This window comes from Acipenser ruthenus, chromosome 2, assembly GCF_902713425.1.
Source record: "Acipenser ruthenus chromosome 2, fAciRut3.2 maternal haplotype, whole genome shotgun sequence".
Lineage (NCBI taxonomy): Eukaryota > Metazoa > Chordata > Actinopteri > Acipenseriformes > Acipenseridae > Acipenser > Acipenser ruthenus.
The window spans coordinates 75,788,754-75,932,932 of NC_081190.1; the positions used below are offsets into that span (position 1 = coordinate 75,788,754).

Genomic DNA, 144,179 nt, shown 5'->3' on the forward strand with positions numbered 1-144,179 from the left:
CATTTTTCATATCTACTCCCACAGTTCATTGGTTGGTTTGCGTTAAAATTGTGCATGCATGACAAGCTGTTTTTATCTAAAAAATTATAAATCCTCCTGTTAAATTCTCTGGAGAGTCACAAGATTATTCCACTTATTCTGTGTCATTTTCAGTAGCTTTCTCACCTAAGACATGATCCTTCAGGAAATAGTATGACTTATTTGACACAATCACAATAATATGGAATTGGTTGAACTGGGTTGAGTTCCCTCACTCTTTTTACTCCAAGGCCTTGATTTACTATCCACAGTAAACAGACTTATTGGTTTGATTATTGCTTTGCCATTAGACAAAAAAAATGTAAGGCTGGGTGAAGGGGCAGGCAAGCAATTGTTCAGGGATAGGTCTTTAACAGAAGTATTCCTATAATCTGAATACATTATGTATCCTAAACACTTAAATATTCTTCCATAGATTAAGTTTAACCAGAAAATCCATGGGACCTTACTGCAGTGTACAGTCCAGGGTTACCTTGTTGGGATGCAGATCTGAAATATTAATGAACTGTGTCTTTGTGTGAAGCAGCTGATACTTCTAAATCTTATAGCAATGTCATTTAGCTTCCTTCCTTATTTTCCTGGGCCCATCTCCCAAATAAATGACTGTTCATATATGAGATTACTTCAGTCATGAAGACTCAATAACGTTAAAGATTTAGATCTAAAATACAATTCCATACTCTCTCTTTTTTGCCTCCTGATGTTAAGCAACACTAACTAAAATACATTAGCTACAAATTACAAAATAGTCATATAGTGGGTAGGTTTCGCGTGGAAACAGGTGTCGTATCCAGTTTCTAAGGTCTCTGTAACCTCAGTGAACACTCTACATATCTTTTGTTTGTCATAATATGTTGCACTTTAGTTGCACATCAACTGTCCCTGAGCCTATACAGGTCAAGTGGATAATAAATCACATCACATAAGTCAAATAACCACATCATTCTGCCTATAGTACCTATAGCAGTGGTCCTTTAGGCACAGGTAATTTAGGCACGGGCATAAATTGATCTTACTTGTCTGTTCGCGGCCACGCTGACTACTGCATAGGGTCTTATCCTTCCCGCGACATATACAGTGTGTGTGTGTGTCTATATATATATATATATATATATATATATATATATATATATAAGAAAAATAATACATTTTACCCAGTTTTAGTGGGAGTTATTCTCAGCTCAGACAGTAATTGTGAGTGCGGCACTTATTCTTTAAATAATTTAGGCTATATAAAATAGGCAATGCAAATATTTGTAAATAAGATGTTTACACAGATAACCATGAGTAAACTAAAATAAGAGGATAGATAGCATCTCGCTTTGTTTCAATTTGGCATCGCTCATAAAGCAACTAAATCTATTACGACATTTGCCTTGTCTGTTGAAATGAAAAAATATATATAGAGAAAATTATGAATAACAGTCGGCGAAATTCAGTGCTTAGCCGGCGTATTAACAACCCGCCTCTGCTCACGAATGATTGGACAGCTGTCAGATCCCCACCCAGCTAACTTATGTTTGGGCTACCGCAGAGAAAATGCAGATATTCAATTGGTTGATCGTATCGCAGAAGCCCTTCAGGAAAAAAAAAAAAAATATATATATATATATATATATATATATGTCGAGTACGTACAAGCACAGCATAAGCGAGCACCACTGTCAACAGACTGCTGTGACGCTTTTATTGGAAAACGCGTTTAAAGCTTTATTTATTTTCCCACGCTACGACCCGCCAAAAATGTGTTCACGACCCATAATATAAGAACAGCTGCCGCGGGCACGATGGCCTGGCTTCGCGGGCACCACTTTGAGGACCACTGACCTATAGGATCAAAACCTCCTGCATTTACAGCACCAAGCACTGAACACTGAAAGACAAATCCTGATGCAGGGGGACAAATACTGGGGAACTAAAACCATAAGAGATAATCTTCCAAAAGGCTCAAGTTCTACCACACAGCGGTCAGTTATGCATACTGGCATTTGCAACTAATGTAAAGTGAACAGGCTTTTTCTGAAAGTCCACATGTTGCTTGTACACTCTAAGCAAACCCAAAAATCAATGTCTGCTTTCTTATGGATGTTTCCATCTCCAAACACAAACTCTAATCATAAACAGATAACGTCACTATACAGACTAATAAATACATAAATAAATTTAAAAAAAAAATTAAATAAATGATAACACTGAAAACAACAACAATCGTCTCCTTTGTAGTCGGAACCTTTGATTACCTCCTAAAATCACATGATGCAGTGACCTTTCAACTCTTCTGGCCCCACCTTCATCATTATATTACAGTACTATAAGGAAATGTGAAGCTACTTTTGTAATAACCATTGCACACCTCAACCTAGCAGTGTATTTATAAGTTTGTCACTGTGCCACATAGCTGTAATATGATTACAATAACTGAGATCCAAACCCATGTATACCTTCTGTACTACTACCACAGATAAACTAAATGTATAGGCAGACAGCTGGGATTATGGAGTATGTGTGTATCTATAAATAAGTAAAGCACACATACTAACTCAGAGTACAGATACAGATAAACAGATACAAAAAAAAATCAAATACCAAGTGTGACAACATTAAGACAATTATCTTCAAATTGCATACATTTTCCTTCACACCAGAAAGAGGTTTTTTTTTTTTATTGAAATATTCATTAAGTCAAAGGCTGAGCGAGATCCGATCGATTAGTTCAATTCCACTGCAGAGATTGATCCATTAAAACCCAAGATGAAATCTGAACAGCTGTCATACTGCTTTTCTGCTAAAGTAGAATGCTCAGAGCTGCTTAATCTGATTCCAGTACACTAACGCTTGAAATGTTTTTGCTTACGATTGTAAGTCGCCCTGGATAAGGGCATCTGCTAAGAAATAAATAATAATAATAATAATAATAATAATAATAATAATAATAATAATAATAATAATAATATTCAGATAGAATAACCCACTGCAAAAGCACTCAGATTTTAGAATTGATGTAACTTTCAAACCTACAAATGGAGACTCTCAAGCTTGCTAATATTTCCCTTTATTGTAAAGGCACCTAAGCAGAATGTTCTGGACTAAGCCAGCTTGGAATGGCTTGTGCTCAGCTCTTCATGCAGTTAGTAAATTCCTTTTCAGAATGATGTTCTCCACACAAAGCACACTTGCGACTACTCGGTTCACTTGTCAAATACAAATTACTAGGCAGAAAGAGCCTGGGGCCATCACTGCAGTTCCTATTTCCCAACTTAATGTTATTTTGAGGGGGAATTTTTTTAAAATATATTTTAAAGCAGACAGTGACCAAAATAAACACACTACAAGAGGGACCAAATGGTCCTTTAAATTGTGCATAATCTCTCTTTGTGCAAGACGAGTAGAAATAATTCTTTTTTGACAACTGAAGTGGTTCACAGTTAAATGTGCTTTTTCAAGCCACTAAACCTTATTAAGTAACCTACCTTATCAGTGAAATATCAAATGGGTGTCATTAGTAGCCTTTTTTTTTTTTTAATTATGTAGACACATTTTCAAAAGGTTGTAAATGATAACTCCAGTGTTAATCAACAAATCGGTATGTAGCATTGATTTTGGCATTTTCAAGCATTCACTATGCCCATTTCATTATGAAATAATCGTGCTAATGTGATTTACGAAATAATGTTAATATCTTAACGAGCAGTGCTTCTTGCGACTATTTGTTTTGTTTGCATGGGAATTTAAAAGGAAATCTGTGTTAATTGTCATAATTTATCAGGAGTTAATTTGCACTTGGAAAAGAAGGGTTTTAAAAAATGAAAGAGTGTACAACTCACCTTGAAACAGAAATTTAACAGACCGCATCTGTGATGCCGACAATACAGACAGTGTACAGGACCAGAGTTCATTTCTTACCTGGATAATTCAATATTTTAGCCTTTTCTATACTTGTGGTTATGAATGAGATTTAACCATTTGTAACCTTATGGAATGTTTGTTGTATTGCCAAAATTATACACTGTTATTTGCCCCCAGTGTAATGTTACTACCAAGAAATTATCAATGCAACTGTAGTCTATCTGAACTCTAGATATGTACATTCACCAAATAATCAATTATAAACAAATTGTGTATTGCGTTAGGGCAGATCTCTCTCAATTTTAAGAGTTTAATAATAATATAATGAAGTATTACATACATGGTATACATGCATAATAACTAACAACTACAAACACAAATGGCACTTCAAACATATTTATTTATACCCTACAATTGTACATATTCAAAATTAAAATACATCCAAAAGTAAATTCCAACCAAGTCTACAAAGCCTACACTTCATGAGCTTACAAGTCTACCACACCCACCGTCCCCATCCAAAAAAAAGAAAAAAAGGTTTTTCTGTCTTTTTAACCAAAAAAAGATTGCAAAATGCACATTAAAAGAGTTGAATATAATACGATGTGGCAAAATATCCCCCTGAATGAGGGTAAAAGACTAGTTATTTATTTATTTTATTATTATAATCGTAAATCAGCATTTTATATGTGAAGTGTTCTAAATAAATGTACATTCTGGATGGCAAAATGAACAATTTTAAATGAAGTTTACAACTTATACACAAAATAGATTTTATTTTTTTATTTCCATTTGGCTGCTGCTCGCTGGTGGGAGAGTTATCTCCCTGTACACTAGTAGTTTCCAAATAGCGAATGATGCTTCCATTCATTTTTGTGGATCTCGTTAACATGCATTTTGATTAACGAGTTCCCCTTATCTAGTCGATGAGACAGGACGTGACCTTCGACAACTGAGCTTTTTTTAACGACAAATGCGTTCATTAACGACCTCATCAACTCAATTTCAAAGCATTAACAGATTCATTTTATTAACACATTTTGTTTGAAAATCACTCACTACTAAAGCTGTCATTACTATGCCGCGAGTTCGATACAATAACACTTGTTTTTTGAAAATCCTACCCATGTTTTACTAGCAGGAATGAGGTTGTTACTTTTTATAACACCCAACCTATATTTACAAAAAAACTAGCCTGTCCACTTACAATACTCAGATATACTTACATGCACAAATGAAGGTGGTATCCTAATAAAGTATCTGTTTCCTCCATGAAACACCTTTGTGCTTAGAGGTAAGTATTATTATTTATTTCTTAGCAGACACCCTTATCCAGGGTGACTTAAAACTGTTACAAGATATCACATTATACATTATTTCACATTATACAGGTATCACATTATTTTTTTTACATACAATTACCCATTTATACAGTTTTTTTTTTTTTTTTACTGGAGCAATCTAGGTAAAAGTACCTTGCTCAAGGGTACATAGACACACTTACAGTGACACCTTCAGTGATGGTTCCTGTGGCAGTAAAAGGGAGAGTCGCACCAGTCCCCAGCGACCAAGGGAGAGCCGCAACAGTCAGCAGCAAACAAGAGAGAGCCACACCATTTAATGTTGTCGGGAGACTACCAGCTGCTCCCGCTTCCGCCGCCAGGGGGAGACTACCAGCTGCTCCCGCCTCCGCTGCCAGGGGGAGACTACCAGCTGCTCCCGCTGCCTCCCGAGGGTCAGTGCTTGCCGTCGCCTCTCAAGGGTCAGCTCCTACCATCACCTCCAGAGGGACTGCTCCTGCCCTGCAACACCTAGGGCTGCATCTCCTGGGGATGCCAAGCCTGCCACACCAAGGCCTGCCAAGTCTGCAACACTTAGGGCTGCCAAGCCGGCAATGCCCAGGGATGCCATGTGTACTGCGCACAAGGAGGGAGATGTGTGGCGGGGTACACCCCGCCCCTGTGCATTATTATTATTATTATTATTATTTATTTCTTAGCAGACACCCTTATCCAGGGCGACTTACAATTGTTACAAGATTTCACATTATTTTTACACACAATTACCCATTTATACAGTTTTTTTTTTTTTTTTTTTTTTTTTACTGGAGCAATCTAGGTAAAGTACCTTGCTCAAGAGTACAGCAGCAGTGTCCCCCACCTGGGATTGAACCCACGACCCTCCGGTCAAGAGTCCAGAGCCCTAACCACTACTCCACACTGCTGCCCTATGCATATTTTGTTTGTTTTGTATTTGTGTCATGTTTTAGGATTTAAATGTATGTATTTGTGCAGTGTTTTAGGTCGGCAGGAAAGGATTGATTGCCTTCCCTGTCAAAGCAGTTCACATGCAGACTGTGCCTGGGTCCGATTGAATGATTTAACAAGCAATCGAGCCCAGGCACAGCTGCATAAAAGAGGTGAAACTCTCTCACTCTGGGTTGAGTGTTCAGAGGAGGAACGAGAGAGCGAGACAAATTTATAAAACTAGAAACAATTGCTACCCGTGCTGGTTTTACACCAGCACGCTACTTGTTTAAATTACAAATACCTGTTTGTTTTGGCCACTGTGCCGTTTTGTTTTGAGTTTAGTATTTTGTTTCTGTTTGTTCAAACCTTTTATTTTCAATAAATACGTGCACCAGCGCTTCCACCCACAGTATTGTTGTCTAAATTTCCTGGTCTGATGTCACCCACAAGCCATCCGGATGACAGTTCCCCATGGATTCTAGCCTGAAGTAATGTACTTACAACCAAAGAAAAAAAAAAAAAAAAATCTGTAAATTGATCATTTAACTTTATTACAAAAAAAAAAAAAAGAAGGGGTCCCCGAGTGGCTCATCTGGTAGAAGCGCAGCCTGCCAGGATGAGTCATACAGCGCAGGTTTGCGTCCTGGCTGTGTGAAGTAGGCCAGTTTTCACCGAGGACTCCGAAGGGAGCATCGCATTGGCTTTTGCGCTCCCATCGCTCTACAGCAAACCCTGCTGACCAGGCGCCCATTGTGCTCAAAGCAGACACCTGCAGGGCTGGCTTTGTCCTCTAGAGGTCGGTAGCTCGCTGACATCAGCTCTCAAGTTCCTGGGTGAAAAAGGAAGCTGGCTTGGTTGTGGGATCGGAGGACACCAACTGAATCTTCGGGTCTCCTGAGCCATGTGGGGAATTGCTGCGGTGAGGAGAAAAGTGATTGGGCATTCCAAATTAGGAGAAAACCAGGGTTGAAAATTATAATTGAATACACTAAATCAAAATAATAATAATAATAATAATAATAATAATAATAATAATAATAATAATAATAATAATAATAGGATATTTATGTGTGCTCTGATATGCCAGGATGAGTCATACAGCGCAGGTTTGCGTCCTGGCTGTGTGAAGTAGGCCAGTTTTCACTGAGGACTCCGAAGGGAGCATCGCATTGGCTTTTGCGCTCCCATCGCTCTACAGCAAACCCTGCTGACCAGGCGCCCATTGTGCTCAAAGCAGACACCTGCAGGGCTGGCTTTGTCCTCTAGAGGTCGGTAGCTCGCTGACATCAGCTCTCAAGTTCCTGGGTGAAAAAGGAAGCTGGCTTGGTTGTGGGATCGGAGGACACCAACTGAATCTTCGGGTCTCCTGAGCCATGTGGGGAATTGCTGCGGTGAGGAGAAAAGTGATTGGGCATTCCAAATTAGGAGAAAACCAGGGTTGAAAATTATAATTGAATACACTAAATCAAAATAATAATAATAATAATAATAATAATAATAATAATAATAATAATAATAATAATAGGATATTTATGTGTGCTCTGATATGGCAAGGTTGAGCTGTGTTATAAACTATGTATCAAAGGATCACCTTAGTCTGAATGAACACCTCAATATTGTGTGGAGATATTTCTTATATTGGGAAAAGTGGACTATTTCTAAACATTTAGCAATAAAGCCTTAGCAGGCAGTGATTTCCTTTTCAATAAATATAAATCTTTTGCATCTCAGGTATGACATTGGCAAATACCCTTTCATTGGCAAATACCCTTTCATTGGCAAATACTTGGTTTGTACATGCACAAGTGTGCGGCCTGGAGCCTTGGAGATTAATAGTCTGCAGCCTGCCCTGAATGTATTTCGGATTTCTTACGGCTCTTCTGTCAATAAAGGGCATAACTTTGTGATAAATATGCAATCCCGATCTTCCTGAAGCTGTTAATTGAGGTATTACATGGCAGCTTGGCTGCAATAAATATGCACAACCAGCTTCGGCAAAAATAATAAATTCTCACAAGGGTTGGTGCACATCTTTTTTTCTCCCTGCCATCCTGTTTTTTTATCGTCTGAGAAACAGCAAGGGATCAGTGGGTTAGATTAGGCTATGTTTACATAGCATTGAGTAAACAAAACTAACTATACCTGCTTACAAATAAGATGTTTGAAATCAAATCACTCACAGTGCATACACCATTGCACCATTTTTCCACCTCTCTCCCTCACATCAATATGTGTATTATAGTTGAAGTCTGAAGAATATTATAATTCTTGGAATGCAATAGCTGCCTTCCACACGTTCCTTTACAATAAAAAAAAGACATCAGTTGTCTTTCTTAGCTGACAGTTGTGTTTTGAAAACAATGTTTTCGTACCAATCTGTTTATCTACACAGTGGGAGGCAGCTTCTGTGCTTTGTGGAATAAATTCCAAGGGACAGAAACATTCCACCATTTTATTGCACAAAGCAAGGAACAAAAAGAAACAGAACATGATGTATGGGAAAATATACAGGAGAATATGCTTTTATATCACTATGACTTTCACCATTTATCCCTATATAGGAAAACCTAATTGCATTATTTGTTGGGACTGGGTATATGAGTTTAGCTGTGGGAAGGTCTTCACATTCACTGTCTGTCAATCAATGTTTGCTTCAGGTTCAACAGCATCTATTGTATTTGCTTAACCATATTTGCTTAACATCCTTTAAAGGGGAAGTATCGTGCAAATAGTATTTCTCTTACCTGAATTCTGCTTCTCTGGTTAACTACTGTATGCATTTTTTTCTGTTTTAGCACACTCATTGCGTGTTCAGTTTGTGTAAACATATGTGGCGTAAACAAGTCCTTGTTCATTACCACTAGCTTCTCCAATGAGAATTCACCTCCAAAAATGTACACCACCCCAAACTGGGACAGAAAAGAGGCAGAACCCATGCAGTTGTGAGATGTGAAAATAGTGGTTTGTACATACGGTATAATAGCCTATTCTAAAGCATTGGATCCCCATATAGTTGAAGTGAGAACATTTAAAAAAAATCTGATGCAGGGTGCTGTTTCCATTTTCAACAAAATACAAATATTTCTCTCAAAATCAAAGTATAATAATAATAATAATAATAAGAGATAGAAAAGTAGCAGCACTTCAGAAAAAAACAGGGTTTTGTCCTCCGACACTGTAGCTCTTTGGTGGCTGCATGGTGAGTCCGCAGTATGAAAAAAAGCGGTCGGCTGACGGCACACGCTTCGGAGGACAGCGTGTGTTCGTCTTCGCCCTCCCGAGTCAGCGCAGGGGTGGTAGCAGTGAGCTGAGCCTAAAATAATTGGCCATTTCCAAATTGGGAGAAAATAATAAAAAATAATTGGCAACTACTAAATTAAAAAAAAAAAAAAAAAATTACTATATGTAAATGCCTCATACGAATGACTAATTTGTTACAGAATACAGCAAATGAAATTACTGACATGCAAAAAAGATACATCTTTCTCTGTGCAAGTCTGTTTCAGTCACAATGCAGGCAGATCTGACAGACTTTGATAGTGGGCTGACTGTATATGCTCATTAGTAGGTGTTTCTGTACCAGTAGTCAAGATAAGACATTATTGATGTTTCCCGAAGAACCACCTCAGAAGTGATGACTTTGGAAACCATTAAAAAAATTGACTTTACAACACATTTCCAACCCTGAATTCACAGAAAAGCGATTGTAATCACAGAGTAACCATCATGCTTCCCTCCAGAATAGAAGAAATATGTGCTGAAGTGAGTTATCAGGCCTTTTCAGATATGATATTTAACTTAAATCTATTATTCTCCGATACTGATTTATTCTCTGATTCTCTGATAAAAACAGGCCTTACTCATACCTGTCAACCCTTTTTGAGCCCAACTTGTATACCAGAGCTTTCAAACCCTTAAGGAATGCTTCCAAATCTTAAGAAACTCGGCTCTGACTCGAAAGTAATGGTATCAAAAAATATGAAAGAAAAAATACAAAACTTCTCTCAGTTTATTAATTGAAAACAGCTTTTTCATCATTTGCTGTGTTCATTATTATTAACATATTTAACATTATAACATAATGTAATATAATATAGCATTATAACATTATTAACATCTTTCCCATTACAACATTATAACCATCGTCCATAATGAACTTGAGTCAAGCTGAAGTCCACTGTATCATGGTTGAGGGGTTAAACATGAGCTTTGTTGTAGTCACTTGTAGTTTTCTTGGCTGTTTCAAGAATTGCTGGGGTTACTTTCAGCTTGAAGCAAGGATCATCACAATTGATTATGCGTTTCAAGAATGCAGTTAGTGTCAAGAAGCATGCTCTTTCTGAATTATGTTTGGAGCTTGCGGACCAAGGAAAAAGGTTTTGTTGGTGATGACATTTTTGCTAATTGCTTCAGCCTTTTTTGGAGGAAGCAATCAGTAGGAAAGAGGAAGCATTGCGCATGTGCCCTGCATGTTTTTCCCTGACTGTAAGGTTTCGTTTTGCCCTTAAGACTTTCACCTTATGGCTGTAAAACTTAAGAAATACGAGAAACCCGCAAGAGTTGACAGGTATGCTTACTTGTTGTCAGTAGTTTGCTTCAGTGCTCCACCTCTCAAATTGCAGAGACAGCACTCCTGAATAAACATGAAGTAAGCACATTATATTAAGCAAGTCATACTGCCATTTATTTGAGTAAAACACTTACCCATTATTGGAGTGTCACTGCCACTGAAATTGCAAAAGCTACAAATCACAAAGCTGTCACTCGGGTTGTTTATGTATTACTTGCAGTAGACTGCATCACATTAATGCTGACAAACTGAAAAAAAACAGACCCATTTACAAAACATTAATTAAACACATGCCAATACAACACAGCTCAAAGACCATTTTTGCCTTTACAGAGCCATTTGTTTCGATTCAGCTTCAGTGAAGCCAGCAACATGATGGGTTGTGCTGAAATGCAAGAATACTATCAGGATTGAAAACCTGGAATATTGCAGACATGCTGCTGCTTCAAACAGATTTCTCCAGCATGCCTGATGAAATATTTTCACACCATTTGTTACTTCATAAGAATAAACTGAATTCCAGACACAAGTTGGCTGTGTTGTTCTTAAGAGTGGTGGAGTGTGGAGTTTTCAAACTATACAAAAAGCATTCTGGAACTTATCTACATATTATTATTATTATTATTATTATTTATTAATTAATTAATTAATTTATTTCTTAGCAGACACCCTTACCCAGGCTGACTTACAGTTGTATACAAAAAAATACATATTACAGTACTATTAAGATCAAGATACAAAATACAATGACTATAGTCCTAATAAGAGCAAATAGAAAACACAGTACGATTTTATATCAGGGCAGTTCAAGAGCAGGTAACAGTGTTGATAGTAAAGTTGTTTATTTAGCATTTTTCATTATTATCATTGAAGGCCATCTTGATTGTATTGGTACTGAGGGAGTACTGCAGGAGGCTGTGTGGCCCAGTGGTTAAAGAAACGGGCTTGTAAGCAGGAGGTTCCCGGTTCAAATCCCACCTCAGCCACTGACTTATTGTGTGACCCTGAGCAAGTCACTTAACCTACTTGTGCTCCGTCTTTCGGGTGAGACGTAGTTGTAAGTGACTCTGCAGCTGATGCATATTTCACACACCCTAGTCTCTGTAAGTCACCTTGGATAAAGGCGTCTGCTAAATAAACAAATAATAGTATTAATAATAATAAAGAATACAAAAATCAAAACTACAACTTGCCTGTTTTTTTATTATTTTTTTAGTTTTAATAGAAAAGAAACTGACAAAATCTAAATCACAGATCATTTTCATTTATTACTGTAGTTTTCTAACATTAAAAGCATTATAGAACATGCTATGGCTTTTACAAATTTCTCACTAGTTGCCATTGCTGCCTCCTGCATACTATTTCGTTTAACATAACTGTGATTGACTTTATATTTTATTTGTATATTTACACATAATGAGTCATTAAATAAGTATGGTTTGCTCCTGAAGTAAATTAACTTTTTTGTTTGTTTGTTTTAATGTTTAAATAATTAATTAGTGTTAAGATTTAATGATTATTGCCGACATATAAGTATGTGGTATTATTGTTCTACTCAGATGAGAAAATAGAGACTATCAATAGTGAAATTGATAATTTGCGCCAGGAACAATGCTTCAGTTGATTAATGCCCCCAGAAATACTAATTATAGCTTTGTTAAAAAGCAATATAAAGCAGACCTGAGGCTGTGATATTAAGCAATGTGAATGTTTTAAGTCACAGGATGTTCTCTTGTTTACACTATAAACGGTAAAACATTGTTCTGGAACATTTGAATTTCTGAATTGTTCTTGGAATAGTCTTTATTTTTACAAGAGAGCAAACTCTAATTTTAAAAGGTGGAACACTTCAAATATCATACAAATTGTTCTGACAGTCACCAAAGGGACATACTTTCAAGCATGACAAGGCCTTACCAGGGGTGCAAATTAAGGCTTTTAAAAATCAATTAAGAGGTCATTTTAATTCCAAATGTATCTCCAATAACAAAAAAATAAAAAGGCGATGCATATCAATGGAACTCAGACCCCCTAATTAAATATTTAGTACCTAATCTACAAAGTTTACAATTCCGACATTCCTTACTACAAAGACAAATACCACTTAATAATGTCATGCAAGGTTAATATTTTTTAATTGTTAATACTGCCTGAGGATAGCCATTTTTTTCATTTTATAATTAATTTAAATTGATAAAAATGATAATCCCCCCAACCTTGCATCTCAGGTGGGGATACAGCTATATTCACCAATGCACTTTGATCTAAATATGTAAATCACAGTAAATACATTAACTCGTTCAGCCTTCTGCAGCCTTATACTTCAGCCCAAAATTAAAATGATACATGGATGGGCATGTCTATAACAGCATCTGATGGCTACCTGTAATGGGGACGACCACTTTTTAAAAAAGTTAATGTCTAAATGTATCATGAATTTGAAAACTAAAACAGGGGATCTAGATAGACAAGGGTTTTTTTCATAAATATACAAGAGATTGAACTGATTTTCTATAACCTTGGGCCATTTATAAGGTATTTAGATCCAGCACTAATTATATTAATTGAATATACCCCAAGGTGTTCCTTCTGTATTTAGTGGAGGATGATGGGGATGAAGGCTGAATCTTGTTCAGAACTAATGAAAACTGCTACTTACTGCTGTCCAGGCGCAATCACACAACGATTGCAGGACCAGTTACTCTGAATTTCCTGAGGGACGACACCGTAGCAGCCTAGAAATTTGAAATATAAAAATATATATGTTTGTAACATCAGTGCAAAACTTTTCAAAAGCAGTCCTAATGGAACTGTGCGAGACGTTGGGTCCTAGGTTGCACAGACCAACCAAGCGCAGACATCCTATTCCTGGACATATACAAGTTCTGTCTACTATTGGCTTTTTGGCCACTGGTAGCTTTTAAAGACAGATCAGAGACATAACTGGCATTTCACAAGCCTCTTAGTACATTGATGTCTTGGGTTTTGGATGCCATCATTTCCCTCTATCCTTGGTACATTCTATTTCCTTACAGGGAAGAACAGTAGATTTTCATTCAAATGCTGGGTTCCCCAATACAATCGGTGCTATAGACTGTTCTCTTCATATAGCTGCCCTATGACTCCATAATAATTCTGCAGCTGATTCATCGTTAACCCGTTCATTGACATCTCTAAATAATATAACAATACCTGCCAGTTTTTAGATCAACAATAGACCAGCACCTTTATCTTTTTTTTCTGGAAACAGACGCTGTTAACTGAAAATAAGGAAGTTTCTTAAGTACAGGAGTAAACTTTGAAAATATTTTGTACACAAATTCAGAGTTGTAAAATGTACATGAAAATCTATTGTATACCTAGACAGTCTAATTTTAATTAAACTGCAATAGCAGTGATAAGCAATTACTAGCATACATATTTTAATGCTGGCTCACATTTATCTGTTCTATACATGTTATTTCTGTGGTCAAGATTAACAAAAAAAAATACAAAAGTACATAATGTTTCCATCTTGGAGCTTGTCGAGGCATTTACAGTGTAATGTTATGATTCATCTCCATTGACCATTCTTGCAAAATATGTTTTGTAAATAAATAAAGACAAATGTGTTTTCATTTCAATCTTGGCTTAGGGAGCAAACCTCCAACCTCATGGATACAATGCTTGATTTGTCTGATTTGTTCTGTTGTTAATTATCAAAACCAAATATTTTGGGCCACTGTAGTGAACCATAAAGTTCTACGGGTAGATCGTTGTGGTGGTATAAAGTATAATACTCCATTTTATTGATGTCATTTACAAGGACACAAATGTTCTGTTTTTCGAACATCACTTAAACCACGAACTCTGGGGCTCTCAGCAACTAAAGCAACAAAAAACCTGTCCAAAGAAATACTGGGAAATTAGTGGAAGTGAGGTACAGGCATTTCAATTTGCCAAGGAAATGTGCAGTTATGAAGAGGATGCACCATGGGGAGCAGTGGTTTATGGAAAAATGTAACCACTAAATGATTTCAGATCCAAGATACAATGAACATTCTGCAGCCAGTGTCTGAGTCATACTTGGCTTTAGTTAAAAAAAACAAAAAAAAACTAATGATCACTGTCAGGGCTTTTGCTTACTTCCCCTCAGCAGGGGAAGCAGTAAGCGTGCACACATCAACATTCTGAGAACCATGCATCCAACTGTTATGGGACTTACTACAGATATTCCTTTTATTGGGACCTATAGTAAAAGTTTTGGCCTTGCCTTTTTGACATAATTAACCCATTAAACACACTTATTGACATATATCTCTAGGCCTCAAGTCCTAGCACTAAACTATGTCTATTTAATGGTAACCAACACTTACTTGCATGCAGCTGTACAAGGCATCTCCTCCAGGAGATGAGCACACTTGATCCATTTTCCTCCTGGAGGGAGCTGGGAGGGCAGGGTTCGCTGTTCTCTCTGTATTGAGAAACAAACCTCTGGAATGAGGGGTTTGGTCTTGATGCCCTTTATGGCCTGCACTGAGACAGCAACTGACTCCATAACTACTCTGCTTTCTTCATGCTTGTCGTTTTGCTGCAAATATCAAGGGCATAAGATTTGTTTAGTCATTTGGCCGTTAAACAAGATGAAGGTGGACAGGGATTTGGCTGTAATTTTATATTTAAAAGCAGTCTTCTGCTATATTGGAAGATTGTGGGTACAAAACTGAGTCCCCAATCTGGACAGGTTCAACAGGTTTCCCTATTAGATGATGTGCAGCAGTTACATACTGGGCATATACTGTGAATTTCTTTCAGCTAAATCCCATGGGTCAACTACAGTCTGTTCTACAATCTGATCGCTTGGCATGGTATGGCCCACTTTTATTATCAAGTCCTTCATACCCAATTTCAAATATCCTACTGCGCACAAGGCACCATGTGGAAAGCATTTTTTGAATTATTATTATTATTATTATTATTTTTATTAGGTAAGTGTTTCTGCTACAAGTAATTTAAAATTAACTACATTAAGTAACATTGTACAGTGGTGTTTCAACTAGGTGAGGTAGTGTGTGATTAGTACCAGGTGAGTGTGGTTAAATTGAATAGAGGTTGATTTGCTATTTGATTGGTTTCCACACAGTTTTGTTTTTTTCCACCTAGTTGTTATATTAGTCAGGCAGGCTTTTTGTGTGCCCGCCAACCGAAGAGCCTCACAACAAAAGAGCCGGGAGTCTAGTGAGGAGAGGTCTGCGCGGTGAGGCTGTTGGAAAAGATCCGAACCTAGCAGCGCTCTGGAAGACGTCATCTACTAGTCAGGTCTGTACTCTCCCCCCCCAACTCCCACTGTGCCTCCCACATAGCCTGTCCTGCTATGACTGTCTCTTACATCCCTGTTCTGTCCTTTTGCTCTCGTCCTCTGCCCTCTCTCCATCGCTGCTCCTCCAACCCCTCTAACCTCATTCCTCTGCCTCTCCCCCCCTCTAACTGTCTCTCCCCTCGCACTCACACGTGTGCCCTGGACCCCCTCTCCACTCACCTCTTTCAAGCTGCTGCTCCTGCTCTACTTCCCTTCATCTCCTCCCTTCTCAACACCTCTCTCCTTTCTGGTCTCTTTCCCTCTGCCTTCAAACAAGCCTCTATCACTCCCCTCCTCAAAAAACCTACCCTCGACCCCATCTCCCTCTAGAGCAGGGGTGCACAATTCCGGTCCTGGAGGGCCGGATCCCTCCTGGCTTTTGTTCCAACTGTGTTCTAAATTACTTAATTAGACCAATAATTTGTAATAATTAGTCCAATTAAGTAATTTAGGGCAAGGTTGGAACAAAAGCCAGGAGGGACACCGGCCCTCCAGGACCGGAATTGTGCACCCTCTAGAGCTACCGTCCTGTCTCCCTCCTACCCTTCCTCTCCAAAACCCTCGAGCGGGCTGTACACTGCCAGCTCTCTGCTTTCCTGTCCAACCACTCTCAGCTCGACCCTCTCCAATCTGACTTCCGCTCTGCTCACTCCACTGAAACCGCCCTCCTGTCTGTCACCAACTCACTAAACTCTGCCCGAGCTGCATCTCTCTCCTCTGTCCTAATTCTCCTCAACCTCTCTGCTGCCTTTGACACTGTCGATCACTCTATTCTACTATCCTCTCTCGCTGACCTGGGAATCTCTGGCACTGCTCTGGCCTGGTTCCCCTCCTACCTCTCCAACCGCACTTACCAGGTAACCTGGCGTGGAGCAACCTCCACACCTCACCGTCTCTCAACAGGAGTCCCCCAAGAGTCAGTCTTGGGTCCTGTTCTCTCTCTACACCCGCTCCCTGGTTCCCCTCATCGCATCCTATGGTTTCTCATACCATTTCTATGCTGATGATGCTCAGATTTTCCTCTCCTTCCCCACCTCTGACTCCACCATCCCCTCCCGTATCTCTACCTGTCTGTCTGCTATCTCCTCCTGGATGCACTCGCATCACCTCAAACTCAACCTCTCTAAATCTGACCTCCTTTTCTTTCCCTCCTCCTCCTCCTCCCCCTCCTCTGATCTGTACCTCCATTCCTCTGGAATCTACCACACTCTCTCCCTCCTCCTCAGCTAAGAACCTTGGAGTCACCCTGGAGACATTCCCTGGAGTGCCAAAACACACAGATGAGACGTTCGGTATTGGTGGAAAAACGAGTTGTGGTCGCACTGTGGCGTTTAGGGATACAAACTGTCCCATATTGTTTTACGTAAGTTGCAAAACCCAAATTACATTTTTTTCTTACAATAAAATATTACACAACTGTACTTTGATTAAATAAAAAGTGTATTATATGTATGCACTATTTACTATTGTCATGAATTTACTATTCATCAATATTACAAAATCAACTTGGCTCATCAGCCTGATAAACAATGACATCCACTGAGCACCAACTGCGGTTGTGTTAGTGCGGTTGTAACACACACACACACACACAGTTAGTGCGCATTAACTAACCGAACTGAATTAATAACTGCACTCTGAAAAGGATTAACTAGTGCGGTTGTCGCTGCCCTTTGTAATGGAACTGTGTGTGTATACAAACCATATTAAGAGCAAAAGTTGAACTCACAACCACATTTTGCCTGTGTGTATGTAGTCTAAGTGGTGTTTATATTACACAACTTGAATGGTTTAAAAGACATACTGAGACTCAAATAGTCAGTTATCTGCACTCATTGTTAATAAACTGCTCTTAGCATATTGTCTGGGACTAAAATTCATGCCTGTCCTCATAACATTAATATCTTCTTCCAGTTTGTTTCTTTGGATAATCTGATCCAGGTTTGTTTTTCTATATAAAACACACTCCGTACCTGGTAGTAAGGCACAAATAGTGTGCAGATAGCACAGTAAGGCTCAGTTTTTGCAGCAGTAGTATTGTATTCCCTCTCTGCATAAATATTATGCTTTTTATTTTGCCAGAGATGAACAAGACGTTTGGCCCATGCCTCTGTTTCGAGCACTTCTGTTGGTGAAACATATGGTAATTCTACAAGGTGAAAAAAGTGTCTAGTAAGAAAAAGGGACCAAGAATAAATCACACATTGGGGAGCAATCAGCATACAAGTAATCTCGACATCCATCATTTCTAGTCTACTCAGAGTTTTTTTCTTGTTTCAGAATCAGAAGGAACTGAGAAACAGACAAGGTAAGCAATAGCTACGATCACCCCAAAGAGAATCATGTTTTCAGGTGTTATGCAAACTACTGCAGCACTCACATTACAAAACTATACAACTAGAACCACAAAACTGTAATGCTCCATAATCATGTTACATTTTACAATGAAATGTAATTCATTGGGTCATTGGGTTATCTTTTTCATCTATATAGGTAAAACTGTAAGAGAAACAAAGTCACATTCATTCAGAGTTTAATTCATCAGAAAAGAGTAATTTTATTTTTACATCCATCAGAAGTTGCTGGTTATAGGGAAACAAGTTTCTCCCCCCTTGAAACCCAATTGCCACGACATCACTCAATGTGCCAAACAGGCATGTTCCTGCAACTACTTGGAACTCTAATTAATGCTTTGTATGCCAAGCTATTTTTCACTTTGGTGCACTATTTAATATGATTCCATTTTGGCCAGAAAAAGCTTGTACTTAATGCAACAAACCCGAATAATATAAATACTTAGAACAAAGTTTAAAGAGCAAGTGTTATCTACAGTGGTTTGCAGAAGTATTCACCCCCCTGCAAAGTCCTGACCTGAATCCAATCGAAAATTTATGGCAAGACTTGAAGATTACAGTCCATCGACGATCCCCAACAAACTTATCAGAGCTGGAGCAATTTTCCTGTGAAGAATGGGCAAAAATTTCACCATCCTACAGTGCAACGCTAGTAGAGACCTATCAAAAAAGACTCATAGCAGTAATTTTTGCAAAAGGTACTTCTACCAAGTACTAACTTAAGCGGCTGAATACTTATGCAACCAGTAAATTTAATTTTGTACATTTTCTTTGCAAGTTTTGCTGACATTTAACCTCCTCCTCATATAACAGTGTTCAGTTTACCAACTACAGCTTTCAATAAAAAAAGTTAGTTTGACAAACTGTGCACACATTATTTGTAATTCAATAAAATGTGACATTATTGGTAGGGGGTGAATACTTCTGCAAACCACTGTATATAGCTCACACTTTCTATTGATGGGTGTTACAATTATGGGTGGCACTCAAAGGTAAAATGCCTCTTACAAATCTGTTTAACATACAGTATAACCTGGTCTTCCCTTTTGGTGAGAGATCATGTCTTATTACTGCCTCTCCTATGTGCCAATATGACAATATGTCTCAAAAAGTAAACATAAATAAATCAGAAAATCAGAGAAAAAAAATGTGAATGAGATTGCAAAGCTACATCTCAGGATGCTTTTTACAGTCTTCATCGGAAACCATTGATGGCAGTAAGTATAACCCTTATAAATTAATTTTACAATTCTCCTTTCTTACTGTGTGTATATATACAGTGCTCCCTCGCTATAAAACTCTCAGTTATAACGCACCCCGGATAGAATGCTCCTACAGCATGTCCCCCAATTACCTATACTAGTGATTCATGCAATATTTGTATAGTAAATACAGTACCGATGTTGTTCAAACTGTAAACAACTTCTTAGTCTAACTTCCGTTTCTGTTTCTCCCTTTTGATACAGTATGTGAACTGAAGAAAAGCTGTGCTGGCACTTTATAACATAGACATCTTATTCAGCATTCATTTTATAACTAAATATTAGGCCTATTATGTGGTTCTTTCCTAATGCATTTATTTTTCTGCTGCGAGGGGAGCTGCAGCTTTCTCTGGGAGATGAGACACTTCAGCTTCGCTTCAGCCTCGCTCCGGCAGCCGAACCTGGGACGAGCTCATTCCCTCTTCCTGTCTTCCCCTCTCCCGACCCACTCTCCTCTTGCACTTCGTTTGCTTGTCTGTAGCTTCAAACTGAACTCCCGACTGCCGTTTACCAGGCTATTTATAGTTTAAAAGGCTATGTATAGTTTACCTTTTTTTTTTTTTGTAAAAAATATAGCATTGATTACATGGTGCTTTATGCATGGTTAATTCATGGAAAGTTACATTTTTGCTTCACTATATGTGCATTATAGAGAGGGAGTTATTATATTTTGTATTTTAGTCAGATGTGTGTTGTTATGTGTCCCGCAGCGCCCCCCACCCCCTCCCCCATTTATAACGGTCTTCGGTTAAAACGGTCATATTGTGTGTCCCCTGAGACCTGAGTTATAGCGAGAGAGCACTGTATATATATATATATATATACCGTGGCACAACAGAAGCACCAACATTCTATTTGTGAGGCAATCAAAAGGTTAAACCACAAATTTAAAACATTGACTTATGAAGATGAAGAACCTTGTTAAACAAGTAAAAACTAATCTTAAAAATAGGAAAAAGGAAAAAACTAACAGGATCTTAGACAGTACACTTAGTTTTGATTTGGCCAGAGTCTGTCATCTTATGATTACCGTGGGAGGAGAATTATAAAGTCCTGTTCGTTAAGAAAATCACCATCACAGGGACCAAAGGTAACAACTCTGTTCATAGCTCTCCTTCTGGAATGAAGATGAGTGAACCCGCATATTACAGAAAGCTAAGTGATTTATTAAGCTTTTCAAGAAATATATTACATGGGCAATTAGGCCCACAAAGGAAAATGGTGCACCTTATATTTAAAATAAATAAATACATAAATAAATAAATAAAAATAACTTCCAATAAACTTTGTATACTTCACTTAGTTTTTCTTTACAATTTATAATTGAGTGTTTGGAGCTATGGATGCTAAGTGACGATGGGCAAGATGGCAAATCTGACTGAAGATGCTTCCCCATCCAAGACACAAATTACTGATGTTACACAAGGAACAGTTTCACCAGAGATAAAGGTCATTCTGGAGAACAGACTTAGCAGCAGAGGTAATTACAGACTGTAGTAATTGATAATTGCTCCCTTATCCCATATAGAACAATTTAACACCTTGCAGGTATTTTTCTAATGTCTTTGACTGGCCAATATACAATGGGAATCGCAATGCAATATGTACAGAAACAAAATATACCAATCTTACAAAAAGAGTGTACATCCTATAAAGTCCCTTTACAAGCCAGAAAATAAAGCAGGGTTTCAAATCTGAGGAATGGGGAAATAAAAAAGCAAAACACTGTTTGATTTACAGATTCAGAAATTATGCTTTCTCAGGTCAGTTCAAGTGGAAGCCTCTTCAGTTTGTTGAATAGACAGATGCCTGCTTCTTCTTTCCAACTGAGCAGATGTTAAAAGCCATTGACGCTTATACAGTTACATTTTCTTTTGCCAATCTAAAATGTTTGTATGCTTTAAGTTACAGTATGTACCACTGATGTTTTTCCAGGTGTGTACATGGCTCCATTCAGAAGAGTATAAGAGAATATGTTTGTTTTTGTTTTTTTCAGGTAGGACATATCTCAGCTGGGAGGCATTATGCACAATGTTAGGTTATTATCATAACCCTGGTTCCCTGAAATAGAAATGTATCTATTACATAATGGGTTAACTGTTTACCGGAAAATTCTGAGACCTACCAAAGCTGTCACGCAGTGACAGGCACCGTCATCACTCCAGACTCCGCCCCTCCTGGAAAGCACTCAACTCCATGAAGACAGTTGAACAGCGGCAGTCAATTTTTTTCTTCTTCAGCCTGCTGCGTGTAACGTATGCATCAACCGAAGATTGTAATGGATACATTTCTATTTCGGGGAACCTGGGTTATGATAATAACCTAACGTTCCCTTTCAAGTACGAAATGTATCCATTACATAACAGGTAATTATATCCAAGCCGTCACAAAGTGCATCACTTGCAGAACGACTTAAATCTGAGAGGGTCAAACAGTAAGGCTGCCATAATATAGATTATTATTTTATTTTTTATTTTTTACATAGCAGGATTCAATTCTCTGCAGGTGCTTCCGGTATCGACACAGAAGCCGCTGTTAGCACTTTTGTTCCAAAGCCAGGGTTTTGAGGATCCAGTGCATTTACTCTGTAAAAACTTGTGAAAGTATGGGAAGTGGCCCATACTGCAACATTGCAAATGTCAGTGACAGATGCACCCTATAACAACAACCAACAGGTAGACAAATTTCATGTGGAATGACCAGTGACCTTCACAGGAGGGGCAAGTTGGCTTGTTTATAAGCAATCTCTGCAATCCAACCGGACAGCCTCTGCTTAGACAGGGCTTTACTGTGGGCCTTAGCTCCACAGCAGATGAACAGCTGTTCAGATTGCCTCCAACTTTTAGTTCTGTCAACATAATATGCTAATGCCCTAACAGGGCAAAGCGCATTGAGCTTACGCTCCCTATCCGACTGAAAAGGAGGGGGATGGAAAGCATAGAAAGGTAGAAATACATTTGGGCAAGAAAGCAGGGTTCGTGCAGAGCATGACCTTGGTCCTAGACTCCGTGTAAAACAGACAAGCTTTCGCCACAGTAAAGGCTTGCATCTCACTCATGTGCTTGGCGGAGGTGATGGTAAGCAAAAATGCTGTCTTAAAAGACAGATGCTTTAGCTCAGCTGAATGCAGGGGCTCAAAGGGCGCCTTCATGAGTGCCTCGAGCACTATGTTAAGCTGCCACTAAGGAACCTTGTCCTTAAGGGGCGGGCTCAGCCTCCAATCCCCTTTCAAAAACTGCCCCGCCAAGAAGTGAGCACCTGTGGAGACCGAGTCGATTTACAACAGCAAGTAGAAATTGCTGCCAAGTACACCTTCAATTTCGAGGGTGATTTCCCCTCATCGAAGAGGTCTTGCAAGAACTGCAGAATGACCAGCATGGGACATGTAGTGGGGTTGATGTGTCGCATCAGACACCAGGTCTGGAACAAAGCCCACTTATACCCGTACTGGGCTCGCGTAGAAGCGGCCCTGGCATTCTGAAGAGTTGAAATAACTCTCAGACAGCCCTAGCTGGCTAAAATGCAGCCGTTCACGGGCCAGACCCAGAGCTGTAGGCTCGATGGGTCAGGGTGCCACAGGGTCTTTCGCGCCTGACTGAGCAGGTCGCAGCGGAGAGGCAGTTGCCAGGGGAGGTCGTACAGTAATTGCGACAGCGTCAAAAACCAAGTCCTCCTGGGCCAGAACGGGGCTACTAAGAGCACCCTGGCCCGGTCTCACCTGATCTTCTCAAGGCATATCAGTAGCACTGCTATCGTGGGAAGGAGTACAGTAGAGCCCTCTGCCACTTGTGGGCCATTGCGTCTACACATAACGAAGCCTCACTCTCCTGAATGGAGAACCAGAGGGGACAATGAGCCAATTCCAAAATCTGTCCCAAATCATGTTCACCACGTCGGAGTGAAGTCTTCATTCCCATGCACAGGGAAGGTCCATTGCCCCATTCATAGCTCTCGGCAGATTAACTGCTCTGAGAGATAGAATGTTGTCGTGTGCACAAAACAGTAGTTTGCTGGCTACTTGAAGGAGGCGGGGTGACCACAGGCCGCCTTGGTGATTTACATAAGCCAAACTGAGCTTGCCTAAATGCTCGATAACTAGATCCACGTGAGCTGCTGCCTGTATTGGAGAGTTGGTGCAAATTAGCCAGTCGTCCAGATAATTTAACACTCTGGGTCTCAGAGGGGCCAGTATAGCATCCATGCAAGGAGCTAGTGAGAGGCTGAGTGGTAGCACACAGAACTCGTACGCTTTTGCCTGGAAGGAGAAGCGCAGGTACTTTCTGTGGCCTGGTAGTATGGGGACATGGAAGTAGGCGTCACTGTGGTGAACCAGTTGCCTGTCCTGACTGTGCACACAGCATCTTGAACTTTCTGTGCCTCAGGAACAGATTGAGCTGTCTGAGATCGAGAATGTGTTGGAGACCGCCATTGTACCGAGAGTAAAAACCAGACTCCAATTCGAGGGTGTCTACTACTTGGATAGCCCACCTCACTAACAGGGTCGTCACCTCCTGGGACACCACCAGGGCGTCGTGAGGGTTTGTGACCATGGTCACGACCACTCCCGCAAAGGGGTGGGGCCTTGTTTGAACTGGAGCCGGTAGCCGAGCTAAATCGAGCTGAGCACCCAGATGTCATTGCCAATGTGCCAGGTGGTTCTGACAGAAGGAGCCCTGGGCCTGTGGCAGTAAACCCTCAGGGCTGCTGAGCCACAACAGGTTTTCGCCTGTGCCCTCTGAGCCTGCAAAGGCCGGCAATACTGGAGGCGATGTCCCCTGTTGTATGGAGCGCCTCTGGCAGCCGGCTGCACCATAGGGGGCTGCTGGGGTCTGGGACGCCACTGCGGCACGGGTCACCATTGAGGTGCAGGTCTGCAGACTTGTGGCGCTCCTTGGTGGACTCTCTGACCTGCTGCGACCTCTTCAAGAGCTTGTCCACTGCCAGGCCAAAAGTATGGCCTGGAGTGACAGGAGCATCAAGGAGGGAAGCTTTGTCTCAGTCTGGGACCCGTGCCTGGGATAGCTACAACTGCCTTCGAGCGGAGATCAACGCTGCAAGGCCTCTGCCTAGTGCCTGTCCATTAAATTTGGACCGCAGTGTAGCCTAGTATGCCACAAGGGTGCTAGTAATGCTACCCATGCGTGTGGCGAGGGCCTCTGCCGAATAAGCCTTTTTGAGCATGGTCTCAGTGACCTTGCATTGCTTATTTGGGCAGGACACATCCTTAGCCAGGGTTAGCAAATGTGGAGCCTGAACTAAAGCGATGATCGACGGCTCTACCGGGGGGGAAGTGGCCAAGACCAAGCTTCTCCGCCTCGTGTACCTTGTACAATAGGTCAGTTGACCGCGAAACAGCCGGGTCCGTCGCAGGGTGACCCTACGAGGACTGGACCTCATGCAGAAAGTCTGGGTGGACAGGCGGACCAGAGGTCTGCATAGCCGGAGGCGAGGGTGATCAAATATGGATCTGCTGGGCTTGCTCTGCTCAGTGCACCTGTAGCGCTACGGTGGCATGCTTTAACAGTGCTGTGATTTCCCCAGAAAAGGGAAGGGGAACTGAAAAATTTTCCGACTCAGTGTCCTCAGTCTGAGGCCTGAGTTCCAGTTCCTGCTCCATGTCTTCAATAGGCTCCTCTGAGGCTGCAAGAGACAGAGTCGTCCTGCTGCCACACAGTTACGTCCTCAACCTGCTGTTCCATCAGTGGAATCAGAGGCAAGGGGAGCAGTGTGCTTATCTAACAGGCTAGTCAACAAAGACTGCTGCGCAGAGATCACTTGCCACATTCTGTTCATCTGCTCTTTGAAACCTTCAGAGGGTGGGGCCTGAGAAGGCTTCACCTTCTTTCTCTTGCACGGGGGTGGAGAGGAAGAGGACGAGGACAAAGAGGAGTTTGTACCCTTGGAGCGACGCCTGCGCGAAGCAGAGGCGTGTGCAGGGTGTGGTGAGCCTCTCTGCTCCACAGAGGGAGAGTGCTATCTTTGAGCCGGGGTGAGAGAGTTTGAGGGCTCCTCTATCAGGTGCGTCTGCTGCCTCTCAACCGAGCATCTCGCGAGGGCAGAGCAGAACTCGCAAAAAGAGTGATCCTTCATGGCTTGAGACACATGTTCAATCCCCAGGCAGGACAAACAAAGTGTATGCTGGTCCTCTGGTGGGACGTTTGTACTGCACTGGCTCAGTGGTAATGCAGTATTTTTTTTTATTTTTTTTTATATATAGTACCTACATCTATCAGTGCAAGCTGATAGTACAGCTGCAATGACAGGCAGACAGAGTACTGTCACAGGACAAGGTGCAATGCACTAGACCTGGGTCTACCGCTACTAAGTGCAGTACACAGGTGATGCATGGACTGGTATGGTGCACGGTAACAAATGCATGTGCCGGTGTGGTACCGGTTGGTGCTGGTGTGGCTGTGGCTCGGTGGGGTACCGAGGCTGCCGTGAACCAGTACGGTACAGGAACATGACCAGTGAACAATGCACTGGCCGGTGCGGCCGCGGCTCAGTGCAGTGCACGGTCCGGGTACTGGTAACCAATGCACGGGCCGGAGCTGCTGGTGCAGCCGGCTCGGTGCGGTGCACAGGCAACCGCGGTGGTATCAGGCAGGGCGGGAAGCAGCCGCACAGACCACTGGCAACAACAGGGGTACCGCAAAAGAGCCTGTGTGTGCCCGCTTGATGGCCTGAGCTAAAAAGCCTTCACAGCGTGGTGCTAAAAGCTGCCCACCACTGCGGCATGAACACAGACAAGCGCTCCGATCGGAAGGCTCCTGCCAATGGATCGGTCGGTTTAGCCAGCCAGCTGAGCACCAGAGTGTCCGTACAGAAGTGTGAGTCAGCAAACGCAATCTGTTTCCAGAAAATGCTGCTAGCTGAAAAAAAAAAATCAGCAACTCACGTAGTTCACCTAGAAAAGAAAAACAGTGGAGAAAGCAACAGGCACTGTACAAAATAATATATACTATACACAATACAAAAATGCACACACCAGCCTGAGCCCAGACTAGGTAGCACTAATACAAGACTATCTGGATCTCTAAAAATCTCCTCAGAGACACACAATATTGTGTTTAACTGGACCTATCATTTTTTTGAAGCACTGGAATCATATACTTAAAATCTTGCAATTTTCTTTTAATGGTAATTCATATATTATGATTATTTTCAGCCATGCAGTGACTCTATCTGGAGGATTGGGCACTCCTCCACAGTCACTTTAATAGCTGATTGATCTAATTTGAGAACTCAGCTTATTAAAACCTATGTGTCACTTTGTAAAAGAGCGCAACAACAACCATCAGACAATACTAAAGAAAGATTAACCTGTTCAGGTTATGACAGAATTCAAAAGCAATACATGAACACAAATAATCTGCCTTTGTAAAGTACAGTATATACCAAAACCTCAATATTAGGCCTTTGGTCCATATAGTTACTGATGCATTTTTGGCCCATCTACAACTCTATTCATGAAGTTAATAGTAGTACAGTGGCCCTTGTAGAGTACACATGCAGGGGGCAGTGCTTGTACAGTTACTGAAATATTGAGTTTTAATGCATTTTTCCAATTTAAATGCATTTTCCATGTGTATGGTTATCTGATAAACAAAACTAAAAGTATGTTCCCTGGTTTCTATGGAGATTTAGATCTGGACCATTGCTTAGGCCATGGCAGAGCATTGCCATAGTTTACTTCATAGGTCACTGAACTCTGCTGATAGCCGCTGCTTAGACAGGGATTGACCATGGGATTTAGCCCCATAGCAGGAAAAAATTTGTTTGGACTGCCTCCAACTTTTCGTCCTGTCAACGTAGTACACCAGTACACCAGGTAATGTGCCATACATTGTAAAAATGTCTGAAATCAGAATCACTGTTTGAAAATTAATACATACACCACTTAAACACATAGTAAGATTTGAAGTGACTCCGTCTCTGCAGGGGTCCAGCTAAACTGTTAAGGGAAGATATGTACAGTGCCTTGCATAAGTATTCACCCCCCCTTGGACTTTTCCACATTTTGTAGTGTTACAACCTGGAATTAAAATGGATTTAATTAGGATTAGGATTTTTTTGTCACTGATCTACACAAAATAGTCCATAATGTCGAAGTGGGGAAACAAATCTACATATTTTTCAAAATTATTTACAAATAAAAAACTGAAAAGTCTTGATTTCATAAGTATTCACCCCCTTTGCTGTGACACCCCTAAATAAGCTCTGGTGCAACCAATTGCCTTCAGAAGTCACATAATTAGTTGAATGGAGTCCACCTGTGTGCAATTAAAGTGTCACATGATCTCAGATTAAATACACCTGTTTCTGGAAGGCCCCAGAGTTTGTTAGAGAGCATATCTAAACAAACAGCATCTTGAAGACCAAGGAGCTATCAAAACAAGTCTGGGATAAAGTTCTGGAGAAGCACCAATCAGGGTTGGGTTATGAAAAAATATCCCAAACTTTGAACATCCCCTGGAGCACCGTTAAATCCATTATTAAAAAATGGAAAGAATATGGCACAACCGTGACTCTGCCTAGAGAAGGCCATCCACCAAAACTCAGTGTCCAGGTAAGGAGGGCATTAGTCAGAGAAGCAACCAAGAGGCCAATGGTAACTCTGAAGGAGCTGGAGAGATCCACAGCTGAGATGGGAGAAACATGGGGCAACTATAACCCGGACGCTCCACAAAGCTGGGCTTTATGGAAGAGTGGTGAGAAGAAAGCCATTGCTGAAAAAAAACCATATCAAATCCCATTTGGATTTTGACAAAAGGCATGTAGGAGACACAGCAAACATGTGGAAAAAGGTTCTCTGGTCTGATGAGACCAAAATTGAACTTTTTGGCCTTAGCGCAAAACGTTATGTGTGGCGCAAAGCCAACACTGCTCATCACCCTGAGAACACCATCCCCACGGTGAAGCATGGTGGTGGCAGCATCATGTTATGGGGATGCTTTTCATCGACAGGGACTGGGAAACTGGTCAGGATTGAGGGCAAGATGGATGGAGCCAAATACAGGGAAATTCTAGAGGAAAACCTGTTTCAGTCTGCAAGAGACCTGGGACTGGGGCGGAGGTTCACCTTCCAGCAGGACAATGACCCTAAACACACAGCCAAAGCTTCACTGGAGTGGTTTAAAAACAAGAACCTGAATGTCTTAGAATGGCCCAGTCAAAGCCCAGACCTCAATCCGATTAAGAATCTGTGGCAAGACTTGAAAATTGCTGTTCACCAACGGTCCCCATCCAACTTGACAGAGCTTGAGCAATTTTGCCAAGAAGAATGGGCAAATATTGCAGGATCCAGATGTGCAAAGCTGGTAGAGACTTACCCAAAAAGACTCACAGCTGTAATTGCTGCCAAAGGTGCTTCTACCAAATATTGACTCAGGGGGGTGAATACTTATGCAACCAACAAATGACTTTTTTTTTGTTTAATTAACTTTTGTGTCACAATAAAAAATATTTTGCACCTTCAAAGTGTTAAGTATGTTGTGTAAATCAAATGGTAAAAAATCCCAATTAAATCCATTTTAATTCCAGGTTGTAACACTACAAAATGTGGAAAAGTCCAAGGGGGGTGAATACTTATGCAAGGCACTGTAAAAATTCCTCAGTGGTTACCGGCATTATTTCTCCAGGAACGTTAGGGGTGGAACTCTGCAATGAAGTCTGTTCTCCAGAATGGTCCTTTAACGTGGAACCTTGTGAAACACCTGTATTAAATATATAAACCTTAGATATGGAAGCACAACCGAATGCCAATAATCAGCCATATATCAAAGCCTGTCAGATCTCCAGTCTTGCTCATTGTGACATAAAACTAACTTGTTATTCTTATTTTGCCCTGTACTGGAAACAAAAGCAGAACTGTTGTAAACTTTGTTATTTGTTTGACTTTAAACCTCATATGGACAGAAATGCCCAGGAATTCAATTAAACCATCTAGTGAACTTGATTAATACTTGGTGGCTTCCTACTGCCTGGCACTCAGTTAATTCAATTCCTGCCTGCAGAAACTGTAAACCTTTTTTTATTAAATATCCTACTTTCCAAGTTCATTTCTGGAACTTCATCTCTGGTTTGAATGTGGTTTCATGTCTGAGCTGGATTTGATTTACAGGTCCCTGAGGTAAGAGGCTGGATCGTGGGGCAGACCATCTGCAAGTTCCATCAGATATGCAGATGAAAAAGTTTACAATCATGTCACTAAAATAATGGAATCATTTGCTACTAAACCTCATTACCCCACAACATCTTTCAAAGCGATGACCCCAATAAATCATTTTCCCTGCAGGTCACTTTGTTCTGGGCACTCAAGTACTCTCTGGGCTGTTCCCGGCCTGTCACTCAGATGAAGGCAATCTAAGATATGGATTGGCTTTTCCATCCTGTCATGTTTTAGAAATAGATATATTATTAATACTTTTTCTCTCCCTTTTTTTCTCTTTCCGTGCCCTTTCTAAGGCTCACATCTGGTCTTTTATTTTATTTTAGATACATTTATTGTGACATCTAGTCCATTTTAAAACTCCCTGGTGATTCTGAATCTGTCTTCTATATACAAGGCCCTTATTATGTACATTAGGGAAATATGTCATTCAAGGTAGTGTAGCAACTACTAGACACTGCAAAGGGGATCAGGTTTTTAAGAAAAAGCAACAGCCACATTTTTTTTTTTTTTTATGAATACATGCAGAAAGAGATAATCTGAAACCCAAGAGACACTGTAGTAACTTAGAGCACCATACATTAGTGAGTTTAAATACTGCAGACTGTTGGTGCTAAGTGCCCCAATTTGAATGAAGTCTTAGTAGTTCAATGATTAACTATCTGTGGCAGGGCAAAAGCCCTGCTGTGTTAATGTATGTGTTGGTGTAGGGAATATTGGATTGGCAGGGAGGGGGTTAAATTTCTCCCTATCAAAACACGTGGGAATGTGGCTGGAGCCAACAAGAGTGCCAAGCGCCACAGTCGCCACGTCTGGAGTGCCCAGCGCTGATGTCAGCATTGCCGGTGCCAGCGCCACCACTGCTCCAGCCACAGGTGTATAAAATAGGTGTTCACGGGTGTTAGTCAGGATTAGTAGGATTAATGTTGCTGATAGAGGTGGAGGGCTGTGTTCTGTGTGCCGTACCATCTTGTTTTCATTTGTGCGTTTTTGTAAAACCTTTTGTTTTGGCCCTTGTGTTGTTTATTTTGTTAAGTGTGTTTTGTGAAGTATTTTATCTGTGTTGTTTTTGTTTATTTGTGAATTAAAAGAGTGCAATAACGCATTTAACTTGCAGCTTTCTGTGTCTGAGTCTATCCCTGCCATTACTACGCCACGGTACTCCACAAGATTTACAATTTAGTTTTACATATTTAAGAAGTTGTTTCCATGAAAATGCAAAATTTCCCTCTTATTTTAGTTTATATTTGTTCACATTCCCTGAGCAACAGCTGAACTTGCAGATGGTATCCATAAACTTATACAGCTGCAGATAGACTAGTTCTTAAAGTGAAATAAAGGAGGGAGGTTTCTTGAGTGTCGAATGTATTTACCATTAAATCACAGTTAAGCATAAAACAGAACATGAATATTGGCAGTTAGTAAAACAATTGTAATTCCTGAGGGGGGAAAGGTTGTCTTTTTGCGGGAGAAAGACTAAAACTTTGGAAACCCTGCTACCATTCAAACAGCTAGAACAAGCTGCTGAACCAAAGACAGGCACCTATCAGCAGTCTCAGCTGTGTTTTTTTGACTCTTATAAAAAGTAAAGGTGGTAAAAGCTGAACACTGGCCTGAATACTAAATTGAAACCAGGACATACAGTATACATTTAATATAATTTTTCTAGAAACTATGTTTTTTATTATATATTTGGAGCATTTATTGCTTTGCAGGCCTTTTTACACAAAAATAAATGGCCATTACAGTGTTGTAAATTACACTTTTTACAAACTAGCAATTGCTATACATTCAATTATGAAAGCTTGTCCTCCCTAACCTTTTACAGGCAACATTGATTTTTGCTTTCACTGCTCATGATCAAAGTTAGTAAATTTCACTTTGTCTCCTTTGGGAATCAATTGACAAGCTGAAAACCAGCAGAGGAGAAATCTGGTAAAAATGAAAATGTCAATAATAATGTGCTATAATTTAGTCCCACTTGGATATTTCCACCAAAAGGCGTTCCCAAGCAGACCATTAAACGTTCTCCTCGCACAAGTGAAAAACGAGCTCCAGGTCTGACCAATAAGCAGCTCCTGAGTTATTCTACTGAATATACTGCAGACTTTACTTTTGTATTGCTTTAATATGCATACATATAAACACATTAATACTGTACCTTGCTGGCTCATTTGTAAACAGCCCTTGCACATTTACAGGAATGTAAGATGGCAGTTTATAAAACAAGGTACCATTTCAGCTTTCTGGTTTAAGCAAAGAGTGAAAATCCTGAAGGGACAACATTGTAGAATTATGTTTGGTTATATTTTGTCATATTCTGTGACATGGACAATATGGGATGCAATAGAAAGACAGAAACAACAACTATTTATTAGGGCTGCTCCGATTAACAGGTTAATCAGACCGATTAATCAACTAAATAGTTAATTTTATCTGGCTTTTTATTTTTTTGGCTGGGCATTTTGAACTCCATTTTCCAACATCCCTTGCTGAGAAAGAGTGCGCGCGAGAAGGCTTTGCGTGTCAATTCATATCTGGTTTGTTGCTGCTATACACACACACACACTTCTTACATTTTCTACAACGTCCAGAACGATCCTCAATGTCTGCTGCCAGACTGGAAAAATATGTCTGCATTTACTACAATCAAAGCAGACTTTATTCATTTTAAAACTGTGTTGGTGAAAAGGGAGTTTTTATATTTAAGTTGGATGTACAAAGTTCATTTCAATGGAGTTGACTGTGCAGTGCAGCATTTATTTTTCACGATTCCTTCATTTGGTCTGGCATGGTTTCAGGCGAATAAATGTATTTTACTAGTGTCACAAGCTGCGACTAACGTTTTGTTTTATTGATGTTAGTACTGTTAATATTACATTACTGTTCAGGTTGTTTATGTATACCGATTTTTACGAGTTTATATTGTGGAACATGGGTAGGAGAGTTGTTTTAACCAATGTTTACCTGTTTCATGGCCCTGAATCTTTTTTTTTTTTTGTTGTTTTTTAATGATGAAAATCTGGAAGCCCTAAATATAATGTAAAAAATAAATAAAATAAAAGTTGTTCATAAGGAGTCATGAGTTTCACATATGGTATGTTTGCATAAAAAACAAACAAAAAAAATCCATGCTCAGTTCTTGTGCATTATATTTTGCTATTAAACTCTTTCATGGATTGACGTTGTTCTGTGAAAATGTGTTACATTAACTGAAATAAAAAAGCTTTTAAAAATTCCCATTGGGCTTATGTTATTTTAGATTCTATTGATTTTTTAATGTATTAATATGCAGGACAGCCTCTATAAGATTGTTACCTTTATTAAAAACGTGCAGGGCTAACCGATCAAATATTTTAATCAAGTCTGATTTTAAGTTCAAATCAGCATGAAGTTTTAGCATCTACTCTTGTGTAATGGAAATCAAATCAGACCTACTATTTATTTATAAAGCATTTTGCATGCCATAGACACCAAAAGGCATTGTACTGAACATGTTATGATGTCATACACGTTTAGATTTTAGATTTTTTTTTTTTTTTATGTACTGTGCCATACACTGTATCTACAGCTACGGCCAAAGGTTTTGCATCACCCGACAGAATTAACAAATGTTGCTTCATAAAGTAGAATGAAACCTGCTGAGTAATGTTACGTTAATTTTAAGAATTCCCGAACCCTTATGTTAGCTAAGCCAGCAGGTGTCACTGAAGAGTCATTTAGAAAAGAGTTTTAAAACTACAAAAACATAATAATAAAATGAAATAAAAGTAAGGATTCAAAAGAAAACAAGATCGTACATTGAGCAATTTACAGGAAAGATAATAAATAACTGCAGTTCTTAAACAAAAACAATCCTTCTTGTGGAAAGAAAATGCTGAACTAGTGAACCAGCTGGATTCATTATGCCAAGAAAAGGGCTTGAAATAACTTGAAAAGCCAGATGAAGCTAAAGCCCTTTATCCTAACTGGTGCCAAGCAATGGTCAACTCGTCCCAACAGGCCTTGAAGTAACTCTGCTAACTGCCAATAGTTGCCACACATTGATATTCTCTGACGCATGAGCGAGGACAATACAAATAATGCACCAGTGACTATACTAGACTTAGAAATGAGTGCAAGAGCTGCCATGCATTAAAATGAAACTGGATCACCACAACCGGCCAGATGGAACGGACGTGAATCCCAGCTTGGAGGAATCTGGCAGCAATCAGATGCACACCTGTGTCTGAACATGAATATTTCTTTTATTCTCAAATTATAGAATACATTATTTGTGTGCCAATTTGTATTTGTGCACTGGGTGGGTCTGAGATTGCCAATCTGACAATACATTGTTGAGCTGAATGCCTCTCTGACCCATGTGCTGGCATCTGGAGTCAATGTAGGCAATAGTGTATGTCTACTTATAGGGAATTGCAGAGAATAAAGGGTACTAAAGAGAGAACTTGGCAGAAGCTTCCTACATTTGTGCAAAGTGCGATAATTGCTTGATAGGGTACTCTGGAAATCAGCTTCCCAGGACTGAATAAGCCATGTGTGAATGAAGCAGTTTACTTTTATTCAGCAGTTTAATGATTTCTATGAGAGTTACCTCAATCTCTCAGCACCTGTTGTTTCACTGCAGTGACTGGAGTTCTCGCTTGAGGTGTGCATAGTGGAAGATACCAACTCTTAGCCTTCTTATTTCCTCCCACTTCAATCATGACCTGATTAGGAAACTGCATGAAAAGTGTAAACTAGATTATAGGACACCAAAAAAAAAAAACTTGTGAAATACTAATCAATGTCAATTAGTCAAGGGACCTTATAGAGGAAAATATCATTTACAATTTACAGTCAATGTGATATAATAGTGAATTAACCAAATATCGAGGTAGTACTGTATGCTGGAAAAACGTCCACGACAGAGAATCGTTTTAGGGTGGAAGTATTTGTATAAGCAGGATGGTCAAAATAGGTTCACATGAATTGATATGTTTGTTTTTATACTGTCAATGTGGTTATATTGTCATACTTACACTGGGTATCCCTGCAGGCTCCAGTCCATTCTCTCCACTCTCAATGTCGCTCATGTCATCCTCTTCTGTTGAAACACTGCTGGTCTCTTCCTCTCTTGGGTGTTCGATTTCTGGGTCAGTTGTTATGCAAGCCCTTATCTTGGGTTGCTGTCCTCTGGGGAGTTATGTCATAGTAAAGGGTCAGGACCTCAGTGTCCCAGGTCTCTTTGGGTAGTCAACTCACTTTAAAGGGTTAGATTCTCTGCAGCAGAAGTCTTTGTTCCTTGCAGAGTCACCTTACTGCAGAGAGTCAAAGCCTCTGCAGCAGAGGTATCTGCCCTCTGGGAGTCATGCTCCCTCCAAATGCGATGCTTCTTGTGATTGAAATCCTCTAGGATTTGGGATTTTGAGTGACACCAAGCTACAGAAGCTTGAGATGTCATATCATTCCAAAATGCTGGTGCTCTAGAATTCACACCACAGAAACCTGTTCAGTCTTGAGGCTTTGCCTCACCCAGGACAGCTGGGATTTCTGGGTTCATGCTCTCAATTAAAACTGTTGGTGTCTGAGAATTTAGATCATCCCAGATCATTGGAGCCTGAGACCTTACCTCATTATGGCTAAGGGGTTTGACTTCTTCACAAACTGGCCTTGGAGATTCAAGTCCATCAGTAACTACTTGAGTTTCAGTGTTCACTGTACTATTAGGTGCCGGGGTTAAAGAGGTCAAGCCTTTACAAAGTACTGAAGCTACAGTGTTCACCTCATTACTGAGTGTAGTAGACAAATACTGGACCTCCTAACTTATTGCTGTTTGCCTCATCTCTTGGTACAAAAGGTAAGGTGTTCACTTCATAAGTAGGTGCTGGAGATAGAGACTTTACTTTCTCACTTAAAGCTTGAGATTGAGTGTGTATTTTATTACTAACTCCTGGATGAATTAGTGATGGCGCCTCATTATTAAATACTGGAGTTAAACACTGTGTATCACCAGTCATAGACAGCACTTCAGCACAGCTGGCCGGCGTTGGAGATTGGAATGCATCAGTAAGTACTGGAGCTTAAGAATTGAGTGAGGGGGACCAAGAGTCATCTTCCATGCAGTGCGTCAAGTCCGGTGGATTTATTTGATTGCGGGTGTGGGACTGTGCAGTTTTACCTCATCACAATGCACTTTAGTTAGACATGGCATCTCATTGATAATTACTGGAGCTGCAGACTAAACCTTGAGACTTGATAGAGAATGTACCCCACTCACTTGGGGTCGAGAGTGTTCCTCTCTGCAGACTGCTGTGGCACCGGGAGGTTTTGTCTCATCACCGCTTGCTAGAGTTAAAAACTGCACCTCTTCACTAACTGGTGATTGATTAGATTGTACCTCAAATCATAGTTCTGGCATTAATGTATTCAGTTCATTACTGAGTGCTGGAATTACAGAGTTTACATCACAGTTGCAGAGTTTGAAACTGCACCCTACCACTACGTGATGAAGTTGTGGCATTGACCCCTTTACTAACTAAAGTGGGGAACTGTACTTTATCAGTCTGAGCTGTAATTATCAAATTCAACATACTACTACATTCTGGGGACAGAGTAATTTCAGCCATGCTGACTGTAGTAACTTCATTGTAATCCATGGGGCTGTGAGGTTTCAGTTCATCGCTTAACATTGGCATTAAAGAGTTTGCCTCACCATTGAAAAAACTGTCTACTCCACAGATTGCTGGGATTTCATAATTGTCTTCATTACACACTGTGGTACTGTTAGAATCTACAACATTACTGCCTGCTGGGATCTGAGACTTTGCTTCATCTTGGACTGTTGTAGCTAGACATTCATCATCAGAAATGGTGGGGATATGAAAGATTGCCTCATTGCAAACTGCTTGAGTATCTATCTCTTTACAATCTGCCAAAGTGTGAGACTGCTGCTCCCCTCCTACACTCACTGAGCAGCAAGAGAAAAGGAGGAGCCGGGTTGGGCTGAAGTCTCCGGAATTGTTCTTGAGAATCCTGAACTTCTCCTCCACTCCCACATTTATTTTCTCTCTGCACTTCTTTCCTCTCCATCCTGTCTGGTTCTCCCCTGGGTGACAAAACAAGTTAGTTAAGCAATAAATCAAACACACTGGCCAATTTCGTTTCCTAATATAATTAATAAGTGTTAAAAGCACTTAACAAGCCTTAATTTGCTGTGTTACTTTGTGAGGAGAATATTGTGCAAAAATGCATCACATTTTGAAAAAATAAAAAATAATATCTCTAATGGCAAATCACTCTGTCTCATATTGTGGAGTTACACAGCGCTTCCTCCAATTTCACCTGACGAAAATGCAGCCAAAACAAAGTGAACGAGACAAGCTAGAGTAATGTAACAGTCAATCATTAAACAGTTCTAGATTTTTTATCTGTGATCTTTAGTTGTTTTTGTGCATCTTCATTTGCAAGTGAACTGTGACATTAGGACCTTATCGAGCACTATATTAAGGACACAAATACACCAGAGGTTTCCTTGATGAAATTAATCAATTAATTAATTTTTCCATTTATTTCTTTTTTTAAATACAAGGTACATTTTTGGTACCAAAAACTGATGATACAGCAACCTTATACTTAGGCTTGCTACTTTTCGATATTAATCGGTAAAGTTCGTTAAACGTCGAATTCCCCAAAAAATATGAGTATAATATAAATTTATATACGATAAACGTCGGTAAAACCACTCGCTATTTTTTATTTTCTTACCAAAAATAATCATTTAGAAATCATCTCTAGTTTGTGTAGTTTTTATACTTGCTGTCTGCCCCGTCTCCGTTCCACTCTGAATGGCTGCCAGTCGCTGTCAGTCATCTTAGTGGTCCGGCGTTAGTACTGTAGTTTGACCCTGTTCTGATAGATCTCATTGACTGAAGCAGTGCTAGAATGCTCTCATTTGCCAGCTACAGCCATTCAAAGCGCCTACTTTGAAATTAGCGGGTTAAGGTGTACAGTATGTAAGCTTTTGCTTTAGGTATACATTGACAGTTGCTAGTTTGATTTGAAAATAGGGTGCAAGAGAAAAACAATTAATGAATATTGTGCACAATACCTTGGCTGATGGCTGAAATCTCTGCGGCAGGACAAAGCCTTCCAGTGACTCTGAGTCCGGCTGTGCTGAAGCACGAGAGGGGGAGCTCAGACTAAGTTCAAGTTAGTTCTGTTCAACTATCTAATGTTTTGTTCTGTGCATGTTTTTTACTCGTAAATGTATGCTATAAAAGGTCTGTGTAATACACTTTTATATGCTGCGTTTACTACGGTTTATTTGAGACAATTTTTAAATGTATAGTTCAGCTGTGACCAAACATTATTCCAATTAGAATGTTGGTAACCATGGTTTTGTTTCATGTTGAGTATGATAAAGGGGTTCCCAATGGCATAAAAAGTCTGGTGGGTTTTTTTTAAGCATAAAGGTTGATTTCACCCATTCTCTGCTTGAATTGAAAAATAAACGGTAAATTCTTTCTAAAATAAACGTTGATATTAATCGTCGATTTGGAAAAAAATAAAAAAATCAATTAGTAGCAAGCCTACTTATAATTTAATGTGTCATACATTTCTGTGAAGAAAAAAACACTGTTCCAGAATTGATGTATGTAACACAGGAGTAGACTAAAGTGGTGTTTAGCTAATAAGGGCATACAATTCAGGCACCTTTAGTTTGAATAATGCCTTTATTCTACCATGTTACACTGCTTAAGATGGGTACAGTGACAGCAGGCCACTGCAGGTCTTCATATTTGTTTAATCAAGTACAGTAGAACCTCAGAGTTACGAACACCAAACTTATGAACTGACCGGTCTACCAAACCCGCACTTTCAACCGGAAGTATGCAGTCACTCAATCATGAATGCAATGCAACCAGATAGGCACAACTACAAGCGGAGTGCTGGTCACAGAGAAGGCAAAATTACTGTACCAACAAATGTATCCGGAAAGGTGAAGCAGATTTCAAAGCAAGTACTGGACAGGCACTTTTACTGGGAACATTTTAGTTTTAAACAAAGCACAGTTTTTTGTTTTTTTTTTTCAAGCCAAGCTGCATGAATGCATTTTGTTTAAAACAAGCACTACGTTAACCCAGGTTTTCATGGATGTTTAAATCTGTGTTTTTGCTACAGTTACGATTTTAATGGTAACTTAAATGTAGCCTTTTTAACATTTATAGTACTGTTTTAAAGACTTTCGAACCATAACAATATGACAGGGTTCAAAATTTACACTCGACCACCCTCCAAACGCGGGTTAATTTGGTTTGTGGCAGATAAATTTCATATACTTATACGCCACAGTGGCGGGTACGTTTATGTACACTTAACATCGTTTTGTACTCTAAAGTATCATTTAAACTTGCCAGCAGTAAAAAGCAAGTCTTTATATTTATTTTATCTTGAACTGACTTTAAAGCTTGAAAAAACATAGTAAGTTAATGTTAGCAGATCCACAGTCAGTTTAAAAAAAAAAAAATTAATTCTTTTTAATAAATAATATAGGGTTGATGAACAGAACAGGCTAAATCTAGGACGTACTTACTGGAATGACAAACAAGCAAGAGTGTTTATGCACTACAGTGCTGAGGTAGAAAGAAGGCAGCTGCAAGAGAAAATAAAAGGTGCAAAGTTCCTGTCAGTGATGTCAGATGGTTCAACCGATAGCGCTGTCATAGAAGAGGAGCTAGTATATGTATGATTCTGCCAGAAAGGGCTGGTGACTGTGCAGTGTGTGCGCATGCAGTCTGTGGAGATTCCTAACACATCTCAGAAGCTGTATCTTCACTAATGAGGCAGATTGTTTCAGACCCTGTTGAGACTGCTCACAAATGTTGCTTGTTTTTTTAATTTTCTTTTGTCGTTGTCGCCCCACGAAACTACGTTGGCCGGTAAAATGTCTGTGTGGCTGGTGGATCTTTCCATCCACTAGCCATTGTATTGTAGCAGTATGTAAAATATCCCGTTAACTACCCAACAGGAAAATGAAATCTAAATATTATCCATGCACAGAACTGCGTAAAATGTAAAAGGCAATGCAATTTGGCAAGAGATACAAAATAAAAAAACAACAGTTTCCAGAAATAAAACAGTATCCAAAGTCAGTATTCAAAATTGCACAATACAGTGCTCGATAAGGCCCTAATGTCACAGTTCGCGTTTTTCTTTTATTAAGAACCCGATTAACAAATGTATTTCAAACACTCAATAGTTATAAATCACAAATCCACAACCTGTACCCTCTCTTGTATGCTCTACTATATTATATATATATATATATATATATATATATATATATATATATATATATATATTATTATTCTTCCATTTAGAACGTGCTTTGCCTGGCCAGGCTTACTGCTGTTCAAATTTAAAACAGCAGCTTTATGGTTCCACATTATGTGATACTCACAAGGTAACAAACGCTATTTACATGCTGCATTAAGCACTATTGGCATTATTTTGAGATATGCGCATGGGTCAGTAGTTCATTGCATTTTGTCCGTGTGATTACTTACGCTATTATTAATGTATTTTTTAAAATGTGAACTTATAATGAGATGTACTTTTAAAACATCAAAACACATCTCAAAATAATGCAAAATTCAGCATGACACCACACTTAACACTTTTAGGAGGTGTTGTGAGTCAGCATTTATACCAGATAAGATTTAATTACTTCCAGATTGGCTAGAAAGTGAACAAACCCGAAGTCTGTGCGCAGTGAAGTATAGAAATATTTCAGTTTTGAGGTGGCTGATCATGGAATAGTAAAACAATATAAATGAGACCTCCATGGATATTGTGATATGTGTGACTGGCCTTTCGGGTAGTCAGTATATCCCTTAATCCGGTAAGTATTCCTTGAATCTCAAAACCCACTCAATTTCTGCTGCCTACAAGGTCTATGAGAAAGTAAGAGAGTGTACTTCAGAACTACAGGAGAGAGGGGTGGAGGGGGGAGGTCAATTTAAAATGACTAGAGCTTGTCAGGAGTGGATTTATAGCTTTTCAGACAGCTGGGGCATGCAATTGATGGGTGACACATAATCAGCCCTTATCTTACCTGAGAACTGGATTGTATCCAATGGCTTGTAATCCTGCTGGATTTCACTAATGCTTGCCTCTCCTTCACCAGTCAGCAACCCTGCCTCTCGCAGCTTCCCTTTCTCTGCTGTCCTCTCCGGCTCTCTCTTGACCTTGAAGCCATCTGTAACTGCTCCAATGGCTGCGGTTTCTGTAACTACTGGCTTTCTGGCTGCTGTCTCCTCCTCTGGAGTTTTAGGCTTTTTAGATCGAGATTGTGGGTGATAGAGGCTGCTGTAAGAGATAGCACTGTCAAGGTAGGGAATGGCTGTCATGGATAAGATGTTTGGCTGCGTGAATCTAAGCCAACCCTTACAAGCCTAGAGTGGCACTATCTTTCTAAACAAGACAAGGCCATATTTCTGTATTTTCTCCTGTCTCAACTACACTCTTAAATGTTGACTCGATTTAAGCATTGAAGTTGCAATCTGAACACTGTGTCCAACATTTGTATGGTGTGTGTGTGTGTCTATATATATTCAGTCACACACACACACAGTCGCAGACAAAAGTATTTGGGCAGTTAAAAAAATGAGAAAAACCACAAAGAAATTGATTTCTATAATTCTGAATTGTTCTATTGAAAGATATAAATTAAAGTAGCGATTCAGCTTTATAATAAAACAACAAATTATTACATAACATGCATACAATGAAAAATAACATGCAAAAACTAATTTCATACTTTGACAAAGGTATTTGGGCAATCAACATATTTCGTATGAAACCCATTCACTGCTAATTATTGACAATTATCATGATTGAAAATGTTAGATTACTTACCGTAACCCTGGTTCCCTGAAAGAAAAGACAACCACCAAAACGTTACATATGGGATATGCCTGCCTATTGGTACGTATTCACTGAGCTCTCAATTTCAGAGCTGCCGATAGGCCCCTTCCTGGATGACATCCTCGGTCCCGCCTACCGAAGGGTTAAAACCGTCATTCCACGGAAGTCATTTCTCTTTGTGCATCGGACCCGTGAGGCCGACGGATGCGACCTCGCGGTTGGTGGTCGTCTTCTCTTTCAGAGAACCAGGGTTACAGTAAGTAACCTAACGTTCCCTTTCAATTCGAAGATGACCACCAACAACATTACGTATGGGAAATGTATACCAGAGCCGTTGTAAGGGAGAAGGAGCGGCAGCATACAAGAGATGCATCAGAACCGCTTATCCCTAGGTTAGTGGTACGAGCATGCAACCTCAAGGACCCTCGTGCCTATTGAAGACAAAGAAGGATCTACCACATCGAAGCGGTAGAACCTGGAGAATGTATGCAGCGTAGCCCAGCTAGCCACTGTACATATATCGGACAGTGAGGCCCCTCTAAAGAGGGCCCAAGATAGAGCCAACCCTGTGATCACCTTGGGGAGCACGGGGAGGGAGCAGCGCGACCACCTGCCAAGATGTTTCGCGATCTTGAAGGGAGCGCTGTAAAATCTCCACAGCTGGCCCAAATGTATGTCCCAGGGATATCGGTGCATCCAGCAACACCACCTTATCCGCGTCGGACACCCTTGCCTGCGACAGCCATAGCTGTCTGCGAGCCACCACTAGGCTTGCGAGGCTCTGGCCTAGGGCTTGCCCTTGAAGACTAGAGATCTGGAGCAGCGTACTTGAAAGGAGGCAAAGCTCAGTGGCCATCGGCTCTGGGAGCGGGGTCCCTGTGAGCACGCCATCCAAGTATGCAGTCAGGATACCCTCTGTGTTAGCCAGGCGGGTCACCTGTGCTTCCACTGCCTAGTCCCTCTTCAAATGTGTCTCCGTAACCCTGCACTGAGGGTTCGGGCACATAGGGTTTCTAGGCAATCCCCCCACCGGCGGAGCCTTAACCAAGGCCGCGATGGTGAAGTCAACCGGGGGAAATCCTACCAGGTCCAGCCCCAAGAAGAGCGCACCTCCTCCATAAAATCAGGGAACGGTGAGAAGGGCTATGTTGTGGGAGCCACTGCCAGTGTCCGAAACACGGACCGGCGGGGCTCTGTCGGTGTCGCCCAGGGGATCTGGAAAAAGTTTGCAGCGCGCCCCATCAATGCCAACATGGAGCTGGACAAAGGTGGCAAACTAGTCTACGAGGCAACCTTGGAGCTAGGTTCCGCCACGGTCGATGGCGCAGGTTCCTCTCCTTCTTCCGTCTCCATGGGGAAGGAGTCCTCACCCCAGGAGGCCACAATGGATAGTGTGTCCTCCTCCGCCATCAAGGGCTATGGCTCCGGCTCGGCCTGGGCTCCCATGGGAGACCCAGGGACCGGAGCTGGTGCAGGTGGTAGTGGGTCTGGGACCTCTTCAGGTGCCACAGGAGCTTGCTGCCTCGACAGTAGCTCAAGGACCTGGGCCATCTGCACCTTAAGGTCCATAATGTCCCTCACCTGCCTTGAGCGCTTCACCCTTCTCGTCTGGGGAGAGGGGGGGTGACTACTGGGTGTCAGAACAGGAGCCTGAGCGCAGGGGATCTCCTGCTAGGGGAGCGGGGTGGGGCCTCGAGGGCTGCTGACAGCTCCACCGTGGGAGACGGAGCGTCTATCCCCATGGCCCTATTGCGTCGTACTCTGGGCTGAAAAGCTGCATTTGTCACAACTCTCTTCCAACAGCCTCAGTGGCATGTTGGACCCCAAGGCACCGCACGCTGAGCGAGTGCCTATCATTAAGTGGCATGTTATCCTTGCAGGATGTACAGGCGTGGAACCATGGGATGCTTGTCATGACTGGCCGCGTGCACCGATTGCACCAAGTGCTGTATGCACCAAGCACTGTGCACAGACAACAAAAAGACAACAACACTCACTCTTAAATCAATACTGCACAGACAGTCGTCTCACATACCACAGGTAGAAAGCGGCAGCCTGCAATGCGAGCACGAGTAGGTTGCTGAGGAAAGATAGAAGAAAAAGGCTAAAACAGGAGTCACTGATTCCGTGAAAGCGGCAAGCCAGCTTTCAGCCTGAAAGGCAATGGAACTGCAGTAGACTCAAAGCTCTTTTTTCAAAAAATGCTCACATACCAACACAGAGGGTCTTACCTTACTGTCTTGAGAGGCAAAAAGAGAAATGGCCTCTGTGGAATGACGGTTTTAACCCCTCGGTAGGCGGGACCGAGGATGTCATCCAGGAAGGGGCCTATCAGCAGCTCTGGAATAGAGCTCAGTGAATACCTACCAATAGGCAGGCATATCCCATACGTAATGTTTTGGTGGTCGTCTTTGAATTGAAAGGGAACCAACACCTGATGATAATTATAGAATAAATAAATACATAATCATCATCAAGTGCTGAAAAATAAGTTGGAAATTTGTGATTCAAAAAAGCAATGGTATAGCAACAATATCAAAATGGCAACTAAACGAAAAAGGAGAAAAAGGAGAAACTAGCAAAAAAGCACTTGTGGCCTGTTATTGACAAACACAAGAGAACAGGAACTACTGCAACTAGTTCCAGGTGTGCAAGACCATGAAAGATTTCTGCAAAATCTGGAAGAAGAATCGTTTGAGCAGCCCAGCAAAATCCTGGGATTACTGCAAAATATTTTACAAAAGAATTGAGAGAAGATGGTCAGAAATTCAACAATACCTTAACAAGATGAATGTCCATGGGCAAAAAATAAGATGCAAACCTTTGGTAAAAACAGTACAAAAAAGATTGGAGGAACAATAACTTTGGAGGAAGAGAGGAGAAGAATTTAAAGAAAAGTTCATCATACCCATTGTTAAACATGGTGGAGGTTGTGTGATGGTATGGGCTTGTTTTTCTTTCTCAGGCACTGGTGACCTTTGTATTGTAGAATGATCAATGAATGCTGCAAAATATCAATTCATTTTGCACTCTCATTTATTATCCAGTGCTAGAAGGGATAATGACCCTAAGCATTCTGTAAAGTCTACAAAGGAATATCTAAAAAAAAGGAAGAGTACAGGTATGGACTGGCCATCTCAGTCCCCAGACTTGAATCCCATCAAGATGTTGTGGATTGACTTGAAGGCTGCTGTTGCAAAAAGGAAACCAAAGTCGATTGCAGAACTCAAAGCTGTATGTGTTGAAGAATGGGCAAAAATATCTCCGGAAAAATGCCAGGACCTTGTTTCAAAATACAAATAAAGACTGCAAGCTGTAAAGGAAGCAAGGGTGGGCACACAAAATATACAAAGCATCAAAAGAAACATATCACTATTATAACACATTTATTAAAAAAAAAAAAAAGGTATATACATGATGGACATTGACGAAATGTTTTTGGTTGGTTTTTAATCACTCGATCATTCATCCTTGACCATGACACGTTTGTGTGACTATGACTGAAGTATATGCACTTAATACTTAAATAAATAAATAAATAAATAAATAAATAAATAAATAAATAAAATGTTATTTATTGCTTGAATAAAAGCAATAAAAGAAAATCACAGAAAAATAACAATATGCCACATCTGTCAAGAGAGCAGCGCCTTCATGCAATCGGCATGTTGGAGGCTGGACTAGGCATAAGCAGACACACTCTGTCAATGACAGGCCACGAACTGGGAGACCAAGAGTCACAATACCTGCCCAAGACTGAGAGATCATTTTGCAGCATCTTTGTGATGTCATTTGTTAATCAGCACAATAGTCACTGCACCTGCTCTTAAACAGAGTTTGTCATTTTTCGATCACATCTAGTGAATTTTATCCAAATATAAGTGATAAGTTTCTTTTGATGCTCAGATATAACTGACACGTTTCTTTTGATGCTCATTATACTAATGTAAGGGTGCCCAATGTCAAAGTATGACATTAGTTTTTGCACATTATTTTTAATTTTATGCATGCTATATAACAGTGGTTTTCAAACATTTTAGGCCCTGTACCCCTTTCCAAAAAATCTAGTCTACCACGTACCCCCATCTGAGATAGGGTCATAATATACCTATGAAAACAGAAGAACAAATGGCATTTTCTAATAACTAGGCTGAAGTACTTATTGATGTTAACTGAAAATATATATTTTTTAAAATGCTTACCTACCAATGTGATGGATGTGCCTGCTTTTTATCACAGATTTCAGTAAAACTGCACCCTGATTAGTAAACAATGCAGCCCATACACAAGGGTATGTTATTCTGTATTTTAAAATGAAACAATAGGACTTCAAGTTACAAAAAAATGTAAGCAGGTCATTAAAAGAAAATAAATAAGCCTCGATTTGCTGCATGGAAAACTGCTGTTAAACTAATTAAATTAAATTAAATTAAAACTGAAAATGCTATGTAAAATTATTTCAAAATCCAGACCAATAAGTATGGCAAAACGAGTCCAGAAACAGGTTATGCTTTTGAAAAACAAAACCTAGGGTTCTAATTTAAAACAAAATCAGAAAGCAATGTAAAGGGAAAACAGACGGGGAATTTTGCATAAAAACAATTTAAAATTTACAAATACAGACATTAAAAAAAAAAAATAGCATGCGGAACTGTATAACACATTGAATGTGTGTGTTTTTTATTTATTTAACTCGAATGTTATCGTTTAACACTTGAGCTGGACATTTAAAATGCTATGTGTGTCTTGTGCAGTATTGAATCCAGCCAGAATAAGCACATTGTTTTGAAGTGAATATTTCAAAAAGCTAATTTGATGAAAGTAGAAAGGTGACATTTATATCATGCAGTCAAAAATGAGTTTTAGCAAAATGCTAACATGTTAGTGTTTAGTGCAGTCGTCTGTTCATGTTAATCAGCTGCTAGATAGCTTGTTGATTAGTCACTCGCTGTATGATATGAACACACACAATAGGTCTGGAGAAGGGAATCCAATTCCAGACACTTCCCAGTCCCAGGAGTTATGGATTTATTTATTTATTTATTTATTTATTTGTTTAATACCGTGTTTTTGCTTTTATTAGCCTAATAACTAGCAGTGTGCATGCCTAGGCTAATGCAATCACTCCACAAAGGAGTTATTCAACAAATTAGTCAGAGTGAAAAAAACACATAAATTGTTGCAAGTAAAGATAACACAGTCATGTACGTTCTAGCTCCAGCGCAGTGATTTCACTGTCTAAGTAGGGCGGCACAGCTCAACTCAATAATACTGTTATTTAAAAAAACATAAACTTAGTTCAAACACACTGAACATTTAAACTCCAGAAAGTAAATGTACCTAGTAAATACTACACATTTTTAAAAGAAGCAACATCATACAATGATTTTGATTTTTAGCCTACAGACTGCAGAACCAAAGCGACTGCTGTGCTCAAAGCTCACTCGCTGTCAGCAGCCGGTTGGGTGTTTATAGTTAACCTCGCCTAACAGAAAGGAAAAGTACGGCTGTGGTTTTATTTGAAAGGAGATTCAACATTGTTAATTCGTTTGCTAAATCGCAAAGTACTACAATGTCGTAAAAAAAAAAAAAAAAAAAAAAAAATCAGTTGTCTGCCATTAAAGGAATTTTCTCGCGTACCCCCTGAGGAGCGCTCGAGTACCCCCAGGGGTACGCGTACCCCAGTTTGAAAACCGCTGCTATATAATAATTGTTTTTTTTTTTATTACAAAGCTGAATCTCTACTTTAATTTACATCTTTCAATAGAACATTTAGAAATTACAGAAATCACTTTCTTTGTGGTTTTTCTCATTTTTTTTAAATGCCCAAATACAAAGTATTTGGACAGTGACACATTTTTTGTTGTTTTGGCTCTGTATTCCAGCACTTTGGATTTGAAATGATACAATGACTATGGGGTTAAAGTGCAGACTGTCAGCTTTAATTTGAGGGTACTTTCATCCATATTGGATGAACCATTTTAAGAAATTACAGCACGTTTTGTACATAGTGGAGGCTGTGTGGTCCAGTGGTTAAAGAAAAGGGCTTGTAACCAAGAGGTCCCCAGTTCAAATCCCACCTCAGCCACTGACTCACTGTGTGACCCTGAGCAAGTCACTTAACCTCCTTGTGCTCCGTCTTTCGGGTGAGATGTGATTGTAAGTGACTCTGCAGCTGATGCATAGTTCACACACCCTAGTCTCTGTAAGTCGCCTTGGATAAAGGCGTCTGCTAAATAAACAAATAATAATAGTCCCCCCATTTTAGGGTACCAAAAGTATTTGGACAGATTAACATTATGTACAATAAAGTAGTCATGTTAAGTACTTGGTCGCATGTCCTTTGCATCTTGCCTGGTGATGCTCTGCCAGGCCTGTACTGCAGCCATCTTCAGTTCCTGCTAGTTTCGGGGGCTTTTTGCCTTCAGTCTTGTCTTCAGCATGTGAAATGCATGCTCAATTGGATTCAGATCGGGTGATTGACTTTTACCAGTCAAAAATTTTCCACTTTTTGGCCCTCAAAAACTCCTTGGTTGCTATGGCAGTGTGTTTGGGGTCATTGTCCTGCTGCATGATGAAGCGCCGTCCAATGAGTTTGGAGGCATTTGGTTGTATCTGAGCAGACAAGATGTTTCTGTCCACTTCAGAATTCATCCTGCTGCTGCCGTCAGCAGTCACATTATCAATAAAGACAAGTGAGCCAGTTCCAGTTGCAGCCATACATGCCCAAGCCATAACACTACCTCCACCATGTTTCACAGATGAAGTGGTATACTTTGGATCATGGGCAGTTCCTTTTTTTCTCCACACTTTCCTCTTTCCATCACTCATGGTACAGGTTAATCTTCGTCTCATCTGTCCATAAGACTTTGTTCCAGAACTCTACAGGCTCTTTTAGGTACTTTTTAGCAAACTGTAACCTGGCTGTTCTGTTCTTGAGGCTTACTAGTGGTTTGCATCTTGTGGTGTCCCCTCTGAAGTTCTGCTGGTGTACTCTTCTGTGTATGGTAGTCTTTGACACATCTATGCCTACCTCCTGGAGAGTGTTCCTGATCTGTTGGACTGTTGTTAGGGGGTTTTCTTCACCATTGAAAGTATTCTTTGGTCATCCACTACAGTGGTCTTCCTTGGTCTACCAGGTCGTTTGCCATTGCTGAGCTCACCAGTGCTTTCTTTCTTCTTAATGATGTACCAAACAGTTGATTTTGGCACGCCTAATGTTTTGGCTATGTCTATGATCGATTTATTTTGATTTTTCTGCCTCATGATGGCCAGCTTTACTTGCATTGACACTTCTTTGGTCCTCATGTTGTCAGACACCAGCAACAGACTCCAAAGGCAAATGCAAAGCCTAGAATCAAGACTAGACATTGACAGCTCTCTTGTGCATGCACTAACGATGCAAACAAACACACCTGTCTAATAAGAAACAGCTGTGAAGCCAATTATCCAAATACTTTTGGTACCCTAAAATGGGGGGACTATGTACAAAACGTGCTGTAATTTCTAAATGGTTCATCCGATATGGATGGAAATACCCTCAAATTAAAGCTGACAGTCTGCACTTAGTCATTGTATCATTTCAAAGTGCTGGAATACAGAGCCATAGTCATTGTATCATTTCAAATTGCTGGAAAACAGAGCAAAAACAAAAAATGTGTCACTGTCCAAATACTTTTGAGTTCACTGTAAATTATTATTATTATTATTTTTATTATTATTATTATTATTATTATTATTATTATTATTATTATTATTATTATTTATTTCTTAGCAGACACCCTTATCCAGGGCGACTTACAATTGTTACAAGATATCACATTATTTTTACATACAATTACCCATTTATACAGTTGGGTTTTTACTGGAGCAATCTAGGTAAAGTACCTTGCTCAAGGGTACAGCAGCAATGTCCCCCACCTGGGTTGAACCCACAACCCTCTGGTCAAGAGTCCAGAGCCCTAACCACTACTCCACACTGCTGTGATGAAACACACACTCAGAATATGTGCGTGAATATGGAATAAAAATGAAAAGAAAGCACCACTGGACTATTCCAGAGGGAAGAAGAAAATGGTTCGACATGTATATTGAAGTAGTTAGAAATGAAATAGTAACTAAGTAGTAAAGGTAACCTAAATTTAACTAAGAATGAAGAAGAGGAGCTAGGAATTAATAGAGGATGACAGTATAATTACAAGACCAGCAGATAAAGGTTCTGAGGTAGTAGTAATGCACAAAGGTGATTCTATAAAAGCAGTAGGGACTGAACTACAAAATATAAATACATATGAAGAAGTAAAAACTAACAATAATAACAACATAATAAAAGAAAAAGTGATAGATTATATAAAAATGGGTTTGTATCGAAAGAATTAAAAAATGACATGTGTTCGCAAAATCCAAGAAGAGGTTAGGTTAGAGGTAACACAAAAAATGCACAAAGAAACACACCCGATGTGAATGATTGTTAGCACAATTGATAACCCAACATATGTTATTGCGGAAATAGCTGAAAGGCAGCTGCAGCTACATGTTGAAAGCATACCTAGCTATGTTAAAGATACAACACATTTTCTGAAAAGTATTAATAATATAAAAGGTTAAACTTCCAGAGAATACCATTTTATTTTGCATGGATGTAAAATCCCTGTACCTGAGTGTTCCAAGGCATGAAACTTTAGAAGCATGTAAAGAGGCACTGGAAAATAGAGTAGATAAGAACATGATACCTACGGAAGAAATATTAAATATGATCAACATAGTTTAAAAAAAAAAAATTACATTTACATTTTACAGTTATTTTACATTTGGAATCTTAAGAAAAGAGGATATAAAGAGGATATAAAGAACAAATTATTGAAAGAGAACTGAGAAGTTGACAAACTCAACAAGAATTAACTACTTGATTATAAGAAAAGGGAAGAGAGGGTTAAGAGAGTACCATTAATAATTACATATTCTAAATTATTACCAAACATTAAAAAAAATAGTTTGGAAGCATTTACGTATACTTCATAATTCTGAAAAAATGAAAAAAATAATTTTCGAAAGCACCAATCGTAGCTTTTAGAAGGGATGCAAATTTGGCTGACATTTTAGTCCACAATAAAGGGATCATAGATAAATTAAGGGACATTGAAACCTGTGAAAGCACATGTAAAGTGTGCAAATATATTGGTAAAGATAAAAGTGAAATCGTAAATAAAATAAAAAAAATCTTAAAGTCTTAAATTTGTCATGCAAGGATAGCAACCTTGTACATGGTATATTTTGCATACAATGTAATACAATAAAATATGTAGGAGAGACAGGTACATCATTATATAAAAGAATACAGAACCACCTATCAAATATAAGAAATGAAAAAAATAAATGAACCAATAGTTCAGCACTTTACAAGGAACAGACACACCATGGATGACCTTTCTGCTTTAAAAAAAAAATTAAATTAGATAATGTACAATACAGAAGAATAAAAAGAAAATAAATGGATAAAAAGACTAGATATCATGATGGCTGGTGGTTTAAATAGAAAGGAACAGTAGATCATTACATCATTAGCTATATAGTGAATGGCATCACAAAGACATTAAATTCAAACGATAAATAAATGTGTGGTTACCATGGCATCTTTTCATTAGCCCTTCTTCAGATGTATAGGAAGAAAAGCAAACTCAGTGCAGTAAACTTGTTATAACACCGCTAAAGGGCTTTTGTCCTAAGCATGTAGGATCTGATTAATCAATACATAAATCAATACATAAATAAATAAAGTAAATAAAAACTCAAGTGCATTTGTTACATGCAATAAACTGATGCTATTGAAAAGCTTTTCTATTAAGGACCACAGTAATGGAGCGCAAGCTGCTTTGGAAACAAGCTATGTCAAGCTCCAAACGTGAAGCTTTCTGTTAGCCAGTCTACAATCAATAGGGCCTGTGAATTGAGAAAATACTTTCCTTCTTTTTTGGCTCAAGGCCCCCAAGGCTTTGAGCATCCTGGCTGAGGACCCCCAATCAATAAATCCATAGACATGTACAATTCTTTTCTCCTTACAGTCACCACCTTTGGTTATACTGTATAATAGAATATACTATTAGCGTGGGCATAGGCAATTAATTATAAATATCAGCTAGAGCAGACACCAAGATAGTAAGTGACACTTGAAATAACACTAAATCACTAAACAGCAGTGTTTGTCAAGTGCCATTGTCATTTAAAGAGATTATTTCTGTACAAAATATTCAGGGCCCTCAGTTTTGTATTAGAACAGGTTTAACATAGAAAAGAAGTTACAACCATAATTATAAAAATACTGTTTAAAAGCAAAACATTTTTAAAAAGACTAAGATTTTTAGCAAGCTTTCTCTGTAGTTCTAATGTCTTTAAATCATCATTCAATTTCTCTATCTTTTTATACTTTTTTTTGACAACATTTGAATGAACATTCTCAATGGTTTCTAGTTTTTAGTTTGATCGTTTAGTACCAGTCAAATTAGTTGGCAGGTCCTTGCGAGATATGCTCAAGTCTTTGAGAAATGAACTCCTACCAGGAAGAAAATATTTTTCGAAGAGGCAGTCAACCTCAAAGATCAAGCACATATTCATTCCCCGGTTATCGCCTTCTGTACATTTCAATTAAACTGTATTTCTCTCCATTGAATTTTATGTCTCTATGATTCATCTTTATACCTTGTCTTGATTTTTATTTTTAACACAACAACATTACAAATACAGCATTGTTTTTTTTGTTGTTGATTTTTTAAGACCAATTACGGATTCTTCCTATGTCAAAAGTCTATTGCTATCCTCAGTAATATGTCTACAGGCTTCTTTCAGTATAATTTTTGCTGTCTGTAGATGGCTGTGGCAAAGTGGTTTGCAGTGCGCAGGTGTAGAATTGATGCAATGCGTAACAGATGACAGACAAAGTTCACGGTCCAAACTATTCTTTATTGGTTCTGTTTTTAATCCAGGTCGTTGCGACCGTAAATAATAATCCCAAGCAATACACAGCAATGTTTATTGCACAGTTTTAAACCACGGGTTGCAGTCCTGAAATAATAAACACAGTATAAACACATACAAAGACACAAACACGATCACAAGTCCAGAGTGAGTGCTAACGTGCAAGTGGTGAAGTGTTAGCCGTCAAGTGGTGAAGCATGTTAGCCGTCTAATAAGAACAAACAAGTACAATTAGAAATGACAAAACACACAAACAAACACTAAACACTCACGGTTACTTTTTATTTTCCTTCAGCGGTTCTCTCTCAACCATAACAAAGGAACAGATCACTAAGCCACGTCCCCTTTTGTGCCTTCAGTCACGCCCCCTTGGTTAGCGAGTGCAACGTTTTTCCTCCAATCTAACTCACAAATTGGTCTAACAGTGCAACAGACTTGGTCACTGGCTCAGACATTTGCCTATCTGAACAGTGGAAAGGCGAAAGCAACCTTGAAAATATTTTAGTTCTTACAAAGTCTTTAAACAATGTCTTTGAAAACATAAGACAGTTCTAGCTGAATGTATAGGTGACTTACCTTTTAGATGGTGTCCCTGCTTTCTTCCTTCTGTTGAGCCAGCTCTGGAGCTCTGGTGTGGACCCAGGAGTTGGCTGTGTGGTCAATAGGGGACCCATCTTTCCCTTGCTTCCAAAGCTGGTATATGTCTGGCTGGAACCTATTCACAAAGAGATCCAATTATATTTTCACCATATCTTTGCTGCAGGTGCACTACAAAATTAAAAACGAGATTGTGAGCCAATATTAGCAAACTAATCAGAAATGCATTAAATGTATGGCTAAAACCAGAGTAAAAAAAAAACAAAACATGCTTACTGGTTTCACAGACCCTGATGAGCCTAATGCTAACTTGTAGTTAAGGTAGATCAAGAGTAGTGCTAATCAGGGTCGGTGAAACCAGCCTTCAGTTTTACTTGGAAAAATAAAAGATTCTCTCATTATAGACTTTCCAAATTTATGATTATGCAAAACTACTTCGGCATAAAATGCAGGACTGGTGACTGGCTAATTGCGACAGCAGGATTTAATTTATAACATTTGAATTCCAACAAGCTACTATTAATAACATGCTTATATATATATATATATATATATATATATATACATACATACCATTTCTGACATACACAACTATACGTAAGGTGCACATCAACCAGTCATCACTCGAACATTGAACTACAGGGTTCCCATTCATCAACCACAAACAAAGGCTGAACTTTATATATATTTTTTTATATTTTATTTGGTTCCCGGACATAAAAGTAATTAAAAAGAAAAAGCTGAAAAACAACCTAACGTTTCAACAGTCAAACTGTCTTCATCAGAGGTAACAAACAGATGTACAAATCTCCCGTCATACACACTCATGATTAACACATAAACAAGCATTTCTCATTCGCTAAGCAGGGAAACACAATTTGTCAATCAACAGTTTATCCAATCTAAAACTCAAAATAAACTACACACAATACAAAATCAGTTTCGAAACATTTTCAAACCAAGGCGTTCTCACATTTAGCACTTTACAAACATTAATAGGTTAAAGACCTAGTCAATTAGCAATTAAACAATTGTTACAAAATTCAAAGTTTTTTATATGCACACAAGAGTTGTAAATCCATACTTAATATATAAACATCCATTAACCCAATGTAGAATATTTAAGTTAATTGTTAAAAGTCTTCATTATATACTCTATAAACCATAATTGATTCAATTCATAAAAATGAGGACAACGCTACATTCATTGAGTCCCTTAGGATTTTCAATCTCCAAATAATGTATTCAGAAGCACTCTCTTTGTAATAACAGCCTATCTACATTCCCTCCCCTCCTAGGTCTATTAATTCTTTCTATCCCGCAAAATTTCAAGGAGGCAACATTGTGGTTATGAAAATGTTTAGCAACCTTCTATTAGCACTCTTATGCTCTGATATTCATGTTTTTAAAGTTCTGCTAGTTTTTCCTACATATGCAAGTCCACATGGACAACATAAAATATATATCACATTTTGGGTACTGCAATTGATTACACCTCTAACTTTAATTTTTATACCTGTGTGAGGGTGCAGAAAGGTGTTGGTTTTGTAAGTATTGTTACATTGTGCAGCTAGATTTAGGCTTATAATGATCCGCTCTTACTAAAAGATCTTTTAGATTTCTATCTCTTTTAAAACAAAACAATAGCGGTGTTTTAAACTATTGGTAACGAACTATCCGAAGCAATAATGTTTCAATGTTCCAACATACCAATTTTCCACAGCTTACACTGACCTTAACAAAATGTGTAGGGCAGGATTTTCAAAAGTTCGTAAATGATAACTCCAGTGTTAATCAACAAATCGGTACGTAGCATTGCTTTGGCATTTTCAAGAGGTTATTAAATAATCATGCTAACGTTATTTCTGAAATTATGTTGATTTACAAAATAATGTTAATATCTTAACAAGCAGTGCTTCATGCGACTATTTTGTTTGCGTGGGAATTTAAAAGCAAATCCGGAAAAGGAGGGTTTTAATTAACGAAAGACAACTCACCTTGAAACAGAAATTTAACAGACCGCAGCTGTGACGCTGATGATACAGAGACTACTAGTGAATTAAATATTTGTAGTTATGAAAATATTTTAGACTTTTATATACGTGGTTATGAATGAGATTTATTCACTTGTTTTAACAGTTTGTAACCTTAAGCCTGGAACACACTGCCCGATGACATCGCAGGAAGGGATGCACGGATGCATAAAGTACAGCGGCAAGGGACGAATCAATACGGATATGACACTAATAAATATCTACAATTTTGGCTAGAACTTAAGGCGACATGATCGTAAAAACCACGACTGCAGACATGCGTGTATTCCCTCTCTATTAAACACACACACACACACACACACACACACACACACACACACACACACACACACACACACACACACACACGGTATTCCATGGGTTTGTATATAATGTCCGTGACAATATTTTTTGAAAACCAGACCTGACAGCCCCACATTGTGCTTTTTAACTATTAGATGAAATATTTACAGAATACTTAAGTTTACTGCTGCTATAATCACGATTCATTTATTATTACTAGCGTTATCTTTAAATTATACCAAATCAAGTTTTTTATTTACAAATGCTTATAAAGTCACCAAAAACATGTTTTCCCTTGATTTGTCATAGTTTAATTATAACGCTATTAATAATAAATAAATCATGCAGCATGGTCCTAATAGCAGTTGTTAAGAATTCTGTAAACATTTAATCTAATAGTTAATAAAAGTGCAGTATGGGACTTCAAAAAATATCGCCACAGACATGAATGAAAGTACTGATTAGAGGAGAAACCTCAAAATGGAGTGAGGTAACCAGTGGTGTACCACGGGGATCAGTATTAGGTCCTCTGCTATTCCTAATCTACATTAATGATTTAGACTCTGATATAGTAAGCAAACTCGTTAAATTTGCAGACGACACAAAAATAGGAGGAGTGGCAGACACTGTTGAAGCAGCAAAGGTCATTCAAAATGATCTAGACAGCATTCAAAATTGGGCAGACACATGGCAAATGAAATGTAATAGAGAAAAGTGTAAAGTATTGCATGCGGGCAATAAAAATGTGCATTATAAATATCATATGGGAGATAGTGAAATTGAAGAAGGGAACTATGAAAAAGACCTAGGAGTTTATGTTGACTCAGAAATGTCTTCATCTAGACAATGTGGGGAAGCTATAAAAAAGGCTAACAAGATGCTTGGATATATTGTGAGAAGTGTTGAATTTAAATCAAGGGAAGTAATGTTAAAACTCTACAATGCATTAGTAAGACCTCACCTAGAATATTGTGTTCAGGTCTGGTCACCTCGTTACAAAAAGGATATTGCTGCTCTAGAAAGAGTGCAAAGAAGAGCAACCAGAATTATCCCAGGTTTAAAAGGCATGTCGTATGCAGACAGGCTAAAAGAATTGAATCTATTCAGTCTTGAACAAAGAAGACTACGCGGCGATCTGATTCAAACATTCAAAATCCTAAAAGGTATAGACAATGTCAACCCGGGGGACTTCTTTGACTTGAAAAAAGAAAAAAGGACCAGGGGTCATAAATGGAGATTAGATAAAGGGGCATTCAGAACAGAAAATAGGAGGCATTTTTTTACACAGAGAATTGTGAGGGTCTGGAACCAACTCCCCAGTAATGTTGTTGAAGCTGACACCCTGGGATCCTTCAAGAAGCTGCTTGATGAGATTCTGGGATCAATAAGCTACTAACAACCAAACGAGCAAGATGGGCTGAATGGCCTCCTCTCGTTTGTAAACTTTCTTATGTTTTTATGTTCTTCTTATGAATGGAATACCTTGAGATCATTGACATGGATTTTGCCCAACGTATTTGTAATGTTGTCAAGACTCCCCCCGCATTGTATGTAAAGTGTAGACTCTCACCTTCACACGTCTGTATGCACATATTCATTTTTAGCTTATTTATCTTCGAGGCGAGCAAACAGTACCAGAGAAAATGCATGATTAGAGGAATTCACCGAACAATTAACTATAAACAAATTGTGTATTGGGTTGGGGAGTTCTATCGTAATTTTAAATGGTATACATGTATAATAAAACTAACAACTAATGGCTCCGTGTTCAGCGGGACAGTTTGGGACAGTTCAGGCTTTTCAACTCACAACCCAATGCATTCTGGTACATTTTACCCTTCTCTGGTAGCATTCTTACCATTAAGAGAAGCAGGACTACGCTTACCAGAATGCATTGCGTTGTGAGTTGAAAGGCCTGAACTGTCTCGCTGAACACTGAGCCATATTGTCACCAAATGACACTTCAAACATATTTATTTATAGCCTACAATCGTACATACTAAAATACATACAAAAGTTGGAAATAATTTTCTTAATCTCGTTAACATGCATGTTGATTAACGAGTTCCCCTTCTTAGTCGTTGAGATAGGAAGTGATGTACGTGACCTGCAACAGTTAAGCTTTTTAACAACAAATGCATTCAATTTCAAAAAATTAACGGATTGATTTAATTAACACATTTTGTTTGAAAACCACTTGCTACTAAAGCTCTCGTTACTATACCACGAGTTTGATACAATAACACTGTTTTTTGAAAATCCTGCCCATAGACTTTTAAACAAACTGCCTGCAGCATTCAAGGAAAACAGCGCACAAGCCAGCTGCCTTGACTGTCATTTGCCTCATGATGAATTTCACATGCCTGATCATTATGTATGATTTTCAGTTTTTTTTTCTTTTGTTTATTTATATATCCAATGCCCACTTCCACCTCCACTAGCTGATGCATAATGTGCGATTTTACCCATGAAACTATTTTTGACCCTGCTATTATAATACCATTAATGACCCCCATGTCCATCCTGAACTTGTAGATTATGACCTGCCTTTCAGCTTCGTTCCCAATGTACCCCATTATCAGAGTGCCTTGCTAGTCATTAACATTTTTTCAAATGTGTATCCTCAATGTGTACTTTATCACATTGCAGAAATGAAGACAAACACCCTTAACCACGGTTGAATTTCTTAAGTCAGTGAGGACTCATGATCTGAATATTTCCTTAATTAGGATAGCTGATTTGTTATCCATTGCTGTTGAGAGATGGAAATTAAAGAATCAGATCAGGGTGTGCAGAAATGATGGTTAATTAATTGCATGTCTAGTGTTTTTAAGAGCAGGGAAATGGGTGAACAGTAAGAGTCAGACTGTGTGCCCTGGAATGTATGCAGACTAGTAAACCACAGACTATGTGCACATTTTATATGTTTTATCTGTGAATGATAATGGTGTAGAATTTTATAAACAAACAATCAGAAGCTTTACCAATAACATAATTTACATGCTGAGCAAAAGCTCCCCCAAGAGATGACTTCTGTAAGGCATAGTAAACAGAGCCATAAAGCCTTTTTTTTTATTTCCTGCAAAACAAAATAAGGTGGCTAAACAAGGCATGTTAAGATAATGCCGCACCACAGCTGCATATAAACTGTTCTCTGTAGTTTAATGTCTGCAGTGGAGTGAATGTACTGCAGTGCTGAGATTTGTGAAGCCATTAAGTGTGGCAAAATTATCCCTTTGTAGGACACAAAAGGGATAAAGCATTTTTTTTGACACACATCCACTGCCATGCCATAAATGCAGCGCCAAAATAAGACTGTATGGCTGCATGCAAATATAACTAGATACCAGAGATGGTGGTTCTTGCTATTGAAGCAGCAGATATTACACAGTTTAATGATGTACCTGAAGAGCCATTCTAGCTCTTGGGTATTCTAGCTTGAGGGGCAGTGATGTCAAACACAGTAAGAAAATCATATGTATTTGCATTAGGAACCGTTTTTCTGTCTTGGTGACAGCCCTGGCGATGAGCCAAAACTTTCATCCAGATTTTAAAGGAATCACAATTAAGAGGATGAGGGCTCAAGAATGATGGTTCTTGTTTTGTGAAGAGCTGAATCCCCTGCACATTTGAATCTCTAGATACCTTGGCCGGAACAAAGGACAGCTGTACTGAAAGAGCTGTGTATAGATGAGTCAAAATAATTCTTCTTCTTCTTATTATTATATTTATTTTTTATTTCCTGCTAGGTTTTCATACTTCGACATCCCAGAGAACAATAATGTCAAGCAATTACATTCTTCATTGTAACTCTGATTAAAATACACTGAAATTCTTACAGACAATTACAAAGATTGTCCACTGGAAATCCTTTTATCATTATGAAAATCAGTCAACGTGACTCTTAACTTCTCTGTTCGTTCAAACACAGATACCTTGGAATCCAGGACATGCTGCAACTCCAAGATGACAAATAGCTGCTTAAAGAACAGTTTGAGAGGATTAAAGTCTTGAAGCCAAATAACCAGTACATTTGTTAGTGCTGATTTATTGAAGGAAAAAGTACATCAAGAAAACTCGGACAAGTGGAAGGAAAAAGTGATATTTATAAATTACACAGCCTTAAGAAGTGACACATATGTTCTGCAGGACCAATTCAACTGCATTTGTTTTCCTATAAACATGAAAAAGAATGTTGGTAGGTGTACAAATATACAGCATTACATTCATTTGTGTTGTTGTAGCTCTTTGAGTTTTTTTTATTTAAATGTTTACATCCTGGCAAGGTTTTCACACATATAGGTCTTTATCAAAGTCTCTTTTTGTGCAGCTATTAAACAACAGATGTGGCCAACTCAAGCGATGTTTTGTATAAATTAATAAAATAGTGAAAAACATATGACAAATTACATTTAATAACTAAACCACTTGTATACTTCACATTTACAATTAAGTACTACACAATTGCCTCCCTGTACATCCCTCAGTGAAGTATATGGCTAGTTTAAATACCATGCAATGTTACTTCAAGCACCCATCTCAAGTTAATCAAGCACACACAATTGTTTTCCAGTACTTTTATATTTTTCAAATAGCATGCAATATGATGACTTTATCATTGGTCGTTCCACACCCACTTTTGTTTCCCCTGCTTATTTGCTGTTCTTTTCATTTGCTTTTCTTTTGAAAATTAGCAAATCATCAATTTTCAGTATGAGTACATGGCTTACAATTTAAACAGAAACAATGTACACATTTCGTCATTTCAATGCTGTTACTGTTATCCTGCTGTTCACAGGGGCCCTTGCAATCCAGGTAATAAACTTTGTGCAATGTAAAATCATGCATGCGCTGCTATACCCAGTCATTATCAGGCTGCTCTGTTGGCACTGTGAGCAGGTAGTCACACAAATATACAGTAATAGAAACACAAAGTATTGTATGTATGTAGATCTATAAACCAATTTGACTACTCTGAGCATCTTTTATATGAAATGACTGATACTCCATTCATGGAACCACCAACAGCCTCAATGTACTGTATCTAAACTGTTGTAGCACATACTTTCGTGTCCGCATCTTTGAAGAGCTTTAATATTTAAAAGATGCATTTCTAAGTAATACATTTCATGGTTAGAAGGAGAGTTTGTGCTCACAGGTTTATTTTATTTATTTATGTTTTAATGGGGTTGTCCATATTTTGGCTCTATAAATTGCTTATTTTTCATTTTCAAATCCTTGAGTTTTATTATTTCAACTACTTGATTCAACACATTAGAAATCTAAAAACAGGAGGACAATATAAAGGTTAATTGAATCAGAAATATACTGCTTCACTGAATTCTGAATTACATTATTAATATGTGAATTTCAGCTCTAAAGCCATACCAGCAAGGCATTTAATTATTTCAATGTGAATCTGAAAACATATTGTAGATAAGTAACATTAATTCCAGGACTGTGGTTGGCAGTTTTTGCTCTGCGTTCCAATATGGTCCAAAGTAGCCTCCTACTTTAATTCTGCCTTTTATTTATTTATATATATATATATATATATATATATATATATATATATTATTGGTTGTTTAATACTATAGTACAGTAATCCATTGTGTATCTGCCCGTCACATATACGCCATGATCAAGCTCTTCAGCAAAGTCACTCAATGTGTACAGCGCTAATGCAAAATGGCTACAGGAAAGAGAAAGCGAGTTGTGCTTACAACTTACAAAAGTTGGAAATGCTTTCATTTCTGGAAAAGGGAGTTACCAGTGTTAAAATAGCACACCATTTTCTTGCTGGAAAGAGCACGGAAATTACAAAGTGTGCCTCAGAGATTACAGAGGGCTTCTTTGGACTGGCTGGAACAGCAACTCTAAGCCTGTCCGACTCAACGCTTTTACTCCAAACACAGTAATGTAAGTACTGCACATTTAATTTCTATTGTAACTTCAGTTTTCTACATCAGTATTGTTTGTGCACATTTAACACAGTTTTATTGCATTCCTTACTTGGGTTGTTGCAACTCAAATGTGTTTGGGCTTTCCAACAAAATAATAATTAATAGATCAAAGTAATTTATGTAACAGGTCAACTAAACCCTGTTGGTCCAGTTGAACTGGAATGACCATTCTAACAAAGACAGCCAATCGTCATTGCAGCCTTTTTGAACACGTTAATAGCCTTAAACTGGATACTTCACCCGTAAATCGAGAGCCATACTTTAGACATAACAGCATGTGACACTCAACAAGATTCACTTTTTGTGCTAAAATTCAAATAATTAACAAAATATCCCTAATCTTACTTCCTTCTGTGCAGTGGTGTTAAAGTCCTGTCCGCTACTTTAGGTACTGGATCAAGATCACAAGAACTTTTTTCATCGAGTAATGTAATCAGATAATATGACTTTTGATTACTGCAGATCTTGTAATGATTCAAACTTGAGGTGAAAGGGCTCAAATCTTATTGCCAATCCACACAGCTGTCCAGCACGTAATGTTACATTGCTATGTTATACAACGCCACTGTCATTTGTTAAAAAACAGAATACATTCTTTGGCCAGCTGTTGCAAATAGATATATAGAATTACAAGGGGATTCATTAAATTTATATTGAGTTTCTCAATTTACCCAACAGACCACAACCTTAAATTTAACCATTAAAAGGTTAGTTATATTATTATTATTATTATTATTATTATTATTAATGCAAAAAAAAAGCCAAGAACTCTGTTTTTATCTGGGAGCTGACTGCTTACACATATTGTACAATGAATATAAAAGCACAGTTTTGTTGACGCGTGTCTAAATCCTTTGAGGAAATAAACCTAAAGTCAATAAACATCCAACTATAATTACAAAAGGTAAGGCGCATTGAGCAGAGCATTCAAACTGATTGGGTTAATTCTCTACAACTAAATCTAGGCTTTTATTGTTCCTAAGGATAATCTCTTTTCGTAGATATCAGATGCTGAAATATTTGCATACTACAGTGCCTTTTGAAAAGCATCTCCCATAAGTATTACACCAAAAGCACCATCAAGTCTGTGCATCTCCCCACATCCAATGGGACTCCGTAGATTACTGCCTACCAAAGCAGATGGCCTGTTAACATATTGGGGCAAAGTATTTTAAGAAACACTCAATTATAAAACACTTTACATTAACAATTATGCAATCCAGTCTTGATGCTATCAACCCACGACTTCCATGGCTTTTACAACAACTTGTTTGGTAGACACCTGTGCAGATTTGCCATTAAACGTTCCGATGAGATGTAAACATCCAGATACTAACATAAAAATAGACGTTGCGTATGTGGAGGAACATTTGAATGTGTAAACCCTGTGAAGCTGTCCAATGGATCAATGAAGTATGAGATTCTGAGGTATATAAATCCATGGCATGAAAAAAAAAACAGGAAAGGTTGGACGATCCAACACAAGATTGGGTTTCTCTCATAACCAAGATCATTTATTTTCAGTTTTTACTGAAAAATTCACAGGTTTCACAAAAGCTAGGATAATTGTGTAGATATTCACACGCAATATATACCAAAACTACACAACATTAAAAAAGAAATAAAGAAGCAGTGAAAGGGGAACAATGCTAAGGCATCTTCTCAGCAATGCCTTGCTTTGTTAAAGAAAATATTGCCGCCTGCTGTGATCTATTAAGTGTCAAGAAAGAAATGCGCTGAAATATATTATCCCCACAAATATGAACTGCTGCAGCTGTCTATTGAAGGAGGAAAAAACATTCACTACCTCGATCCACTTTGAATTAAAGGGAAAAAATTAAATAAATGAATACTGGACTACGGTGAAAAAGGGTACAACTGGAGTAAAATGAAGGAACAGTAATCTCGGCTTTTAAGGCCTTGGGTTTCTTTACAACCTGAAACCACTCATTTGGCTTTCAGGACCCCTGACGCACTTACTGTATTAAAAGTTTGAACAATGCACCACATTTTTAAATTGCCTAATATTACAAGAGTGAAAAAAGATTTGGAACGATAGTCTTTTTTCCAATGCAAGTCGTGATGTTGTAAGCTTACAAGCATTTTTCTTTTTTAAACTAAATAACCAAACAAAGTTAAGACTTTAACTGTAAACAGACATTTTATTACAAGACAATCATGCTGTCATGCTGCACAGTTTGAATGAAATCTGGCTACTCAAACTGTGAAATGATTTCTGTTGTAATGAGACTATGCACATGATGTATTAACTTTTTATAAATCACAAAAACAAAGATTATAATGACCTCTTATCAAATAAAAAAAAGTGTTTGTTATGCACAGGATGACAAATACACAGGATAAGATGTTTTAGAATTTTGACAAACCTTAACAGTGATTGGTTGATTTTTCATATGTCATATAATCAGGCATATGGAAATTAGGTGTAATTTTTGTTATTATTACTTTTCAAATTTACCACAATGTGATGTGGTATTGCAGTAGGATTGTGGGAAGATGGAACAAGTGGATCTTACCCAAGACTGATCGTCAGGGCTTACATGGGTGAAAGTGACCAATAATCATTTTGACTGAAACTCCTGAAGCAAAACCAATCTTTTGGCTGTGGGTCTGGGGGCCGCCTAGGCCTCCCGAAGCTCTGGGGTTGTACATGCTCTTGGATGCATTCCGAGCCATTTTGGACCACTTTCTGAAGCAAATTTGAACTTGACTGTAGAAAAAGAAATCCAAAAATTACTTCAATTACAACTTGGCATTTTACCAGATGGATTAACCTGATAAATCACGCTAGTTAACAAACATAGTTTTTAAAATGTTAATAAAACCTTTTACATGGATGCCCAATTCATATAATATTAATTTTATAACACCTCAGCTGCAAAAATCATATGCAATCTCTGCTTAACTCAATCAAATGTCATAAATTCAGGGTTCACACAATTTTTCTGATACAAGGGCCTTCGAGGACCATTTTGACAATTTTCAAGGACTTAATTTAAGGAGTTTGACAATTATCAATGTTGATAAGTAATAACCAACTGTAAAAATAAAGCTTTTGGATTAACAGTTTATTTAAACTGTATAATAACAAAAATCTTGGATTTGTACTGACTGAGAATAAATAAGCTCTGGACCAGTAAACGTTGTTATTCATTAACACAGAGTCAGTTTTGGTACCTATAGGTGAGTGTTTCATTCTAAAAGCAGTACAACAATTCAGTGCTTTAATCAATGTCAGAAGCAATAGTCCAAGAATTGTGTTTCAATCGTAAGTACCTAACTATCAAAAAGTGGGGGGCAAACTGAAGGACTAACTACCGAGCGTAGAGAGGCAAATGTATTTTTTACAATTAAGAAGCTCTAAGAAACCAAGCAAACGTTAGGTTATTATCATAACCTTGGTTCCCTGAAATAGAAATGCAACCATTACCATCTAGGTATTTACCTTCGAAAGACCTGAAACCTGAATAAGATATATCAAAGCTGCTTGTAGAGCCTGTGACACAGCCATCGTCTGCCCCCGAGGGCACAAAAAGCACTGCGGTCACAGACCTCAACGTCATTTTTCTTTCAAGCCTGCTGCAATCATGGACACAGTGACCTTGAAGGTTAATGGTTACATTTCTATTTCTATTATAATAATAATAATAATAATAATAATAATAATAATAATAATAATAATACATTATTATTATTATTATTCTCGTTTGACACGTTTTTCTCAACGCATCTCCTCCTATAGCTTTCAACTGATCAACTTGATATTCGGCACAGGTATTGAACTATATCTGTATATTTATGCTATTGTTTTTATTACCAATTGGACTTACGGATTTGGGGGTCTCGGGCTGAGACGCCCCAAAATTGTAATGGCTATAACTCGGGAACGATGTCACGTAGAACTGTTCTGTTTGTGCATGCTGGTAGCTCTCAACTGTCTCTACTGGGCAGTCCTGACATCCATAGGAAGGTCGTTCCACCACTGTGGGGCGAGGGTGGAGAAAGAGCGGGCTCTGGAGGCAGGGGAGCGTACAAAATGTAACCATTACCATATGGGTAAGTGTACCAAAGGCATCGCAAGGGCAATATTGCTGAACAAATTGAATGCTACAAGGCTAAGCTGAGAGGTTGCCTTGTGTGTTACCATACGGAACTCCAGTAACAAGTAGCTAGTGACAAGTGTTTAAGCCCATAATCAAAAAACCTAATTTAGATCCTACTATTTTAAGCAATTTTAGACCTATACCCAATTTACCTTTTACAGCTAAGGTTTTACAGAATGTGGTAGCTAGCCAATTCAATATATTTCTTGGTGGTAACAAAATACTTAAAGTTTAAATCAGGTTTTAGATCTGGTCACAGTACAGAGACTGCCCTAGTCAAAGTGCTAAATTATCTACTAATGCAGTGGTACTCAACTCTGGCCATCGAGATCTATTCCAGTCCTGGTCTTTATTCCAACCAGGTCCTAAATGAGTTAATTGCCTCTTAGCAGCTTCAATTAACCACATTAGAATCTGCTTGGAGTAAAAACCTGGACTGAACTAGATCTTGAGGGCCAGAGCTGCGTACCATTGTACTAATAAGTGCAGACTCCGGTTCCATATCCATTTTGGTTCTGTTAAATCTAAGTGCAGCATTTGACCGTTGATCATACTATTTTAATTGATCACCTTGAAAGCTGGGTAGGGCTGTCAGGAACTGTTTTAGTCTGGTTCAGGGCATATCTTACTGATATCTCCCCCAAGGCTCTATTCTTGACCCAATACTATTCTCCTTATACATGCTACCATTGGACGTGATTATCTGTAAGTACCACATACATTTTCACTGTTATGCTCACGACACACAACTTTACAACTCAGTAAAACCTGGGGATACATCAGCTGTCTCCACCCTAACTGCATGTCTGTCCGAGGTGGAAAGCTGGATGTCCAATTTTTTTTTGCATTTACTGAAGTCTTGCTGTTAGGTTCTCAACAGCAATTGCAGCTGGCAAATTCCATAAAAACAAATTTAGGTAAATATAATTCAAATATAACACCCAAGGAAAGAAACCTGGGATGAAGCTAATATTCATAATGCCACTAAATTGTCTTTTTATCATTTACGTAATATTGCCAAGATTAGGTCTTTTCTATCACTGCCTGACGCTGAGAAGCTAATTTATGCATTTGTTTCATCTAGACTGGATTATTACAATGCTCTGTTATCTGGGCTACCAAATCATGCCTTATTCCATTTGCAGCTGCTAGTAGAACAAAGAAAAGTGACCAAATAACTCCAGAGGAACATCCCATTCTTTTTTTTTTGCAGGAAAAACTGTCTGCATCAGAAAAAAAAAAAAACTACGCTGTGGTGGGGAAGGAGGGCCTCGCCATTAAGTGGATGCTGGATTCCCTGAAATGTTACTTGCTGGGCAGACAGTTTACGTTAGTGACCACGACCTTACCTGGATGCACCAGAATAGGGACAAGAATGCCAGGCGGTTTCTCCGTTTCCAGCCTTTTAACTTTACTATTGAACACCGTACAGGGGCTAAGATGGGAAATGCAGATGGTCTGTCTGGGGTCGCTCGCACCAATGGGACTATGTGAGGGGGAGGATATATGGCAAAGGGTACAGAAAAGTTAGACAGGAGATATTACGGGCAGAGAATTTTAAGCAGCTTTTATCCCGTGTAACGAAAATGTAGTCCCCAGGTTCATACTAGCCATATAGAAAAACTACACTTCCCAGAAGTCCTGGGGGTTTCAAAAGATGGCTCTTAGGAGCAATTTAGTTCTTAACCCTTTAAGGACCGGGATCGTGTTAACACAGTGGTGACCAGTACACCAAACACTGAGATCCATTTTGGTGTATCTCAATGGTCTCTGCGATCCACCACTAAGCTATGACCAACAATAATTAGCGGGATTTAATATAATAAATGTCCAATACGTAAGACAGCAATAATAAAACAAAACCACCACAACAACAAAAACATAACAAAAGCGCAAAGTATTTTTAATATTAAGCATAGGTAGTTATAAAACAGAAACTTGCCAGCATTTTTCATCTGAGTCTTGAAACCTGGTGTAGGCAGGGCTCTATGCTAACTTTTTTTTAGGAGAGTTTCAATTATTAGTAAGTACACATGTTTTGATATGAAAGCTGAACATTAATATCAGCAAAGAACAACTAAGTTAAATGAAAAAAAAATATTGTAGCCAACTTCAATAAAAACAGGCTTATGTGATTCTGAAATGCCACTATTTGATATATTTTCTATGGATTAATCAAAGTTAAAAAATAAAATATATAGGTGGGAATTGAACTCAAACTTGTTTTGGGAGTAATACAAAACAAAAAGAATATGTGCTTATAGTTAAGTATCTCTCCTGACCGCTTGCCAAGTTCACATTCACTTGGCCAAGTGTTTTGTTAGCTAACGTTAGCCACGGTGCGGACCTTGGGTCAAACCAATGTGTTCGTATAGGGAGAATTGATTGTGATGTTATAAATGTGACCCATCCTCTGAATACTTTTCCATTTTTATATTATATTTTAAACCTTTTAAAGACAAACCAATGCTAAACATAGCCTAATGTATATATAAAATAAAACGGAAAAAGTGGAGGGGCAAAATATATAGTTTGACCCTCTTATATTCAAAGTTGGGGGGCACGTGCCCCTCCTGTCCCATGGGTTAGGCGCCTATGTGTATACATGGAGCAAAAAAAGTAGAGGGGCAAAATATATAGTTTGCCACCCCTGTGCCCTATGGATTAGGCACCTATGGTCTTAATCAAGTTACAGTTCAACAAGAGAAAAAAAAAAAAAAAAAAAAAATCTAAAAAGGTCACAAAAATCAAGTACATTAAAAAAAAAAAAAAAGTACAGTTTTCCACAATAAATATATACCCCCCCCCCCCGATTTCTTGGGCATTTCTAGACGAATCATACAAATGGACCTGGGAGAGGCCATTTTAACAGAATTCCGTCTAACAAAACGGAAAACTTTCACCCAATCTACTTGACACTAATTAAGTTTGCCTATTGAACTAAAATGTAACAGGTCATACTGTAAAAAATAAAGGATCTTTATTTTTTATTAAATCCATTTCCAAGTTCTGTATTATGCACTATATTTACAGCTTAGCATTTCAAAATGAAAAGAACAAACCTAGAAAGATTACCCTGTCAAAACATTCCACATGACATTTTCAAGTCAATCTATTAAAAATTTCACAAAGAACTTTGTTATGGATACATTGAATCATTTTTCTTATCAGCCATTCAGATAAATTACAAACTACAAAGCAATTATACGACAACATTTAACCTTTTATGAAATTATTGTACCAGCTCAGTCAAGCAGTATAAGCATACAGATACTATTATCTTTACATTGTTTGTGGACCCAGTCTAAACCCGCTTAACACATTTTATACTGAGATGTTTTGTTGTTCACCAATAAAAAGATTACAAAAAGAATGTACCAGTATATATATATATATATAAACATATTGTCTCATAGAGCACTTATTTAAGGAAGGCTACATGCTGGGGAGATAATTAAATTACTGATACAATGTAGGGCTGTGGCACAGTGGTTTGGAGTGCACCGGTGTAGAGGTGATGCAGTGCTCAGTAATAACAACTCCAACAACAGTTCAATGGTGAAAAATGAAGCTTTATTGTTGCTTAAATAATAAGACTGGCTATACACAGCAATGTGTACAGCCCAGTCAAAACCCACAGGGTTCAGTCCCTAAATAATAACAGTACACACACTTTAAAACACCTACATGATCACCAGTCCAACAGTGAGTGCTCCGGGTGCAAGTGGGATTGTGAATACATGAAGCAGTGATAACAGTGGTGCAGTGCAGTCCGGGTTTGATGCTGGCTTAATGACTGACCCTGGAATGAATTGCCAAACCATCCAGTCCGGGGCACACTGTTCCTGTTATAAAGGGTCCTCACAGGTCGGGAGAGAGATTGTTGACTAAGATTCATTCGCTCTCTGTCACAAGGGCTATTCACAAAATGGAGAGGAACAGTAGTTCCTCACGCCAAGTTATCGGCGAAGCACGAGAACTGCCAGAGACTCTCTATACAGCAAGGTGAAACGTAGAAAAAAAAAGTCAATACCTGTCATACAGTAAGAGAAATAAGTCACCAAAGGAAGGTAAAAATCTCCTCCTTTTTCTCAATTTTTTTGCAGATTTTTGCAGACCCCAGGCACTTTTATCCATGCATATGTATATTATTTATTTATTTCATTTATATAGCACCTTTCATACCGACGTATCACAAGGCACTGTACATAAATACATAAACATACAATAAAATACAAAATATACAAATCATAATAATAAAAATAATCATTAAAAGCTAGCAATTATGTTGCATTAAAACCACTAAGATAAATATACCATTTTATAAAAATGTGTTTTAAGTTTAGACTTAAATACCCACAGACCCAGCTTCCCTAACACATGGAGGTAGAGCATTCCATAGTTTGGGGGATCTAAAAGAAAAAGCCCTACCTCCCGTATCCTATGATCTAAGAGTGCGATTTGAGAGATACGTGGTCAGTAGCTCCTGCAAATAGCTAGCTGCTGCTCCATTCAAGGATTTATTGGACAATAATAAGATTTTAAAATACATTCTATATTGTACAGGGAGCCAGTGCAAGGAGGCTAAAACAGGGGTTATATGCTCATTTTTTTTAGTTTTAGTCAAAATTCTAGCAGCGGTATTCTGAACAAGCTGTTGGCAGGACACCGCACGTTTTGGGATGCCAGAGAGGAGTGCATTACAGTAATCAATTCTTGAAGAAACAAAGGCATGTGTTAGTATCTCAGATAAGGAGATAATAGGTCTCAGTTCAGCTTTTTTCACATGTTTCTCAAGTCGTAGAAGGATACTTTAGAAACTTCCCTAATATGAGACTCAAATAATAAATCAAAGATAACCCCCACATTTTTTATTTCAGTTTTAGGATTTGATAAAAGACTACTAGGGTCAAACTCCTGCAATCCTACATTTTTAGTTGGTTATGAGAGCCTACAAACATAACCTCTGTTTTATCTGAATTCAACATTAGGATGTTTTGAGACATCCAGCACTAACTGAGACAAGCAGCAACTAACACCCCAACAGAAGTATCACCAGGTTTTAAAGACAAATACAGCTGGGTGTCACCCGCATAGCAGTGGAAGTTCACACCATGTTTCCTAACAATATCACCCAATGGTAACATATATAATGGAAATAGCAATGGACCCAGAATAGAACCTTGTGGAACACCGCAATCAACTTTGGTCAATGCTGATTTTTCCTCCCCAATAGAGACAAATTGATACCTATCAAATAGGTAAGATTGAAACCAGGATAAGACAAGGCCAGACAGTCCCACTAAGTATTTGAGCCGATTTAATAAGATGGAGTGGTCTATGGTGTCAAAAGCAGACTGAAATTTCTCAGATACACCATTAAGAGTAAAAAAAAAAACTTTGTACTTGAAATGCAACAACCCTCTGTAAAACCTTATCTAAGAATGGAAGATTGGAGATGGGCCTGTAGTTATTAATGAGTTTAGGATCCACGTTGTGTTTCTTGAGCATTGGCTTTACTATAGCTACCTTAAGTGCTGAGGGAACAATATCAGAAGAAAGAGAACTCTTTATAATTTTTAAAATGTGGGTGATAATAACTCCAAGAGCGTTTTTTAATAATTTTGTAGGAATGGGGTCAAGTTCTCATGTGCTGAATCAGAGCTGTCAGCTCTTGAAGGGTAATCAAAGAAAATACCTCCACAGTAGCCTTAGAGGCACTAATAGGTAATACTGTGCAACAAGCCTCCTTAATAGAATATATTTGTGGAATCTGATTTCTAATGTGTAGTATTTTACTTTTAAAGTGATTTCAGAAGTCATTACAGCTAGGAATAAAACTAGTATCAAGGGTGGAACTATTTGGAGAAGGATTAATTTATCAATTGTAGCAAAAAGAAATCTAGGATTTTTTTTTTTATTAGTTTCAATTAAGTCAGAGTAATAAGTTGATCTGGCCAATGCCAGAGCCTTCCTATATTTAGCCAGGTGGTCCTTCTATATAGTGTCTACAGATAAGTCCTCCGTGATTGATAATAAACTCAGTATATCAGAAAATGTACCAGCAGTTAAGGAATTAATATTGTTCATGTCAAGTGTACGTTACATGGATTTTGTAGTTACTGGTATGACCTCAAAAAGAATAGCAAGGTAGTCAGAAATGGTGAGATCTGTACATTTTTAACAACTAAACCACAAGAGATTATCAGGTCTAGAGTATGGCCACGATTGTGTGTGGGACCTTTTACAAGCTGGATATAATCTAAGAAATCCAGTAGCCTCAAATTCCACCGAAGTGGAGTCAGATTCTGTATCAACATGTAGGTTAAAATCACCCAGTAGAAGAATCCTATCATAATGGACTGTCAATGAAGATAGCAAGTCACTAAATTCAGCTAAAAATAACAGGTCTGACTTAGGTGATCAATAGATAAATACAATATGAACAGGTAGTGCACTATTTAATGTTAATGTTAACAGTTCAAAAGATGAATAACCTGGGACAGTAACCCAATTCACTACAGAAAATAGCAGCAAGTCCACCTCCCTGCCCAGTAGAGCGAGCTTTCTGAAAAAAAGAATAGTAAGGTGGGGAAGCCTCAATCAGTGAGACATTGTCATTAGGTCCAAGCCAAGTTTCAGTTCATGATAGAATATCAATCCTGTAATCCTGAATAAAATCACTAATTAACTGAGCCTTATTAGACAGAGACCTGACATTAAATAAGCATAAACATAGAACGGTCCCGTCTAATGCGAGTGATTGAGCAGGGATAACAGGATTTGAGTAGGATTACTGTAACACACACCTCTATGATAACGAACTGGGAAGCGGGGGTGGCAGGAAGCTACAACTTCAATCTTGCATATCTCTTCAGGTCCCCCCCCCCCCATAAGAAACTTCAGATTTCCTATTTCTTATGTCATTTGTACCTACATATATACCGAACATCAAAAGAAACTTATCACTATTATAACACATTTATTTAAAAAAAAAAAAAAAGGTATATAAATGATGGACATTGACGAAATGTTTTTGGTTTCTTTTTAATCACTCAATCATTCATCCTTGACCATGACACGCTTGAGTAACTAGGACTGAAGTATATGCACTTAATCACCTAATTAGTGAGACAGTTAGTGGACACTGGGTATGGAGTGATTTCAGCTGTTGAATTGCAAGCTTGAATAAAAGCAATAAAGAAAATCACAGAAAAAAAACAATATGCCAAATCTGTCAAGAGAGCAGAGCCTTCGTGCAATCGGCATGTTGGAGGCTGGACTAGGGCAGCGTACTGTGGCTTGCTGTCGTGGGTGCTCACAGCCAGAAATTTCAAACCTGGCGAGACGGTATAACCAGACACACTCTGTCAATGACAGGCCACAAACGGAGCGACCAAGAGTCACAACACCTGCCCATGATCAACAGATCATTTTGCAGCATCTTCGTGATGTCAATTGTTAATCAGCAGCATAAGAAGTCACTGCACCTGCTCTAAAACAAGAGTTTGTCATTTTTCGATCACATCTAGTGAATTTTATCCAAATATAAGTGATAAGTTTCTTTTGATGCTCAGTATACAATGACCACAGACTCTTTTTTCAGATTATTTAATAATTTGCACACTCTTGATTCAATGTCCTTAGTTTTTGCTCCAGGGAGGCAGGTAACAGTTCTGTTTATAGGGTCTTTACGGCTAAAATCACTGTCAACGTGGCGAATAATTGAGTCACCTACTAACAGGACCTCCCCCCTATTTCCAGTCAACACGGCAATGTTGCTCAGTGCTTGGAATCTGTTAGATAATTTGATCTCCTCTGTATTTTGACTACTTATCTGTCTCCTCTTCCTACCTTTTCTAGCGGTCACCCAATCCTCATTCAACTCTTGCCTTTCAACTATATTTATTTTTTCAGGTCCCTCTACACATACACTTCTGCAATCAGGCTAAGGTATGATGTTGAATGGAGCAGCCTCATTTAAAAAATTTGAATTGGGGACTTTGTCGGCTTCACCCTCAGTATCCAGCACTAGCCAAGTGTTATTAATTTTGTTAAAACTGGTTTCAATGAAATGCTCACGATTGTGTATGCTTCTGAGAGTCTCCATTTGTTTTTCAAGATCAAAAATCTTTTGCAATAGGGACTGAGTAAAAGAGCACTTTTTGCAAATAAAAATCTTCCACAAATTGAAGAGCACTAACCACCAAATACATTTCACAGGATTACAGCTTAATGCACGCATATCAGAACCCATGATGGGATTAGATAACAGATAGGAGATTAGTTAGAAGAATACAATAATAAAATAGATAGACAATACCAGATGCAGTTCAACTGTGGATCAGTCAATGTGAAACCAGCCGGTGATCCTTGCTGCTGGATTGCAGCTGGGCCTGGGCCTCAGATGAGTTGCATCCTCTTGCTGCTGGATTGCAGCTCCATGCTGCTGGATTGCAGCTGGGCCTGGGCCTCAGATGAGTTGCAGCCCACATGTAATGTGACGTTACATTAACGAGAAACTGTGGGTGCAACTGAGCGAGCGTGTGAGCTGTGGCCAGAGAGACTATGCAGTGAAAGTTCCCAGACTAAAACATAGGTTTATTATTTTGGTGCCATGAATTTCGGCCCCTGACATGAATTTTCTGTAGTTTAAAATAAAACAAACATTTTGAGAACCGTCTCCCTGAGTACTACTTCCTAAACATGAAGACGTTACCAGTGTTCGCACTAGGCCGCGCCATTGCGCCAATGCCCCGCTGAAATAAAAAATGTCCAGCTGAATTTCTCAACGCCCCTTCCCAGACCAGACGCAATACCAATACGCAGTAAATTAATGCATTTTGTATTAACATGACATGTCAGACGACAGGCTAATCTTTTTTACTTGTTTATTTATACTTGCGTTTTCATAATTAAACTCCTGTGCCATGTTCTCCAGTCCAGTAGAATACACTCGCACCCTCCCTGGTTACAGTCAGTTTCATAGTAAAGCCTGGGCGACACAACATCAGGCTTGTTAACCACATGGCCCGGCGCAAATCTAACCTTGTAACCCTGTTACACCCGACCATTACTTCTGGAAGAATAAGTAATCAGCTTCGGCAGTGACTGTTGAAATGTTTGAAGATGTTTGGAGATACGGAGTGACCTAGCAAGTGAATGGGAGAAATGTATACTGCGTACTGCAGTAATTTATAGACAAAGTGCAGTAGATTTGTGAAACGAAAACCGCATCATTGATTAAAAAAAAGAAGCTGCCTACGGTAACGTTATAAAATGTGAAATTTGTCTTCTCTATGACAAAAAATTCTAAAATTCAGGGCCAAAATAATTCAGTATGTGTTAAGCACCAACTGTCTCTTAACCATTTCGCCAGTAGGCCTATAACGGCATGATAAAAAAAATATAATGTAATGCAGTTCGTGCAGTCACGGTTTTGGTAAGTCGCATTTTCAAAACCATATCATTATGTGCAGTATTAAAATATGTTAAAATATAGCAAATCCACAAAACCAAGGAAATACATATTGTATATTTGACATTTTATTTTTAGTGTTCTGTATAACACGGGCCATCGTTAAACCTTCAAAAAAATTTAATACAGTACCTGAAGCAGATATATGCATTTATCGTATCAACAACGTCAACATGTGTTGTAAAAATAAAGCAAAAATTGTTTTGAAAACTGTCCAAAATATTTACTGGAAGACCAAGAATGAAAAATGTCAAGAAAAAAAGCCATTTTTTTATATGGAACTTGTCAAAATAAAAAGCTGGAAGGGAAGAATTTACAAGTCAGGACAATGGCATTTAAATACTACTATTAAACTGTATCTGTTTGGTAATGTGGTTTCTTCTAATGCAGCAGATTTCAGACTGGGGTACGCGAGAAAAATTCTGAAATGGCTGACAACTCATTTTATTTAGTACCACTTGCCAATCTATTGCAAACTTTTGTCATGTAATCAACGTTTAATCGCTAACACCAGACTGATGTGCTGTGACAGTGTTCAGTGCACACATGACTAATTTACATATTAAATATGTACGTTTTAAATAAGCCCTGTTGTACAAATGTCATATAAACAGTTGGGCGGTTACAGCAGTGTCTTTGGGATAAAAAATATACATATTTAAAAAAAACTAAAAGCCTAGTCTTTAACTCATTTTATTTCCTGTGTGCATTTGTGCCTGCAAATCGATATTAATTTTTTTCAATGACCCGATTAAAATTTATTGTAACTTAAGTACTATTGGTTCATTTAAAAAATACAGAGTGTATGGCCAATCAGAAACCGAAGTATTGTCATGTGGTATACTTTGACAAGCCGTTACATCTGGTGTGAGAGTAAGAGTTTTTAGCTTTCAATCCAGTGGAAAAATATGGATTGTTGGCTCAATACTAGTACATTACTAGCAAAGGGCGATCAAGACGAAATACCGTCAGATTAAAAACGCCAAAAATGTCTTGCGACTGAAGCGCTCTCCAATTTCCCTGCCATCGTCAGTGATTTGTGTGGTAAAGCAGGGACATCCATCACACTGATACAGTTAAGTGTTTTATTATTATTTTTTAATTAGCATCAGTACTGTACGTTTTAGTCACCAAGAATTTAAAAATGCCAATAATAGGTTTTCGTAATGAGGTCAGCTGTAGAGATTTATTATCAATAAAAATACATTTTTATACAAGAGGAGGGAGTCAGTGCATCCACAGCCCAAGATGGAGGAGGCTGAGTGTCCACAGCCCAAGAAAGGGAAATCCCTAGGTCCACAGCCCAAGGCTCCACTGGCAGGGGAGGAATACCTGCTGTTCCCACCTCTACCTGCAGAGGGAGAATGCCTGCTGGTTTCATCTCCACCACCATCATCATCCGAGGGAGAGGAGCTGCCTCTGCCTCCACCGGCAGGACCAGAGCAGCAGGAGCTGCCTCTGCCGTTCCCACCTCCACCAGCATAGGGTGACTACCTGCTGGTTCCTCATCCACCACCATGGGAGGACTACATGCCACTCCCTCCTCCACTGCCATAGGAGGACTTCTAAATCACGTCTTAGTGCGCTGTCAAAGCGTTGGGCCAACGCTGTCGTTTTTGCCCGAGCGGACACGGCTGCGCACATATTTGCTAAATAGGGACCACAATCTTCAAAGGACGACCATCAAACAGTTGTCACCTGAGACAACTGTTCGTGGATGATAGTGCTACGGCTACAGCACACAAGACCTTGAATAAACACATCTGGTACTTGAAAGACATTGATTTCAAAAGGTGATCTCTCAGGTCTAGAAAAGTTGTTGAATTTGAGACTGCAGGATTCAAGACGTGGAGTAACATCCAGCACACAATGTGTACAATTAGCAGAACCTAAAATCCTCATAATACAACTATAGTAACTTTTTTGTAATAGTAATATTTTTCTTTTGATGTTTTCCTATGACATTTATTCAGATTTGCCTTATATAATCATCCGTAACAATACCTTAATGCACCAACTCCTATATTTGCTTCTATTTAGATGAAGAATTAAATTAAATGTTTATTGAACATGATATCGAGATTATTTCTGAGGTAGCATGGCCCAATAAGCACAAACACAGACATTGACAGATGAGTTTAATATGTTCACCCTTTGCGCAGCAATTATTAAAGTGGTAATCAAAACAATAAATGATTTACCAGCAAATAAAGGTATATAAATCAGAAACCACCCTTACAGCAACAAGAGACAGTGTTTCAAGTGGCGTAGCTTCTAAAAGTATGCTTTTCCTGCACACTTTAACTTATTTAAAATCACATCACTGTCAATAACAGCTTTCTATAAAATGAAGCGAGGGAATTTGAGCTCCAACTAGCTGACAGTTCCCATGCTGACTTTGTGAAAAGGTGTAACTTGCCTTACTTTGATTGTTTTGTCATTATATAGCTTAATTTTTTCTGAAAGGCATCCCCAGATGCCTTTACGGTATCAGTGGATACTCAGTGGAAAATAACAGAGAGTGAGCAAGTCACGAGCACGTTTTTGAGCAAAAAAACAAAAACAAACAAAAAACACAACACACTTTTATGTAGTTCATATGTAAGAAGGTAAGTTTCCTCCCTATATTCCCTTTTCATAATGTAGAGAAAGCTTTATTTTAAGCAGAAAAATTGTTGCAATTTACAGTGCCCACTTATTTTAAATAACCAATGAGGTGATCACTTGCTGTGTTTTACAGTGCATTAACCAAGTCCAGATTTAAAGCTTAAATAAAAACATCCAGGGCTACTATTACCAGAAATGTATGATGTGCAATGTTATGCGGTCATTTAATTCTGTATTTTACAATAACATTCCCCCATTATATTACTGTGACAAGCAAAATGTACTATTACGGGGTATGCACCCCCTTCTAAGCTTCAGTTCCAGTTGACTGCACTTCAGGCATCAATGACTTTCTGTCCTCACAGAGGCACCTCCACCAGGAATTATAATAGAAAACAAACTCATAACAGTAGATACAGGTTTTTAGGATTATTTAATCTTGCCATATTTAAGATGTCATTTACTTTATTCTTTTACTGTAGAGGCTGTCATCTAGTTTCTGTAATCCTGCATGCCATTCTATCTCATATAGTCACAGGGTTTCACTTTATCCAAAGTGGATATAAACAACTCTAGTTATGACAAAGACTCTTGAGAGACCTGAAAATGTTTGTAATTGGAGTCCTTAATTGGTGTGTACAGGTCATGTTTTAATGTGGCACAAAACATTGCCTATGCAGTTTTAAGTGATCATTTAAAATGACTAATCTAAATGATTTTTTTTTTATCTATTTGCATCCCACTGATATAAATGCTGCATCTGTGATGTGCTATTTTATAGATCAAAGCACCACCCCTTGCTGAACTTGATTGTTTTAAGATACTGTATACTGGTAGTCATTTTCCTTCTAAAACACTGATCTCTTAGTCTTCACAGAAAGGCACCAAAATAGCTGTGCAACGGTGTAACAGGGGAGATCTGGACTGATTGTGGCACATCCGTATCACTGCAGGTAGAGGGCAGCAGTCTCGTGGGACCCGCCTGTCGGTCATGGCGATGTCCCGGAGAGGTGGGGAAGAGGGTGTGTGTGCTTTCCCTCTCTCCGAGTGGCTGAGGGGCGGGCCTTGGGAGACTGCTCGGCCCATAAGAACTGGCTTGGTTGTGCACTCGGGTGGCCGTGTTCGGGGAAATACAGTGTCGCTGGCAGAAGAGGCCAGAGTGAAACAAGGAGCAGGCGAGCCCGGCTGAGTGGCAGCCTTTCATAAGAAAAAAACAAACTAATTTTCACAGAGCAATATAAATAAATACGTACCCGAGGGGACGTGTGTAGATATATAAGGGGAACCCTGGCCAACCCTAGTGTATAGGCACAACTAAGTGTAGGACGGAGACCCGTTCTGACCAGCTTAGCGGCAGTGGGGGCACTGCATAATCAGCACTTATGTTTGTAGTTTTATTTTCCCTTTTTCTTTCGCCTTCTGTTTTCATTATTATTTTTGAGCACTTGAAGGTGCACGGAATGGTATACCTAGTAACCCTGTGGTCCTGTTTTACTGTCGGCAGTATACAGACCACGGACAACAGAGCCCTCTGCGGGATAAACTAAATAAAAATAAATAAGTAAATAAATAAATCTGGGCACCTGTGTGGTGTTATAAAATCAAATAAAATCTTCTGTCTACCGTGTTAGTGAATACCCCCACCCTTCCACAAACAGCAACACAGCTATGATGAATACAACAGAAATAAAGCACTGTAAGTGACATAAAAACGTATGCTTTTTAAAGTGCTTCTGAAAGGATGCAGTTTAGCTATTTCAGAACACCATGTCATGTTCTTGGCCAGATGAAGATTTGCAATATGTGATAATTAAACTGCTGGTCATATTTATCAATACAAATTATTAACCTACTATTCAAATGGACATGTGTTTTGGCCATACAAAACAGCTAATCATGCCCAGGCAGAAAACTGATTAGTAACCAGATTTCATCTTCATAAATAATGTGTTAAGTGATCTTCTCAGGGATTATATATTTTATGCATCTATAGCTATTAGGCAATGTGCTTGCCAGATGTAAATTGATAGCAAAATTACAGCCTTGATGACAACAAGCCTGTTTTAACAAGGAGAAGAAGAAAAAGAAAACACATTCCGTTGAATGATGTTAGGCCAGTTAGAGTAGCGAACTTCCCAATAAAGCTGGGTTCAATAAAAAGACCACAGACCAGCACATGCGTTGGGGAAATTACCTATACTTTAAAGGCCTGGTCACACAGGCAACTTTTGTCGACGGCAACAAGCGGAACACATTTGTTGCCTGTGTGTTGCCTTACAGTTTGCAGTGGTCACACGGGAGACGAGCCTGCAGTCGACAAGCTGGTAACACAGGAAGCAACGTAATGCAAACCAATCATAATGCACGTTTTTGTCATGAGACAAACATACTGCGAAGGAAGACTACGAAAAATGTACTAATTACATTATAACAAACCTGTAGTTCCTTCTTAATTAAATAAAAGTTGTACATTAGTAGAATTCTTTAGTTAGGTCTACATATTTAATATGCCAAACACATATACATATACACACACACATATATATATATATATATATTATATAAATTGGTATTCATTATCCTAAACAATGTTTTCAATACTGTACTTTTAATTCTAGGCTTTCGAAAGCAAGAAGGCAGACCTGAGATTTTTTTTAAACAAATTTCACTTTTAAAATGAAAGATGTTATGATTGGGGGTTAATGTAGGAATGATAGGCATACTGCATACACGGCAAATTAATGTAAATTTTTTTTTTTTTTTTTAAATATGCTGCAAGTGTATTTTATTATTGTAGAATTGTATCCATAACTTAAATGTTATTGTAATCGTGGACATTAACATTCGCTTATGGATGATAATTGGATGAAATGCAGGAATCAGAATGCATCATATACGTTGCCTGTCTGACGTTATTGTTTAGCCTTATCATCATGTGACACTACTATCAAATTTGATTGGCTGGTATTGAAAATGTTGCCCTCGTGTTGCCTGAAAAATAGAACATCGTCTGTAAGTGGGAAACATGTTGCCAGTGTGTCGCCGAGGTGGTCACACGGGCGACAAGCCGGCAACATCTGTCGCCCCCATGTTGCCGTCGACAAAAGCCGCCTGTGTGACCAGGCCTTAATACTCTCCTGATCTGCTGCTGTTCTACTTTATTCAGACAAAAAAAACAACATCTTATTCATCACAACATCCAATTTAACTTTCCAGAAGCACACTCACGGTATCACTTAAGTGACAAACCTGGCTAGACTATAATGACAACAGTAACGACACATCCCTTACAAGAAGCTGAGTGCAAATAAGCCTGCAGTTAAGCAATAAATCAGAGGTGAAATAGTAATTTGTGTCTATAATGTCAATGCATCTTTCTACTTCTCAATTTGAACCTTCAGAGCTTTACTCGCCAAGAGCAATAAAGGAAACAATTTGAACAGTACTTCAAACTCACCACATTGAAATATATGAAGCTTTTAATATCACAAGTGAAAGAACAGGATTGGAAAATGCAGATGCTTATCTCGAAAGGAAGATGGACTACAATACCAAAGCAACCCTTTTATTTAAAAAGGAAGGGTGTTAGCCTGACTAAACAGATCTGTATGATTTTCTTGGTTGTTTTAGAACAGTTTAAAGTTGTAAAGGTCAGGTCAAGCCATAAATTGTCATGCAAACGGAAGCATACTGGTTCGAATCCTGGTTGAGTAGAGTGGCTGGTCATGGGGACAAAATGAAGCACGAGAGAGGTGTCAATATTGACCTCTGTTTCTCATAACTGGAAGTTCACAGAACTGGGTTTGAAACACAGAAACAATTCCATTAAATTGACATGGTTTATTTTTGGATTTCAGGATGGAAGGTCATGATAGGCAGTAAGATTGCACCTCTTGTAGTGACAAGTGTACAACACCCAGCAGACACTGAATCACCATGCCACTTAGTTTCTTATTACTCCCTGTTCTAAACAATAGGCTATAAATGTCTTCAGCTTTCAACTGTGCACAGCAACCCATCTAGACTGCTATTATGCAAGTGAAAAGTGGAATGTTAATGGTAAGTCAACTTTAAATATAGATCAGTTAAGTGCATGTATGGAATCATTTTAAGGGCATCCAGAACAGAAACATGCATTCCCTTCTAACGTAAATAATCAAATCAGCTAATCAGTTGCTGAAAACATCGTTTAAAAATTGCAGTAATATTCATACTTCGTATATATTATACCTATGTATCCATTTATTTATTTTCAAAATCAGACTTGAACTGCATCTTTGATTTACATGCATTTAGTGTGGAGTATTGGTTAGGGCTCTGGACTCTTGACCGGAGGGTCGTGGGTTCAATCCCCGGTGGGGGACGCTGCTGCTGTACCCTTGAGCAAGGTACTTTACCTAGATTGCTCCAGTAAAAACCCAACTGTATAAAATGGGTAATTATATGTAAAAAATAATGTGATATCTTGTAACAATTGTAAGTCGCCCTGGATAAGGGCGTCTGCTAAGAAATAAATAATAATAATATAAATGAGGGTCAAACAATTGACAGTATTGACTTCAGAACTTGTTCTAAACAATGAAATAAAATGCTAAGAAAATGAAAGTGTTTCCCAGCACTGTCCTAGTGTCATAAGCACTAGCCTTGCTGTTACAAAAAATCAATAGGGCTAATAAATCAGAGACAAGAGACAGGAAATGGAATACTGATCTACCCCAGAAGCAGCTATTATTAGTAGTAGTAGTAGTCGTAGTAGTCCTATTTAGTGCCAGTAGGGGGATTATTATTAGTAGTAGTAGTCATAGTATTTTTGGTTTTGTTTTGTTTTTAAGTAAATGTAACTTTTTTTTTTTTTTTAAAGGAACGTAAATGAAGTGTTTAAAACCAAATCAGAACCAAAAGAAACAGTACAGAGCACAAAGGCCATCATGTCGCCAGTGGACTCTGCGTTGGCGTGCTCTAAAGAAATCCAGGATCTGACAAGGGCCCTGAACATGACTCCGCAGTCAAAGAGACCCTCCCCAAGCTTCCTGGTCTGCTTCTTCGCTACGAAGCATTTGATCTTGAAGGTCTTGTGGGATGACAGTGAAATCCACAACCCTATCACCACAATGACAGAGCAGTAGTAGTAGTAGTTGTCATAGTATTTGAAAACAAAAATGTAGTATTCCATAAAAACATATACAGACGCGATCAAATTTGTTGGTACCCCTCCACAAAAAACGAAGAATGCACAATTTTCTCTGAAATAACTTGAAACTGACAAAAGTAATTGGCATCCACCATTGTTTATTCCATATTTAATATAAATCAGACTTTGCTTTTGATTTTTTATTCAACATAATATTGTAAATAATAAAACAAATTAAAATGGCATGGACAAAAATGATGGGACCGCTAACCTAATATTTTGTTGCACAACCTTTAGAGGCAATCACTGCAATCAAATGTTTTCTTTAGCTCTCAATGAGACTTCTGCACCTGTTAACAGGTAGTTTGGCCCACTCTTCATGAGCAAACTGCTCCAGCTGTCTCAGGTTTGATGGGTGCCTTCTCCAGACTGCAAGTTTCAGCTCTTTCCATAGATGTTCGATAGGATTCAGATCAGGACTCATAGAAGGCCACTTCAGAATAGTCCAATGTTTTGTTCTTATCCATTCTTGGGTGCTTTTAGCTGTGTGTTTTGGGTCATTATCCTGTTGGAGGACCCATGACCTGCGACTGAGACAGAGCTTTCTGACACTGGGCAATACGTTTCGCTCCAGAATGCCTTGATAGACTTGAGATTTCATTGTGCCCTGCACAGATTCAAGGCACCCTGTGCCAGGCGCAGCAAAGCAGCCCCAAAACATAACCGAGCCTCCTCCATGTTTCACTGTAGGTATGGTGTTCTTTTCTTTGAAAGCTTCATTTTTTCGTCTGTGAACATACAGCTGATGTGACTTGCCAAAAAGCTCCAGTTTTGACTCATCTGTACAAAGGACATTCTCCCAGAAGGATTGTGGCTTGTCAATATGCATTTTAGCAAATTCCAGTCTGGATTTTTTATGTTTTTTCTTTCAAAAGTGGAATCCTCCTGGGTCTTCTTCCATGGAGCCCACTTTCGCTCAAAAAGCGACGGATGGTGCGATCAGAAACTGACGTACCTTCACCTTGGAGTTCAGCTTGTATCTCTTTGGCAGTTATCCTTGGTTCTTTTTCTACCATTCGCACTATCCTTCTGTTCACTCTGGGGTCGATTTTCCTCTTGCGGCCGCGCCCAGGGAGGTTGGCTACAGTTCCATGGACCTTAAACTTCTTAATAATATTTGCAACTGTTGTCACAGGAACATCAAGCTGCTTGGAGATGGTCTTGTAGCCTTTACCTTTACCATGCTTGTCTATTATTTTCTTTCTGATCTCCTCAGACAACTCTCTCCTTTGCTTTCTCTGGTCCATGTTCAGTGTGGTGCCCACAATGATACCAAACAGCACAGTGACTACTTTTCTCCATTTAAATAGGCTGAATGACTGATTACAAGACTGGAGACATGTGTGATACTAATTAAAGAAACTCATTAGTTTGAAATATCACTATATTCCAATTATTTATTATCTTTTCTAAGGGGTACCAACAAATATGTCCAGGCCATTTTAGAGTATCTTTGTAGAATAAGTAATAATTCATCTCTTTTCACAGCTTCTTTGCTTTATTCTATGACATACCAAAGGCATGCAAGTATACATGATAAAATAGCTTTTAATTTCATCACTTTTCGGGAGGAATGAAGCATTATTTCAATGAGCTGTAAGGGTACCAACAAATTTGAGCACGTCTGTATGTATATATGTCAGTGCTACTGTAAGTTATAGTGTTCTGGTAAACATACGTCAGCTCAATGTAACAAAATGTTGGACTGATTTCCCACGAATGGAAAAAAAAACACATTTAATTGTCTTTAATCACTAAAGACCTGGTACATACTTTCTTGTATAGAAGTTCTTTGGAATATTCTAAAGTGTGGTATGATCCAAGAATGAAAACCTAATCTAATAAAAACAGCTTTCCTAGACTACAAAAATGTTTAAATGTAAACAGATAAACCTAGCACAAACAGCCCATAAGCAACAATTGTTCCAAACCTGCATCTCCCCAAGGCACCAGGCTTGATACTGCTTGTGATCAGGGGGTTGTGTGTTTTCACAGCTGCTGATTTCTCCTGCCCCTTGAGAAGCCTTCCCAAGCACATAGCAAAAATAAAATAAGCAGAACAGTCAGTCAGTAAAATGTATTTTGACAATATTGACTAAGAGGTTACCATATTCTACTATCCTAAACTATTTTATGTCCTCTTAAAGCTACAGTCCTCCACATTTGTTATATTTTCCACTAAAATGTATTTTCTTAGTGTGTGTGAGGAATGATAAAAGCAACGATCTACAAAATGAATACATCAGATCTATACATATTTATTGACAATTTCAACAATTAGTTAACCACAAGCCAGCCGTATCCTGTCTATTATTATTTATTTCTTAGCAGACACCCTTATCCAAGGCGACTTACAATTGTTAAAAGATATCACATTATTTTTACATACAATTACCCATTTATACAGTTGGGTTTTTACTGGAGCAATCTAGGTAAAGTACCTTGCTCAAGGGTACAGCAGCAGTGTCCCCCACCTGGGATTGAACCCACGACCCTCCGGTTAAGAGTCCAGAGCCCTAACCACTACTCCACACTGCTACTCCAGTATTTCTAAAATGAATATTTTGTCAAAACATAGGCTAAATCGAATGCTAATTTGCAAAGACAGAACTTTAAATGAAATTAGAGTGCCATACAAATCCCCATTACATTGGGAATACATGCAACTGAATAAAAATGTTTGCATTTATAGTAATGCGCGTGGCTCAGTAGGGAATGTAACATAAAGCGCTGGCTTACCTACATGATTTGTTACAAAACATCTTTGTAACAGGGTCATATTACCGCTTCCAGCACTATTTTAGCTCCACAAAAGCTGAAAACATTGCTTCTCTTCATGTGTTGACCTGTATAATTACACATGCTAGCACACATTTTTTATTTTTTTTTAAATTATTATTAAATTATATTTACCAAATCAGTTCTTAAAACTTTAATAAATAAATAAATAATAAAAATACATAATGGGTGCATTAAGTAAGTGAACCGCTCAGAGCGGCTCAGTAAAATCACGTTAACGTCTTGCTCAGTTCCGCTCCTGCTGAGCCACTCAGAGCGCTCCTGAGCATTTTTCATCAGTGATCAGAGTGAGCGCACGGAGATCGCCACCTGCAGGAAAGAAGTGGAGGTGACAGACGGAATTGAAAATTGACTTTGTATGTCACCGACAATGAATTGGTTCAACTTAATGAAGGTATGTATTAATACATAAGATGGTAAAAATTACTGTGTTTCATTTTTTTTTCTAAATTTAGCACTGTTTTATAGTTATTTATATAGCGCTGTATTATAGTTATTAATGTATTATTATTTTTAGTAGTATTAATATTATTATTAATTTTAACATCAATCCTATGCAATGTCGGTATTAAACACAGCCAGATACGAGGCTCAGTCTAAACAGAGCACCGAGCTCAGTGAGGTACTGGGATCGGGGCACAGTAACTTCACACAGAGCAAGATACTTTTTATTTATCTCTTTATATACAGAATGGAGATTGGGATGATTTAAAATGTACCATCTTGACATATTCAGATTTTTATCGGTCGTTACATTGTAATTTGTCAGTTGGAGTAAAATAACCAGTACAAGATTCCTTTTAAAATGAAACATTTAACATTTTTAATTATTAAAATAAAACACATTTTTAGACTGCTAGACTAACGTTACCGACTTAGGGCTGTTTTACTATAATAGCCTACAGTTATTGTGTATAGAAATATTGTGTGCATAAAAAGAGGGTTATGTAAATTTTTGTTGCCTTAAAAATTAATACCATGTTAATATATAAAGGCCAACCTTGCTTTTCCGTTGTAGTCATTTTCAGAATCGAAATGTGTGCCATTATAACTATCGGTACTGTAAAGTTTAGTGATGTGGATTTACTGGTTGTAATTGTTTTTTTTTTGTTTTCTAGGGAGTGAACATCACTGCTGGACACATGGTGCGATGCTGCTGTTGATAGAACAGGTCCGGATTAAAAAGGAGCAGTTTCTCAAACCTGGCCAGAAGAAACGTGTCTGGGACTGAATTGCATTAAATATTCAGGCGGTTGGATACAGTTTTGTAAGTTCAGTAATGTGTGACAAAAAATGGCGAAATTAAAAAAAAAAAAAAAACACACACACTTCAGCCACAGTAGCATCTCCTGAACCGCAAGCAGGACCTCCAGTACCATCTACATCTACAGCAGTATCACCCAAAACACCTCAAAATCTAAAAGGAGGAGATCACAGAGTAGCCCACCATCATGCTTTAAGAAAAACACAAATGAAAGAGGACAGTGCCCAAAAATGTAATAAATTAATAGAAATAGGTAATAAACAATTGGATATAATAAATGAAAGAAATAATTTGCTGAGCGAATTTACCCAAATTTTGAAGGAGAACCTTAAGAAATAGGGGTGGGTTTTGTGGTTTTATTTTATAATAATAATAAATTATAGTGCCCCTCACACAAAGGTGTCTCAAGCCCTGTACAATTTTATGTACAAGAGTGACACATTTTGGAACCAAGCATTTTAAAGTTGTAATATACGTGTTGATAACACTGTGTAACAATTTTTTTTTTTTTTTTTTGTTCCTGGGTAGTAAGTGTTATTTCCTAATTGCTTATGCCTCAAAAGTATAAAAAATGGCTATTATTCCCCACAAACTTTGCTTTTGTGACCAGGACAGTGATATTTTGAAATGTACCTATTTTCCAGAACATTCCAGATAGATTCAGTGCTGAGTAAACTTGGAGTAACTTCTAGAACTTTCCAGTAATATAAATAGTAGTATAAATACAAGGGCCTTAAGCCCACCAGTTCAGTTTAGTTCCAGCTGCCTAAGTGGATACATATCTGCATTTTTCTGAGATGGCATCAAGGTCATAGGAGACTTCAAAATGGTCACATTCCTGATGGGTCTCCAAGGCGGTTTTACCAAGTTTCCCTGCTATCTTTGCCTTTGGGACAGCAGGGACACCAAGACGCACTACCACAGGCGGGACTGGACACAGCGGACCGAGTTCTCTGTGGGGAGGAACAACATCAAGTGGGAGCCACTGGTGGACCCCCGGAAGGTGCTGATGCCACCACTGCACATCAAATTGGGCCTTATGAAACAATTTGTCAGAGCTCTAGATAAGGAGTCGGCAGCCTTCCAGTACCTTCAAGACTTCTTCCCTAAGCTGTCTGAGGCAAAGGTCAAAGCCGGTGTCTTCGTCGGACCACAGATAAAGAAGATCCTGGAGTGCAATGAATTCCCCAAGAAGCTCACTAGTAAGGAGAAAGCGGCTTGGAACAGCTTTGTCAAATGGGTTCAGGGCTTCCTGGGCAATCACAAGGCCGAAAACTATGTGGAGCTGGTTGAGACTCTGGTGAAGAACTACGGCACAATGGGCTGTAGGATGTCCCTCAAAGTCCATATCCTTGATGCTCATCTTGATAAATTCAAGGAGAACATGGGAGCGTACTCGGAGGAGCAAGGCGAGCGCTTCCACCAGGATATACTGGACTTTGAACGTCGCTACCAAGGACAGTATAACAAGAACATGATGGGAGACTACATTTGGGGGCTGATTCGTGAAAGTGATTTACAGTATAATCGTAAATCTACTCACTTCTAAATCTTTTGTAGTCATTTTTGTATTACTTTAGTATAAATACATGTTAAATTGGATTCATATGTTATTTTTTTCTGACTTTATGTGAACGAAAAGACACAAATTCACCCGTTTTCTCATTGGAAATAGGTAAATTTCAAAATATCACTGTCCTGGTCACAAAAGCAAAGTTTGTGGGGAATAATAGCCATTTTCTATACTTTTGAGGCATAAGCAATTAGGAAATAACACTTACTACCCAGGAACAAAAATTGTGTTACATACTGTAATAATCTGTAACTGTATATATGAAATTAACAGAATTTGTTAATTCATGAAATTCATGGAATTGATACATTTATCATTTGTGTGTGTGTTTTTTTAATAAATCTTAAGATACATAAAAAAACTGCATTTCTGTCTTTGTTTACTTATTTTCTTAGACAATACATTTTAAATACAAGTAGCTTAGAAATAAACTTAGAAATAAATTGTACTACAGTAGTCTGTAAACAAAAGCAATAGTGTAGGCATTTAATAAATCAAACTTCTAAAAAGGCTACTTGTGATGGATTGGGGCTGAAGCAGGCAGGAAGCAGGTGAGAGCCGGAATGGAGGCAGGGAGACAGAGATGTGGTTTGAACACGCCGCACAGGCGCGCAGTATTTATTTACAAGACACAAACAATACTAATGGTAAGGTACGGAGGGTATATACACCAAACGTATTAAAAAGCAAAAATAAAACACATTTACAAGCAAATGAAATATAAATAGAAGTATATACCAATGCTAACATTCTTGATTTTAGAAATGCAATACCAATGAGACCCTCACCATTTTAAAAGTTGCTCAGCGCTCTCGTGCAGCAGTGTTCAGTCATTTAAATTCAGCTCAGTGTGCTTTCTGAGCACTCACTCGGAGCGCCTCAGTTACTTAACGTGCCCAGTACATTTCCTTTCCCTGCTCATAAATGTCTTTCTATAAACACATAACAAGCATATTACTAAGGTGACCTCAATTAGGGTGATATTTACAAGTATAATTTCTTTCATTTAGGACAGTAATTACACTGTGCCTCAAAATTAAATGGATAGTTAGCCAATTAAAATTTTAGTTATGAAACAAAAACAGGGATACAGTAAGCACTCACATATCCGACCCTATAAAATTTTGACTTAAGTAACGGTTAAACGCGTGTGACACATATCTGATTATTTCATTTTGGCCCGTTCCAACCCTTCTATCTTTTTTGTGTTCCCTGAAAAACTGACAATATAAAAATACAAAAGGACTGTGTTTTAATATAAGTAGGCTTCCATTTAGATGTACTGTATTGGTTTTGTTGGTACAGTACTATAACAAAAAGTAGTATTTTAATTCAGAACGATATGATTCTGAAAATATCACTTGCCAAAACTAGAGACAACACGTTAACTGTAATACAGTACATACTTTTAAATTGGGTACGTGATGTAGTGGTATGTAAAATTTCCCATTAACGACCCAACAGTAAAATGAAATCTAAATGTTATTATTATTATTTATTATTATTATTTATTTTTTAGCAGACACCCTTATCCAGGGCGACTTACAATTGTTACAAGAGATCACATTATTTTTTACATATAATTACCCATTTATACAGTTGGGATTTTACTGGAGCAATCTAGGTAAAGTACCTTGCTCAAGGGCACAACAGCAGTGTCCCCACCTGGGATTGAACCCACGACCTTCTGGTCAAGAGTCCAGAGCCCTAACCACTACTCCACACTGCTGCCCTATCCAGGCACAGAACTGAGTCAAATGTAATAGGCAATGCAATTTAGATTTAAAAAGATTAAAAAAAAAAAAAAAAACACACACAGCACACACACACACAACAGTTTCTACAAAAACAGTATCCAAAGTCAGTATTTAAAATTGCAGAATACAGTGCTCCATAAGGCCCCAATGTCACAGTTCACTTTCAAATGAAAATGCACAAAAGCAATAAAAGACCACAGATAAAAAAAAAAAAAACTAAAAAAAAAGTAATACATCGCAGTAGCTAGAACTGTTTAATGATTGACTGTTACATTACTCTAGCTTGTCTCGTTCTCTTTGTTTTGGCTGCATTTTCATCAGGTGAAACTGGAGGAAGTGCTGTGTAACTGCACAATATAAGACCCAATGATCAGAAAACACGTGTAACAGTTAAGTGCATTAATTTGTTACATATACAGCTCTGGAAAAAATTAAGAGACCACTGCAAAATTATCAGTTTCTCTGGTTTTACTATTTATAGGTATGTGTTTGGGTAAAATGAACATTTTTGTTTTATTCTATAAACTACTGACAACATTTCTCCCAAATTCCAAATTAAAATATTGTCATTTAGAGCATTTATTTGCAGAAAATGACAACTGGTCAAAATAACAAAAAAGATGCAGTGTTGTCAGACCTTGAATAATGCAAAGAAAATAAGTTCATATTCATTTTTAAACAACACAATACTAATGTTTTAACTTAGGAAGAGTTCCGAAATCAATATTTGGTGGAATAACCCTGATTTTTAAGCACAGCTTTCATGCGTCTTGGCATACTCTCCACCAGTTGTTCACATTGATGTTGGGTGACTTTATGCCACTCCTGGTGCAAAAATTCAAGCAGCTCGGCTTTGTTTGATGGCTTGTGACCATCCATCTTCCTGTTGATCACATTCCAGTGGTTTTCAATGGGGTTCAGGTCTGGAGATTGGGCTGGCCATGACAGGGTCTTGATCTGGTGGTCCTCCATCCACACCTTGATTGACCTGGCTGTGTGGCATGGAGCATTGTCCTGCTGGAAAAACCAATCCTCAGAGTTGGGGAACATTGTCAGAGCAGAAGGAAGCAAGTTTTCTTCCAGGACAACCTTGTACTTGGCTTGATTCATGCCAAAGCTGCCCGATTCCAGCCTTGCTGAAGCACCCCCAGATCATCACCGATCCTCCACCACATTTCACAGTGGGTGCGAGACACAGTGGCTTGTAGGCCTCTCCAGGTCTCCGTCTAACCATTAGACGACCAGGTGTTGGGCAAAGCTGAAAATTGGACTCATCTGGGGGTGCTTCAGCAAGGCTGGAATCGGGCAGATTTGTCTTTGTGAAGGACGCATGAATCAAGCCAAGTAAAACGCGACAGATAATTTTGCTTGCTTCCAGAAAAAGCAATAAACTATTATTTAAAAAAAATGGAAATAATATACTGTGTCAGAGAAAGAATGAATCTTGGTTATAAATCTCCCTCCCTACCTATGAGTGTGCTGTGTAAAGGGGACAGTGTGCCCCGGACTGGATGGTTTAACAGTTCATTCCAGGGTCAGTCGGAAGTCGGCCATCCAGGAAGGGGGCAGAGCCACAGTACACCAAGTCATCGCCCAGACGGTAAGCAATGTGGCAATCGCGGATTGGAGGAAAAGCGATTGCACTCGCTAACCAAGGGGGCATGGCTGAAGGTACTAAAAGGGGATGTGGCCGAGCCAACTGCTCCTTTCTTATGGTTACGGATGAACCGCTGAAGGACTGTGGATATACCGTGAGTGTTTAGTGTTTGTTTGTTTTGTCGTACTAATTGTAAACGTTTGTTCTTGTTAGATGGCTAACTCTTACCAGGAGCTGTCACTGAAGGCCAGCACCAACCCGGACAACACTGCACTACTGTTCACAAATAAATGTGTTTCACCATTCGCAGTTAAAAAGCACTCACTTTGGACTTGTGATCATGTCTGTGTTCTGTGTGTGTAATTACAATAATTATTATTTCAGGACTGAACCCCGTGGGTTTTTACTGAGCAGTACACATAGCTGTGTATTGCGAGTCACTATTGTTTACAGTTGTAAGTGACTTTGGATTATAAATAAACCATCACTGCAAAGTGAATGTTGTTGTTTGTCATTACTTGAGCACCGCATCAACTCTACACCTGTACACTGCAAACCACACTGCTACATATTGTCATTGAAATGTATGTGTGTGTGGGGGGAATATTGGATTGGCAGGGAGGGGGTTACATTTCTCCCTGTCAAAACACTTGGGAATGTGGCTGGAGCCAAAAGCGGAATAAATATGATTAATTAGGCTCCAGTCTCAAGTGTATAAAATAGGTGATGACAGGTGTTAGTAGAGAATTAGTGTTGGTGTTAGAGGTGAAGGTGTGTTCCGTGCTGTGCTGTCCCGTGTTGTCTTTATGTTTGTGAGTTTTTGGAGAACCTTTTTTGGACCTTGTGCTGTTAGTTTTGTTAAATGTGTTTTGTTTAGTGTTTGTTCTGTCTTATTTGTTTAAATAAAGTGTGCATTAGCGCTAAACTTGCAGCTTTCTGTGTCTGAGTCTCTCTCTGCCAAGTAACATCCAGGCTGTGACGTTACCCTGTCACAGTCATATATAATTTATTATTTTTACGAACAGGTGTTTCAGAATTAGACTTAGTAATTTAGGAATGGTATTGAGCACTGATATGGCACTGGCTCTTAAACTTAAACAGACACTTTGTGACCTATCCTGTGTTAATACCCAATTTTTTTTCTTTATAAATGTAGTCATTGCCAATTATTTTTATTATTTTCTCCCAATTTAGAATGGCCAGTTACTTTTTAAGCTCAGCTCACTGCTACCGCCCCTGTGCTGACTCGGGAGGGCGAAGACTAACACACACTGTCCTCCGACCGCTTTTTCTTCACACTGCGGACTCACCATGCAGCCACCCAAGAACTACAGCGCCGGAGGACAATGCAGCTCTCAGGCAGCTTACAGACAAGCCCGCAGGCGCCAGGCCAGAGTACAGGGGTCGCTGGTGCGCAGTGAGCCGAGGATACCCTGGCCGACCTAACCCTCCCTCCCTCTTCTGCGACAGAAGTATGAACCAGCCTTAAGGAAAACTGCTCCCAGTATTGTAAGCCATTCTGGTAGTGGCTGAAACACTGAAATTGTAACCGATTCAAACAGGTAATATCAACTGCATAAACAATGGGGTAAATCATATAAAAGACATAATACAAAAATGTACTGTATGCTTAAGTATATACCAAGCAACCACTAAGACAAAATTATATTAAAACAAGATTACTGAGAGACTAATGGGTGATGTGTGACATAAAAAAAAATCTATCAAATTCAATATTTCAGTATGTACAACAGTTAAATGAAGAGTTGCCAAAAACAACAAAAGAAAAAACCACTAAAATTACATTGCCATGTAACGGCACAAAAAGTGAAAATATAGTGTAGTAGATTGGTGTTAATTAGTGTATGATTGCACTTGTTTCTTGCCTGCCTTACCGAGATGAAGACAGCTCTGTATCCAACATGTTAAGAGTTTTTCAAAAACATAATTGGACTAATAAAATACATTGCAACATTCACACATCCCCCACCTTCGACAGTGACAACAGAAAAAAAAAAAAAAAATCCAGCAGTTGTAATGAAGCAACATTTCCCCAGGAATTGTGTCTGCCTTGTGACATTTTGCTTAACTTAATTAACCCAAGCAGTGTGTCAGTTAGTTGCCCCATTCTAAAATGATTTAAAATAAGTAATACAGTTGTAGTCAAAAGTTTACATACCTCAATGTCCTTGTACTTCTTGATAATAGAAACAACAGTTGAAATTGGGATACTCAAATGCTTGAAAATCTTGTATCCTTCTCCAGCTTCATGACAAGAAATAATTTTCTGCCTAAGGTTTTCAGATAGCTCTTTACTTTTTCCCATATTGACTTATTGGTAATGACAGCAATCACCCTCTGCCTAAGCCTTTTAACTCTAAGAATGTTCATCTACAATCCAGCATTTTCTAGACGTTTCTTGCATTAGGTTCTGCATTATCATATTGAAATTTCTAGCACCTTGTAGACAATACTATCATAGAATCAAAGGGTATGAATGCTTTTGAATTAGCATTTTTGGAGTTTTGCAAAAGAAATTGCCGAAATAAATAATTGTAGACATCTATTTCTTGTAACAATTAAATTAGTCTAAACAGTCAGATCACCTAAGGAAAAGCTTAGAACTGAAACAAAGTGTTTTGTACTGCAGGGGTCCACAAGGAAAAGGATTATATGCTGTGTGATCTGTCTTTCTGACCCAACCAGTGGGTAGCAAGAAAAGAGGCTAGAACATTTTTGAAGCAAGCTGTTAAAGCAGACCCCATACAATACCTTTGGAAAGCAATCACAATTTCCCTTTGATATAGAGTATAGGTCTTTTCACAGGCAGATTAGTCAACACACTGGCAGTCATAAATTGTGACTCATATTTTTACTTTCCACAGTAACATAAGGAGTATCAAACCAGACAAAACACAGATGATGCCCAAGATTAGGTTTCATGGCCCAGGGTTCCCAAAGAACCCTCCGGACAACCATAATTCAAGCAACTCCTGTGACATGATGGAGTGGGCTGTCAATCAAGCTGTGAGGCATATATTTTTTTAATCTGGACCATGACAGAATTCAACCCCCTGCAGCAAAGCACAAGCAAGACTGAATCCCTAGATTTAAAAAAATAAATAAAATACAATAAAATAAAATAAAAAAACTACAAAAAAAGGACAGTAACTTTCATTTCCTTTTTCAAACAAAAAAAGTAAGCAACTTTTGTATTTAGCATTATGTGAATTAATAAAACTGGTCCAGATTTAAAACTAAAGGATTTAACCTCAAGCAAATAACCTGATTAAATACTTTGGTGATTTTTTCTATAAATGAACAGACACCAATTAAAAATCACTCACATTTTAAATAACGTGTGAAAAAGATATAGTGCACAAACACCTGCAATGCTAAAACCCTTCTGGAGGTTAACTTTCTTGCAAAGATCTACTCATTATGGTGCAGTGCATCTCAGATGCAGGTGTCACCTGGTGCTGTATGGAAGACTAGTATTGAAAATAGAAAGCTGACAATGGTAAAGTGATGACAAGTAACTAATGGTGCGCTTCGTGACAGACAGATTAATAAAACATCAACATTCAGGATTTCCTTACACTGGTACACTACCGATTGGTTCCAAATGACATTTGTGGATAAAACGCTGTTTAAAAGCACAGCTGCCATGCGGAAATAAAAGTGAAGACAGTGAAATTTACTGCAGAGAAGTAGGAAAAAGACATTGTGCTACACACTGTAAAAATAAACTAAATGGGAGGTTTTTTAAGCACGTACAGGCGAACTGCGTGTAAGTTTGCCTCTGTTACTCCAGTGGTGTTGACTGATGAACAATGACGGTTCAAACACTGCATCAAAAAATATTTGGTGAAAATAAAAAGACATGAACTTTAGCTAAGCAAACTTAATTACAACCTTTGTTTACCCAAACTATTGTATTGAAAATCCATGGTATTCATATGCCATTTATTGGGGGTGTTGTAAGTATAGGCGCAGTGCAAATAATTGCAGATGCAAAATTAAAATTGCATTGCGACCAGGCAATTATTTTGCACTGTGCCATATGTAAGCTTAAGACCAATGCAAATTAGTCAACACACACAAATAATGATCCGCAATTATGATAATCAGGGTCTCAATGAGCACATCGGTCTATTTAGCACCCGCACTTGCAGTGAGGAGTACAGAGAGCAGTAGTTGCTGTATGACATTTGTGGAGCACGAAAATACAAAGCAAAAAAAATTGTCAAAGGAAGGGCAGAAAAGTCCTCCTGGCGCACAAAAAGTTTTCTGAGAAGGAGCTGCAAGTCTTTACGAAGTTGTCTGGAAAAGCCTCAGCCAACATCAGTTATGAGTATCCTTAGAAAATCTTTTCCATTGTCCTGGCCTTTTCAGCATGACACTCAGAAATATGCCTAGCACAAAGGTGGACTGGGCTATCGATCCAGACATGCCAACTGTGGTCTGAAAGGAACCAGAGGCTAAGTAGTGCAGAGAACACAGCACTTTCAGATGTGCAGGGATAGCAGTCCCTAGATTGATGCAGAGGTCTAGCTCATCCCTTCTTCATCTTGCCCTTTTCCTTCGAACGTGTTCCTGCCTCTCCTCAACAAGAGCCAAGTGTACCACAACAGCCATCCTGAAGCCAATGACAGGTCTCTGCATGTGTGTGCTTTTATACTGCTCTTAGTTACTGGCGTCTACAATGGTTTGCGCCTTTTAAGAAGAGATCAGGGGCGTAGCATACATTGAGGTAGCCAAGGCGGCCGCCTCGGTAAAAATTGGCTAGGTACATTTTTTAAAGGAAAAATTAAAATATATATATATATATATATATATATATATATATATATATACAAAAATGTATGTAAAGATTTTATTTATTTTTAAATAATGTGCCACTTACATTTTTAAGAGTGGCAAATAATATGTTCTCATATTACTTTTGTATTTGTCACTTCTTCGTAACATTATTGTGATCTTAAGCTGTATTTAAATGAGACAGCCGGGGTAGCCACACAGACCTGTTCGCTTTTTGTTCTCATTGGTCAGTTTCCCTAGTTACGCCGTACGTCCCTGAAGGTGTAAAGTTTTTGGAGGGTCAGCAACAGCAAGTGCAAGGCAAAATCCTTACATCACATTATAATGTTTGCACCCGCTTAGTATCCAGATCCCGCCCAATTCCATGCTCTTTTCATTTGAATGCATTTCAATATAATGATGGTAAAGTGCAAATTTGATAGCGGGTGCAGAACGCCATGTGAACACCATTCTTTACATACGCCAAATTTTTAGCAACCGGTAAAGTCAGACTTTACGGGTGCTAAACATGATTTACGGCAGCATTATGGGGGTTTTGCACCTGCAAATCACTTTGCGCGTATCCTTACATCACCCCCATTATCTCTGAAATGTTCATTAAGACAAGAATCATATAATGACCCTAAAAATATTGCATTTATAGGAAAACTATTTAAATACGATGGAACAAGCTGGAATACTGTTTGCATAATTATTTCCACTAATGTATACATTTTTAATATTCACTCTAAATGAAGTATGAATGATCTACGGACACCCAGCTGTTTGCAAGCATGTTCTGGAGCAGACAAACACTGACCTCCTACTGACAGGCTAATCACCTGATCTTGTTCTGTATTAAAACAGACCCGATATCTTAAACGCATAACCCTTCAACTGAAAGGTTAATTCAATTCATCAGCCTCACATCTACCATCGTTCCCTGTCCTCGGGTATGTCAAAACTTAGTAGATTTCTATTCTGCGATAATCTTTCTAACTGCTGTGACTATCATATTGGAGTAAAGGCTGCCCATTTTCTCCCAAGTATCTGCTCGCTCAATAAGAGAGATGATTTGATTCCAAAAATGTCAAGAAAACCCAGTGGGACCTAGATTACTTCCATTAAGACAGCAAAGTAAAAAAAAAAAAAAAAAGATATCTGACTACAGCCTCAGAGAACATGCCCCAAATAGCATTTTTAACATGGTCTAATAGATTCAGCTAGAAAAGTGAATTTGAAATGGAAATTAATTCTTTATCAGCTGTCACAAAATATGGACATCATTAAAGTTAGGAAACCATAACAGATATGTCTGGAAACGAGCAAGTAGTCAGTAGCAAAACTTGGTCTGAAATGAATATATTATTCAAATCTGCATTGTTACTGGGATATTTATCTTTTTATCAAAAATATTAGGGAAAAAACTGTCGCCCCCCCCCCCCCCCAGGTGTCACAAATGGAGATTAGATAAAGGGGCATTCAGAACAGAAAATAGGAGGCACTTTTTTACACAGAGAATTGTGAGGGTCTGGCACCAACTCCCCAGTAATGTTGTTGAAGATGACACCCTGGGATCCTTCAAGAAGCTACTTGATGAGATTCTGGGATCAATAAGCTACTAAAAACCAAACGAGCAAGATGGGCTGAATGGCCTCCTCTCGTTTGTAAACTTTCTTATGTTGTTATGTTATTTATTTATTTCTTAGCAGACGCCCTTATCCAGGACGACTTACAATTGTTACAATATATTTTTACATACAATTACCCATTTATACAGTTGGGTTTTTTACTGGAGCAATCTAGGTAAAGTACCTTGCTCAAGGGTACAACAGCAGTGTCCCCCACTGGGGATTGAACCCACACCCCTCCGGTAAAGAATCCAGAGCCCTAACCACTTCTCCACGCTGCTGCCCTCTGCTGCCCTCTGCTGCCCATATGTTCTTATATCAGGCAGTCAAAAATGACTTTTAGCAAAATGCTTACATGTTGAAGTGTTTAGTGCAGTAGCCTGTTCATGTTAATCAATCAGCTGTAAGTAGGGTTGCCAACTTTCCATTTTTGCAAAACTGGACAAAACCAGTTTTTTTTTTTTTAATAGATGCTCAGTAATCAGATCCCGCTAAGCAGTGAATGGCAAAATAACACAGAATACATTTCAGTGTAGCTCTCAAAGTTAACGGACCAATAATAATAATAATAATAATTAAAAAAAATAAAAAAATGTTTGCACAGTGGACTGGCTCAGTGAGAATGGAAGTACCCAAACGGCAATGAACAGTGAGCAAGCAAGATTCGCAATAACCAGACTTTTGCTGCCCGGTCAGTGGTTCAGACCTTACACGGTACAAATTCCCTTAAAACCGGATGTCCGGTCCAAAACCGGACAGTTGGCAACCCTAGCTGTAACGCAATTAAAGCTTGATGTGCACTCTCTGTATGATATGAACACACTCAATGGGTCTGGAGTAGTGAATCCAACACTTTACTGATTAAACTACTAACACTCAACATGTAAACTCCAGAGAGGAAACTTACCTAGTAAATACTACACATTTTTAAAATAAGTAACACCATACAATGACAATCTGAGTTATTTTTTTTTTTTTTTTTTTTTTTAGCCCAGACTGCAATCACCACCGCCTTGCTATTTAAATATGTAAGTTAGCCATGTGTGCGCTCAATGTTCACTCACTGTCAGCAGCCAGCTGTATTCATAGAGTTAACCTCGCCCAACAGAAAGGAAACATACACCAGTACGGCTGTGGTTTTATTTTAAAGGAGATTCAACATTGTTGATTTGATTTCTAAGTCGCAAAGTACTACAATGTGGTAAAAAAGTGTTGTCCGCCATTACATACGCCAGTTTGAAAACCACTGGGTTAGTGGAAGCGAGACTCTTCATTGACTGTTCATGAATTTGTCAGTGAATGAATCAAAAGCTACTAGCAGTACTAGGCCTAGGATGTTAGCCAATATGCAGACATCTATGAAATTGTTCCAAGTCACAAGATTTGCTAGGCATACGAATATATAAAATTCAGATAGTGTGGCAACAATAAAACATGATCAAGACAGGCCGGTTGTCAGAACAAAAATAACTGGTGCCAGCAAGTACAAGACTGTGTAAATCACATGGCTTTGTCAAAAACCACAATTTTTATAGAATACTTTAGTTGAGAGGCAGTTAATAGAGTTGGATGGTATGATGTTGAACATTAGTTTTTGGATGAAAAACAACATTACGGTTTAAGGGAAATAGTAACATATATGCTTTTTGTTTTAAAGAGATGAATAATACTTGCATGTGATATAAACAGACATCAAATCAACCATACCTAAAACTTTGCCATATTCTACAACTGCCCTTACCTATAACTTGTATTTGATTTTACTCTTTGAATTTGATCATTTTTGCTACTGATTTTATTGTACTTTACAATTGCTCTTATCTGTAATACGGTTCTGTAATGCGAAAAGAAATAAATAATAATACCATTCTAGACCACCAACTGTTGTGTCACAATGGCAACATTCAACAGTACCTTAAACAATGTACAATACATTCTAGATGCTGTGTAAACAAACGCACTGTTTCTGTAGGAAGCCCGTTTCCTCATAACAATACGAAGAAAAAACGTATTGACCCTTATATTAGGTTTTTACTATGACTGAGCCCTACAGCACAAACTACCTTCTGTAAATGCAATGCATAAAAGGTGCAAGCGACAAGCTATGCGATTGGTGGCTGAGAGTACTATCATATGTTGCTAAAAGACGATAAGCTATTGTCCAAAATCATATCTAGACCTGTTGGCCTGTTTGTAAAATCATATCTTTAGCTGGTGCTGAACCTTGGATCGGGTCTCGCCATTGGAAACCATTCATCCCAATAGAGTTCATGCCAAAGCTGCCCAATTCCAGCCTTGCTGAAGCACCCCCAGATCATCACCGATCCTCCACCACATTTCATAGTGGGTGCGAGACACTGTTGCTTGTAGGCCTCTCCAGGTCTCCGTCTAACCATTAGACGACCAGGTGTTGGGCAAAGCTGAAAATTGGACTCATCTGGGGGTGCTTCAGCAAGGCTGGAATCGGGCAGATTTGTCTTTGTGAAGGACGCATGAATCAAGCCAAGTACAAGGTTGTCCTGGAAGAAAACTTGCTTCCTTCTGCTCTGACAATGTTCCCCAACTCTGAGGATTGGTTTTTCCAGCAGGACAATGCTCCATGCCCCACAGCCAGGTCAATCAAGGTGTGGATGGAGGACCACCAGATCAAGACCCTGTCATGGCCAGCCCAATCTCCAGACCTGAACCCCATTGAAAACCTCTGGAATGTGATCAACAGGAAGATGGATGGTCACAAGCCATCAAACAAAGCCGAGCTGCTTGAATATTTGCGCCAGGAGTGGCATAAAGTCACCCAACATCAATGTGAAAGACTGGTGGAGAGCATGCCAAGACGCATGAAAGCTGTGCTTGAAAATCAGGGTTATTCCACCAAATATTGATTTTGGAACTCTTCCTAAGTTTAAACATTAGTATTGTGTTGTTTAAAAATGAATATGAACTTATTTTCTTTGCATTATTCAAGATCTGACAACACTGCATCTTTTTTGTTATTTTGACCAGTTGTCATTTTCTGCAAATAAATGCTCTAAATGACAATATTTTAATTTGGAATTTGGGAGAAATGTTGTCAGTAGTTTATAGAATAAAAAAAAAAAATGTTCATTTTACCCAAACACATACCTATAAATAGTAAAACCAGAGAAACTGATAATTTTGCAGTGGTCTCTTAATTTTTTCCAGAGCTGTATATACAGACGCGCTCAAATTTGTTGGTACCCCGCCACAAAAAACGAAGAATGCACAATTTTCTCTGAAATAACTTGAAACTGACAAAAGTAATTGGCATCCACCATTGTTTATTCCATATTTAATAGAAATCAGACTTTGCTTTTGATTTTTTATTCAACATAATATTGTAAATAATAAAACAAATGAAAATGGCATGGACAAAAATGATGGGACCGCTAACCTAATATTTTGTTGCACAACCTTTAGAGGCAATCACTGCAATCAAATGTTTTCTGTAGCTCTCAATGAGACTTCTGCACCTGTTAACAGGTAGTTTGGCCCACTCTTCCTGAGCAAACTGCTCCAGCTGTCTCAGGTTTGATGGGTGCCTTCTCCAGACTGCAAGTTTCAGCTCTTTCCATAGATGTTTGATAGGATTCAGATCAGGACTCAGAAGGCCACTTCAGAATAGTCCAATGTTTTGTTCTTATCCATTCTTGGGTGCTTAGCTGTGTGTTTTGGGTCATTATCCTGTTGGAGGACCCATGACCTGCGACTGAGACAGAGCTTTCTGACACTGGGCAGTACGTTTCACTCCAGAATGCCTTGATAGTCTTGAGATTTCATTGTGCCCTGCACAGATTCAAGGCACCCTGTGCCAGGCGCAGCAAAGCAGCCCCAAAACATAACCGAGCCTCCTCCATGTTTCACTGTAGGTATGGTGTTCTTTTTTTTGAAAGCTTCATTTTTTCGTCTGTGAACATAGAGATGTGACTTGCCAAAAAGCTCCAGTTTTGACTCATCTGTCCAAAGGACATTCTCCCAGAAGGATTGTGGCTTGTCAATATGCATTTTAGCAAATTCCAGTCTGGCTTTTTTATGTTTTTTTGTCAAAAGTGGAGTCCTCCTGGGTCTTCTCCCATGGAGCCCACTTTCGCTCAAAAAGCGACGGATGGTGCGATCAGAAACTGACGTACCTTCACCTTGGAGTTCAGCTTGTATCTCTTTGGCAGTTATCCTTGGTTCTTTTTCTACCATTCGCACTATCCATCTGTTCAATCTGGGGTCGATTTTCCTCTTGCGACCGCACCCAGGGAGGTTGGCTACAGTTCCATGGACCTTAAACTTCTTAATAATATTTGCAACTGTTGTCACAGGAACATCAAGCTGCTTGGAGATGGTCTTGTAGCCTTTACCTTTACCATGCTTGTCTATTATTTTCTTTCTGATCTCCTCAGACAACTCTCTCCTTTGCTTTCTCTGGTCCATGTTCAGTGTGGTGCACACAATGATACCAAACAGCACAGTGACTACTTTTCTCCATTTAAATAGGCTGAATGACTGATTACAAGATTGGAGACATGTGTGATACTAATTAAAGAAACTAATTAGTTTGAAATATCACTATAATCCAATTATTTATTATCTTTTCTAAGGGGTACCAACAAATGTGTCCAGGCCATTTTAGAATATCTTTGTAGAATAAGCAATAATTCATCTCTTTTCACAGCTTCTTTGCTTTATTCTATGACATACCAAAGGCATGCAAGTATACATGATAAAATAGCTTTTAATTTCATCACTTTTCAGGAGGAATGAAGCATTATTTCAATGAGCTGTAAGGGTACCAACAAATTTGAGCACGTCTGTATGTATGTATATATATATATATATATATATATATTTTTTTTTTTTATGGCAAATAATATACAAAACAAATGTATCATACTTGAACAACATTTAACAAAAGGTAAATAAAAAAAAAACACATTTCCACACATAAAGGCCAACAGCACTACAACAATACAATTATTCCAAACTGCAGGGAATAGAACATGATTTATGCTCTCTGATCCTGGCAGACAATTCCATGATGTTGAACTCCTGGTCAGTTTTTTTTTTTTAACTACAGCATGTGTTAAATCTGATAAAACTCACTCCTGAATAAATAATGCAGCATGGCACAAAAAAATAATCAATGTTCATTACCTCATTTTCATTCATTTTAATTTTTATTAAAATTATTATTATTATTATTTATTTCTTAGCTGACCACCTGGGTTTTTACTGGAGCAATTTAGGTAAAGTACCTTGCTCAAGGGTACAGCAGCAGTGTCCCCAGCGGGGATTGAACCGACAACCCTGCGGTCAAGAGTCCAGAGCCCTAACCACTACTCCATACTGCTGCAAACACACACACACACACACACACACACACACACACACACACACACACACACACACACACACACACACACACACACACACACACACACACACACACACACACACACACACACACACACACACACACACACACACACACACACACACACACACACACACACACACACACTTTATTTCAATTGATGCTTATACCCATAATATATGCTAGCTATGAAATACAAATGTAAACATAATAGTATGTGAATAATGTGAACCCTTTCCTGTGGTCATTCGGCCTAGATGTAAACTATATTTGTTTTGTAATTAAAAATGTTAGGTTATTATCATAACACTGGTTCACTGAAATAGAACTGCAAACATTACCATCTAGGTATTTACCTTGGAAAGACCCGAAACCTGAATAAGATATATCAAAGCTGCTCGTAGAGCCTGTGACAGTCATGGCCTGCCCCCGAGGACACAAAATTTCTGTATCTTATTTTAGTAACTTAATTTCTTTCTTTTGTTTTGATGAGTAGACTATTTTGAATATTGCTTTATAGTTTACAAAGCTTGCGTTTGTTTGTAATTAATTAATTAAATAATTAATTAATTAATCTGTTTTATTTTTATTATTGATTACTTGATGATTATGCATATTGCATTGCATCTGTGTGTGTTTCCTGAGACTACTGAAACCCGGCTTGCAGTCTAAATTGGCTTGAGAGAGTATATCCCCTCAACCACTGGCATTGATTACTAAAGAGGTGCCTTTGGTAACATAATGATAAAGTTAGTCTGTCTATTGGAAGGACCATATTTAAAGCAGGTTTTCAATGGGGATGAAAAGCTTTTCGTTGTTGTGTATTGCTTATTAAAGCCATTTCAATTAATGGTTTATTTAATTTTTTCGGGCTAATTAACATTTTCTTCATTTTGTTACTTTTGTTAATTAACATGTTTTGTTTTGCATTTATTATTCTGTAAAACCTTTCACATTTCTTCTTTCTATAATTTGGTTTCATTATTATTAGTAAATAGACTCAAGGCTGGAGCCATCTAAATATATATTTTTTACCTCAATCAACTCGTTCAGTATTCAATTGATTAACGGTCCCCTCAAGTCCCCTCGACTTTGGCAAAAAGGCAGGATTGATACAGAGCGTAACCTTTGTCTTTGCCTCTGTAGAGTGGACAACATGGACCCAGAGTCCAAGCACACTCCTAGATAGGAGGCTGTCTGGGCGTAAGCTGGCTCTTCACATGATTCACCGTAAGGTTCAACCGTTAAAGGTGGCCGGTGACAAGTTCCGTGTGGGCCTCTGCCTGTGCTAGCGACTAGATGCAAATTAGCCAGTCGTCCAGATAATTGAGCACTCTGATGCCTTTGACTCTCAAAAGGAGCCAGGATAGCTTTGAGAAGGCACTAGGAGCTAGGGAAAGGCCAAATGGCAAGACACGGAACTCGTACACTGTTCCCTGAAAAATGAACCACAGGTACATCCTGTGTGCTAGTTTTATTGGGATGTGGAAATAGGCGTCTCTAAGGTCTAACGGGGGGGGGGGGGGCGACACAGGAGAGGTGGTAGGCTTATCAAAGATGGACTGCCTTGTTTTGCCTTCTGTAGGTCAGGGCACTTGCAAGACTGCAGTGGCCCTTTTGAATCAGCAGTAGAATCTCTGCTGACAGCGGGAGCTTAACCACAGAGGACATGCTGTTTGACTCCCTCAGACGGAAATGCAAGCTCCTGTTCACCCACCTCATCAGAGGCGGCGATTGCCAATCTGTGCTCGGCGCCCCAAAGGGACAGACGGGGCAGGCGGCGCTGAGCGTTCATGCAGTAATTCTGCGAGCACCATTCCTTGGTGGAAAGCAACTGCTGAGAGCTTTTCCATCTATGAGTCCACTGATCACTTGGAACGGCGATTCTTCTTCCTCTGGGGAAGATGAGGAAGACCGTAAAGATTGTTACCTGTGTGGGATACTTTTCCTGGTGTGTCAACTCGTCTTGCTTGGTACAGAGCCATGGGGTGAGGACGCAGCCACCTCTCTAACGGAGGATGATGGGGTAGAGCGCTGTGCCGGAGTTAGGGACACAGAGCTCTGTAGAGCTGCGGGAGAGATGTTTCTCAAGCATGTGCTTAGAGAAAGGTGCACAAAACTCGCAGAAACTGCGGTTCGACAGTGTTTCTCGCACCAAGTCGGTACAGTACTGGGTTGGAACCGGGACGGCACCATGTCGGTTCAGTGACTTTAGCACCGGGTCGATGCGGTACCGGAATGGTACGGGTATGTTACCACGTTGGTACTGGGGCGATACCAGGTAGGTTTCATTGACTTTAGCACCGGGTCAGCACAGTACGGTAGTGGGATGGTACAGGCATAGTACCGGGTCGGCACCAGTGCAGTAACCTCTGTCCCGCTTTGGTACCGTTATGGTACAGGTCCACCGGTTCGCAGTTACCACAGGTAGCAATGTACAAGGATGCCCACCTGTACATGCCACTGACAAAACCACTCAGTCAGTACCACACGAGACTGAAGGAAGCCTGCTTGTCAGAATGATCTAAAGCTGTCACCAAAACGGCATCAAGCTACAGTGGGAGAGACTGCAAGCAACCACAACCGAAGCAAGTATATTGGTCCTGTACAGTGCTGCTGAACCCAGCAGCTGCTGTCGCTGCATGTATGCTCGCAGCACCACAATGCAGACAGGCTTGCGCTTAGTCTCTGTGAAAACAGAAAAAAAATAATAATAATAATTCAATAAAATGCAGCAACTGTAACAATTGCATAAAATATATAAACCGTCTTGTAATTTTAGCCTAATCTAAAACAAGAAATAAATAACTCCAGCTGGAGCTACCTGCAGCCTGGGGGGAGAGCACAAAGTCCGCCAACTTATGTTGCTTGATCCCTAGGAAGGAGCGACTCAAGCCGGTGGCTTCACATGGGGCACAAGGCCGCAGTGGGACGTAAAAAACAGGTTGTAGTGCACAAATATGCGTAATTGGTAAAACTAATACAGCGATTACTTTAACATCACATATAAATTGTGTAAAACACAACAAATGTGAAATGCATAGCAGAAAAAGTAACAAGTGCTTATCTGAAACAACTCTCCTGTCAGGTAAGTTCCTGAAAGGAAAAATGGCGCTGAGGTCTGTGACCGCAGTGCTTTTATGTCCTTTGGGGCGGGCCATGACTGTCACAGGCTCGTCGAACAGCTTATTCAGGTTTCGGGTCTTTAGGAGGTAAATACTCATACCATAATGGTTACATTTTGTACTTGAAAAGGGTACATGTATGTTAGCAAAACACATTTCCCTCTGGCATTGCACTAAATACAAAATTACAGCCATTATTATCTTGAAAAATCGCTATGACCTTCAACCACAATATGTACATGTATTGTAAAAAATGTATTTGTGCCATGACCAGGTACCACCCAATACATCCTGGTTAAACAAATAACACAATCTTCAATTGTGCTGCAAATTCTAGTGGCTGACTTTACATTACTGTGGCCCTAACTTCTAGCTCCCACTTTATTAGAAATCAATTAATCATTTATAGGATTTGTCAGTCACAGTATATCTTAATCTTATGTATAGATGTCATCCCGAACCTAGCAAATGTGACAGAATTCTAAAGTAAAAAAAAAAAAAAGTAAACATGTTGTTTGAGTACAATAATTTTTTTTTTTATCATCGTATTTTTATCCTATTAGGTTAATATGCTGTGTATAGGGTGCCTCTTGTTATAAGAAAAAACATTTCCTTTTCAAGAGGGTAAAGTGAAACTGGCAATGGAGAAAATAAAGGCAGCTTTTTTCATCTTTTAAGTGCACACAAATGATGGCAGAAGCTGCCTTACGAGCTTATGCTTTGTGGGTGTGCCTTTCAGTTCCCTCTGTCTTTGGAATGAATTATTCTTTAGAAGAGAATCATGTACCGTAACTCATCTTCAGGCCTGGTTTGTAGTTGAAAAGATCCCTTCAGATATCGGTGTCTATCCACATAAAATGGTATGCTCACTGCTGTGCTAATGGTATTTATTTCCCTTGTCTATTTTTATGATTTTTTTTTTGTACTTTCAAATCAAACATAAACATCCTCACTGGGGGAATACCAAGATAGAAACATAATTTGAAACTTGTGTAGGTATCAAAGACTGAGAAATACTGTAAAAACAGAGGAACAAGTGCTATCAGTTAAACACAATAGCTTAAACTTGCAAAATCACTAAGGCCTGAGAAAAATGATGATTGTATATTTTAAATGTACTCTAGCAACAGACAGACACATTTCCGAAGCAAAACAATTAATAAAAAAAAATCAAACAAATATGTCACAAATGTTTATAGTTTCTTTATTTTTGTATCAGAAAATGATATTTAGAATAAATAGAATGAGGTAACAGCCAGTACAGCTGGCTGTGTATTAGGATGTGAAAATAACATTGTATATTACGCCATTATACAGAGTCTCATTTTACATATAGACTGCTTGAAGCATTTTACTTACTGAATACAGCTGTGATATATGTAGCGTAGATCTATGATGTATGTGGTTTAATATTTTAAATTTTCCAAACTGAAGTAAAACAAAAAAATGGTTTTGGTATAAACATCACAAAGCTTCAAAAAGCATAGATAATTATGTTACAGGTTCCTAAAGCATAGAAAATAATGGTAATTATTACTTTAGCTACCCATCCATCAAGAAATTAAAACTTGGGTTGTGCTGCCACCCATCGGTGCAATACCAGAATACACTGTATGGGTCTGTGTAATGCAGTGTGTAATGCAGTGACCAAGACTAGTCCTTTGGGTTTTAATGAAAACAATGCACTACACAAACATACATAAAGTAACTTAAATTGCATGGTGCTAACAAAATAATTCTAGTAATTCTTATCCAATACATATTGCCATATGCCATAATTTTGTAAGTCTCAGTTTCTTATATGGAAAACGCGCACATTACAGTAAAGGTGAATTAGATTTTTTATGTTAATAGGAAGCAGTGATGGGTACTTAAATACGAGCCAAAGTTTTGTTGTTTTGTTTTGTTTTTTATTATGGAGAAATATATGTTTAAAAAAAACCCGAAACATTCTTCACAGAACTCACCTGTGTTGAATACGTTCCTTCAAAAGAAGATGGATTCCGGTCACTCTTTTTCAGTGTAAACGCCCTGAGGACGTATTGGAAAGATTGCAAAAAATACCCAGCAAGCACTGCACGCTAACCAGCAACGTCATCACAGTGCTGCCTTTTCATTTAAGCATTGGAATTGAAAGCGGGAACACAAGCAAATTTAAACTCCAACTCGTAGCATCTAAAAAAGTTACGCATTTCTATATTTTTTTACATTACGTATTGATAAGATTAATTATCGCTCACCTTTCCAAATTTCTTTCAACAGCCTTCAATGTCCACTGCTTACAGTGGAGATAGTTTCAAATGATGGCGCTCGTTTATGGCGAAATTACAGCAGGGGGTCATTTATTTTATTTTTTTATTATTTTTATTTTTTTTTACCTTTCAAAGTACGCATGCTCAAAGTCTGCTCCTGTGAAAAGTACTCCCCGCTGTTTCAAGCAAGTGTAAACGCACAGTTCCGGTACAGACTGTTCCAGAATCTTATCTGAAAGATTCCGGAACGCTAATTTAAACGCGCCTATTGTGATATACCGGCACACACACATACACACACAGATATATATATATATATATATATATATATATATATATATATATATATATATATATAAATCGATAATATGCTTGGATATTGCTTGATCAAGTCTGTTTGAATTCACCAGTTACCTGTTTTTCGTGGTGCGATCCAGATGCGATTTCTGCAAGTGTCAGTCGCATGAGGTTGCTTTGAGCATCGCATTCTTCTCACTTTAACTTTGCAAGCCAATAATAATATTGGTATTGAAACAGGTCAATTGGCCATTAAAAGAACATTGTTCCCTCTATTCTTGACATTTTAAAATGAAAAATATTGCTGTGCAAGAAGTTCTTGTCAGCTTCCAGTGCCACCTTTTTTCTTGCACTTGCACCAGTCCAAACAGTGTATGTTTTACAGCACTAAGTTGACTATTCATAACGTGTTTAATTAAAATTTTCAACAAAGGAATGTAAATGTATCCATTTTTCTAAAGCAGGCTAATTTAAAAAAAAAAGCTTGAATATAAATCATTAGTATTGTCTGACAATCAATAACATAATTAACCTTGATACACCTTTGTGTTCTAAAAAAATCTGACAATGCATAATTTTCTTGAAATGTTTTTTTTTTTTTTTATATATAACACAGCAAAGACAGTGAGCTCACTTAAATAACACAAGCATTTCATGATAAGAATGTGCAATGTTTTAGTATTTAGTATTATATACTCAAGCTGACTTCAATAAGTCAACACGTGCCAGAAATGTATTTTTATTACAAATTTATGAAGCTGGCATGCGTTTATGAAGTCATGCATTTTTATATATACATTTAATTACCACAAAGCAGAACTCTATCCATTCAAGATTTTCTAATTGTAGGCCCATTTTTCAAAATTAAACTTGGGACCCCTAAAGGAGATAGAAGTTCTCTTAGGCAATTGAAACTGTAAGGCTTTATATATGTTATTTCTAGCTACTTAATGTCTGCACTATGTCACAGATTATTGTTGAATTGTGTTTTTTTTTTTTTTAACTTTTTTATATGAGCTTATTTCTTTTTATCCATTAAAATGTTGTTTTATTTAGATTGACAGATAACGTTAAAAAAGAAAGCAGCAGCTGCGCTAGCAAGGTACAGAAACAGAGAAAAGATCTAGAGTCGTGCTGAGCTTCTAGAGGAGTATAGAAGAAAAGAAAGAGATCCAGGGTAGTGCTAGCTTCTATAGAAGAAAGAAAAGAGATCCAGAGTAGTGCTGAGCTTCTAGAGTATAGAAGAAAGGACAGAGATCCAGAGTAGTGCTGAGCTTCTAGAGTATAGAAGGAAAGAGATCCAGAGTAGTGCTGAGCTTCTAGAGTATAGAAGAAAGGAAAGAGATCCAGAGTAGTGCTGAGCTTCTAGAGTATAGAAGAAAGGAAAGAGATCCAGAGTCGCGCTGAGCTTCTAGAGTATAGAAGAAAGGAAAGAGATCCAGAGTCGCGCTGAGCTTCTAGAGTATAGAAGAAAGGAAAGAGATCCACAGTAGTGCTGAGCTTCTAGAGTATAGAAGAAAAGAAAGAGATCCAGAGTCGCGCTGAGCTTCTAGAGTATAGAAGAAAGGAAAGAGATCCAGAGTCGCGCTGAGCTTCTATTATTATTATTATTATTTATTTCTTAGCAGACGCCCTTATCCAGGGCGACTTACAATCGCAAGCAAATACAAATACATTCAAGTGTTACAATATAAGTCATACAATAAGAACAAGAAATACAATAATTCTCAAGTGTGACAAACCACAATTCAATAATACAGCAGATAATAGTGAAAGTTACATCAGGATATGATTAAGTAGTGATAGTTACATCAGGATATGATTAAGTACAAAATACTACAGATTAAACACTTGGGAGATTACAATATTCTGAGGTACAGGATTAAATGCAGTAAAATAGGGGGCAGATAAGAGCAAAATAAAGCATATTTAAATGAAGGGTGATAGTGTCCCAGGATACAACAGAGGAGTTCTACAGGTGCTGTTTGAAGAGGTGAGTCTTAAGGAGGCGCCGGAATGTGGTCAGGGACTGGGCAGTCCTGACATCTGTAGGAAGGTCGTTCCACCACTGCGGAGCAAGGGTGGAGAAGGAGCGGGCTCGGGAGGCAGGGGAGCGTAGCAGAGGTAGAGCCAGTCTTCTAGTGCAGGCGGAGCGGAGAGGTCGAGTGGGGGTGTAGGGAGAGATGAGGGTCTGGAGGTAGCTGGGTGCAGTCTGATCAAGGCATCTGTAGGCTAGTACAAGAGTCTTGAACTGGATGCGAGCGGTGATCGGGAGCCAGTGGAGCGAGCGGAGTAGTGGAGTAGCGTGGGCGAAGCGAGGTAGAGAGAACACCAGGCGAGCAGCAAGAAAGGAAATAGATCCAGAGTAGTTCTGAGCATCTAGAGGAGTATAGAAGAAAGGAAAGAGATCAAAGGTAGTGCTGAGCTTCTAGAGGAGTATAGAAGAAAGGAAAGAGAAGGGTAGTTTCAGAATAGGAATATATTTGGATTGTTAATTTTGTGTAATGCCCTGTGATAATCGCTGATTTTTTAAAAAAAATTGAAATCAATGTCACGGGTAAAGTATTGTATTTCGCAGACTATGCATGGAACTGTTTTATAAATTGTGTGTACAGATTCTTTTTTTGGGGGAGCACATTTGCTAGTAAATTTAAATAACATACTAAGGGTACAACTATAATAAGCAATACTTGGAGTTATTCAAATATAAAAATAGCTTCTGCCTGTTTTTTCCACTCTTTCTCTATAAGCTGAATTCAACTCCATGATGTACAGGTGTTTTAGTTTGTTGCATCACAGATACAAAATCATTGCCAAGTATTACTGCTGCTTTGTGGAGTTCTAATGTTTATTGATATTCTTTCAGTTTTGTAACTGCTGAACCCCAGATTTTTACAGGACGTGTATAACCTGTCAAGATTCTCTTTTTTACTGTTTTTCTACCAAAATGCATGCATGTTTACAGTAGGCGCCATCAAATTCTACAAAGACAAAATGTGTTTTTTTTCTTTTGTTTATTTCTATTATATACTCTTTTTTAAAAACAGTGTATAACATTTTACAGCTCTTGTTCCTCATCTAACATCTTGTCCCATGATGGCTAACTGGAACACTGCTGCAGCAGGGGGATCCTGTTTTCATACTCTGATGACTTTTTTTGTTTGTTTGTTTGTTTTTGTTTGGGAGGGCAACATTTCTTTCCCTGCACTACTCTCACTGAAAAATAAATACATAAATGAATTAATACATAAACACATTGCCATGAGATCATGACATTTACAGTCTGTATTTTATTTTAAAATAATAATAAAATATTGTACAGAATCTCATATATAAGCATTTTATGTCATTATAAACATATTTTTTCAATCTTCGTGTTTTAATAGTTTCACAAATCGAGGGATTGTATATGTCCAATAAATAACTAATATCGCTTCTGTTTAAATCTACTACTTTATATAGCATTTAAATTTAAAAAAATGTAAATAGCAAACTAGGTTAGCAACACTAAAATCGAAAGAAAAAAAATCATTACATTTTTTGCCAGGGAAAGTTTGTCTTGAAATGCTTCTAAACAGTAAATTTCACTTTTTTTTTTTTTAAAACATCCAAACAAGTACACACTTGACCACAATGTAGACTCAGAAATAATTTTATAAATTACACAACACAATTTTTTCTAATCCACTAATACCTTAGCGACTATAGTGGTTTTTATTTTTTTAACTTTTAAAATGTCAGGTTCATATATTAAGAAAGCAGTATCACTTATTTGCTAATTTACAAAAAAAACATAAATAATACCTTAATTTTAAAAGATTAGTTTGTGCCTTGCCAAAGGCTCTCTTGGCAGCCATTTCTGGGTTTATTTGTAACCAATAGATCAGCTTTTTCCACAGCTAGCCAATCAGAAGTGATAGGGATGGGACATAAACTCTTTTTAAAATGTTTGTGTGTAGGTGCTAGACTTCCGCAATTCAATTTTCAGAAACTTGCGTGGCTCACTAGGAATATACCCGGAGTGTTTTAATAAAATAAATAAAAACTATTTGTCCAACAGGCAAAGTATAACGGTAAAACTTGTTGTCCAAGACGCCGGGCGATATAAATTGCACATCTCAGTCAACGCCCAAGGGGGCATAAAGCTGTCGTTAAGGGTTGACTCAGGCAGGGGCAAAATTACAGGCAGTATTAACATTGGGTAGATAGATTACGTTTACGATTAGACATGTTTAAAATCCAAAGTTATAGCACAGCACACAGTCATGCTAAAGAATCAAGAAGTGCAGTTAAAATAAATACAGTTCAAAGCTGCTGCAGCATGTCCACTGTTGTCATTTTAAATATTTTCACAAAACAAACATTCATCTTTCAAGCTACAGTGTGCAGTGCAAAAGCACATCATGAAAACACATTTGCAGGTGAAAAACACTGGAATAAAAGTTGCTACATTTAAAAATATATATAAACACGTGACATTTTTGGTCCACTAAAATAAATGGCTTTACATAATCTCTGTAAGTGAGAAATCGGAGTGTCCTGTGTGAAAATACAACATGAAATAATAAATTAACGTAGCATCCAAAGTAGCATTACAGCATTAAAATGATCCATACAAAGTTACAAGAGTTACAAGCTCTTGCAGTGTCTTAAAAAAAAGCATCATGCATATTATTAAAATGCATATTATTAAGGTTCTGTATACAAGGTGGGATTTTTTTTGTTATTTATGACCGTGTCTAGTCATAGCCTCTAATAGGTATAGGTGATAGATGTTCATTTATATGAAATACATAATGCCTTATTCATTTCTAACATAAGTGAATTCCTTTTTATTTAATACCAGTCTATTTAGTCTATAATTTCTTTCCCAAAGAAGCACCTGAAGCTACCAGACAGGGCTGTGATAAATAAATAAATAAATACAATAAAATATATCCACAAATGTCTCCAAACAGTCAAGCTGAAAATCTAAGCCAAAGTTTAATTTAACAGCCTGTCAGTTTTCTGATATGGAGCAAATGAATGCAGTGGCAAACAAATCCATCAAATCCTACATCAAAACAACCCCACTTTATCCAATGACTGGGGGGTGTTAGGCAAGGGGTGGGGGGGTAGGGAGTAGGGGGTGCAGGATCCAACCTAGAGGCCACCATTTGATCCTACCTGTACACTGCAGACAGACCTCTGAGGGGTTAGTACTGCAACAGACACAGATAATTATGAGCCTAATTAAACTGGAGAGGAGGCAAATTGATGTCTGAGAATCCCCATGGCTAAAGTACCCAAGGCAATTTAGTATTAAAGGATATTAATACAAAACTAAAATGATAAGCATAGGCCTGCAGTTTAAATCATTATCAGGAGTTATGGCAGTCTTGGTGAGTCAATATTACAGAAACACTTTTAATTAAATATCACTGACAATATTCTCTAAAAATGCACCTAGGTTGGTATCTTTAGCACCTACAGACAACCCTAGAAAAAGGCAAGAACTATAGATTTTATTTTATTGTTTTATCTTTCAACTGGATGTACACACCCAGGGCTTATGGCTGTTATACACCAGACACGATGCGACAAGCGAAACTTTCACAGGCAACGCGGGGGTGACACTGGATCCTATCTTTTTGTGATTTGTCATGCAACAACTAGGGAATTGACCAGTCAGAGAACAGCTTCAATGCATGTGGTCCAGCAGGGTGAAGCAGTATCCAAAATGACGGAGAAAAATTATTTAAAGTATGAACACCTGCTGCAACCACTTTGCGCAGTCAAAAGGGCTGCAACACAATGCGTCCTTCAAACAGCTTCCTTCGTATCGCATTCATCTGCGACAGAAGTTTGAACCAGGCTTTAGAGTTTTCCACGATTCTGAAACCGCATGTTGTAAAGAAAGCCACTTCTGTTCTCTCATGCATTTCTTCTGTCTTTACAGAAAACAGCTCACTCACTATTTTTTTGTATTTTAGCTGTCACCCATTTACATGCTTGCTCAGCTACAAATCTCATTCGCTGACCTCGCACAACCAAACAATTTACAGACACTTGCAGATTTGTATTTTCAGTGCATGATATACTGCATTTTTTATAGAAATAAAGGAAGTGCCTAATCAAATGTGTTTTTACATCTGTGAACGGTAGAGAAGGAATCTGAGCTGAAAATCTACCTCCCGACCAGGAAGGGCGCTAAGTAATGTTGGTGGTACCGACTTGATGGTAGGACGGAACCGGAAGTCGGCTATCTTGGGAAACGACTGTAGCTGTAAGACTGCTGAGCAACTCTATTGTGATCAGCTGTGTTGTGTGCATCGATTGTATAGAGCGTGGCACCGCACTGATCACAGGGCGGAGTTTAGCAGTACAAAGGGGACGCAGCTACGATAGTACCGCCCCTTATGCTGAAACACTAACACGCCGGAGTGCTCTGCTTGTGTTTTGTTTTCGTATTGTTGCAGATGAGTAGCAGACCAGGAGCTGAAGCAACAGAGCCAGCATTACAACCCGGAGCACCTACCCCTGCACATCACCACACTACATCCCTGCACTGGAGCACCTACCCCTGTACATCACCACACTACGTCTCTGCACTAGTGCACCTACCCCTGCACATCGCCACACTACATCCCTGCACTAGTGCACCTACCCCTGCACATCACCACATTACGTCTCTCCACTGGAGCACCTACCCCTGCACATCACCACACTACGTCCCTGCACTGGAGCACCTACCCCTGCACATCACCACACTTTATTGATCTGGCAGTTTTCCAATCTGTCACATCGCCTCTGGTGTGTGGTCATGCAGCGGCATGACCATACATATTGTATGTGTTGTATGATGTATATCTTGTTGCCAATGAAAATGTGTGCTCTCTGATTTTGTAAGGTAGATACAGTAATATATACTTTATTTTGATTTGTTTTTGCTGGGATACTTTATGCAATGTGCCATATATATATATATATATAAAAACATCTTTAAGTGTAACCTTTGGAATAACCTTTTTTTTTATTCCCTATAAATGGTGTTTTCTGTGACACATTATATCTGTCACCAGATTCTGACCACCAAGCTGCAGGTTACCAAGAGAACAAGTTACTGGGGAATGTGTAGCAAGGTTGTGAAGGATTATTCTTTGCACATATCATAAAGAGCTTTCATTGTGCACAACAATATATAATGGTAGAGGGATTTCTCACACAAATCAAGGGAAAAAAACATACCACCACTGCTCAAAATATCTCTAAAGTACAGGATTGCACAAATACCATCATAATGTCAATTTCACGCTAGTTACACTTTTAAAAAGTGCTAATAACTACCTGCCAATAATGTGACATGGTAATCAGGGCCTTGGGGAAAATGTATCTTTGACTCTCAGTTTGTAATGCTTCCACAAAAAAAACGTCCATTACTCCCTGAAAATGTTTTTCTTTCTTCAAAACTGGCTAAAATGGAAGACATTATAAATTGCAGTCGGGTCATTCCATGAGAAATCACCCAAACCATCTCAGATTTACACCAAACTCGGTGCTTGTTTGTTCCAAGCAAAAACTGAAAAAAATAAATTAAAAAAATATGTTTTCAACCTGCGGGAGGTGGTCAGGGACAATGGTAGTCTGGAGTACAAGAATTTGGAATTAGATGCGAGCAGCGATGGGGAGCCATTGCAGAGAGCGGAGCAGCGGTGTAGCATGTGAGAAATGATGAAGGGAAAAGACAAGGTGAGCAACAGACTTATAGATGAGCTGGAGCGGATGGATTGCAGAGACAGGGAGGCCAGCCAGGAAGGAGTTGTAGTCAACGCAGGAGAGTACCAGGGCCTGAACTAGGAGCTGTGTGGAGGAAGGGGTGAATTCTGCATATGTTGCTGGGGAAGGAGCGACAGGAGCATGCCAGAGTAGAGATGTGTTGAGAGGAGGACAGGGAGGGGTCGAGGGTGACACCAAGGTCCTTGGTGGATGAGGAGGGAAAGAGGGTGGTGGATTCAAGAGGAATAGAGATAGGGAAATCAGGGGTGGGGGAAGAAAAGGCGGTCTACCTCTAGGTTGACCTCTCTTTAACTACTGGCCTCTTGACCCAGTTAGGCTGAAAACATAAATTTGAGTTGGCTTTTTGTTGTTTGAAACAAACGCAAGTTTGGTGTAAATCAGAGGGGATGAGGTGTTACCTGTTCTTGTGATTTGACAAAGAATGATCCTACATTACCTGTACTTGGGGCACAATACAGACAGTAGTGGGGACCCCAAATATACCTTTAATGTTATTCCAAAAATCACATTTTTGAATTTCTTCCAGTGTATGTAAACAGATTAAGGGTGAAAAGCAAATGAATTACTAAATAAACAAGGACAATGGTATATATTCAGTAAATAACTAACAGATGTTAATGATACTGGGGCTTATTTTAATTATCTTAACAGTGGCTGATCTCAATATTTCTATATTAATCCCACTGGTGTTTTCCTACAGGGTTGAACTGTTGTTCTCCATTATTAAAATAATTTAAATGAATACAAATATGATGGAAAAGGGTAAGTTTAAGAGTTTTAGGGTGCCAATATTATGATTTCCCACTACTTCGATCATTAAAACAAACCCAGCAATGTGTAAGAGGTAATGATTTCTGGTCATTTAAACTAGTACAGGTAAGCAACCTCTTTCCAGCATGGCAAAAATTGGCTCTATTAGCTTAGTGGGTAAACACATACAATGTATTTTTTGTCAGAAAGCGTGATCTAAAGATAGAGCACAGGATGTGGGGTAGTAGTTGTACCTTTTTTTGTTGTTGTTCAAACAGGAGCCAGCAAGCTCATACTGTGTGGTGACATTTGGTCACAGTAAAGAGACAAAAGTACTGTGTACTACAATTTTCTTTTTCAATTTATCCTCACTGGTATCCACTAACATTTTCAATGCAATTTCCTGCACTGTACTACTGCTCACTCAGACCACCAGCACAAAAGATGACAGTTCCCTAGGGGCAATAGAGAAGACAGCAAGCTCTACGGCCACGGGTTTAGACAACCCCACCTTACAAATACTTACATTTTTTTAGTCAAAACCGAACAGAAACAAGCAGACAGACAGTACAACAACATACATGTATAATAGCTGACAAATCAATCCCCCATGAATGCCAGGCCTCCGCGTAGAGCATAGACACGGGAGCCTTAGGACACCGACCATGACTTGTAGAATACACACTGTATATAAAGTCCATTGCATACCTCTCTAACACTGGATTGTCAATGCCACTACTTGCACATGCAGAGACATACTTAATGTTCTGACAGATCGGAAAGCAGCATTTCATATTCAATTGATATTAAAAGTAAAAGAGAGCTGCTTTTCATAGTGCAGATGTCTCTTGCACAGGCTTGGAAAGTGAATATAAGTCACACATAGACTCTCATAACAAAAGGTTCCCTTTATATATAAAAAAAATGAAAACACCAGCTGAACATATGGTTTTACTGGATCTGCCTAATTGATTTAAAAGACAGGTGACTGTAGTTACTGTATAAGCACACACTAGCATGAACAATGTGAGCTACAGCCTTGTCTGTCAAAGAAAGAGAAATCACAAGTTCAGCAGAGCAACTTTCAACTTAATCTAGGTCATTATCATTTCATATTCCAATTAATTTTGAAATAGAGCACTATTCCATCTGCATTAAATGGCATTTATTGATTTATTTACACCCAAGACACCACACACACTGTTCTAATCTTTCTGTAGAAACCTTTGGCCTGATTCATCAAGATATTTGCAGTCTTTTGAAGGCATTATTAAGAGTAACTGTGCTCATTTAGGCTCAGTTGCAATTTGTCAACCCCTCTTTCATGGTGTCTCAGGAGAAAATTTGCCCACATTAGCAAGTTACAGCCTGTGAGTGTATTCGGGGGCGAGATGCACATATAATGACATGGGAGACAAGTTTATCAATCGTGTTTAACGATGTTAAGCACATCAAGTGCTGGCAATCATTAAAACCCACCCAAATTTGTTTATTTTTTATTTACAATACAAAATAAAACAGGATAGATTTTAAACTGCATACTCTTAACACCAAATACATGATTTCTGGAAATATGTATATACAAGATATAATATTTAATTTGTTTGCCATATATAAAACACACATAGTCCTACTTATCAGAATTGCTCCTGTCTAAATATACCACTAATGACCCTGGAACAGAGTTGGGCTCAGTTCCATTTTTTCAATTCCATTTCCAATCCCAGTTCCCTTTTATACAATTCCAATTCCTATTCAGTTTTACGGCATCGTCTTTACTGAGGTTCATGCCATAGGCTTTATCAGGTTACCTGAAAAGTTCATTAAGTTGTATACGGTATTTATTTGCTCATTAAAGCCTTTGTTGTAAAATTATGGGAATAGGAATTTGAATTGATTAAAAGGGAATTGGGTTTAGAAATGGAACTGGAGGGGCTCCCGAGTTGCACATCCAGTAAAAGCACTTGCGTAGAGTGCAGGATGCACCCTATAGTCTGGACGTCGCGAGTTCGAGTCCAGGCTATTCCTTTGCCGACCGAGGACGGGAGCTCCTAGGGGGCGGCGCTCAATTGGTCGAGCGCCGCCCGGGGGGAGGGAGGGTTAGGTTGGCCAGGGTGTCCTCGGCTCACCGCGCACCAACGACCGCTGTAGTCTGGCCGGGCGCCTGCGGGCTTGTCTGTAAGCTGCCTGACAGCTGCGTTGTCCTCCGACGCTGTAGTTCTTGGGTGGCTGCATGGTGAGTCCAGAGTGTGAAAAAAAGCGGTCGGCTGACGGCACACGCTACGGAGGACAGTGTGTGTTCGTCTTCGCCCTCCCGAGACAGCGCAGGGGTGGTAGCGGTGAGCTGAGCATAATAAAAATATTGGCCATTCCAAATTGGGTGAAAATAATAAAAAATAATTGGCAACAACTAAATTAAAAAAAAAAAAAAAAAAAAAGAAATGGAACTGGAATTGAAAAAATTGAACTAACCCCAACTTTGCCCTTGAATGATCCTTAAGACTAGTACCATGGATTTCGCAAGGTATCTTTTCTTAAGAACTTTGCCACAGTAGGTAACTCATATGTTTGTAGCCTGGGACTTTATTAGTTTATCACATATGTTGTTTTGACAAACAACTGAAAATAAAATTCTGATGAGGTCAAAGTGCAAACATAGATTTTAAAAATAACAATGTTAACAATGTAAAAAGCAGTAATATTTTTGGATACTGACCTTAACTTCCTCCACTTTTTCGTTTAATCCAAGTCATCATTTTAACACTAGAACCGCCGTGATTATACTCATACCTAAAACCACCGCCGGTGGTCATTATGACGGTTACATTTTAAACAACATCAATATTAAAATTAAAGACAAACTATCGGATGCAAATCAAAAGCATGTCATATCAAACATCTGCACAACTGAAACACCACATTTAAATGAACAGTTAACTTGTCACATATAAAGCACTACTTAAAAAATGAAAAAATATAATAAAATAAACATTTCAAAAGAAACTAATGTGTAAACAGGTATATGTACATAAAAAAAGAAAATAACTCAATTTCCATTATGTAACGTGAATGCACTTTCAGGGAAACAGACTTTAAAGGAGCACCCTAAGTAGCGCAATCCACACAGATGTAACGCTTCTCAACTTTTCTTGTGCATTTACCACATACTGCTCTTTCACATTTGGACAGATATCAGAAGTTTTATTTTTATTGTATTTAGCTACCTGGCATTGTTTTCTCGTGTGTGTCACTGGGTGCAGCACTGAATCCAGGTTGAGCTGCATTTGCCTGCTGCTTTGCAGTTTTCTGATCGAAATGTTTCTGCTGAAGCGCTGTGGCTAGCTTCAAGATGAAATCTCTCCTACTGATATTTTCCCCGGTGCATTCCTTGTACAAAACGAAGGCATTGATGGCTGTCAGGTCCAGTACTTTGTAAAATACAGCAACTGGCCACCAGCAAGAACCGGCTTTCACTGAGTACTGACATGCCATCTGGTCTGTACTCCGTACTTTGTGTCATTGTAGAAATCCAGTGTCTCAGTTTTTTCTTGTCAACAGTCCCGATGGCAACCGACGTATGAAGGGAGCTGAGAATAATTACATTCTTTCTCGGCTTGCACTTGTAAACAGTTAGCGTAGCACAGTAATTGTGTTTCAAAATTGTACTGGAGTACAGCTGTGGTTACAAGTTTTGCGCAGATGGTGGACGCTGTCTTCTAGCTTTATTCACTTGTCCAACCAGGCTATTTTTTTTTTCTTCAACTCTTTTGCCAATTGCAGTGAAGTAAAAAAAATTGTCAGTGGTATGTTCGCTCCACAAACATACAGGATTGCAATAAACGCTTCTAATTCCTCCAACGACATTGCCCAGGAATCATCATTTTGTATCCTATGTGCCTCTGCTACAGTACAGCGTTGAATGTGGTGCAGCCCGTCTTCCCACAGCATCAACACTGGGATTTATAATTTCCCAAATAGTGCCATCCTTCCCAGTCTCCTGAATGCCTGTTTGTGCTGGCGATGCAGCTGGAGTCGCTGTCCTTGGGAGTGCTGCGGGTGAAGCGGTTGGCATGGCTGGAACACCTGCAGCTGCTGCAGTAGATGATGGCAAAGCGGCTGGCACTACAGAGGATTCCCCAGGACTGCTGCTTCTGCCACAACCTCTTCTGTGCCTGAGGAGCCCTCTTTGTGGTCGTGGCACTTCAGTGGCACCTTACTCGCTTTCACTGGTGGAACTGCCTGTTTCACAAATCCAGGATTCATCGCAGTCATGATCACTCACATTCCCTGCATCAGAATCATTTTCAGACAAAGCGGTAAGCATATCAATCGCTTCTCTGCTGTAAGCTCAGTGGGGGTAGAGATAATAACAGGCTTGTATATAAAAAAAATAGAATATTGTAGGTTATATTCAAAATAAAAACATGTATTGTAAAAGGAAGTCAAAATGACTGTTTTGGCAGTTCTAGGTACGCAGGATTATAACTTCCTTATTTTTGCAATCCTACCTTTCAAACGCTGGCAGGGTATTTAAAACATGTATTTAGGAAAAGTCATAAACGGACAACTGCATAACTTTCAGACATGCAGAGTAATTTAAATTTGAAAACCTCAAACTGTCAAAATGACAGCTGTGGCGGTTCTAGTGTTAATGTGTAATGTATTGTGCGTGGTCATTGCAACAAACCTTGAAAAATTGATAAAGTCCAAGACCTGACCTATAAAAGATTATTCACAGCACACATTTCACTAAGATGGTTTTCAGGAAATTTAATGTTTTTTGAGGTTTTTTTTAATTTTATTTTTATTTTATTTTTTTCCATAAAGCCCATTGGAGTGCATTTCAAAGTAGTTACCCAGATGACTGCAATCTGCTCACACTAGCAAAATACCTTTGGACTATGAGTTTGGTTTGATGTCTTATTAACAAAGTAAAATGTATTTTCTTTCCTGAGCAGTCCCTTGCGTTGTGGAGACACCATCTATTGATATTACATATATTCATTACTGGTCATGTCTGGGCCCGCCACCAAGTCCATTAACTGCCTGAATAGTGAAGAAATCCAAAAGTTTCTGACTGTAAAACACTACAGACATTCCACATATATGTAGCAATCTTTTTTTTTTATTTTGTGCATTTTTATCGGTCAAAACTAAAGTATTGGCAAGGAATTCAATTTAGGCCTGATTGTGATATTAGGGGAATATTGATTTCCAATTATGTCAGAAGGCCTCCTGAAACTAATGCATAGGTCCAAAAAACAGCATAGATGTTTTTTGTCAGTAATAGGACTATTTGAAGGAGGTTATAAGAATGTGATGTATATGGAAAAGCTGCCGCCAAGAAACCTAATATTACCCCCCAAAAACTTAGTAATGTTAATAAAAAAAACCTTGGTAAAAGTTATTATTTACTGGACTGTAACCATTTTAAACATTACAGACTTTAAATCAATATAACAATCCATTTCTTATAAAAACAGTTTGGACACACTTTAATTAAACACTTTCTGATTAAACACTGTCACACTGGAAGAAAGGTTGGTTGATAATGTTCCACATTCCATTACTTTGGGGTTCTGTGAAGGCAGATAAGGCTTAACATTTGGGAAGAAAGCATGTTGCTGGTTGTAAAAAAAATGGACAAGAGCAAGGCTGCCATGAGCAGAGATTACTTGTAAATAATGTAACGGGGCACTGCACCCGGGCCTTTAGCAATGTAGAAACACCAGTATTTGTTTGAATGGTTGCATAAAACTGCTGTTCCATGAAGAGTGCTTTATTCTCAAATGAACAACAGAGGTCTGTAAACAGCTGTGGGTTGATTCTTAACATTTTCTTACACAGCCTAGAAATTAAATACAAATCGGCAGTACTATAAAACGTCTGCAATCGTATCCACAACCTTACAATGGAAATCTATGTTTTGTTTTTATGTTTTACTAAATTCACCTATCTGGGCAGAGTATTTCCCAAAATCATAAGCCAGGGAAGATAAGTAAAGTGCCACTGGATTGCTGATTCAAACATGTAAAGGACCAATGAACAGTAAGCATCACCATTTGCCATACTTTGGTAAAGAGTATTTTTTTTTATTTAATTTTTTCTGCTGCTGAATTTTGAATTTCCAGATTTAACATTACTTAAGACACCCCTAAGCTTGCTACCTATCCACAGTGTCTGACGAAGCTCATAGTGAAACTTGGAATGGGCCAAACTGCACATGTAGCATTTCCGATCATAGTACCTCCAAAATCGTACTTACTGATTTAGCTACTTTCCCGTAGTCTATCCACCTCAAACTGGCAAAGTTTGTCGACTCAGCACAACTGAAGCCGTGATTGAAACCACCATGGTAGCCAAAGGCAATCGCAAAACACTTGTGGGCAGACTTTGCCCACCTCTGTGATTTAGCAACACATATTTTTGTGCCCACTCGGCAAGTTAAATTGTGATTCCGATGTTTGGATGTATGTGGCGGAACTACAGAACACTCCTCAGAAGGTTAGCAATATCATCCTGGCTTGTTGTGTTTTACACAACATAGCTCTCCGTAATGGACGTTGAACTTATAGAGGAAAGATTACAGGGTTTGAGGGAAGCAGATGCTGAACCTGAAGCCCCAGTGTTGGAGGTTGCAGATGCTACAAGTGCTAGGCAGGACAGACAAAGCCTTTTAAGTAGGGGTTCACAGGTATGCATACAGACCAATACATTTTTTTTATTGTTGTATAAGACGCGAATGCGTACCGTCAGTATATTTTTAACAGGAACGCATTTATAATAAAGGCAGCGACGATGCTCACGGTTCAAAGGTGAGCTACACATGCCTAACTTTAGGAAAACTCCTGATTCTAATTTTTTCACCCCCCCATTGTTCGCTCGCTCAGCAAGTGAAACAGAAAAAAATATTTATGTAACTTAATTTTGCTTATAGATTACTTTTTGTATTTCGTAAGTATTCACTGTTACCCCCAGACTGCAAAAAAAAATGTAACCTTGCTTGAGGTGCTCAAGGTCCTCGTAAAGGGAATGTTGAATCCTTATTGGTTGTAACCTTACTCCCCCACTGTGCTTTGATTGGTTGGGCGCATGATTCGCTGTTTGATGTGCGTTAGCCCACGCATGAGACCCGACTTCAAAATCACGTATGTTTTCGTGCGCTATCGCAGTGGTTCGCAAACGCAGTCATTTTTGCCCTAGCGATAGTGGCTGCACACATATTTGCTAAATATGGCCCAAGATGTTCTGTATCAGCTAATGTATAACTTTGTAAAATTAACAGTGAACCATTCATGCGTTATTTCTCAAATGAGACAGTTCTGAGCTAATGGAAACTGAAGGGTAGGCGTACTGTACATCTCTGAATGTGTTCTTTACTTTTCTGTTAGAGAGGATGATTAAATCATACAATCATATTTCTTCTGAAAAAACTGAAGACATTTCTGCAATGTTGACTGCCAAGACTAGTACAACATGCAAGCATGACAGTCACCACTAAGGTAAACACATTTGAATAACAAACATCTCAAATCAGTCATTCTACATCGGTAGTAAATACATAACACTTGAGTTACCCCTGCACTCATATAATCGAAGAGCAGATGATTATCTATGCAGGGATACCAAAACATTTAGAAAGCAAGGGATCCGATTATGGTAATAAGGGCAACAAATGCCCGAGCATGTTATTTTGTCATTTACAGGATTAAAACAACATATTGCAGATCATCAAGTAGTAACAGAAATTAAAAAGTCAGCTCAGCACATTGATTGTGTACAGTTTACTGCATGTACAGTAAAGTGGTGTTAAATCGTAGCTAACAAAATAATACCATAAATCTTTAAAACATGATTCCTGGTAAAACACTTGGTTAAAAAAAAAAAATCCAACTGGTTTTATATAATTAATCTTACTGTGATTGGCTGCAAAGACAACAGGGCTAGCCAGAGATTGGATAATGTCTGTTGGGTTGGTTTTTCTTGTGTAGAGTTTACTAGTAACTGAAGACATTGTATTCTGGGAGATGTAGTTGTCAGTGGAAGTTTTAGGGGAGGTGGGAGGGGAGGCAGACAAGCTGTGCCGCAAAATTACTATGCATATTTTTATGCATTAAATTAAAGTTTTGTGCATATTTCGGATTATTTAATGCGTAAAAACAACCTGGATTGCTGGCAAACATATCATTTTTCCTGTGAAATATGTGAAATATTATATTCCTCTAACCTTAAGTTGTAACAGCTGTCATGTTTTAAAATGAAAATTTATGTTGGCTAAAACATGTGTTTCTTTAAAAACTGCACATATGAGACCTATGTCGCTAATGGAAGTGAGAAATGGGTAAATTTATGTAATTAATTTGTTAGCTATTATTATTATTATTATTATTATTATTATTATTATTATTTATTTATTTCTTTGCAGACGCCCTTATCCAGGGCGACTTACAATCGTAAGCAAATACATTTCAAGTGTTACAATACAAGTAATACAATAAGAGCAAGAATACAATAACTTTTGTTCAAGCAAAATACAAGTGTGACAAACCACAATTTAATAATACAGCAGATAATAGTGATAGTTACATCAGGATATGATAAAATTGTGATAGTTACATCAGGATATGATTAAATACAAAGTACTACAGGTTAAACACTTGGCAGACTGTATTCTGAAGTACAGGATTAAATGCATTAAATAGGGAGCAGATAAGAGCAAAATAAAGCACATTTACATGAAGGGTGATAGTGTCCCAGGATACAAACAGAGGAGTTCTACAGGTGCTGTTTGAAGAGGTGAGTCTTAAGGAGGCGCTGGAATGTGGTCAGGGACTGGGCAGTCCTGACATCTGTAGGAAGGTCATTCCACCACTGCGGATCAAGGGTGGAGAAGGAGCGGGCTCTGGAGGCAGGGGAGCGTAGCGGAGGTAGAGCTAGTCTTCTAGTGCAGGCGGAGCGGAGAGGTCGAGTGGGGATGTAGGGAGAGATGAGGGTCTGGAGGTAGCTGGGTGCAGTCTGGTCAAGGCATCTGTAGGCTAGTACAAGAGTCTTGAACTGGATGAGAGCGGTGATCGGGAGCCAGTGGAGCGAGCGGAGTAGTGGAGTAGCGTGGGCGAAGCGAGGCAGAGAGAACACCAGGCGGGCAGCAGAGTTCTGGATGAGCTGGAGCGGACGGGTGGCGGACACAGGGAGGCCAGCCAGGAGGGAGTTGCAGTAGTCTAGGCGGGAGAGTACCAGGGCCTGGACCAGGAGCTGGGTAGCATAGTTGGTGACAATACCTACAATACCTTTCACTTTTAATTTCCCCCAGTACATTACTTGCAGAAGTGTTAGCTATATACAGTACATCCTAAGCTGGGCTGTATTTTTTCACAGTAAAAATGGCTTATTTCATGGCACTTCACAAAAAATAGATGTTTCACGATTAAATATTATATTTATTAAAACAGAAAATAGTGTTGTCACATTCATTTTTCTCTACAGTTATTACAAAACAAAGGTTCTTAAATATTTAAATACAGAACAACAGTAAATGCTAAATTGCAGAATATTTTGTTTTTTATATTCACCTTTTAAAGACACCATCAGTAAATTATCAAAAAAAATGATAAAAAACGCATACATAAAATAAAAAAAACAGACATGTGAAATGTCCCCTTTTTGTAATGGACAGATCGATCCTTAGCAGAAATATTTCTGATCTTTGATGCAGCCGGTGTCTTTTTCGTTGAAGACATTTTAAAGCAATCATGCAGCTCTATGCAGTGTGTTCAATCATTAACCAGAAGCAAACTAAACCGGCTGCCAGGTTCCTGTATTTGTATCAAAGAGACTATGCAGTCTACTTGATATTACTCCACCTTTTTGTCAATTTACATATTGGATGTGTCTTGAAGTAGATCATTTGTAACATAAATCACTAGAGGCAAATCATATGTAAACCTGTTCCCTGGGAAACAGAATTACAATGTTTGGTGAAATTACATCAAACAGCTTGCCTTGTGATCGAGGCAGTCTTATTTATATTTAGATATCAAATACAAAAAGTTACAAATATTTGAAGGCAACCAAAATTTTTACCCAAATCATAGGCCCATTGTACATACTGTGCAAAACCACTTAACTGCTGTCATGACAGACTGTGTCCATCATTACAAGCTTGGTGTAGATTTGGAATCAATACACCAACCACTTCATACAGTTTCTAAATCCCAATGGAAATTTACAATTTCAGTTTATTCCTGCTTTCAAAAGATGTCTTGGTTTCAACAGAGCCTGAACATGTGGTGGGATTGTCAGACACTGTCTGTCATCGTTCTGGTCTTATCTCTCAAACAGATTTCAGTTTATAAAAATTGAAGAGGAGACCTTTTTATCAGAGGTTACTTGTGGGGTCCTAGGTGTTATATTTGATATAGAACTTTCCTTCGAAGTACACATTAAAAATGTCACAAAAATTTCCTTTTTTCATTTAAGAAATATTGCAAGACTGAGAGGTATTCTTTCCAGGCAGGATGCAGAATTAATGCATGCATTTATATCCTCTAGGATTGATTATTGCAATGGTCTTTTCACTGGGATTAACCACAACATTATTTCTCACCTTCAATTTGTACAAAATGCTGCAGCTAGAACTTTAACTCGGGTCAAGAGGCGAGAGCATATCACCCTGGTGCTGGCGTCTTTGCATTGGCTACCAGTTAATTTCAGAATAGACTTTAAGGTGTTGCTGTTAACTTATAAGGCTTTAAATGGTCTTGCACCTCCATACCTTAAAGATCTTTTGGAACCCTATGTCTCCTATCGCCCGCTCCGATGCTGGCCTACTGTCTGTACCTATTATTCAGAAAAAAAAACTTCAGGTGGTAGATCTTTTAGTTAAATGGCACCTAAATTATGGAACAACTTGCCCATCACAATTAGAGAAGCCCCTTCAGTCAATGTCATCAAGTCTAGACTAAAAACCCATTTCTATAGCCTGGCATTTTCATCCAGATGAGCTGTTATCCTCTTGCACCCATATTGTTCCCACTGTTTTTTATTTATTTTATTATTATTATTATTATTATTATTATTATTATTATTATTATTATTATTATTATTATTATTATTATTATTTTTAATCTAGATTAAAATCATATTTTTATAATACAGCTTATATATTCTGTTTTGTTTTTATTCTGTTTTTTTAAATGCTGTTGTTCAGTAATATGTATTGTTTTTGCCTTTGTAAAGTATTTTCTGGCAACCTGTTGCAAAAGGCGCTATATAAAAATAAAATTGAATTGAATTGAATTGATTTACAGTGTATTGAAGGCTTTTGAAATCTCTGCACAAAATGGTGAAAAAACAGCAAGTTACAGGGCAGCAGAGTCATGACTAGAGTACAGAGAATAATTGTAAAGTTGAAACACTTGTTGCCAGCTTTCCCTGTGTTATTCTACCTCTCTCACCTTACCTACTGACAGTTTTTCAGATGTTCTGCTACAACTGAATGCCACTTATTTAGAGCCAGCAAGATTATCAGTGTTCCACACGTTTGCAGTTTTATCGCTCAGAGCAGTGAAAGATCATAGTCTGATTTTCTCTTTCCTCATCCTCCCTGAATCCCATTAATTACTAATTACGCTCTGAAGCAGGCTGATCTCTCCCAACACTTTGGCTGACAGCACAGAAAAGATGTGAGGAATCTGTGTGCTCCAAATGCCAACTTGCCACTCACTTTATAGATTGGGTTTTCTGTAATTAATGAAAGGATGAAAACTGTCCTCCCTGAAAGTATCAAACTGAGAGGCGCTGGTATGCAGGTCAATACCGAGATCAAATGGATTACTGAATATGATTTTGTCTAAGAATATCAGTTTGTCTAATGCATATATTGTTTCTAAAAAAAGAATCCTGTTTTCCTGAAAAATATTCAGCCACATGCAATTGTCACAGTATTCTGGAAGTGCACAGGTTAGGGTCTCATAAGACTCATCATGCAAATATATTATTTTAATATATCATTTTAAAGGCCATTTACAAGAACAACAACACACTTGAAGGTACCGAGACAACCTGCGTATAAATAAGCACAGATAAAATCAGCAGAATAAAATGAGCCAAGACGAACACTTACAAAAACTGAAAGTTTTGCAAACTACTCAAAACAACAGACATTAATGTTTTGGAAGGGAACAGAATCATATACATAGCTTTATCAATAGCAGAAAAAACAAATGCATGTAAATACTTTTATAATTTTATGAGTTAGCGCATACTTTTTTCAGTCATATGGCATACTTGCCTACGTTTGGAAACTGTTCAGCAGGACGCTCGCATCATACACATGGGACAGGTCATATGCAAAAAACACTCTATCATATAAGAGGTATCCCCTCAACTCAACATCGCACGACCAGCATGACAGTAAACATAGACACAAAGAAGTGTTCATACCTTTGTATAGCGGTAAGTTAGTGGTCAGCAGATGTGTCAGCCGCACAAAGAGCACAGCGTGTGGTTTTCACTAACTACTGTGCAGAATATATATATATATATTTTTATGTGTAAATATCGGGACTTTCTTCCTATGCATCGGGACATTTGCTATGAAATCAGGACTGTCCCGACCATATCGGGACTGTTGGCATGTATGATATGGACCGGGCACTTCATTAGAACTTAAAAAGACATATCATATGTCAATCAAATCAGTTTTGCACACCAAGAATTTAAATATTAAAATCATAATCAAAAAAAAAAAAAAACTACATGAACATAAGTTAAATCTTTTATTTAACACCATGTAATCAAATAAACTAAAATGTCATCGCAAAAGTCTACCGGAAGCCATAATAGCAGTACAGTATTTCATGTTAGATTTCAAAATGTCACATTTTTCAATTTTGCTGCAAAACTTTTGGCCTTAGCTGTAATTGCCCCCCATAATTATCAAAAAATATTCTTGAATCATCTATGTTTCTTTTGTAATATTAAAATAAAACCTGCTTTAGGAGCACCGGACAGAGCAGTTACGGTACTTCAACTTAAATAGCACATATCATATGAAGAGGATGGCACAGTCATGTTACATGACAGACACCTTAAACAATATTGACCTCATTAATGAACATTATCATGTCTGTTAGTATTACATACATTTAATTATAATGTAAAATAAACATACCTCATAATGCTGTGCTAGCATTACTGATGCACCATCCATTTCAAACCCCACAATCATCTGTACTGGATCATTATTTTGTTCATTTTCCAAACAATTGAATATGGCTGCACTCAGATTTTCTGCATTACAGTGTTCAGATATTTTAGGTTCAAAACTCAGAGCGAACAAATATCGCTTTGGTCAGTGCTTTCATCACACATTCTGCGCACAAACGGCAGATCTACCACTGATTTCAGGGTTTGGCAATAGTTTATGCACTACGGTGCAGTCTTTGGAAGGCAGTGGAATTGGGGTCAATTTTTGTGGCAATTTCTTTAAATATGCTACCTGTTGTAAATTGTAACAGCTTTTGTGTAGTGCAGGCAAGACAGAGATCATTCTCTGCATCTTTTTGGTCCAAGTTTACAAATTATTATTATTATTTGTTTATTTAGCAGACGCCTTTATCCAAGGCGACTTACAGAGACTAGGGTGTGCGAACTATGCATCAGCTGCAGAGTCACTTTGAACAACGTCTCGCCTGAAAGACCGAGCACAAGGAGGTTAATTGACTTGCTGAGGATCAGTGGCTGAGCTGGGATTTGAACCAGGAACCTCCTGGTTACAAGCCCTTTTCCTTAACCACAGGACCACACAGCCTCCTATGCCGATACACAAATGCCGACATACACCTTTCTTTTGCTTTTCTTACAAACATCTCCTTTTTTGCTGCAGACATGTTTAATATTTTCGGCATCTTTTTACACCATTTCTCTACATGATCTCTGGTCACTGTGTATTTGTCCTTACAAAAAAGTACAATAGTATTACTATAAAAACACTATAGTACAGTACTATAGTAAAATGAGAATACTATAGTATTGTACATATACAGTACTATAGTAGTACAATAGAACTGCTACAGTACTATAGTACCGTAATAGTATTACTATTGTACTATACTATACGGTACTATAGAACTGCACTGCTGTATTATGGTACCGTAACATAGTACTACTACAGTACTATAATATAGTACAGTATTACTATTATACTGTACTATACAGTACTATAGTAGTACTATTGTGCTGTATGGTACTATACTACAGTACTAGTGTGCATTGTGCCCTATTAATACAGTAGTACAGCTACAATGTAATACCACAATTGTCAAACATACAGTATTAGTACAATGGTAATATTAGTAATAAGCAATATTTAAACATGGTACAGCAGTTAAAAAACCTGACCTGCCTTAAAGTGTCCCGAGATTCTGGATCCTGTTGACAACCCTATCTGAGAGCTAGGAGGAAAGAAATACCGTGATGAGTGACCTGAACCTCCCTGCGAAATAAAACCCACGTTTATTTAAATGCACTGTGTGTGTAACACATATCAAATAGGCTACGAAATTATTTAAATAAAACACTGCAGTTCCCAAATGGTTCAACTTGTATTGGCACATTACAATAACATAACATTTTATTTACTAAAGCATATTGTTCAACAACCTCTTGCACATCTGACAGCTGTAAAGTTACAAAAAATATATTTTCTATAGACCGATTTTTTTTTCTCTGACTATGATCTCTAGAACATGTCTCAGACAAAGCAACAAAACACAAAAGTCTACAACAGTTTACCATTACTATATACAGGTTTAGTGCATAACTTTACTCCATGAAAAGTGTGACGTGATGTGCTGTTGCATACGGGGGTATGTTTGCATTCAGCAGCTGCATGACGTGTTTAGTAGGGAGTTGAGAGCCGCGACAGAGTTCATCAAACGTGTTCTTGTTATGTTACGTTCAAACACGGATTTGTGTCTTTTATTTAAAGAAGAACCGCACACATTGGGAGGGATATATTAAAATGGATGTGTGTCTGGTCAGATTCAGATTCGATTCACCAAATCCTAAGTATTCGGCCAAATCCGAACCCTGCTCAAAAAGTAGGTATTCAGGCCGAATCCGAATCCTGGATTCGGTGCATCCCTAATTGTATATATATATATATATATATATATATATATATAAAGGCGGTTCAAGTCCAGGCTATTCCACTGCCATCCATGGACGGTAGCTCCCAGGGGGTGGCGCACAATTGGCCGAGCACCGCCCGGGGGAGGGAGGGCTTAGGTCGGCCAGGGTGTCCTCGGCTCACCGCGCACCAGCGACACCTGTAGTCTGGCCTGTAAGCTGCCCAGAGCTGCATTGTCCTCCGATGCTGTAGCTCTGAGGTGGCTGCATGGTGGTTCTGCAGTGTGAAAAGAGGCGTCGGCTGACGGCACACACTTCAGAGGACAGCGTGTGTTCGTCTTCACTGCTACTTGAAATGTATTTTCTTACGATTGTAAGTCGCCCTGGATAAGGGCGTCTGCTAAGAAATAAATAATAATAATAAATAATAACTGCTCCCGAGTCAGAGCGGGGGTGGTAGCGGTGAGCTGAGCCTAAAAATAATTGACTATTCTAAATTGGGAGAAAATGATAAAAAAAAAAAAAAAAAACAATTGTCAACTACTAAATTTTAAAAAAAGTTGTGATCAGTTAATTTATGGGCATTAGTTGATGAATCAGTAGATTAATCTGTGCACATTTCTAATAAAGGTAACGATCTTATGGCAGTTGTCCTGCATAGTACTTAAAAAAATCAATAAAAACTAAATAAAATAAAAAATAAAAATAAAAAAAGCCAAATGGGAATTTGGTCTTTTTAAAATCCTTTTTATTATTATTTTTATTTTAGTAAATGTAACACATTTTCACAGAACAACTTCAATCCATGAAAGTTAAATAGCAAAATATAATGTATGAGAACTGAATGGATTTTCTTTTGTCTTTCATGTTAACATAAGTAACACTTATGGGCTCTTTATGAACAACTATTTTTACATTCTATTCAAAGAACAAAACAAAAACAAAAACAACAACACTACTACTACCACCACTACTATGACTAATAATAATAATAATAATAATAATAATAATAATAATAATAATAATAATAATAATAATAATAAAGTTAAAAAAATTAAACCTTACAAATGTTACAGAATCTATCAAACGCACAGGTTTCAGTACATTGTTATATTAACTCCATTGTTCAGAGATCGATGCCACAAACGGGAAATCCATTTTTAAAAAAGATTATCCCCTTCTGTTGACAAATTTACAGAGATATCAAGAAAAAAAAACCCTTTTACAATACTGTTATATGTATTCACAGCGATGTAAGGGCTAAATAAATGTCAGTCGCCATCTACAGCATTCTATTTATTAATCTGCTAATACGTACTTTGTAATAATAGGATGGCCAATTCAAATTGTTACAGTAACATGGGATGACTGCAAACAATACTGCAAACTACTCACACTTCCCTTTTATGAAAAACTTTGCTTGCAAATGAAACAGAACACCCTCTCTTTTCCAAGGATATTTCTAATAAGTCTAATTTATACCCAAAACTAGATTTGAGTTTTCCCTTCGGTTCCTAGCCCTCCATTTTTTGTTCTCTCCAACTATCACGTGATACCGTTTGTGGCGACTCGCGTAATTTCCCACGTGTTAGTTACTTTGGATTAATTATACATTATATACACCACAGGGATATATTATTATTATTTTTATTATTATTAATTATTTATTAGCAGACGCCCTTATCCAGGGCGACTTACAATTGTTACAAGATATCACATTATTTTTACATACAATTGCCCATTTATACAGTTGCGTTTTTACTCTAGCAATCTAGGTAAAGAGCATTGCTCAAGGGTACAGCAGCAGTGTCCCCTACCTGGGATTGAACCCACGACCCCTCCATGCCCTAATGTTCCAATATGAACCTTCTCTCCAGTCCATATATGTGTGTGTGTGTGTGTGTGTAGTTTGTTTCGTTTTGCTGTATGACTTTAGCTTTTAGTAGCGACATGCTGTCTTAAAGTACTATTACAAAATACTATGATATGCCTTACTATTATTAGCTTTTATATAATACTACTATGATGTCCTATAGTATTACTATAAAATACTGTGAATTACCTGGGATCCTTCAAGAAGCTGCTTGATGAGATTCTGGGATCAGTAAGCTACTAACCAAACGAGCAAGATGGGCTGAATGGCCTCCTCTCGTTTGTAAACTTTCTTATGTTCTTATGTTCTTATGTTCTTATTCAAGTCTGTAGTATTATATGGACGTACTATAGGTTTCTACAGTCATTTTTAATAATATTATAAAATCTATAGTATAGTACTTTTAGAGTCGTCTATAATACTACTATAAGAACCAATAGGACTGTGTAATACTTATAGTACTGTATAATTATACTAGTGTATAATATTGTAGTACTGTATAATAATGCCTTAGAGTAGCCTGTAATATTACTACAGATATCACTAATACAAATTACTGCAGTGCAAATTGGTCTGTAGTAATTTTATAGTAACATAGACTACTTCTGTAGAAACCTTTATGTAAATTGAATTAAAATATGGTAAACAAATCGGTAGTCTTGGTGGAGAATTTGATCCAGGAGCTCAAGTTACTGTAAGTTGGAAAAAAGGGGAAAACATGAGTTGCTGTCCTACAAAGATACTCGCAAGAGATGGTAAGTTTGTTATATTTGTAATACATATACATAAGAACATAAGAAAGTTTACAAACGAGAGGAGGCCATTCAGCCCATCTTGCTCGTTTGGTTGTTAGTAGCTTATTGATCCCAGAATCTTATCAAGCAGCTTCTTGAAGAATCCCAGGGTGTCGGCTTCAACAACATTACTGGGGAGTTGGTTCCATACCCTCACAATTCTCTGTGTAAAAAAGTGCCTCCTATCTTCTGTTCTGAATGCCCCTTTATCTAATCTCCATTTGTGACCCCTGGTCCTTGTTTCTTTTTTCAGGTCAAAAAAGTCCCCTGGGTCGAAATTGTTTATACCTTTTAGGATTTTGAATGCTTGAATCAGATCACCGCGTAGTCTTCTTTGTTGCAAACATCACTCTGAAGGAAAGATTCTGGGAATTATTTTACTATTAAGAATGATTTTGGAAAGACAGGAATGAAATCTAACCACCATCTAGTTAAAATATAGAAATCTAACCACCATCTAGGTAAAATATAGTAAATAAGAATGTCTTCCTCAGCTAAAGTTTAAAACAGTTGTTCTTATAGTCCTGTGCATAGCTGTTGGCATAAGGAGCCCAGGGGATGAACAATCTGAAACCCCTTTCACACAGACTAGTTACGACAGTTGAGAACTGGCACTGATGTGGCATTTTGGTCTGTGTGAATTGCCTATACCACCACAGAGCCATCATATTTCTTCTAGTTTGCTTTAAAAAAAAAAAACTTTTACTCATGACAGATTGAACTATCTGGCTCTGGAGTCTTTCTCAGCCACTCTGTAATAATTAAACTGTCAAATGGCACAAGGAAGTTGATGCAAGATTTAATGACTGCATTGTTCTCAAGGTAAACAATGGCAAAATCTTCTTTAACTGGAAAACAAGCAAATGCCTTCAAGACACTAGACCCAAAACCACAACTCAATCCAACAACAGTGTCAGCAATTTGTTGTGAGTTGAAAGCTTGACATTATTAAACTGTTTTAATAAGAAGAAAAGCTACTGCACTAATAGTGAAATGCAGTCATTTTCTCAGCAGAAGTAATATTATTTGTAACAGCTATAAAATCTAAAATCTATTGTCATTTTTCTATAGATTTATCTCATGCTGCATTTATGTGGGGCTCATTTTGTCTCCCTCAGTAGTGAACATAAAATATTATCTATCAAAATCATCTGCTCAGTAATACCATTATCCACATCTTTCTTTTGACAGACTTTGTCATGAACAGATTCCGGAACATTACGAGGAAAGATGTTTTCCTTATTATGCGCTCCAAACTCAGCAATGAAGCAAAAATGTTTAAAAGTGGCCAATGTTTAGTGTGCCCTTGAATATGTACTATTCACGCAACAACCTTCTTATAATCAGGTTTGATTTAATTGGTTTCATTTTTAGGACATGAAACTATCACAAATGTTTCTTTTTTATGATATTATTTACTTTCTTTAAAAGTGTTTTAATGTTTTAAGAGATGGTCATTTTTTTAAAAAAATTTTTTTTAAGTTAATTAGTATTTAAGATAAATATATTTTTTAAAAAGCCAATGTTATGTGTTTAAGTATGTTTAAGTGCTGTTCTATAATTGGTTTATTCCTTCAATAAAAGAAAATTTGTATGCATCCCAGTGTTTTTTTTTTTTTTTTTTGATTGTTTTAAGTCAAATTGACTAGCATCTTTATATAGGATTACTATCCTTTAGGTAGCTATTCATAGAAGCTCCCCCAGTTCTCTTGTTTAGAAAGATACAGGGTATTAATGCTTGTGACAGAGTAGCCATCTGCCGTGTGAGTGTGTGCATTCGCTGCTCAGTGACAGGCAGGAGATCTAGACAGGGGTTGAAGTTGATACACCCCGCAGGCAAAAAGGATTTATTTACAAGTCAGCACACTGAACAGCTCACGTGACACTACCAGCAATGGATACGCACAGAGCACATACAACACAGTGTATGAAAACTCTGGTAAGATGTACAATCTCTGAACTAATCTTCTCTGTTCAATAGTAAGCTAAAATTGCTGAAGATATTGATCATGGCAGATAAACGGTTGGGGCGGATATGTGATGGGCAGATATGTGACGGATTATTGTACAACTTAATTTTAACAGACATCTACTTACAGTCTAATTCATTATAATGTGAGCCTCGATTTCACACAAACTGACTAAACTGCAATGCAGACCTATAGCCTACAGATGTCCACATAACCAAATAAGGGTTACAATTAAGCTGATCTAACAAATAATTATATTCTTAGCACTTTAACTAATGGCTCATTAAACAAAAAATCTCCCAAATTAGTGACAACAATGGGCCTTGCAATTAAAAGCTATACAGTAGTGTAGGCCACAACTGAGGCGTGAAGCAAAAACCCAGTCTGTAATTACACTGATGGTAGTAAAATAATTTGCATAATCTACAGTTTATATTTAGAGGACTCCAGAAATCACTTCAATACAGGCAGACTTTTATTAACAGTCGACAAAAATAATAATAATAATGGAGTAAGGAGCTGTGAGAATGAATCTTTGCTCACACAAACTTAACACAAACTAAACTCATTTTAAAAAGATAGACCCTTGTTCAGTGTCCAACTGGGACTTGGGTCCTCTGATCCCATTTCATTTCCCACAATACTTTCAGGCATGCTGCTCCACAGCGTTTGAAAGCTAAGGACCAATACTCCCGGGCAAAACGTGTGTGTTCAGTCTCCTCTTTATTTTAAGAGACTGTTTGTTTGTTATCAGCAAGACTTCCAGATTTTTCAGTTACATAATCACATTTGGAGTGACAGATGAAAACCCTTGAGACAAGACTTGTCCCTGAAAAACCTAGCGAAAGGAACTATCTTCATGTGATAAATAAAACTGTGAACACCTCATACACGTGAGTCACAAACAAAGTTTGATGCAGTGTGAAGTGATTAAGTTGCAATTTTGTCCCTAAAGGTTTTGAACTTTTGCTAAAAAAAAAACATCCCATGTGCAATACTCTCCTAATTAGAAACAGCATTGTTTGTACTTATCTGAATTACTAATAGATTTTCAAGCAAAGTTGAAGTTAATGCCAGCACCTCTACTAACTCACTTACATTCAAAAAACGAGACACAAAGGTGGGCGGGAAAAACTGAGGACTAAAGTACATTTAAAATGACTGATAGAGGGTTCTAATACTAGGCAAACATCATTACCTTATTAAAAGGGATCCCATACTATTTCAGTATTGAGGGAGAAATCAGTGTTATCTTGTCACGGAGAAATGCATCACAGCTCTGGGAGCTGTTCGGGAAGAAACCTGCAAAAACAGTCATTTTTGAAGTTGTATTCTTCAGATAACAGTACAAATATAAGCTGCAGCAAAAGATACATAGAAGTTCACTAGAGAAGTAGTGGACATGAATGCAAAAAATGTTATAGCACCAGCAAAAGCTGCACTTAAGTCTTAATAATAAAAAAAAATGATCTATATATATGGAGCTGCCTCAGCCATATTACTCATTAAATGTATTTTATGGGGCCAATATTACACAGTAAAAAACAATTTAAAAAAACATAGATATTTATTATAAGGGGGAGGAAACATGTTGTTGTATAGAATTTAATGCAATAGATTGATCTTCTGTATAAAGCAGTAACAAAGAATTTACAATGTGCAGTCCTAACTGAAAATGAACTTAGATACACTAGATATCGCAGACCATATAAATGCACTATATTATTTTAAATGCAATCCTAATTAAATTCAACCCTAATACGGCTATGGTTGTCCAAATGCATTATTGTATTATTTTATTATAATGGTAAGTTTAGCAGACTATTTATCTTATGGGGGAGAAAGCCTTTAATGCCATTTGTAATCAATTACATCTAATACACTGGTTCAGCCTCACACAATTAAACTGCAGTCCTTAGTTAACTACAGAGGCCATTACCCAGACCCTTGCATATTGGTTCCACAGTCCTCATTTTATCAGTAGGTAAGAATGGGATGTGCAGTCCCAGACAGATATACATTTAAGAAGAAGCATACGTGTCTGTCTCAAGTTAGGTAAAATAAAATGAAAAACAATGGCTGTGACGGAATATCATATTTTCAAGAAGAGAAAGCTGATTTTTAATTTCAAGGTGAGATTCATAATAGTAACAGTTTTATTTGGTGTATTTTGGTATACAGGGGTTCTAAACAATTAATTAACTTTGTTTTTTTTGTGGCATTAAATCCCACATGTCCATATATTTCCAGCACTGGTGTGCAAAATGTGATTTTAACACTTAGGACCCATTCACATTTTCTCTCAAGCTATTTAAATTCCTTTGTAGCGTTATTGTTGTCTGCAGTTTTGTCTACTTGTAATTTCCAAAAGAAAGACAAGCTTTCTCACACGTTGCTTCTATTCAACATCAACACATACACTATTTAATAATTACAAGGTTCAATCTTAATTATTGTAGAAACAAGGTATTTCTACAGATTACAAGACCACTTGCATTGTGACTTTCCCCCTACCTTGTAATGCATCTTTTTTTCAGTTTGCCTGACTACTGTACCTGAGCTTTGAATTGTTAAACCAGACAATCGAAAGAATGTAAGCCCATGGCTCTTTGTATTTTATTCATTAATATTTAAATTGAAACCAATAAAGAAAGAAGATTCTATTCAGTTCCCATTTCTGGATATGGATTTGCAGCCTGTGCCAGTGCAGCTGTAGTGAATGGCAATAGTTTAGATTTAATTGAAAGCCACTGAAGGGAAGGTTACGTACTGAATAACAGTGAGTATTCCTTATCAAATCTGAATTTTAATAATAACGTTCAATATTTAAGGTCGCTTACAAACGTAAGGTCATAGAAAGCAACATAATCAGTGTTGTCTAAACTGCTATAAATACTACGGAAAGTAAACATGAAGTAGCCCGTTTTCACTTCCTTTTTAATTAAGGTGATTTACAGTGAGAAGGTGTTAGATCACTGAAGTAATATCTGTATAGTAAATTGAAAAGAAATGTCAATGGTAGTCTCCAATTCATGCTGGAAATTGCCACTACAAAAAAAGTGTTTGTCGAGTGTCTTCCTCAGAGTCATCTCAATGAATCTATTGGCCTATCAGACATTGCTTTTACTTTGATAGTGGCTTGGAAACAAAAGTTATTCAAGTGTCAAGTAAATATGGGTCACTATTTAGAATATGGAGCATACATACAGGTAGTGGACAAAAAAATGGAAACACCAATGTAAAGTCACTTAATAGGGCATTGGGCCACTATGGTATCCCACTCTGTGGAGTTCTCGGCAGACCGTTTTTGATGAAACTGGCTGCTCACGCCCCAAGTTGAAATTTGCATTCAATTGATCTGCAGTTGCTTGCCTGTTTTGCCTTGCACTTCAAATTAATGCATGCATATCACGATCCTGAAGTATGGGCTTCCGCCCACTGTTGCCCTTTGCTGATGATGTCTTTCCCTCGGAGTTCCATGCCGACATCGCCTTAGACACTGTTGCTCGTGAAACATCAGCAAGTTGAGCTGTCTTGGTCACTGAAGCTTCTGCCAAACGTGCCCCAACAATCACCCCTCTTTCAAAGTCACTGAGGTCTCCTCTTGCAGCCATGCTAGCCATAATTATAGGCAACCAGGCCTGTCCAGCATTTTTATACATGACCCTAAGCATGCTGGGATGTTATTTGCTTAATTAACGCATGAGCCACACCTGTGTGGAAGCCACTGCTTTCAATATACTTGGTGGCCCTCATTTACCCAGGTGTTTCCATTTTTTGTCCACTACCTGTACCTGTACAATTACATTGTAGTCTCTGGGTAACTACCAATGGTTTATGCTCTTACATGGTAACTACTAGTGGAATCTTGTGTAATTATATGGCGATGGCCTTCACCAAGGTATTATGAACAAATTATACCTGGTAACATGTTGTTCACAATGCATTTCCATTTAATGACACAGTAGATACCATGTTGGATTAATATACAGTGCCTTGCGAAAGTATTCGGCCCCCTTGAACTTTGCGACCTTTTGCCACATTTCAGGCTTCAAACATAAAGATATGAAACTGTAATTTTTTGTGAAGAATCAACAACAAGTGGGACACAATCATGAAGTGGAACGAAATTTATTGGATATTTCAAACTTTTTTAACAAATAAAAAACTGAAAAATTGGGCGTGCAAAATTATTCAGCCCCTTTACTTTCAGTGCAGCAAACTCTCTCCAGAAGTTCAGTGAGGATCTCTGAATGATCCAATGTTGACCTAAATGACTAATGATGATAAATAGAATCCACCTGTGTGTAATCAAGTCTCCGTATAAATGCACCTGCACTGTGATAGTCTCAGAGGTCCGTTTAAAGCGCAGAGAGCATCATGAAGAACAAGGAACACACCAGGCAGGTCCGAGATACTGTTGTGGAGAAGTTTAAAGCCGGATTTGGATACAAAAAGATTTCCCAAGCTTTAAACATCCCAAGGAGCACTGTGCAAGCGATAATATTGAAATGGAAGGAGTATCAGACCACTGCAAATCTACCAAGACCTGGCCGTCCCTCTAAACTTTCAGCTCATACAAGGAGAAGACTGATCAGAGATGCAGCCAAGAGGCTCTGAGGTGGGAGACTCTGTCCATAGGACAACAATCAGTCGTATACTGCACAAATCTGGCCTTTATGGAAGAGTGGCAAGAAGAAAGCCATTTCTCAAAGATATCCATAAAAAGTGTCGTTTACAGTTTGCCACAAGCCACCTGGGAGACACACCAAACATGTGGAAGAAGGTGCTCTGGTCAGATGAAACCAAAATCGAACTTTTTGGCAACAATGCAAAACGTTATGTTTGGCGTAAAAGCAACACAGCTCATCACCCTGAACACACCATCCCCACTGTCAAACATGGTGGTGGCAGCATCATGGGTTGGGCCTGCTTTTCTTCAGCAGGGACAGGGAAGATGGTTAAAATTGATGGGAAGATGGATGGAGCCAAATACAGGACCATTCTGGAAGAAAACCTGATGGAGTCTGCAAAAGACCTGAGACTGGGACGGAGATTTGTCTTCCAACAAGACAATGATCCAAAACATAAAGCAAAATCTACAATGGAATGGTTCACAAATAAACATATCCAGGTGTTAGAATGGCCAAGTCAAAGTCCAGACCTGAATCCAATCGAGAATCTGTGGAAAGAACTGAAAACTGCTGTTCACAAATGCTCTCCATCCAACCTCACTGAGCTCGAGCTGTTTTGCAAGGAGGAATGGGCAAAAATTTCAGTCTCTCGATGTGCAAAACTGATAGAGACATACCCCAAGCGACTTACAGCTGTAATCGCAGCAAAAGGTGGCGCTACAAAGTATTAACTTAAGGGGGCTGAATAATTTTGCACGCCCAATTTTTCAGTTTTTTATTTGTTAAAAAAGTTTGAAATATCCAATAAATTTCGTTCCACTTCATGATTGTGTCCCACTTGTAGTTGATTCTTCACAAAAAATTACAGTTTCATATCTTTATGTTTGAAGCCTGAAATGTGGCAAAAGGTCGCAAAGTTCAAGGGGGCCGAATACTTTCGCAAGGCACTGTAATTACAAGATTATTCATGCCCTGTAAATCTAAAGTGGTATCAAAATTTGGATTTGCCAAAATCAACAAGAGTATATCTCTCACAGTATGTTACTATAATGTAAATAATGATGAAGATCACAGCATGCCGGTGATTCAAAATAATGTGGTCCTGTGCAACTACACCATTTGGCCACCAGATCTCACTCCGTTAAAGAAAAACATTGTGAGCAGATGGTGCCATATTATATGAAAATGCCACTGCATCCCAACATTACAAATAAAAATAGAGGGATGTTTATAAGACACCTTTCCACAAGCCGTTCAGAAGATTTTAAGTAAACAGAGATGGTAAAATGAGATTGATGTCCCCCTTTTGTTATTTTCATTTAGACTTAAATGATCTTTCTGAGTCCAGAATATAGTCATTTATGTATTATTGATGTTGCAATTTTGTGGTAATTGTGAAATGCATTTGTGAATTCAAATACCCAGATTGTCAAAACAAGATAATAAACTGATCATCAGATGCAGACCAAATAGTTCTGAAAAATATACTGTGTGGTTATTTTGACAGTGTCTACCTATAGTGTTTCAGCTGACAGTAAACTGCTGAAATTTTATGAGGATTTTTTTTTTTTTTTTTTTTTTAACACAAATCAACACCCTCTGCAGTTCTCTTAAATTATGCTTTTGTTAGTTTTGTTCGTCTTTCACACTCAAAATACGAGGTTGTGGAGGTCACACAGTTAAACTAAGTCACACACAAGGACTGTGTGGAAACCTTTGGCCTCCAGTTCAAAGTCATTAAATATTATGACCGTTCACTGTTTTTGACATTCATT

The 144,179-nt window shown here is 38.4% G+C and overlaps 1 protein-coding gene across 1 annotated transcript; it reads right to left on the reverse strand.

The window, feature by feature from the left end:
- Positions 1-10,674: 10,674 nt before the first annotated feature.
- LOC131701725 (uncharacterized) lies at positions 10,675-108,960 on the reverse strand. Its single transcript, XM_059001412.1, has 8 exons — positions 108,897-108,960; positions 53,284-53,422; positions 40,925-41,178; positions 34,851-36,916; positions 34,424-34,550; positions 15,060-15,274; positions 13,364-13,439; positions 10,675-10,767 (listed from the first exon to the last, which is right to left on the reverse strand). The coding sequence occupies exons 2-4, from the start codon at positions 53,379-53,381 to the stop codon at positions 36,276-36,278; spliced, it is 993 nt and encodes a 330-aa protein (XP_058857395.1). The 5' UTR covers positions 53,382-53,422; positions 108,897-108,960; the 3' UTR covers positions 10,675-10,767; positions 13,364-13,439; positions 15,060-15,274; positions 34,424-34,550; positions 34,851-36,275.
- Between the last annotated feature and the right edge of the window lie 35,219 nt (positions 108,961-144,179).

Coding starts and splice junctions, on each gene's coding strand:
- LOC131701725 (XM_059001412.1), bottom strand. CDS start 53,381: ATGGGTCCCCTATTGACCACACAGCCAACTCCTGGGTCCACACCAGAG. Junction 41,179..53,283: donor GCAGGGACACCATCTAAAAG/GTAAGTCACCTA, acceptor TATCTCTTACAG/CAGCCTCTATCACCCACAAT. Junction 36,917..40,924: donor GGATACAATCCAGTTCTCAG/GTAAGATAAGGG, acceptor TTTGTCACCCAG/GGGAGAACCAGACAGGATGG.